The 144,179-nt window shown below is 33.3% G+C and overlaps 14 protein-coding genes across 16 annotated transcripts; 9 read left to right on the top strand and 5 right to left on the bottom strand.

Moving 5' to 3' along the window:
• Window positions 1-3,342: 3,342 nt before the first annotated feature.
• LOC131596620 (uncharacterized) lies at window positions 3,343-6,789 on the bottom strand. The gene is made up of 2 exons (XM_058869339.1): window positions 6,448-6,789; window positions 3,343-5,974 (listed from the first exon to the last, which is right to left on the bottom strand). The coding sequence occupies exon 2, from the start codon at window positions 5,493-5,495 to the stop codon at window positions 4,833-4,835; it is 663 nt and encodes a 220-aa protein (XP_058725322.1). The 5' UTR covers window positions 5,496-5,974; window positions 6,448-6,789; the 3' UTR covers window positions 3,343-4,832.
• Window positions 6,790-7,414: 625 nt separating this feature from the next.
• Window positions 7,415-18,240, top strand: LOC131596619 (probable jasmonic acid carboxyl methyltransferase 2). The gene is made up of 4 exons (XM_058869338.1): window positions 7,415-7,565; window positions 7,658-8,092; window positions 11,042-11,314; window positions 17,795-18,240. Exons 1-4 carry the CDS (start codon window positions 7,491-7,493, stop codon window positions 18,158-18,160), a joined length of 1,149 nt encoding a protein of 382 aa, XP_058725321.1. The 5' UTR covers window positions 7,415-7,490; the 3' UTR covers window positions 18,161-18,240.
• An 11,303-nt stretch (window positions 18,241-29,543) lies between these two features.
• On the bottom strand, window positions 29,544-30,233 carry LOC131594197 (large ribosomal subunit protein bL31c). 2 transcript variants are annotated; one of them, XM_058866283.1, is made up of 2 exons: window positions 30,079-30,233; window positions 29,544-29,973 (listed from the first exon to the last, which is right to left on the bottom strand). In XM_058866283.1, the coding sequence occupies exons 1-2, from the start codon at window positions 30,142-30,144 to the stop codon at window positions 29,629-29,631; spliced, it is 411 nt and encodes a 136-aa protein (XP_058722266.1). In that variant the 5' UTR covers window positions 30,145-30,233; the 3' UTR covers window positions 29,544-29,628. The 2 variants fall into 2 exon arrangements, with proteins under 2 accessions (XP_058722266.1, XP_058722267.1); XM_058866284.1 differs by having other exon boundaries at window positions 29,544-29,967; window positions 30,079-30,206.
• A 9,655-nt stretch (window positions 30,234-39,888) lies between these two features.
• On the top strand, window positions 39,889-41,676 carry LOC131596617 (dihydroflavonol 4-reductase). Its single transcript, XM_058869336.1, has 6 exons — window positions 39,889-40,072; window positions 40,191-40,360; window positions 40,450-40,644; window positions 40,775-40,934; window positions 41,042-41,234; window positions 41,347-41,676. Exons 1-6 carry the CDS (start codon window positions 39,955-39,957, stop codon window positions 41,513-41,515), a joined length of 1,005 nt encoding a protein of 334 aa, XP_058725319.1. The 5' UTR covers window positions 39,889-39,954; the 3' UTR covers window positions 41,516-41,676.
• A 21,468-nt stretch (window positions 41,677-63,144) lies between these two features.
• Window positions 63,145-65,603, top strand: LOC131598629 (uncharacterized). The gene is made up of 3 exons (XM_058871211.1): window positions 63,145-63,239; window positions 63,480-63,850; window positions 65,534-65,603. Exons 1-3 carry the CDS (start codon window positions 63,165-63,167, stop codon window positions 65,601-65,603), a joined length of 516 nt encoding a protein of 171 aa, XP_058727194.1. The 5' UTR covers window positions 63,145-63,164.
• Window positions 65,604-66,202: 599 nt separating this feature from the next.
• Window positions 66,203-67,965, top strand: LOC131596618 (dihydroflavonol 4-reductase-like). The gene is made up of 6 exons (XM_058869337.1): window positions 66,203-66,381; window positions 66,489-66,658; window positions 66,765-66,959; window positions 67,095-67,254; window positions 67,359-67,551; window positions 67,637-67,965. Exons 1-6 carry the CDS (start codon window positions 66,264-66,266, stop codon window positions 67,803-67,805), a joined length of 1,005 nt encoding a protein of 334 aa, XP_058725320.1. The 5' UTR covers window positions 66,203-66,263; the 3' UTR covers window positions 67,806-67,965.
• Window positions 67,966-75,693: 7,728 nt separating this feature from the next.
• On the top strand, window positions 75,694-77,533 carry LOC131596616 (dihydroflavonol 4-reductase-like). The gene is made up of 6 exons (XM_058869335.1): window positions 75,694-75,941; window positions 76,020-76,189; window positions 76,303-76,497; window positions 76,728-76,887; window positions 76,964-77,156; window positions 77,242-77,533. The coding sequence occupies exons 1-6, from the start codon at window positions 75,824-75,826 to the stop codon at window positions 77,432-77,434; spliced, it is 1,029 nt and encodes a 342-aa protein (XP_058725318.1). The 5' UTR covers window positions 75,694-75,823; the 3' UTR covers window positions 77,435-77,533.
• Window positions 77,534-80,999: 3,466 nt separating this feature from the next.
• On the top strand, window positions 81,000-82,541 carry LOC131598628 (uncharacterized). The gene has a single exon (XM_058871210.1). It carries the CDS (start codon window positions 81,000-81,002, stop codon window positions 82,539-82,541), a length of 1,542 nt encoding a protein of 513 aa, XP_058727193.1.
• Window positions 82,542-95,376: 12,835 nt separating this feature from the next.
• LOC131596615 (ornithine carbamoyltransferase, chloroplastic-like) lies at window positions 95,377-98,468 on the top strand. Its single transcript, XM_058869334.1, has 5 exons — window positions 95,377-95,600; window positions 96,930-97,264; window positions 97,370-97,501; window positions 97,599-97,874; window positions 97,975-98,468. The coding sequence occupies exons 1-5, from the start codon at window positions 95,414-95,416 to the stop codon at window positions 98,155-98,157; spliced, it is 1,113 nt and encodes a 370-aa protein (XP_058725317.1). The 5' UTR covers window positions 95,377-95,413; the 3' UTR covers window positions 98,158-98,468.
• Window positions 97,347-105,057, bottom strand: LOC131596614 (auxilin-like protein 1). Of its 2 annotated transcripts, none has more exons than XM_058869333.1 (7): window positions 104,331-105,057; window positions 100,361-103,653; window positions 100,114-100,211; window positions 99,959-100,024; window positions 99,800-99,889; window positions 99,207-99,383; window positions 97,347-98,937 (listed from the first exon to the last, which is right to left on the bottom strand). In XM_058869333.1, exons 1-7 carry the CDS (start codon window positions 104,690-104,692, stop codon window positions 98,902-98,904), a joined length of 4,122 nt encoding a protein of 1,373 aa, XP_058725316.1. In that variant the 5' UTR covers window positions 104,693-105,057; the 3' UTR covers window positions 97,347-98,901. The 2 variants fall into 2 exon arrangements, with proteins under 2 accessions (XP_058725316.1, XP_058725315.1); XM_058869332.1 differs by having other exon boundaries at window positions 100,313-103,653; window positions 104,331-105,055.
• Window positions 105,058-112,669: 7,612 nt separating this feature from the next.
• On the top strand, window positions 112,670-116,247 carry LOC131596612 (proteasome subunit alpha type-1-B-like). Its single transcript, XM_058869330.1, has 2 exons — window positions 112,670-113,154; window positions 115,531-116,247. Exons 1-2 carry the CDS (start codon window positions 112,804-112,806, stop codon window positions 116,035-116,037), a joined length of 858 nt encoding a protein of 285 aa, XP_058725313.1. The 5' UTR covers window positions 112,670-112,803; the 3' UTR covers window positions 116,038-116,247.
• Window positions 116,248-117,391: 1,144 nt separating this feature from the next.
• LOC131596613 (gamma carbonic anhydrase 1, mitochondrial) lies at window positions 117,392-121,865 on the bottom strand. Its single transcript, XM_058869331.1, has 5 exons — window positions 121,598-121,865; window positions 119,508-119,651; window positions 119,100-119,225; window positions 118,864-119,015; window positions 117,392-118,079 (listed from the first exon to the last, which is right to left on the bottom strand). The coding sequence occupies exons 1-5, from the start codon at window positions 121,710-121,712 to the stop codon at window positions 117,795-117,797; spliced, it is 822 nt and encodes a 273-aa protein (XP_058725314.1). The 5' UTR covers window positions 121,713-121,865; the 3' UTR covers window positions 117,392-117,794.
• A 1,764-nt stretch (window positions 121,866-123,629) lies between these two features.
• LOC131596610 (pentatricopeptide repeat-containing protein At5g09450, mitochondrial) lies at window positions 123,630-126,094 on the top strand. The gene is made up of 3 exons (XM_058869328.1): window positions 123,630-123,766; window positions 123,862-124,144; window positions 125,026-126,094. Exons 1-3 carry the CDS (start codon window positions 123,729-123,731, stop codon window positions 125,926-125,928), a joined length of 1,224 nt encoding a protein of 407 aa, XP_058725311.1. The 5' UTR covers window positions 123,630-123,728; the 3' UTR covers window positions 125,929-126,094.
• A 219-nt stretch (window positions 126,095-126,313) lies between these two features.
• On the bottom strand, window positions 126,314-127,219 carry LOC131596611 (uncharacterized). The gene is made up of 4 exons (XM_058869329.1): window positions 127,063-127,219; window positions 126,820-126,941; window positions 126,593-126,723; window positions 126,314-126,524 (listed from the first exon to the last, which is right to left on the bottom strand). Exons 1-4 carry the CDS (start codon window positions 127,112-127,114, stop codon window positions 126,389-126,391), a joined length of 441 nt encoding a protein of 146 aa, XP_058725312.1. The 5' UTR covers window positions 127,115-127,219; the 3' UTR covers window positions 126,314-126,388.
• Between the last annotated feature and the right edge of the window lie 16,960 nt (window positions 127,220-144,179).

Raw genomic sequence — 144,179 nt, 5'->3', positions numbered from 1 at the left:
GTGAATCTGCATGTTGTAACCTTTCTCCGACAGTTGTCCCATACTCAGGAGATTGTGATGAAGACCAGGAGCATAGAAAACATCACCAATAAAGTTTTGAGTTCCATCTTTCAACCTGATAGCAATTCGGCCTTTCCCCAAAATTGGAATATTTGAATTGTTTCCAAACTTCACGGTAGATTTTACCGTTTCGTTTAGAGAAGAAAATAACTCTTTTTTCCCACACATATGATTACTACAGCCAGTATCCAGATACCAAATATCCTCTTCTTCAGAAAATGTATTACTGGCCAAAAATAAATTTTGTGGATTTTCAAAGTACTCACCTGAATTTTGATACAAACTTTCTGCTACATTTGCCTGATGTTTGTATCTGCAATCAGTTGCTTTGTGTCCAAACTTTCCACAGTGATAACAAATATAATTAGTCCTTTCTTGGTTGTAGTTACCTCTTCCTTGACCACGATTGTTGAATCCGAAATTGTTTCCTCGACCACGATTGTTGTATCCAAAATTATTTCCACCTCTTCCTTGATTGGATGGATTGAAATTATTTTCTCTCCATTGGTTAAAGTTGCCACGTCCTCTTCCTCCATAATTTCCTCGGCCTCTGCCTCTATAATTTCCTCTTCCTCTGTTGAAAGTATTTTGACCTCTTTCTTCTACAATATGACTTGACTCAGAAGTGTTGTTGAAATTCACCTGACTCTTTAGAGCTTCTTCTTTTACCACTTTTTCGGTCTTTTCTAATATTCTGTTCACATGACTTTCAATGCTTCCCTGTAATTCTGCTACAGACAGAGTATGTGTATTGTGGGACTCAATTATTGTAGTCACCACATGGTCAAACTTCATCGGCATCGTACGTAGAATTTTTTCTACCACTTTGCTATCTGGAATATCTTCTCCATATACTCGCATCTTGTTGACGAGATTTATAACACGAGAAAAATATTGTTCTACTGTTTCTGAATTAGACATTTCGTACCTTTCGTATTCTCTACGCAACGATTGTAATTTGGACTTCTGAGCTTTCTCTACTCCTTTATGTGACAGCTTCAATATGTCCCATGCTTCTTTAGCAGTTTTGGCATTTGCTATTTTGCCAAATATTGAGTAATCAATTCCTTGATGAATTTGTGAAAGTGCCAACTGGTCCCTTCTACGAGCAACTTCATCAGCTCCTTCTTGTAAACCAGGATCTACAAAGCTCCAAACATTGTGAGCTTTTAAATGTGTTGTCATCAACAGTTCCCAGTAACTAAAATCCAACTCTGCGGTTAATTTTGGACCGGACCAGACAAAATTATAATTTGCCATATCTCTCAAAAATACTCTCAATAATTTTTTTTTTGACACAATGAGAACTATTTTGTTCCTCACACACTCAAAAATATATTTTTGACACTCACACTAGCAGGACCTAACCAGGCTCTGATACCAATTTATTATCTAATGGAACATGTAATAAAATTCAAGTACAGAGAGAATGAGAGGAAGAGATAGTTTTTAATTCTCTTTTATTTCTAAAACTAATACATTTGTGAAGCATTGCCTACATGCCTTTATATAGATTTTGGAGTACATATACTTAGGAGCTAAGAAACTAAATGACTTAGTAGTTAAGAGACTTATTAAACTAGAAAATTTGAGGCGGTGCTGCAATAGTTTTTCTTAACATGTAAGCTTAACTCATAGCTTTTAGACACATGGCTTTTTAAATTCTTCTAGTAGATATTTAGTTAATTGTATATCTTTCTCAATGCTTCTACACATGCACCACTTGATTTAATTTCAACATCTTAAGTTTTATTTTGCTACACAAAAGTAGTCTGTAGAGACAATAATAACAAAGACTGAAAAATTAAAAGGATTTGCTTGGTTAGAGAGAGATTTACAATAATTGAGGAACGAAATCTTGGAATTTAATCAAATAACTTTGAATTAACTATTAGTTAACACACATAAACTGAAAAAAATAATTAAAAATACCTTAAAATACCATATGATGAGGAACCATCAATTAACATTATTTAAAATTCAACAAATAGAAATCAATGTCTTTCTCTTGCCTCATCATCAGTCATTTTGTGCTCGTAATTATCCGATTGAGTTGCTTGTGTTTTAGTAACTCATCAATATTGGTTATTCCAGTCTCTCAAGAGGTTTATGGACTTACTTTTACTAGTGGACCTTGTGCCTTAAAGGTCTAAAATATTCTTCAACTGCGATTAGTGACACCTAAAAGCATGGAACATGATCTAAACTTTCCAATTACCCGATTATCAAAACTATCCATAGATAATGATTTTACACTATTAAAAAAAGTGAATTAGTGAAGATTTAGAATATGTTTGAAAGAGGTAACTGGAAATCTTGTGGGTCAATTTTAAAATTTTGAAAAATAAGTTTGAAACAATTAACATTATTCTCAAGAGGTTTTCGAACTTATTTTTATTAACGGATCTTGTGTTAAAGGTCATAAATTTTCCCTCAAATAGTTTTTTAGTTTCGATTTCGGTTTTGCAATTTTAGTTCGATTCAATTTTGTGGTTTTTAATTGGGCCGATTTGAGTATTCCAAAAATACTTTTTCTTTATTTTTAAATTTTTTTAATAATATTAATTTAGACAAATTTTTCTTAAAAAATATTTGTTTTTTTTTCTTCAATAACCTTATATAAATTGTTTTACAAATTTCAAATACATTTAAACTGATTAAAGATGAGTTAAAAGAATATTAAAAGACCTAAAAAATTTTGATTAAAATGTTTTTACATTTTTAAATAACATATGGACAAATAAAATTTAAATAATATCATATATATATATATATATATATATATATATATATATATATATATATATCGATATTAATATTTTATATTTTTATGTTATCAAGTTTAGAATTTTTATTTTGAATCATGTTCCAATGTGCATATGAGAGTTCATTATTTAAAATATGGAACATGTGGCTTCAAATGTCTATTTGGCAAAAATATGCATAGATAATCATTTATAAAAAACGTTTGTATTTTAGATTTATTGAATAACTAATATATTTAATTTATATATTATCTAAATAAATTGATTATTTAATTAATTTTAAAAAGTAAATTTTATTAAAAGAGATGGAGTAATTTAGACTAGATAATCTATATTTTTTGAAAAATATTTGTTTGAAAACAAACATATTATATCGCTTTACAAACAATTAATTTGAATTTTTTATTAATTAAAAAATAACAATAAAATTTTCTCTCTACTACCAATTATAAATTTGCAACCATCTCATGAATCCAATTATAAAAAATAAATTTTAAATAAATTTAAAAGTTTTTCTCTTCTTATTTATTATTTCTAACACTAACAATTTAATTTGTATCTATGCAAATATTTCTTATATTTGTTACTCAGTTGGTTGGTTTAGCTAGATAGACAAGAAGATATGCTTAGTTTTTTTTTTAATCAAGAAATATTATAAAACGGAGAACCAGTGGCGGAGCCAGGAACCTGGTCCAGGGGTGCAAACAGTTGAACATTAATTAATAATTATAATAATATATATTCAAAAAATTATATTGTACTAAAAAAAATACACATACTCAATAATTATCATCTACACTTTATAATTGTCCTCTACATGGTCTCATGTTATGAAATCGTTGAATAATCAACTCATTATCTAGTTTGTTGAACATATCTTTCTCAATAAAAGTAACAAGACAATCATTCATCCATTCATCACCTATTCGATTCCGCAATCTAGTCTTCAAAATCTTCATATCAGAAAAGGACCGTTCAACGGTTGTTGTGGCAACCGGCAAAATCATTGCTAACTTCAAAAGCTTATACACTAATGGATAAACAATGTGTCTTTTACTTTCAACCAATTTTTTTTAAAGATCACTTATTCCTTCAAAGATTCAAATTCAACACTCCCACGCATATCGATGATGTAAGTCTCAAGTTGATTATCAAGCATAACCAAACTAGTGTAACAAAATTCACTTGGATAAAACTTCGCAAATTCAATCAACTTTGCCTCATTAAAAGAGGAGAACAAGTTGCTTGGACACAAACAAGCCATACAAATGAGTAATCCACTATTTGTCTCATTAAAACGATTGTTAAGTTCTTGAAATTGCATGTCCACAATAGTATAGAATAATTCAATGCGATAATGATTTCTTATTGTGATAGATTGAGCACTACCTCCACGCTTTGATTTTCCACGAGGAATATATCATCCATATTTGGAATGTAAATCTCGTGCTTAATGCAAAATAAACGTACCTCCTCCAATAAAGGTTCCCATCCATCATCTCTTAAAGTTTGTAGTCGTTTCTTTGTGATGTTAACCAAGTTCATAGCATTGACGATGTCTTGATCTTTCTTTTGCAATGCTTGTGATAATTCATTTGAAATACCTAAGACATTTTTCATCAAATGCAATGTGAGTGCAAGATCAAAACTATTCATTAAAATTAAAAGACCATTTGCTTCCCCTCGTGCATCTTTAGCGGATACATCTTCTTTCAACATTTGAAGAATATCAATTACAGAACTATATATCAATATCAAATTCACCAAAGTTGTAAAGTGAGAGCTCCAACGAGTATCAGCAGGTCGCTTAAGACTAGTTTCTTGATTCAAACCTTTTCCACTAACAATTTCTCCATTTTCCAATGCATCCCTAACTTTGATCATCTATCTTTCAAGAAGCATGTCATTGCGTTTGCATGATCCACCAACAACATTTATTATAGAGGATATTAAGCTAAAAAGAGAGCAAACTTGAAGGTGATATTTAGCAATAGCAACTAAAGTAAGTTATAATTGATGAGCAAAATAGTGTACATAAAATGCACACGGACTTTCCCTTAATATCAAACTTTTAAGACCAGAAAACTCTCCTTGCATGTTGCTTGCACCATCATAACCTTGTCCCCGAATTCTTGAAGTAGTAAGTCCATTTTTGCCCAATATATCATTTATGGACGATTTCAGTGATAAGGATGTTGTAGGTTTAACATGAGCAATACCTAAAAACCTTTCAACAATACTTCCATACTTGTTAACATATCGTAAAATATTAGCCATTTCCTCCTTATCAGATATATCCTTGGACTCATCAACAAGAATAGAAAACAATTCATCTCCAAGGTCATTAATAATAGCTTTCTTACTTTCCAAAGAAGCAACATGAATAATATATTTTTGAATTGTTGGAGAATTCAATTTTAGATTCTCAGGAGCATTTTCCAATACAACTCGCCTCACTTTCTTTTTTTTGTCAGCATACCATCTAAGCATTTCAAGGAAGTTACCTTGATTAGAAGATTCTATTGATTCACCATGACCACGAAAAGCTAATCCTTGTTTCAATAGATAACGAAGACAATCAAGTGAAGCCGTCAACCGCCTTCGATACAAGTCGCGAGTTTGTTCAGATTGTTTAGATATCACAACTTCAATATGTTGATTTTGATTCATCAAATCTTGACATTTTTTCCAAGCAATGTTATGAGCACAATTAGGGGCTCCAACATGTAATGCGAGATTACTTTTTTTATTCCAACTTGTGAATCCCTCTGTTACAAATGTATCCCCGCCAGATTACTTTCCAAAATCGGGTCTAAAAAGATAACAACATAAACAAAATGCAACATCTTTTTCTATACTATACTCTAACCAATTTCCAAACCCATTGAACCAAGAGGGACAAAATCTTCTCATTAAATTTCCTATTTTTCTTTGGGGAAAATTATGTTGAGTAGGTTGGCATGGTCCTCTTTGTAAATATGTTTTGCGTATTATCTCTTTATCATTTGGATGATATGCTGACATTTTAGGCCGCTTTCCAGGATCTGACGGTTACTCTTCCAAGTTAAATTCAATATGTTGTTGTTGAGAAATAGAACATATTGTTCATCCGATGGTAATTTTCGTTTAAAAAATTTCTCCACAATATCCTATAACAACAACAATATATTCATAAATTTTTAAATAGAAGATTAATAGGAATAATATACATATGCAATATCTACACATAACAAAAGACTTGTGACTTGTAAGTCATAACAGGATGATTTTTTTTAAGGACCATAAGTCACTCATATTGAATTTATAAGTTACAACACACTACCATATAAACTAATAACCATAAAATCTTAAACTCTAAGTTATAGTTATTTCTAATTCAAAGTTGTGATACTGTACTGTACCATGAATTCTAAGGCATAAGCAATTTACAGAATTGAACAAATTTTATGAACGTGTTCCATGAATTATAAGGCATAAGCAACTTTTAATTCTAACTTCTATGCAATAAACTATGTCATATCAATCCCATAAATAGTTTACAGAATTAGGGGAGAAATATTCACATTCAGAAAAGGGAAAAAATATTCACAAAACCCTAAATTCAATTTTTGAAATTGATTACCTTAATGGTTGTTTTATTGATGTTGAAGGCTACAAAATCAGTACTAGTTGCTTGATTAATTGTTTCTTGAATGGAGAAATGCAGAGGAGGCCAAAAATGGAGAAGTTGCTCCAAAATCAATTTTTCAGTGTTTCTTTATTTTATAATTTTGTGAACGAAAAGAAGGTGGTGAAGAGGATGACAATGGATGACGGCTGGGAACGGTAGTGGTGCCGCCGTAACTGTAATCTGCGGTGGAGATTGGAAGAAAGTTTGTGTTTTTCGTCAAAAACCCAGAGAATGCTTAGAGTTAGAGAGAAGAAAAAAATATGAAAATAAGGGAAAGAAAATAAGTTTGGGCCACTTGGGTCAAGGGTGCAAAAAAAATTTCTAAGGGGTTCAAAATATAAATGATAGAGTAATGCTATTTAGTACGAAGGAATTTGGAGAAGAAATGCAAGAATGAACACATGTCATTATATTATAGGGAAACTTTTAATTTATTTTTAATTTAGTTTCCTTTTTAATAGGAATCATGGGATGGTGGTGATAATGAATGGTTGAGATTTATTCTTGCCTTTCTTGTTTTTATGTTTTCTTAACCATTAGCATTTTCCTAAATTATATAGGGATATTGGTGCATTTATTTTAAATCCAGGGGTTCAATTGAACCCCTCAAAATACTCTCCTTCCGCCACTGCGGAGAACTAAGGGTTCTCCAACCCGATTACAAAGGAGCGCGGGAAAGCCCGACAAGAAGATATGCTTAGTAATGATCAGAAAAAATATTTTATTAATAATATTTGTTAGAGATTCTTTTGTTATTCGTAGCTATCTAGGGACCAATTCCTTGCATGAGTGAACTATACCTCATCATTCTATATGTGGTTCCAATTATTGGTCCATTTATACACGCATGCATTTTTACGTCATCATGTGGTGGTTGTTATTATTGGTTATGGTGGCTATTGTTCTATTTATACACACACCACGTTCTCTTCATTTGCTTAAGTTATTATAGTTTCCCTAATTGAAAGAAACATTCATCACCTCAAACAGAAAAAATGGAAACTGTTGAAACACTTCACATGAACAAAGGAGCCGGCGAAACTAGCTATGCCACCAACTCCTTCATCCAGGTAATATTGATTGATCACACTTCTATGTAACAATAGTGTTTATAATTATTAAAAACACTTGTTTATTATTTGTAAATAAAATTAATTTGTAGAGGAAGATATTATCCTTGACAAAAGAAGCAACAGAGAAAGCTATTATGGAAATTCTATGCTCAACAAGATCCCCACTGATAAATATGGGAATTGCTGATTTAGGATGTTCATCAGGACCTAATGTCTTTAAGGTGATGTCGGAAATAGTTGAAGCTATAAATGCGGCTTCAAACATGTTGGCTCGACCAGCACCGGAGGAACTAATGTTGTATATGAATGACCTTTTCACCAATGACTTCAACAATGTCTTTGCTTCTTTGCCATCTTTTCACAAAAAAATTAACCAGCAAAATGGAAATGATAGTAAAAATAATGGATACTTTGGTTCTAAGTGTTTTGTTTCTGCTGTACCGGGAACTTTCTATGGTAGACTCTTTCCAACTAAGTCAATCCACTTTGTTCACTCTTCTTCAAGCATTCATTGGCTTTCTCGGGTATGTTTTCTAAAGTCTTGGTGACCCTATATATATATATATATATATATATATATATATATATATATATATATATATATATATATATATATATATATATATATATATATATATATATATATATCCTAATTATTTCATTTTTAAAAAAAAAATTCTCACGATGAGAAACATCATGGTAAGTTAAAAAAAAGTTTTATTTTGTATATTAACACATACTTATTGATATTTGTAAACTTATAGGAATTATAGGGCGTTTGTTGTTTTTTTTTAAATCATTTTAATGAAAATATTTTGAAAAACTATTTTTTAAAATGTGTATTATCTGTTTTAGTTAACTTTCTTGTTTTGAAAAACAAGAAAATAAGTTTTTACAAACAATTTAATTAAATAAGTTTTTCGGTTTAAATAGTTTGGACAATTTCAGACAGACTTCTCAAAGAGAACTGAAATACAAGAATTTGATTATATAGTGATGAGAACAACCATAGGAATAGTCCCAAAAACTTTTACCGTAAAAACAGTCCTGATCCATAAATCGTTAATTTTATGGGTTTCGTCTCGTCATGTAAATTACAATGATGGTATTTTATCTTTTGGACAAAACATTGTGTTTTACCTAAGGTTTTTTGATATTGAGTTCTGTGAAAATTTAGTGTAAAACATTCATTACCATATAAAAAGTATCTATAACCACGGATGCAACAATAATCCCACGGATGTTGGTTAGTGGTAATGGGAATTGAGAGATATGGTAATAAGTGCGGTTATTTCTACCACGACCTAAGGTTTTTAGTGAAAAATTAGATAACGCGTTACATTTCGCCACGGTTGAATATTTAAACCGTAGTGAAATATACTCATACCATTTGGTACCACGGTTGAAAATTATAACCGTGATAAAAAGTCAATTTTTCATTTTTTTTTCACATGTTTTGGCTGAATACATTGAGAACTTCCATCCCAATATAGAATATTAAATATTTCTAAAACATCAATAAGAACAAGAAAAAGCACAAGAGCAACAAGAACAAGTACAACAAGAGCAATAACCCCAACAAAACAAAATCAATATAATTGTTAAACATTAAATCTCAACAACAACAACAACATCAACAAAAAACAAAATCAATAGAATTGTTAAATATTAAATCTCAACAACAACAATAACAACTCTTGGTGCACAAGGTTTAAGATGAAAATCAAGATGAGAGAAGAGAGAGAAAATAGTGTAACTAACTTTTATCTCAACATTAAAAAGAAAGAAAGAAAGAAAGAATTATGTTACAAATTAATCTCACATTGGATTTATATACTAACACCAAGTGAAATGAAACTTAAATGCAAAACAAAAATGAAATGCAAATGAAATTGAATTTAAATTATATCTAGCGTCATCCCTTAATTCATATTCATCTTCAGTTCTTTGATCCTTCTTCATCAGTTCTCTTTGTGTGTTTCTCTACACTTTCGTTGCATCCACTTTAACTGGTGTGTAATCGATCGTTATTGACGAGATCAAGAACATCTTGAGCACCAAAATAAACATGCATCTGAATCATCCACCGATTCCCGTTCTTTCCATCAAACACTAGAATCTTTATGTTCAAGCTACCATTTATATCGTTCATCTTCGTTCCTGTGTAAATTCACTCAGATCTCACTAATACTCCTGTTTGCCAATCCCGCATAATCAAGAAATGTGATTTTGTTGCGATTTTGATCGTAAATTCAACATGAATTCAAGAAACAAAATCAATCTCACACACCTCACGTATACTCGTGTTTCCCTGTAAATCTAGCCGGAGCTCTAGATATCAATTACTGGTGCACAAGGTTGAAGATGAAGATGAAGATAGAATAAGAGAGAGAGAGAGAGAGAGAGAGAGAGAGAGAGAGAGAGAGAGAGAGAGAGAGAGAGAGAGAGAGAGAGAGAGAGAGAGAGAGAGAGAGAGAGAGAGAGAGAGAGAGAAAAGTGTAAATATCTTTTATCTCAAAATTGAAAAAATGAATTTTGTTACAAATTAAACTCACATTGAGTTTATATAATAACACCCAAGTGAAATGAAACTCAAATGCAATACCAAAATGAAATGCAAATGAAACCGAATTTGAATTATATCTAACAACAACAAAAACTAAATCAATATAATTATTAAACATTAAATCTCAACAACAACAACAACAACAATTATGACAACAACAAGAAAAAAAGCAACAACAACAAAAACTAAATCAATAAAAAATTTAAACATTAAATCTCAACAACAACAAAAACAACATTATACATTTTACCTGACACAATAACAACAACAATTAACATTGCTAACTTGAATTCATGATTTCTTTGCCTCGTTCAAGTTGGAGAATGGATGACGGTGTTCTGAAACTCGTTAATAAAAGAAATGATGTTTTCAAGTTTGGTTTATGGAAGAAATTATGTTTTCGAGTTTGGTTTAATGGAGAAATAAAGTTTCATAAATGGAAGATAAAGTTTGGAGGAAGAAGATGAAGTTTGTCTTAAAAGTGAAGGAACGTAAAGCATTATATATCTGGAAAAATGAAACTAGGAAGGAGCTACTTTATTTTTAATTTAAAATTTGAAAAAATAGGAAGGCGCCACTTTTTATCATGGATGGAATTCCAACCGTGGTGAAGAGTGGCTTAAAATAAATAAAAAATAAAACTGTTGGTGATGGAATTCGAACCCGTGTTAAAAAAATGACTTAAAATGAAAATTAAATAAAAGTGTCTAACAGAATATATTTTATCATCGTGAACATTATGGCCGAGGTGAAAATGTGTTACGAAATTTTTATTTTCTCATAGTGTATTCCTACGATTTTGTTTTTTTTCTTCTCTTTTGGTATATAATTCTTACTAGGGTTAATTAGAAATCTTTGTTAGGCGTCTCCAATAATTATTATCCCCTAATCATTATCTTATCTGCAGGTTCCTGGTGTATTAGAAGAAAAAGGTGGAAGAAGATTGAATAAGGGAAACCTCTGCATATCAAAGAATAGTCCAAATTGTGTGTTACAAGCTTATTCACAACAATTCCAAAATGACCTTTCATGCTTCCTTAAATCGCGCTCTCAAGAGATGGTATATGGGGGACGCATGGTCCTTTCTTTTCTAGGTAGGCAATCCATGGAATATACATCATCCAATTGTTACTATCAGTGGGAACTCTTAGCACGGGCTCTTAAGACCATGGTTTCAGAGGTACACAATGTATTTCTTAATTTTAATATCGTTATTGGTTTTCTATGTAATTGTTATTGGGAATAATAACTATTTACGGTAAAATAAAAAATTAGGGAATAATTTATTATTTAATAAAACGCTTGTGGTTATTAAATAGCATTTAACATTAAAAAGAAATTAACCAACTCTTCTTAAGTTGTTGAGAAAGTAATGATAGGCTGGTTTTTAGACGACCATGAAACACTGCCAACATAATCTACCAAATTAACCCTCCTTCTTTTCTTATAGAAAATTCCAAAGTCTGTATTTCCCTTTAAATATCTTAAAACTCATTTTGTTGCTCGCAGATGCAGCTCAATGGTTTTTCTCATATATCGATTAATGAGACTCACCACAATCATTAAGTTAGGTCGAGTAGTTATTAAGTACACCAGGCTATCTACCACTTATTTGAAAAAAGATGTATCATCTTTAACTCCGTATTTTTCTTTGTGAATTTTGAAACCTGTGACAATAGGAATATGTACATAGTTGCTTTCTTCCATTTAAAATCTCCTCAAAACCTTCATGGCATACTTCCTATTATGGAAAATATTAATTTCATCATTTCTTTGTAGTACTTCTTTGTAGTACTTCAATACCAAGATTAGACATATCAAATTCATGCATCATTGAACTTTTAAAATGACGATTTAAACAATCTTTCTTCTTACAACCTCCTAGTTGTTCCACAAGCATGTCCTCATTCATCTAGCTATGCAAAAACAATGTCAATTTTAAATCTAATTGATATATAATTCATCCTCTTATGAAACAAGCACAACAATCATATGAACCGTTTCAATTCTCGCATAAAGTTCAAATACTTTAGTTTAGTCAATTCCATATTTTTGTGCATATAACCTTTAGCAACAAAGTGTTCTTTGTACTTGTCTAAATTCCCATGAGTTTTGTTTTCTAGACAACTGTGACTTATTTCTTGGACTTCCAAGACACGAGAAATTGACAAATAAAGAAACAATAGCCATCAATATATCGCCTTTTATCAACACAACCATCCCCCAATCAACATTACTGAATCCAAGAATTTTCAAATCTAAGGATTGTGACAAGAATATACCTTTTGCTGGTGATCTTTTGAGATACTACAATTAACGTAAAGTTGTATGATAGTGAAGCTTAGTAGGAACACTTATAAACTGGCATAATTGTTGTATGGCAAACACAATATCAGTTCATGTAGTGGTGAGAAAAAGTAATCTTCCAACAAGTTGTATGTATGTAGTGACATCAATAAAAGTGAAGCTGCCATATTGACGTAAACGAGTGGAAGCATCTAGGGGTCGTGCTACTTCAAGACCAAGAAAAAAATGTAACTTACCAAGATCTTTTATGTGAAAAGTGATATCCAATACACGTTTTAAATCATAATACATAGTTAAGGAGGTACCTGCTAGGATTATATCATCCACATAAACAATGAGAGTTATGAATGATGTAGGAGTAGACTTAATGAAAAGTGTATGATCAACATGAGCATGAAAGGAACCTTGTTCATGACAGAAGGTAGTTAATTTTTCAAACCATTAGCGACTTGCTTGTTTCAATCCATAGAGTGACATGACGAGCCTACACACCACATCTATTCTTAGTATCTTTAGTATTTCCTAGAATGTTTAGAAGTGTTCCTATCAAACTATCACACACATTTTTCTCCGCATGCATCACATCAAGACAATATCTTACATCGAGGTTAGACCATTATGGAAGACCAAAGAACACCGATCTCTTTTTCCAAATACTTCTCTCAACAGGACTTTTTTATTCTTTCCAAAGACAATCGTAAGGTATTTTTGTCTTTGATAAACCTCATTTCCAGTTAAAGGTTTAGGAGTGATTTCAAATTCCTGCTCTCCGTTAAAAGCCTTCCGCAATCTACAATAAGGATGATTGGATTTTGGAAATTTTGGATGCCCGAGGTAATCAAACTTTTTTCCAAACACAAGTAAGTGAAAACAGATATTAGATTCACATATAGGACATGCTTTATGTCCTTTGGCACTGTATCTATCCAAATTTCCATATGCAGGAAAGTCGTTGATTGTGCAAACTAACATTGCACACATCTTACACTTTTCACCAAAATATGTATTGTTGCGTTAAAGCAGCAAGCAAAAGTTAGTTTGGAAGTATTTCAGGTTTTATCATATCCACATGGATTAGTGCATTATCAATGTCATTCAACAGTCTCCACGTTTCTAAGCTTGGGTGTGCAAGTTGTTTACAAGTATAAACTACAAAATATAAAAATGAAAAAGTAAAGTATCGGAGAGAAGATCGCTTTTCGGGATTGAGATTCGTTCGCCGATAGAATACACATTCAACCAATCAGTTAAACGCAATATAAACATTCATCAATATCATCATGTATCTCTCACATCAGTGTTCATGTATGAAGCACCAACAAGAGTTCTAGTTTATTGTCTCATCACTGATGTTTCATGCAACTAAACAACACAGAGCATTAAGAATCGATACTCATGTGAATGTTAAAATCTAAAGCCATCTCTAGCGCTTAGAATCTAACATAGGCAAAGATGTCCTTGATACTAAATCAGTAAAAGATTAAAAATAACCCCATGATCAATAAAAACTTATACAAATATGCATTCTCCTAATCTAAGCATGTGAACAAAGTTAATCATCTGTATAATCACATATCACTCGTCAACACAATCTATGTCTAGAGCAGCGTTGTAGGGTTATACCGGTTGTTTAACAGGTGATGTCTCAAAAAATTAAACAACAAGCAACATGAAAATCTGATACCAAGTGAATATCAACATCCAAATCTATGTCTAGAGTTTGGTTATTGATAGATGACAAATCTTAGATCAATATTTTGAAACATATTTCTCAACACAAATCAAACACGTTATGAAAGAAGATTAACATCTATATTCAATCAAAACAAAGTTCACAATACAAAGCTTAAAAGAAATACATACAACTATGGCTAAATCACCCAAATCCTAACAAGAAAATGTTTCATACAAGGAGAAGAGAGAAGATGAACCAGCTCCAACGTTGATGTCTCAGCAATCGACGCGAATCCAACTTCCAATCTTTAAGATTCAACCTCCCTTGTTGTTTTCTGAGCCTCGCTCTCTTCAAAATTGGGGTCTCACCCTAAAATGTGATGGAATCCCCTAAAAATTTTGTTTTTGCCCTATTTACACTAATTCTATAGAGAAAAATTCGCCCGACGAAATGCCATTTTCCTCAACAAAATATCTACATTCGCCCGACGAACAGAAGTTTCGCCCGGTGAACTTGCTTTCGCCTCCTGATTAGCCCGGCGAACTCAGCGCGAAAAGTTACTAGAAGCTAGTGACTTAGCCTCTCTTCCAACTCGCCCAACGACCTCAGAGTGAGGAATTCTCTCCTTGCTCGCCTCACCTTCGCCTGACTAATTTTCCAGGACAGAAGCTCCTTGCCTTATTATCTCTTTATTCCAAAACTTGCACAATTGAAGCCATGTTATATTGCCTTTGATTCCAATACTTTAACCATGCATGAATACCTACAAAAATGAGAAAAAAAACAATCACTTAATATAATATTTACACGGAAATGCGACTATATACAATATGTACATATTTACATACAAGTTGAGGCTTATTTACGATATTCCAACAAAATAAGTCTATAAGTGCCACAAAACTATTCACAAATTTAACTACAATTTGTCACTTATCAATATGCATCATCAACGTCAACACCTTCCACCCACAAAAGTCTTAAATCTTCTATTAATGGACTTAAATAAACATCTATATCGTTTCCAGGTTATTTTTGTCCAGAAATCATCATACCTAACATCATATATTTACACTTCATGTACAACCAAGGAGATAGGTTATATATCGTGAGAATAATAAGCCACATGGAGTGGTTAGTACTCAGATTACCAAATGGGTTCATTCCATCCATGGCAATTCCAAGCCTAATATTTCTTGGCTCAAGGCCAAAATTTAGAAACAATGAATCAATTTTCTTCCATTGCAAAGAATCAGCTACATGGAGAATGTTTCCATCATATTTCCTTTCATATGCATGCGTTCTAATATTCTTTGCATTATTCGTATCATCAAAAAGTCTCTTGAACATTGAAATTATTGGCAAGTACCATAACACTTTAGCAGGAGGAAGCTTCTTGCTAACATTGTAATTGTCTTCACCATTTTTGTCTTGCAACTTGTAGTGCGACTCACAACATCTGGGACATTTATCCAAATTTTTATACTCTTTCATGTATAATATGCACTCATTAGAGCATGCATGTCATTTGATATACTCAAAAGTCCAAACCCACTGAACACAATATCTTCTTGGCCTGATAACAAAGATCTGACAAATTGTTATCTTCTGGTAGCATTTGTTTCAACAAATCAAGCAATTTTGTGAAACTTTTATCAAAACACCCTTTTTTTGCCTTCAGATTAATCAGTTTTAACAATACAGACAATCGTGTAAAACTTGTGGACCCCATATATAAAGGCGCATCCTTATCACTACATAAAGTATCATAAATATGGGTTTTCATAAAAGACGATTCTCCAATATCACCGATCATATCTTCTAATCTATCATCCATATCTTCATCAAATTCATCCATTTGTGACGTCACATTTCGATTTTTATCCACATCTCTATGCCATAATTTTAACATATTCCATCACAACATGGATGATGTAATATTTCTTACTTTGACTGTATTTTGATATTCCCACAATTAACACAAGGACAATAAAAGAGACCATTATTGCTGAGAAGATTTTGTTCCGCAAATTCAAGGAATTCAAGAACTCGTTTCTCATACACCAGACCTAATCTATTAGCTTTCATCCAACTACGATCTATAACAAATTATGAATTTTATATCAAAAGACTAATGTGAATGTTACACACAACATACTAATATGGTTATATGCATACTAATATATCTATCACAATAATATAACACCAAAACCTAAAGCATATTCATAACCAACCTCTATAATTCATGACATCAATCAACAACCCAATAATTTCATTTGGAACACAGAAACCTAAAGCGTATTCATAACCATATGTCTTTATTCATTTCCAATAGAGTTATAGCATCAAACCAAAATAAAAAACATAGCCCTTTAACAAAAAAACATCACAACGTGAGAACATGACACATGTCAATATCACATAGCTTTATAACAAGAAAAACATTACAAAATCTAAATAAAACCAAAACACAGTTATTCGTTTGCAACAAAATAAAAATCCCCACCACATAAAAGAAAACCAAAGCACGGCGTGCGGGGGGGGGGGGGGGGGGGAGAGACCAAAAAATGAACAGTGAACAATGAAAAATGAGCACAAAAAGGTAACGTACCGTACTTCGAAGAGGAGGAACAGACTAAGAAATGATTTTCGTTCCAAGAAATGTATGAAGATTGTGAAGATTTTGTTATCGCTGTCGCCAGGTTCACTAGGGAACCCTAGTGTGTTATGAAGGAAATAAGAAACCTGTTATGTTTTGTATGAAAGAATTTCACAACGGTTGAAAATCCCAACCGTAGTGAAATATGGAACATATTACCATGGTTGTTAAAAACAACTCTAGTTAAAGTTTTTTAATTTTTATTTAACCATACATGTAAAGGGACGAGCTCTTTTTTAATTGAAAAAATGAAAAAATGGTGATGATGGGATTCAATGCCTGTAACCCTTCATATATGATCACTGTTGTTATTATGAATCGATATGAAAAGTCTTTTAATAAAATAAAAAAAATCAGTCATGTTAAAAATGAGATATTACTATGGTAGACAAAATAGTTTTAGTAATATAGTGTTACCAAAGGTATATTTTATAGTAGTGATTAGTCATCTAGCCTTTTTGTTTTTGCATCTGTCACAATCCCTAGTGGTTTTGCATAGTCAATCTATCTTAAGCTCCAATACACTTTGGAGGAGAGAAAATTATCTATCAACATATCCCAATGATCATAATGACCATCAAAGCGGGGAATCGCAGGCTACCCCAAACTTCTTTCACTTTTTTTTGTGTGTTTGCAAATCACTCAAAGTATGAATATTTTTTAATAATATATAAGGCCTAGTGGGGACTCTAATACCATAATGTTGGGAACAAGAACTTGTTTACTGTAAAATGAAACAATCTTGGAATGACTTATTATTGAATGAAATATTTGAAGGCTATTAAATAGTATTTACAATTCTAAAAGAAATAAACAAATAAGGGTCATGATCATGCAAACGAAAATGTGCTCGTTAAATCGCATTTTTAAAAATCCAACAATTATAATTGCATACAAATTTAATATTTTTTATAATGATAATCTCATTAAATGTTTATGTAAAAACATTTTATAGCATTGGTATATAATTTTTAAACTCTAAACTTGCTACTATTTGTCTATTTGTTTTTGTTACATAGGGTCTTGTTAAAGAAGAAAAAGTGGATTCTTTCAATGCTCCTTATTATGCATGTTGTTATGAAGAATTGAAAATGGAGATTAAAAAGGAAGGTTCATTCAGTGTGGACTCTCATGAAGCTTATGAAGTTGATTGGGATGATGGGAAAGACTTGCAAAGTGATCATGATTTATCAGAAACAATGTCAAAAGGGGAACGGTTTTCAAGAGCCATGAGGGCTGCAGTTGAGTCAATACTAGAATATCATTTTGGAAATCATTTAATGGATGAGTTGTTTCAAAGGTATGCTATACTTGTGGAGGATCATTTGTCCAAGAATAGGGCCACATTTATCAATTTAATCATTTCTCTAGTCAAGCAATATTGAAACACATAAGCATCAAACAAACAACAACAATTTATGTTTGTTTTCATTATAATTTATATCTAACCCTCTATTTTTGGTTATGTTTGCTTATGTATGTTGTTCCCCTCTATTCTAGTACAACTTCAAGAGGAAAATGGAAATAATCCTTCTTTGTGTTGTATTTATTTGTTGCCCTTTTCCACTATTTAACTTTATTCTAGATCGTTTTAGTATGAATAAATGAGTGGGGCTGATGAAATTTTTTCCCACATAACTAGACAACGACTTCGTAAGAATCGTAACCATGTGTTTGGTTCCAGTGATAAATAATTTGGATATCTTCAACAAGAATTTAATAGTAAAAAAAATTTAATGAGCTATAATTGTCTGTTATGAACAATTATTTTGATGTTGAGTGGAATAAAAAGGAGTTATAATAAAAGATGCTAAAATATTTTAAAATTTATTTATTTATTTTTATGCTAATTACATTTACCAATCACATATTTATAACAATGACATAAATCAATTACTCGTTATTTAGATCTTTCTAAAGACTAATGACTCACCATCATGTATCCTTATCATGGACTTATAGAACTTGGCCTTATTAATTAACATATTTAAATAATTACATTCCACCAATCTTGGAAAATCACATTATCGTCAAGGTGCAACTTGAGAGTCAAATTCAATTGATAAAAAAGAAATATAGTGGTGGATGGTCCAGTTTGAGAAGATCTAATCAAGAACAAAGTTCATATCAACCAACTCCATTTATACTTCACTCCTTATATGGAAAATTGTTGAACTTAATGTTATCTATATTTAGTCAATGACATCCCCTAAATTCTTGCACTAACAACTTGTCCTTAAGGTGTAATCTAAAAATTACTATCAATGATATGTTGCGAATATAGAAGGCCAATCAACTCAAAAAGTACGCCCAGTCTAGAAGACAGGTGGGCCTAAGAAGTATGCCCAACCTAGAAGGTAAGTCGGCCCATAAAGTATTCTCAGTCTAAAAAACATGTCGACATAGAAAGTGTGTCTAGTTTGGAAGGCAAGTTAGTCCAGAATGGTTGCCTATTCTAGAAGGCAGGTATACCCAAGAAGTATGCCTAACTTGGAATATAGGTTAACCCATAAAGTATGCTCAGTCTAAAAAGCAAAAATTAACCTAGAAAGTGTGCCCATTTCAAAAGGAACTTTGACCCAAAAAAATATCCCTAGTCTAAAAAGCACATCGACTCAAAAGCATATCGGCCTATAAAATGTGTTCATTTCAGAATGCAATTCGACCCATAGTCTAATACCTATTTTTTTCCTCTATCCCATGGCATATTCAGAGGAGGTGGTGTGTTTGTGCCACAAACTAAGATCGACGCCAGAGAACAAAATCCAAACCACCCGCCATCGATATCAAAGGAAACGCCTATGACATGATATAATCTTAGGAAGCACACCATGGATCGAAGACTAAGAGGAACGATTGTGAAAGAGGTGGAAGTATTGGTGTTTCCTCCATGGATACGGTGCATACAACCTTGAACAATCTACGTGGATAAAAGATGAAAGGGTCTACTCAACAAGATTGGGAGAACATACAAAGTTGTTCCGAATAAACACGAGGACCTTAACTTGTATTTGCATCAATTTGGCCTGAGTGTTAGCATAGATATGTCCTCGTACACTGGTGAACCAATGTGGTAAAAAGATGATCTCGTACAGACAGGTGAACAATGTCTCTCTACAACAACAATAAAAAAAAGGAATAAAATTTCAATTGCAAGGAAGAAAAAGATGATTTGTTAGAAACAACATTAGAAGATGTTTAGTTAGCTCATTCTCTTTGATTAGTTGCTGATAAGTGTTAAAATGTACTTATTTTGTGTATGTAAATAGTGGCACTTATCGATACTTTTGTTAATACCGTTTGAATAATTCTCCGTTTTGTGTATAAATACGTATACTTTGTGAATAATTGTATTTTCATATACTTTTATGCCAATTAATAGTTTTCCATTCATTTTATAGGTATTCATGCATCTTTGGAGCATTGAGTAATAAAGACCAAAGGCTAAGCTTCAAGAATGCAAATTCTACCAATTCATCAAAGAATAAGGCTCAAAATAAGGATGATAAAAATTATCATTTTGGTTTCCATTCATTCATTATTGGATAGAGCATTGAATAAGTTTTCCAACGCTTCGAACCGGGCGCAATTCAGAGTTACGGTTCTCAACTTATGGCGAAAACAAGATTTCACTTTGGCTGTCAGTCCGCTGAGCGGAGGGGGTCCGCTGAGCGGAGCTCCAGCGGAACAAATCAGAGTCTGGATGCAATTTTGAGTCCGCTGAGCGGAGGGGGTCCGCTAAGCGGGCCTGCTAAGACAGCAGCTCGTTAAAAGGGGCAAAAATCACATTTTTAGGTTATGGGTTGGGTATTTTTGAGTCCCAACACCATCAACTTCATTCTTAGAGTAGAATTGGCTTAGAAAACAACTTCGGAGGTTGCATAAGGATGATCAGGGGTGGATTGAGCGTCGAATGGAGCTGACAAATTGGGAGATCTTCGGTTCATTTCTCTTCTTCTTTGTGTATTTCTATTTGGTTGGGTTTTGTTTGTATATTTACTTGAATCTTATGTATATTTACCGATTATAATGTTATATTTAACTTGCTTTACGAATCTGTGTTGATGTTATCCTGGATTTTTGCTCTATGCTGAGGATTTGGGGTGCTTTAGAGATAAACTTCTTGAATCCTTATCTAGGATGATTATCTGTTGGTTCTGAACTCTAGAGATAGATTTAGAGCTAGCATTCACTGTTTGTATCTGTTCTTAATGCTTTCGTGTTTGAGCGGCGCGCGAGAGATCGCCAATGCGAGAATACGGATGTTCTCGTGACTTCGCGTTAGAGATAACCTTAGTTGCGAGATGATCTCGTTTGTGCTCCAGAGATGGACGCTTATGTGAGAGATACGTGATGACATAGATGAGTATCGTAGGTTGAGTATAATGGGTTTGTAAGTGTATGTTTGTGAAGAGTGAATATATTTACATTCCTAATAAGTTATTTCTCTTCTAAGAATGTGTTTATTCTTTTACTGTCTATATCTTTGTTTACTTTTTGCTCATTCAATCCCGAGCTCGAAACCATAGAAACTATTGAATGGCATCTCTCCATCTCTGTGGACGATAATTACCGAATCAATATTTCCAAATCTTTTTTGTTGTTGCTTGCCTTATACTGCATTCAACAAAATGGCGCCGTTGCCGGGGATGGTTGTGAATTGCATCGCAATAGTTTCCGTGGTCTTGAGCTTTGTATATATCGTATATATTGTGTAGTTTCACTTGTATATATATTTACTTGTACATGTTTGCTTGTTTATGTTCACCAATTTTCTCTTTTTGTATGATAATAATTGTATTTGTTCCAAACTTGTACATATGTGTTTGTTTGTGTATATAGTTGTATACTTTCGTTTTTATGTTCGTTTAATTGTTGTATATATTTGTACTCGTAACGTTTGTTGAGTGGTTGGTTAGGACACTTTCTTTAGGTTTGCACGGTGAGACGTCACCATGGCATGATTGGAGGAAGCCACTTTCCAAACACCAAAACAATAAAGGCGTCGAGCTAATGACGTAAAACAAGCGCTTGTTGGGAGGCACCCCAACGGTTGTAAAGTTTTGTTTATTTTTATGTTTAAGAGGAATTTAGGTGAAGTGGTGTGTGATTGGAACAGCTGGTGCAATTCTGATTTTTCTGAGTTCTAATGTGCCCGCTAAGCGAGCTCAGCTCCGCTAAGCAAGCATAGCAGAATTTTGTTTTTCTGCTCTGTACCAGTGGGGTTCCCATTCCACTTGGTTCACTCATTTTTCCCACTTTCACCAAGGCTAATTACTAGTAGATAATAATTTTGTTTTTCTAATTCTTTTGTTGGTTGTTTGGACTCAAATTTTGTTCGGTGATTCGAAGATTTTTGAGGTGATTTTCTAAAGCTTGAGTGTTTCAACTTGCGGATGTATGGTAGGATATTGTTTTTGAATTCGTATAATTCAAGGTACTCATTTATCGCTTTCTATAGCATGACATGTTTAGGAAACTTTTCATTTGTACAATTACCATGCCATTCATTCTTTTGCATTACTTGCTTGTTGATTGAATCACTTTAGTTCCCAAACCATAAATGTGAGGAAGCTTTCCATTGTTTACATATGCTGGAGGCCACAATCTTTGTTGTAACTGGATTTTATTATGCTTAATCTTTTGTTTATGTTGATTTTATGAAAGCATGAAAAGAATCAAGGCATTTTGTTTCATTTTGAGCACAACCACCAAAACCAAATAGTAAATTCACCTTGTGAGTGTGTGATCATTTGTTAACCCTTTTGAGCCTTTTTGTCAATGTCCATGTTGTTTTTGCTAAATGCTTATCTTTGAGTGTTTAGTTATCATTTTTGCATGGATGATTGATTCTTTGTTTTCTTGAACCCTCAACCATGATTTTTGGTATGAATTTTTACCTTGCCTTAGAAAGTAGGGAGTATTCACATGATGATGTGGTTGAATTCAAGTTGGGGAGAGAAATGGTTGCTACTTATTTGGTTGTTGCTATGAGGTTGAAAAGAAAGGAAAAAGAAAAAAAAGTGAAAAGGAAAGAAAAGAAAGAAAGGAAAAAAAATGAAAAAGTTTTGAAAAACAAAAAGAAAAGAGAAGTGAATAATTGTGCTAATAAGTATTGTGATTGGTTTGAGAAACTTGTGATTATGGAAGAAGTTTAGTCGAGGTTTTGTTGTTTGAATCTTTGGTGGATTGATCACTCTCTTAGGTTTAGGCAAGTTTTTGTTTCGATTAGCCTTAGGACTTATCCCTTGTTTGTTAACCAAGCCACATTACAACCTTGAAAAGTCCTTGTAATTCTTGCTTTTGTATCTTCAATTTGATTTTCGGATGAATGCATAATTTAATCTTTTGTTTGCAAGATTGTTGGATGAGTGTTAAAAGTCCCTCACCTTTGTATGTTCTTCATCCATTGATTAAATTTTGCTAGGTGTGATTCATGAGATAGCTTGTATTGTGTTAGAATGTTTTGTATGCTTTTTGTGTTTAGGATTCGTTTCATTTACATGTTGTCGTTGTAGTATAGTGGTAAGTATTTACTTTGTTTATACGTTTTTATATTGAGCCATACATTTGTTTTTGGTTTTTCTAAACTTGTTTATTCACAATTCTTTGGTTTATTACTTTCAATTCTTTGATTTATTTGACATTGTTTGAGGACAAACAAAGTTTCAAGTTGGGGAGAGTTTGATAAGTGCCAAAATGTACTTATTTTGTGTATGTAAATAGTGGCACTTATCGATACTTTTGTTAATACCGTTTGAATAATTCCCCGTTTTGTGTATAAATACGTATACTTTGTGAATAATTGTATTTTCATATACTTTTATGCCAATTAATAGTTTTCCATTCATTTTATAGGTATTCATGCATCTTTGGAACATTGAGTAATAAAGACCAAAGGCTAAGCTTCAAGAATGCAAATTCTACCAATTCATCAAAGAATAAGGCTCAAAATAAGGATGATAAAAATTATCATTTTGGTTTCCATTCATTCATTATTGGATAGAGCATTGAATAAGCTTTCCAACTCTTCGAACCGGGCGCAATTCGGAGTTACGGTTCTCAACTTATGGCGAAAACAAGATTTCACTTTGGCTGTCAGTCCGCTGAGCGGAGGGGGTCCGCTAAGCGGAGCTGCTAAGACAGCAGCTCGTTAAAAGGGGCAAAAATCACATTTTTAGGTTATGGGTTAGGTTTTTTTTAGTCCCAACACCATCAACTTCATTCTTAGAGTAGAATTGGCTTAGAAAACAACTTCGGAGGTTGCATAAGGATGATCAGGGGTGGATTGAGCGTCGAATGGAGCTGACAAACTGGGAGATCTTCGGTTCATTTCTCTTCTTCTTTGTGTATTTCTATTTGGTTGGGTTTTGTTTGTATATTTACTTGAATCTTATGTATATTTACCGATTATAATGTTATATTTAACTTGCTTTACGAATCTGTGTTGATGTTATCCTGAATTTTGCTCTATGCTGGGGATTTGGGGTGCTTTAGAGATAAACTTCTTGAATCCTTATCTAGGATGATTATATGTTGGTTCTGAACTCTAGAGATAGATTTAGAGCTGGCATTCACTGTTTGTATCTGTTCTTAATGCTTTCGTGTTTGAGCGGCGCGCGAGAGATCGCCGACGCGAGAATACGGATGTTCTCGCGACTTCGCGTTAGAGATAACCTTAGTTGCGAGATGATCTCGTTTGTGCTCCAGAGATGGACGCTTATGTGAGAGATACGTGATGACATAGATGAGTATCGTAGGTTGAGTATAATGGGTTGGTAAGTGTATGTTTGTGAAGAGTGAATATATTTACATTCCTGATAAGTTATTTCTCTTCTAAGAATGTGTTTATTCTTTTACTGTCTATATCTTTGTTTACTTTTTGCTCATTCAATCCCGAGCTCGAAACCATAGAAACTATTGAATGGCATCTCTCCATCTCTGTGGACGATAATTCCCGGATCAATATTTCCAAATCTTTTTTGATGTTGCTTGCCCTATACTGCATTCAACAGTTGCGTATTTTATTTCTCATCATCTTCAAAAACAAAGAAATGGATGTCATCACTGATTACGACAATTTTTTGAGTTACCAACTCACTGGCGAAATCAAAAATGGCGGATAAATCGCCTCCATTATTGACAATATGTTATAACTTTTCCAATTTGTTCTTACCATTCATGATGATGCAAGCCGTGTTCGTTGGTTGCTGCTGAAAAGATCTATGTGACATGGATTTTCGGTCATGGAATAGGGAATTGTTGGTTGGAAAATGGAATTAGGGATTCTTGGTTTTGTATGTGGAAATGGGGATTCTTGGTTTGAGAATGGATGTAGTGTTGTCGGAATCCAATAGTTACTCTAGTGTCGGTGGTGAGAATGAAGCTAAGGAGTAGAAACTTCAAGAGGTTATTGGTGGTGGAAAGACTTATACATAACATGTTGTTATTTCTATGAAGAATGGAATATGACGTTGGGAGGGATGGAACATGATAAGAAGGAAGTGAGGATGACGTTGGAGTTATTGGAATTGAATGTTGATAACTGATAAGTGCCAAAATGTTGTTATTTTGAGTATATATTTGTGGCACTTATCGATTATATTCTTTCCGTTTATATAATAAAATCCCAACTTTTGTGTAAATATCTGTATACTTGAGTTTTGATTCGTTTTATGTACTGTTTTATAGTTTTTCCTTCGTTTTAGAAGTATTGATGCATATCGGAGCCTTGAGCAATAAAATGTCGAAGACACGACTTCTAATACGCAGTTTTTTAGCAAAAAGGAGAAAATTCTGCAGAAGCCCGCTAAGCCAAGCTATAGCGCGCTTAGAGTTTCCATAACAGAGGCAGAGCATTCTTCATGAGCTCGCTTAGTGCGGTCAGCTCGCTAAGCGAGATCTCTTTTATTGTACTATATATTTGAGAATAAAGTGTAGCATCGCTTAGCCCAATTGGCTAGCTTAGTGAGTCTGTGCGGCTTTTGTTTATATTTTCTTCATTTGTAACATTTTAGATGATGGTTTTTGGGGGATTTTTTACCCAAACTCCATCAATCTCATTCTTAGGTTAGTTTAGGTTAGAAAACAACTATGGAGCTTGTATTTGAATGATTGGAGGTGGATTGTTCATCAATCGAAGCTGACAAACCGGGAAATCTTCTGTTCATTTCTCTTCTTGTTTGTGTATTCTCTATTAGTTGGGTTTTGTTTACGTATTTACTTTGAACTCGTGTATATTTGTCACCCATGGCATTATATTTAATCTGCTATACAAATCTTTGTCGATTGTTATCTTAGATTTTGGCTATGTGCTTGCGTTTTTGGTTGTTATAGACATATACTGCTCGAATCCTTATCTAGGATGATTATCTGTGAGTTTCTAGACTCTAGAGATAGATTCAGAGCTAACATTCACTTTGATATCTGTGCTTAATTCCTATGTGTTGGTTGCGTTGTGCTGAGAGATCATCGTCGCGAACAACACAATTGTCTTCTGTGTTGTCTAGGTGTGTGGATACGTGATGACATTGATGAGTATCGTAGGTTGAGTATAAATGATCGATAAGGTTAAGTCTGTAACGAGTGAGTATATTTGCATGTTTGATAAGCTAATTTTATCAGAAGAATGTATTTATTTTCTGTTTATATCTTTTTATTTTCCTCTAGAAATGTAATGTTTTTAGGTGTTCATATCCATGTGCTTGTCATTTTTATTTATACTTTGGAACGAAAGTTACAATATGATGCATCACATAATTTGGATTTTCAGTTTTGACATGGTTCCACTTCAATTAAATCGTCATTTTATGATTTTCAAGAGATATTATCTTAAATCAACTTTGTAAAGTTTTTTGGTTATTTATTCTGAGAAAGTACTCTTAGTTTAATTCGCATAAGGCAGAGTATTATTGGGTTGGAAAGGGAAACTTGGTCAAGATAAGGCCTTTGGTATAGGTTATGTTGCGGAACTAGAATTGTTTAGAGAATCGGTGGTTATAATGAATAACATTGGATTTGAGCTTCTGATGTGGAAGGGAAGGGTTGGCCTGCAAGGTTAGCACTCCAACATTCAAGTCAGTTTCTGAGGAAGAATAGTGAATGGAAATTGGGTTTGAAACTACATACCTGAATTCTTCGTGCCTATCCTTTATCTAGTGGGGTGGTTATAACAACTCACTATTTGTTAAATGTGTTGTGGAAGAAACATGAATTTACAAATAAGTTATGAAAATTTCTTTACCCACCTCATAACCTTCTTACCCACCTCTGGCGAATTTCCCAAAATACCCCGTATTTCGGAAATGCATTTCCGAAAACGTACTTTTATTGAAGAAAAAAAAGGTGTTTTCGGAAATGCACTTCCGAAAACACAAAAAAAAAAGGTGTTTTCGGAGACGCATTTCCGAAAACACCCCCTTTTTGAGTTTTCGGAGATGCATTTCCGAAAACACCCCCTTTTTGAGTTTTCGGAGATGCATTTTCGAAAACACCCCTTTTTGGGAGAGGGAGGTGTTTTCGAAGATGCATATCCGAAATATTCCAAGACCAAATTGGTCTTGGAATGTTTCGGATATACACTTCCGAAATAATTCAATAATTATTAAAAAAAATAAAATCAAGGTGAATCAATACAATTAATAGGTATAAAATGAAAGTGAATCAATAAAATGAAGGTAAATCAATAAAATTAAGTTGAATCAAAATTTCCTAAATAATTTTAAAGTTAAAAATTATTTTACTAACTTATATAAATAAAAAACATCTTAATTTCATAAGTAAATTTTGAATTATATAAAATTAAGTATAAAATTTATTCATTAAATAAAATTAAGACAAAATCTTTTTTTAAATTTTTTAAACTAAATAAAAAATTATAACTCATTTTTAATTATGAATCAGAATAGAAATATATAAATATATAATCATAATTATTAATTTTGTAAGTGAAATATATAAATATATAATATATAAATATATAATAATTATTATATAAATATATAAATATATAAATATATAATAATTATTATAAATTAAAACACTCATTTTTTTTAATTTTTATAATTAGTATATAAATATATAATATATAATAAATTTTATAAATATAGAATAATTATTATAATTATTATATAAATATATAAATTAAAACACTTATTTTTTATTTTTTTTATAAATATATAACAATTATTATAAATATATGAATAAAAAATTATAACTTATTTTGTAAGTGAAATTATTTTAATTTTTTATTTAAAATTATTTTAAATTTTAAAATATGAATCAAGATAGAAATATATAATAACTATTATTCATAACTCATAAATTATATCAAAATATATAATTATTATTATTCATTAATCATAAATTATATCAAATTTATGATATGTGAATTAATTAATATCCTAAAATTAGTTTTTGGGATTTTTTAGATTTTTTTTGTTGTTTCGGAGATGCATCTCCGAATTAGTCAAAATCCCAATTTTTGGGATTTTTTCGGAAATGAACTTCCGAAGTGAAAAAATTTTGAAAAAAAAAAATTTCGGAAATGCATTTCCGAAGCGCGGTAAAATGGGTTTTTCGCTGGGGGTGACCCCCATAGGGAGGTGGGTAAAGAAAAAATCTTAAGTTATTTGTAATACATTAATGTTCAGACAAATGTATTTTCATTAAAAAAAAGCACAAATCATATTCTTTCCATAATCGGATGGGATTTAATTACTCTACTATCCCTAAAAACATATGTTCACCGGTAACCCTGTTTTTTATCAGTCCATGACACCAACAAATTGAACAGAGCAGTGTCAAAATAAAAAATAAACAATGCAAACTTTGGTGACACTGAACAGTAATGCAGCACTACTAAAAGTATTTTATAACTCTAAAAGCTCAAATCTATTGATGAGAATCAAATGGTTAATAAACTTCGGTTGAGGACGAATCATTCGGAGAATCTAAATTTTGAATCCTAGCTGAAACAATCATTGACCGAAATTTACATACCTCCCAACTAAATTCAGAATTCCCAGTCTCCTTTTCTTAGACAGTTCTGTTAGTAAGCTAAGGAATATTGAATGAGTTTTATGCAGAAGGTCTAGGATTCAATCATTAACATAACTATCAGCTTTATAATATTTACCTATAAAAGAAATCATAAACCACATGCAATTTTCCTTTTGGAACAAGATAAAATTAGGACTGCTTCCACTTGGAAGAATCACGCACTCCCGCAGCCAAAAGATCTAAACCATTAGGTGAAAAACAGTCGAAACTTTACCAAATCTTCTTCAAGATATTAACTCCATCCAAAATACAACAGTCGAGATTCAAGATTATGTAAATGCGCGACAGTAGGGAATTCAACTCCATGTTTGGTTAAGCTGAGTTTGACAAAATCACAAAAATCTCATAATTTTGTTGAAACTTCAAACAATAGCTTTTTTCCATGATCATAGTGGGCATGTTACGCATGTATAAGGTTTAAATAATGGTCGCAGTCATGTAAAGGCTTTCGCAATTTCAGACGGTTCAGGTATTGTGACACTAATTGCGGTCATCGCGGTCTAAATTAACCATAATTTGATCTTTATTACAAAAGGGGAATAACGGTATCAATATCGGCACCTTCTAATACCGTTTTGTCGCGACAGTTTTCGCGTAACAGACAGTTTTTCAAAACCTACATAGTCATTCTGTTAACACAATCATGACATCAAAATCTCATTACTAACAAACAACCTGACATGAATGATTAATTCAACATATTCAAAATACAAAAAGAGAAATATTCATTGAGGCAATTTAACAAACAGCATACAAGCAATTACAATCACAATTACAAAATGACAAACACTCACTATTTCTTCTTGCCACTACCACTTTTAATCCCTTTACGTCTGGAAGGAATAACAATCTCACCTTTGAGTACAGGAATCTCCATAATCTGCGTCAAATCACCGTACCTCTTACGGAACTTCTCCACCTGATCATCACTCACCATATTGGCCGAACGGTTACCCAGGTAAAACTGATGGTTACCTGACCAAACATCGACAACATACTCTTTCTGAGTTCCACCTGTTGTCATAACAAGCTCGTTGTTGCAATAAACCTTAGCATCTTCGTAGAATTCTGGGTGTATGTCTTTTTTCTTACACCATACTCCGAAATTACCCACTTTTTTCGCTTGTTGCTGCTGAAACTATAAACACAAACAAAAGAAAAACAAAAACAAAAACCAGTTAGTTGGTTAGTTGAAGATGGAAAGAATAATATGAATAAATGGAAGAAGGGAATTGATTGGTACGTTTTTTGTGGGAAGTGGAAGGAATGGGTTTCCTTGGAGAAAGGTATTGGTTATGCACTGAGCCATTTTTTTCAGATATGATGGATTTGATGAAAAGGATGAGAAATTGAGATTGTGTGGATATATGTTGTTGATGTTGTTGTGCACAATTCAAAACGGGCTTTGCCTATTTCATTTCATTTGGCCCAAATAGCCCATTAAGAAAGATTTCTTAATAAACCTGATAAGCTGGAAAAATGCTCTATAAAAATCTGAACTTGCCTTTAAAATTTTAAAAATGTATTTTCAGAGGTACTATTTTCACGCTAAAATACGTCTTAATTGAAACTTATCCTAAATTCATTTGAAAATAAAGAAAAAAGTTTGAAAATACACTTCTGAAAAAAATCTTAAAGTATACTTCCATAAAATCTCAATGTTTGGTAAAAAAATATAATTTAAAAATTGGCTACAGATGATTTTTGGAGGCATTTGAGTCTTAAAGAAAAGAAAGGAGAAGGAGGAACAATATAGTCTCAATTCAAAACAATGTAGGGGCCAGAATTGAGGATGTGGAAGGAATCAGAAACGAGATTTTTGAAGTATACAAAAATAGATTTTTAGAACCTATCTGGGAGAGACCTTCTTTCAGTGGATTGGTTACGAGAAGCATTTCATCGGAAGATAACTTATTGTTAGAAGTTGAGTTTTCTCAAGAGGAAATTAGAATGGCAGTGTGGGAAGCTAATGGGGAGAAAAGTCCTGGTCTGGACGGTTTCAATTTCAGATTCTTGCAGGAATGTTGGAAATTCATGGAGGAAGACATTGTCAAGTTTGTAGTGGAATTTTATAAATCAGCAACTCTTCCAAAGGCTATCACCGCATCTTTCCTAGCTTTAATCCCAAAGAATGGTAATCCGCATGAGCTGAATGAGTACCGTCTGATTTGCTTAGTGGGGTGTTTGAATAAAATCCTAACCAGAATTTTGGCAAATAGAATGAAAAAGGATCTACCAGTTTTAATTTCTCAATCACAATCCGCTTTCGTTACGGGCGGGCAGATATTAGATGAGGTATTAGCCATAAATGAAATACTAGATCATGCAAGGAAGGAGAAGAAGGAGGGCTTCATTTTTAAGACAGATTTTCAGCAAGCTTACGACTGCGTGAATTGGAATTTTCTGAGAAAGTTGTTGCACAAGTTTGGGTTTGGTAATAAATGGTGTCTCCGGTTGGAAGAGTGCATATTCAAGAGTTCAATGTATGTATTGGTTAATGGAAGCCCGACTTGTGATTTTTGGGCGGAGAGAGGTTTTAGACAGGGTGACCCTTTGTCACCATTTCTGTTCACTTTAGTTTCGAAAATCTTGTCAATAATGGTGAATAAGGCAGCTGAGCAAGGGTCCTTTGATGGATACAGGGTGGGTCAGAATGTGGAGGTAAGGATATTGCAATTTGCAGACGACACGGTCATTGTGGGGAATGGTGAATGATAAAATCTCAGAAGCATTAAGTCCATTTTTAGGGGTTTCGAACTTATTTCCAAATTGAAAGTTAACTTCTTCAAGAGCAAAATCTATGGCATAAATTTAAAGGAGGATTTTATGGAAAGAGCATCTCAATACTTGTGTTGCTGTAGGGGTGAAATACCTTTTAAATTTCTGGGCATTTCGGTGGGATCGAACCCAAGGAGATGTGATTCTTGGAAGCCGGTTGTAGAAAGTCTCAAACTCAAACTTTCCTCAAGGAAGGCTCGGTTTCTTTCCATCGGGGGCGAGTTACGTTGCTTAATTCAGTGCTAGCAAGCATCCCAATTTATGTTATGTCATTCTATAGAGTGCCGATCAAAATCATCAACGAGATTATTCAAATGCAGAACAGATTTTTATGGGGCGGAAAAGATGACAAGAGGTGTATTACATGGGTTAGTTGGTACAACACTTGTAAGCCAAAAGTGGAAGGAGGTCTGGGAATAAAACATATTGGTTACTTTAACAGGGCTTTATTATCCAAATGGAAATGGCGGATTCTAAATGAAGATGGAACAATTTGGAAAGAAATTCTTAGCGCGAGATATGGTGACGTGAAGCAAGCTGTACTGTTGGGGTTTGAAACTAAAAGGACTAAAAAATCATCAACATGGTGGAAGGACTTGCTAACAATTAGCAGCTATAAAACTAACAATTCTGACTGTTTTGCAGGTAAGATTAATTGTGTTTGTGGCAGCAGAGATTTGATACTATTTTGGTTTAATAGGTGGGTCAATGGTGCTCCACTCAAGGACATATATCCTTCTTTGTTCAGCCTGTCAAAGAAACCGTTTGGGAAGATTTCGGAGATGGAAAGTTGGCAAGCTAACTCGTGGAGCTGGGATTTCGGGGTTGCAATCGCCGATTTACTGGTCATCCCGGAAGCAACGGAGGAAGCTTTTGAGTTACTGAACTTATTAACTGATTACAAACCATCGATTGGTTTGTTGGACACTTACCGTTGGTGGCCTAACCATAATGGTTTGTTTTCGGTTAAAAGTTGTTATAGTGTTATTCGTCAGAGACAGCTCGAAGACAGTTTGGATGTAATATCTACAAGTGGATTGAAATTGGTATGACAATCAAAGATTCCGTCAAAATTAAAGATTTTCAGGTGGAGATTATTTCTTGATAGATTACCAACAAAGCTCCAATTGGGGAAGAGGAAAATTATTTTTAACGAATCTGATAAGGTATGTTCTTTGTGCTTAAACTATGAGGAAGATTGTGCACATCTCTTCTTTTCTTGTTGTGTTTCGAAGGAAATATGGAGGAAGATTAACACATGGTTAGGAGTGGGAGAATATGGTGGGCTGCATGGTGTGGAACATTTTGTTTCATTCTGTTCAAGTGCGACTGTTACATGTAGAAATTCAAAAAAGAAGATGAAAAGATTAGCATTAGTATGGGTGGCCACGGCTTGGACAATTTGGTGGTTTAGAAATAAGTTGATTTTCAATGGGAAAAACTGTAATTTAGATGTCATGATTGAGAATATCAAATTTATGTCATGGTCTTGGCAAGCTATCGGAAAAAAGGGGTCCAAATATCCAGTTTGGTACAATTGGCTGCAAGCACCACTCGAATGAACTGGATATTTTGTTTGTAATGGCTTGAGTATCTCTTGTATTCAATGACTTTATCTTTATATATATATATATATATATATATATATATATATATATATATATATATATATATATATATATATATATATATATATATATATATATATAATATTTTCTTATCAAAAAAAAAATAATTGGTGTTTATGGAAGTACATTTTTGAATTTTTTTAGAAGTGTATTTTTGGACTTTTATTTTTTTGACAAAATGATGGTGTGATTTATTTTCGCATGAATTTTGAGTAACTTAGTGTATCCGAAATATAGTTTTGAAAATTGGAAACTTTTTTTTTACTTGATGCGGTAGAAATATATGGGGTGCATTAAAGAATCCACTTAAAAAATTCTAATAAAGTAGAAGAATCCACGTGGCACTCTCTAAGTTGTTGGAGATTTTTACCAATCACCACATATGTAAATCTGTCACTCTCAAATATAAGTTGGAGATTTTTACCAATCACCCCATATGTAAATCTGTCACCGTCACCCTCAAATATTGTGATTTTATTATATTAATCTTGTAAAATAAAAATTTATTTCACTATTCATTTGTAATTTTTTAAAATAGTAGTATGTTTTATTGAATTTTTCGAGCCAACTATTGAATTTTTCAAATAAGTGTACAATTTTATCGGGAATTTCACTTTTACATCGGAATTTTTTATTAAAAAAATGTATTTTTAGCAGCATTTTTAAAATGTCCATTAAAAATTAATGTTTCTCATGCATTTTGTTAGATTTTTCTAAAAATGCAGGTAAAATGCATTTATTTTATTGAATATTTTGAAATATATGATAAAATATTTGTACCCGCATTCTTAAAAAATAGGGTAAAAATGCATGCAGGCATACAAGACTTTTTGAAAAAACCGGTACAAAACTTTTAAAAAATCAGGTAATACATATTTCATCATTTTTTATTTACAGTGAGGACCAAAGGATCAGATGGGATGATTGCTTCTATGCAGCCATGTTATTCCTACTACTGTTGGCTTAACACGATTCAAGAGATGGAAGGTTATACATGTACACCGATGCGGCCTTCTAGAGTACATGAAGAGGATTGTTGTGTTGACCTTAGACGATGTCATCTAGACACCCTACGCAGGCCATAAATTGCATATGGAGTTTGATGGCACTTCCCTTTCTTAGTTATCTAGGATGGGAGACCTTAGTGACTAGTCACTTACCTGAGAGGTGTCTATGCCAGTTTGGGTACGTCAAGGACATCCCACAACTAGTCCATGTTGTTCCATTTGAGAGCATTGATAAATGGTTTATGGGTCACGTTGTCAGCTCTGCACATGCCATTGTAGATCATGCAATGGAGGTTCAATTCTTTGTGCAATGTCTGGATGGTTATTTAGAATGGTACCTTAATGTATCACAACCTTGCATTATCCCACCAATTAAGGATGCAAATGGTGTTGGACCTTTCGATGTTGGGGTACATTTTGCTGACATGCCACCACCTCCACCTGATGTGGCTGACCTGCAGCGTCTGCACATGATATCAGTCATTATGGATAATCTTATGGGTTTGGGAAACCCGTATGGTGAGGTTTATACTCTGGCATCGTAGGCAACACACATAGCCCGTGGAGTACCTATGTAGACGTTACTATTATTTTTGTATTATTTGTATTATTACTCAGACATTTGCTTCGTACAATTTATTAGATAACATTTTATCGCTTTCATTAGTGTAGGATTAACATACATTAACACATTATAATTAACATAACTTAACACAGACAATTGCATCACTTAACGAAACAATAATAAATAACAAAATTTAGACATTGTTCGATAATTTTTGTGAAGGAAGAGGAAGTCCAAGACTATATATAGGATTCAAGTTTTTCTTTACAAGATGCACCCGTCAAAAGCACTTTAAGCTTATATTTTACTTTCTTTGTTCTTTTATGCTCTTGTATTAGAGTGTTGTGAAATGTAGTTAAATATTTGTTTTGGAGGGTGTGAGTGTATTGGGGGCATGGGTTGATTGAGAGTATGTTATGTGTTGTAACAATTTTCACATAGTGTTATTCTCTAGTTGTCTATTGACAACGACCATGATTTTTTTCCGGTTTTAGAGTTTTCACGTTATGTTCTTGTGTTGTGATTGTGTTCCTCTTTTTCTCTATGTTTGTTATTTTTTCCAACAACTGGTATCAGAGCTTTTGGTTCGATCCAGGGATAATAGTTCTTAGTATGCTCTGTAGTTGCAACTTTGTTTGATCTTCCACATCAGAAAAGAAGGGTTGTGTTGTGAAAGAGTTGTTGAGTTGCAGTCACAAGTTCCGCTGTGCAATTTGGGATAGAGAAAATTGATGGAAGAATTATTTTTGACTTGTGGAAAGTTTAAGTCAAAGATGTGTTGCTACAATAAAGATTACACAAGGTGCAAGATTATGTTGGTGGTAGAAGAGTTTCTTGCCAACAAGGAAGTTATACCATAAGTTTTTAACCTGGTTTTCGGCATGTGAAAATTCTTGGAGAGATTTAGTTTCAAGTGAAATTTATTCTTCATGATAAAGTATATTATTGTCAGTGATGACAATGTGAAATTCTTGAAGTGATTTATCTTCAAGTGAAATATATTTTTCATGAGAGAGTATGATAGTTTTTAAAACTATGATTGTCGATGAAGACAATGTGAAAATTCTTGGAGTGGTATAACTTCAAGTGACTATACTCTTTATGGTGGAGTATGATTTTCGGTGAAGACAATGAAAGTTGATGTATTATTTTTAATCAAGGTGGAGATTATTAAGATTGATTAAAAATATACATGTTGATACTCTTTATGGTGGAGTATAATTATCGATAAAGACAATGAAAGTTAATTTATTATTTCAATCAAGGTGGAGATTATTAGGTTTGGTTGAAAATATGAATGTTTAAGAAGTCCCACATCGCTTATTTTTGTGAAAGAAGAGAGAGTCCAAGTTATATATAGAATTCAAGTTTTTCTTTACAAGATGCACCAGTCAAAAACACTTTAAGCTTCTATTTGACTTTCTGTGTTTGTTTGGAAGGGTTTGTGTGTACTGGGGGGCTGGGTTAATTGAGGGTATATTATGTGTTGTAATAATTTTTACATGATGTTATTCTCTGGTTGTCTATTGACAACGACCATAGTTTTTTTTCTTCTAGTTTGTATGTTTCCACGTTATATTCTTATGTTGTGATTGTGTTCCTCTTTTTCTTTATGTTTGATATTCTTCCAACAAGATAAACAATGAAGTTCATCTTCAACAGATAAAGACTAATTCAAGACATCGGAGAGTTGTGAATTTTTTTAAAAAAAAAATGTTATTGCAACAAATCTACAATGATAAGACCGCATACAATTTTTAGTTTGGTGAAAAGTATTTCAAAAAATGACAACAATTTTTTTTTTTAGATTTTGAATAAATAGTGCAAAAAAGATGTTTTTTTGGTCTAAGATATTATTGTCTATCCGATAAAATAAATAAAAATACTATTGTCTCTTTTTTTCTGCATTGAGTTTTTCTCATGATGTCAATTTGTGTTTCATTGCCTTTGAAGTCCACTTTATTTTATTCTAAACTTTGATGAGACTTTCAAACTTAAAACACAACATGCATATAACAATAACTTTTAGAATATAAAATGAGATCTTGGACTTGCACAAATAGTCAGGCTACAAAAGAAAACTCGTTCAACATATAAAGAAAAACATTATCCTTAAACCATAACACACATGACGACACATAGCCCATGATTATTTCTATGTGACTCCATTAATTAATTTTTTTGAGCTTCAATAGTTTTAGGAATAAGCCCTTTTTCTCTGCATGTCTCAATAGCTTCGGTGTACATATCCTCCAAACCGTACTATCAATTATCATCAACAATATAATGGATAGTGGTGTTCAAATCAAATTTGGTTGCACCTCACATGTGTTTTCTTTCCCTTTTAACAGAACAACAACTATCAACGAAAAACACATGTTTTGAAGCAAACCCAAAAAAGTAGGTAGACTTAGATGCCTAGGTAAAAGAACTATCTTTTAGCAGAAATGGAGTGGACAAAGACGCATATAACTCTAAGACTTGGACGTCTAGGAATACAATCTGCTCCATCAAGGAGTAGTGTATTTCCTCATGTTTAAATATAGTGTCTTTCATCAATAACGCATTTTATGATAATTCATAAATCCATTTCTAGCCAATTTTTTATCAACCGCTGCCAAAAATAGAATCTGTTGCACTATTATTTAAGCATAAGCCGATATTCTCAAGCATCTTTGTGGAGTAAGTTGGATTTGGAAATTACCGTAAATAGGGTGCACGAGCCAGTCATCTGCTTTGTCGTCCACTTGCAAGTTTCGTTCAGGTTGTGGTATAGGTAAACCAAGCACGCTACCACCCCCCCCCCCCCCAAATTTTACTCGCAAATAAACTTCAAGTTGATGAAATATTTGAGGTAGGCCATATTCAAATAGGTTACATTTTTGTCCACAAACTTGGATGTGCCAACCAAGAACATGAAGTAGCACCTCAGGGCACGCTCCCTGTGGTCAACCCATAAATCACCGGCATCCGAGTTTTCAGCTAACTCCAGGTTGTTGTGATACAACATTGCTAACCAAGAGAACTTGGAATGTGCACCCCTAGTTATTCTACACTTATCAAATGCTTCTTCGAGGTCAGCTCCCAAATAAGCCACCATCATATATATTTCATCGACCTTGTTAATCTTAGAATGATCAAGCAACCTTCCTTTGATGGGAAGGTGTACGAGGCAAGCTACATCATCCAATGTGATAGTCATCTCGGTGATGGAAAGGTGGAAAGATGATGTTTCGCTATGCCATCTCTCAACAAAAGCAGTCGGCATGCCACTTATGATGTTGGTGTACCCCGAAGCACATAGACCTGCAAGGCCGGAGTTTTGAAGTACAATTTTGAACCACCCATCCGTAGGCTGATAAAGATTGTGAATCTTTCTTGAAGATGGTGAGAGATTGAAGTGCTTTGATGTTGAATGCACTAGGTAGAAGAAGTTGGAAATGGAAAGAAACAACTAAATGTAGCTTCAAAACTTGATTTTGAGTGCAAACTTGTGATGGGTAGAATGAGGTAGAGAGAAAATTGTTTTTTTTGAAAATGAAGAAACGAGAAGAGGGAAGGGTCGGACGCGAGCTTTAAATGTCCGAATTATTTTTTTATTTAAAAAAAAAAGTGTGTTCGCAAATGCATCTCAAAACACACTCTTACAGTAACTTCGCTTGTGGATCTCCGAACACACCCTAAAAAATTCTCCAAATGTTTAGGCCTCGGGTGCTTCTCTTGTTCCCCATCGGTATTCTTGAAGGCCCATATCATCTTCATGGGTCATAACATGGCAAAATATTCATGTGAACTAAATTTATGTTTGAACATAACACAATATTCATGTTAACTTAATTTATGTTTTTCAAAAGTATCATTTTTCTATGGAAATTTTTGTGTTCACGAGTCGATACTTGTTTAAGATATACACGTTGCTGTTGCTAGCGACATGACATTCACAAATGTCTACTAAAAACAAATCAAAAACTTAGTACAAGTTTTGGAAATTTCCAATTGATTCTGTTCCACAATTCTATATCTTAGCGATAAATCAACTATTACTAGCAACAAAAACAAAGCCAGTTGGTAGGTCACGTGCTTAACGTAATGGTCATCACTTATCAAAGTATAGGTGAACAGAAGGATAGGTAAATCGAAAGGTTAGCTAGGAATGCTTCCAAAAATAAACAATTAACAAAGAATAATCTTTATTAATGATATTTTTTATAGAGATTAATGGTTATGCACTGCCAGTGTAATTTTTACACTGTCATTCCATTACAACCATTCATAATTATTATTTTATATATAATTAAAATAAAAATCAAACATAACTTAAAATCTGACGGTTACAATTTATTGACGGGAACCCGAGAGGGTTGGTCTAGCGGTGGAGCTTGGGCCTCAAGGACGTGCTTCTCTTGAATTACTTTACACCGTCGGTGTATTTCCATTAAATTCTTTTTTATATATACTATAACAAATATTTATATACTAATAATTCTAATATATGTATATTTTTAATTAACTCATTTAAAATATAAATTCAATTGTTAAATTGACTTTTTCTTTAATATTATTGAGAATATAAAAAGGTAAGAAAATGCTACAAATAATGTAAATTTTTTATTTTGTGAATAAGTCAAGAGTCTCCATGCATAAAAATACATATGTTCAAAATAATACGTAGTATTGTGTGTGAATTAGTTTAACAAACGAAGTTCAATAATAATAATAATAATAATGCAATTACTATGATATAATTTTAAAATAATGCCATTATGAACCTACAAAAAAAAATTATCATAAACTTTCATTGACTATTACTGTGATATCATTTTAAACTGTCAAATATCTCTGTTAAACTGATGCAATCATAAATTGTTAGATAATTTAATAAATACAAGTTATGTATTTCAAGATTTGTTTTACATTTGTACACGTTATTTTAATATAAAAAAAAAATTTTAATCTAAATTATTTTTTTCTTTATGTAAAATTTGTTGATTGGCAGGTGAAGGTCAACCTGTTCCATACATTTGTTGTAGGGAATATACCAACAAATCTTCTATAAAATAAGCACACATCAAATCAACTTTCAATCCAAACATATTCACAAGAGGAAAAAAATCAAGAGAATAAACCAAGAGAAAAAAATTATGGGTTCTGTCTCCGAAACAGTTTGTGTTACCGGGGCTGCGGGTTTCATCGGATCGTGGCTCGTCATGAGACTCATGGAGCACGGTTATACCGTTCGAGCCACCGTTCGCGATCCAGGTTTGTGTTTTTATGTTGCATCACATTATGTGTCATGCCTAAATTAAGTCACATTTTTTTGACTAATTAAAAAATGTTACACTTAGTTAATTGTGGATTATGGATTTAATGTATGTAGATAACATGAAGAAGGTGAAGCATTTGTTGGAACTGCCGGGTGCAAAAAGCAAATTGACTCTTTGGAAAGCTGATCTTGCTGAAGAGGGAAGTTTTGATGAAGCAATTAAAGGTTGTACAGGAGTTTTTCATGTGGCCACACCAATGGATTTTGAGTCCAAGGACCCTGAGGTATATATCTACCTATAATTGATAAAAGTTAGTTGAGAAAAAAAATTCTTGCAATACAAAATGGTTTGAACTTTGATTTGAATTTGCAGAATGAAGTGATCAAACCTGCCATAAATGGTGTACTAGACATCATGAAATCATGTCTCAAGGCGAACACTGTTCGTAGATTGGTTTTCACATCATCGGCAGGATCACTCAACGTCACTGAAAATCAAAAGCTCTTATGGGACGAGAGTGATTGGAGTGACGTTGAGTTTTGTCGAAGAGTTAAAATGACTGGATGGGTTAGATATTTATTTACTTCAATACATTTTCTTTCACTATTTTAGGTTTAAGATTTTTATATTTAGGTTATATCATAATCACTTTCAATTAACAATGATTTAATCTTGATTCTATTTTTTTTTTATTTAGATGTATTTTGTTTCTAAGACACTTGCTGAACAAGAAGCATGGAAATTTGCTAAGGAAAACAACATGGATTTCATCACAATCATTCCACCTCTTGTTGTTGGCCCCTTTCTAAGTCCATCTATGCCACCTAGCTTAATCACTGCCCTTTCTCCTATTACAGGTAAATTACATTACATAAACATAATAATGAAATTTTTGAATTTTCTCGGTGTGGATCGAGATAATATTATCGAGAAATATCCTAATTTTCTGTACTCTAATTGGCAGGAAATGAGGCTCATTATTCAATTATAAAGCAAGGTCAATTTGTTCATTTGGATGATCTTTGTGAAGCTCATATATTCTTGTTTGAGCATATGGAAGTTGAAGGGAGGTATATATGTAATGCATGTGAAGCTAATATTCATGACATTGCAAAATTAATTAATGCAAAATTTCCAGAGTACAATGTCCCTACAAAGTAAGTATTCCATCCTAAACCAAAATTAGTTACTCCTAAAAATATAATATTAAAATCACTTTAAAAAAAATCTATAACAAACTGTCCCGATTGTTTCATTTTGGATTTTTAGGTTCAAGAATATTCCTGATGAGTTGGACCGAATTACATTTTCTTCAAAGAAGATCAAAGATTTGGGATTCGAGTTTAAGTACGGTTTGGAGGATATGTACACCGAAGCTATTGAGACATGCAGAGAAAAAGGGCTTCTTCCTAAAACTATTGAAGCTAAAAAAAATTAATGGAGTGACAAAGAAATAATCATAGGCTATGTGTCGTCATGTGTGTGTTATGGTTTAAGGATAATGTTTTTCTTTACATGTTGAATGAATTTTCTTTTGTAGCCTGACTATTTGTGCAAGTCCAAGATCTCATTTTATATTATAAAAGTTATTGTTATGCATGTTGTGTTTCAAGTTTGAAAGTCTCATCAAAGTTTAGAATAAAATAAAGTGGACTTCAAAGGCAATGAAACACAAATTGACATCATGAGAAAAAACTCAATGCAGAAAAAAAGAGACAATAGTATTTTTATTTATTTTATCGGGTAGACAATAATATCTTGGACAAAAAAAACATCTTTTTTGCACTATTTATTCAAAATCTAAAAAATTTTGTTGTCATTTTTGAAATACCTTTCTCTAAATTAAAAATTGTATGCGGTCTTATCCTTGTAGATTTGTTGCAATAACATTTTTTAGAAAAAAATTCACAACTCTCTGATGTCTTGAATTAGTCTTCATCTTGTTAAAGATGACTTTCATTGTTTATCTTGTTAGAAGAATATCAAACATAAATAAAAAGAGGAACACAATCACAACACAAGAATATAATGTGGAAACATAAAAACCAGAAGAAAAAAAATTATGGTCGTTGTCAATAGAAAATCAGAGAATAATACTACGTGAAAATTGTTACAACACATAATATACTCTCAATTAACTCAGGCCCCTAGTACACACAAACTCTACCAAACAAATATTTAACTACATCTCACAACACTCTAATACAAGAGCATAAGAGGACTAAGAAAGTCAAATAGAAGCTTAAAGTGCTTTTGACGGGTGCATCTTGTAAAGAAAAACTTGAATTTTATATATAACCTTGGACTCTCTCTTCCTTCACAAAAATAAGCGATATGGAACTTCTTCAACATATATATTTTCAACCAAACCCAATAATTTCCACCTTGATTGAAATAATAAATTAACTTTCATTGTCTTTACCGACAATTATACTCCACCATAAAGAGTATCAACATGTATATTTTTAACCAATCTTAACAATCTCCACCTTGATTAAAAATAATACATCAACTTTCATTATTTTCACCGAAAATCTTACTCCACCATAAAGAGTGTAGTCACTTGAAGCTATACCACTTCAAGAATTTTCACATTGTCTTCATCGACAATCATAGTTTTAAAAACTATCATACTCTCTCATGAAAAATATATTTCACTTGAAGATAAATCACTTCAAGAATTTCACATTGTCATCACTGATAATAATATACTTTATCATAAATAATAAATTTTACTTGAAGCTAAATCACTCCAAGAATTTTCACATCCCGAAAACCAGGTTGAAAACTTATGGTATAACTTCCTTGTTGGCAAGAAACTCTTCTACCACCAACATAATCTTGCACCTTGTGTAATTTTTATTGTAGAAGACATCTTTGACTTAAACTTTCCACAGGTCAAATTGCATACCATGTTAAACGTGCTCCATTAACCTCTTTATATCTTTTTCATGAGTCTGGGGCTGCTACACTTTATGCCAATCATATCTGCAATCTATGATAGGTGTATCTGATGGGATTGATACTGGCATATCACTTTGAATCAATTCTTAAAAATTTATTATAGGTCTCATAACTTTGCTATGATATTTGTTAAAATTTCAAATGATGAAGAGAAAGAAAACATGTTTCGTATTTTAAACTCAATAAAACTATATAGAGATCAAAGAGAGGTAGAGAAGAAAGAGAGCAATATTATCTTATCTTATTTCAAGTGTGCTTTACATTTCAATATGAGTATCTATTTATAGGACTCAAGGGAGATAGAAAATCACAATATTAAACACATATTAAGTATGAAATAGGAAGATGAAAGACTAGGAGAGGGATGGACATCCACTAACATAAATATTCATAACACTCCCCTTGGATGTCCATTGAGGATATGCCTCATTAAAACCTAGTACTGATGTCCAAAGAGCCTATATGAATAGCATCACATATGTTTATATAGTTTGTTCTTTGATGTATGTTATGGTTTGTACTAGACCCGACATAGCATATGCAGTAAGTCTTGTAAGCGGGTACAAGGCGAATCCTGGAAAGGCTCACTGGCAAGCATTGAAGTGGATTTTAAGGTACATAAATGGGTCTCTGAATAAGGTCATAATTTATGGTGGAGCCTTGGGTGAAGATAGTAAAGCAGTAATTGAAGGATATGTCAACTCTAATTATGCAGGTTGTATGGATTCTAGAAAATCTATTTCTGGATATGTTTTCCCTATGTTTAGCACAACAATTAGTAGGAAAGCAACACTTCAGAAGGCTGTTGCTCTATCAACCACTAAAGTGGAATATATTTCTCTAACTTAAGATGTGAAAGAAGCATTGTGTCTTGAAGGTTTTGCAAATGATCTGAAACTTCAAGGTCGAGGTATCACTATAACACCCTACTCTCCATCGTTATTTTAACGAATAAAATAAATCAGAGTAATCAAAATTTCAATATAAAACATCAAGAATAGGATGCTACTTCGTCATCAACATTAAAAACACATATGCTCAAGTTTATAAACATGCATACATAACACACTTCGGATGAACCGACAACATCATCATTATAATCCTTCAAAACTATCAACTTATTTATTATTGCAGTGGGAAATGAAATTAGCTATTCAGCATCATATTTAATCATAAAAAATTTCAATGACTATTCAAATAAAATAGAGTTACGCTAATCTCAAAATATTCAACATAAAACAACAATTCAATAATCAAAACAAATAAGAGTTCATCCCTCCCCGGTGTTACGTATCAGAGCGACAATCCTGACTCGATCTACTAGAAGGTAACTAGCCTTCATTATTGATTACCTATACGTTACCGATATAGGGGTAAAATTCAAACAAAAGGGGTGAGATATCTTACAATATAAAGGAATGCGTGATAAATAATATAGGAGATATAGATCATACATAATTTCACCACTTCATACAACAATTACTACAACTTCACAATTTATCAACACAATACAACTTTTACCACAACAAAACCATCAACAAAGCAGCACAACAATTTCAACTTCATAACAATATCATCAACACAGTATGACAACTATTTCATTATCACAACAACTCAAAAATGTGACTTAATATGCAACTCAATACTATGCATATGCATGTGGTACCATCAGGGCATAAGCCCTCTCCAAAATGCCAAATAATGGGCGAACTAAGCACATCGATGTGAGATTGTATTTCGTCAGAGGAGTAATCGAGCATGGAGAATTCCAAGTGCTAAAGTTTTCGACAGATCACAATGCTACTGATATGATCACCAAGACAATGTCGAGTTGCAAGTTTTTTATCTGTATGCAGTTGATAAAGCTGCATGAAGAAAGCTAGTTTGTTCTTTTATGTTATAGAGTTTGTTCCAAGGTGGAGATTTGTGATAATTGAATCGAACTCTAGTGTGTCGAAGGGTAGCTTCTGGTTCGACAAAGATTGTGTCGAAGACCTACATAATATAGTCGAAGTGTGTTCTAGTATGTGGATGTTGAAATGTTAGGGTTGTTAGTATTTTGAATTAGGCATGTTTGTTATGTCTAATTGGTTAAGTTAGTTTGTAACCTAAGTTGGATTGTAATGGGTATTTGTGAAAAAACTCATTAGTTTAGTATGTTAGGTTTTATTATAAATAGCATACTAGTCTCTCATTATTGTATACTGCAAATCCTAATTTAGGGTGACAGGGTTATTTGTTATTCTTGTAACTTATAATCTTGTTTAAAGATAAAGGAAAGAATAGAATTTATAACCAATCCTTGTTGTTCTTTTTGTTTATCATCTTTTCTACCCTTGTGTGTTTCTTGATCACAAAGAAACAGGTTATACTTTGTTCATCGAGGCATTATTTTTCACAACATAGCTCGTAGTAATAGCTACGGCCATCCGTAGATGTTTGTTGTTTTTATCATATTGTAAATTTTAAAATAGTATAAGTCGAGTTCTATAACTTTGATTGAAACACGATCAGATGTTAGAAAGCTAATGAATAGACTTATCCCATACTATATGTTTCATGATGCTTAGGTGTATGAATAATGTTGTATATAATGAATAATTGTGTAATATTTTAGGACACGAATTCAATGTTTGATAATATGTTGTTGTGAGCCAAGTTAGGTATGATGAGTGATTGTGTGAATACCCTTAGGATGTAAGTATAATGTTGATAAAGTACTTGTGAAACCCTAATATGGAGGTCATGTTAAAGGTTCGATAAGAATCAGTGTTGATGTTGTTCAGGTTCGGAAGAGCCGATGTTTTAGCCTAATTAGAAGTGTTAGTCTTAACCAGTAGTATTGGTATGTTTAGATTCACAAGAATTAATGTTATCCTTAACGTGCAATGTTGATATGTTTAGATTCAGGAGAACTAATGTTAGCCTTAACATGCAATGTTAATATTGGCGTAGGAGGTTTGGATGGAGAATTACATTATTAGTAAATTCATGCATCATGAATATCAGAGTTAGCTTAGGAGTTCGGTCTAGTATTTAAGACTTTGGTCCAGTGTTTAGGACTTCAGCCCAGTGGTTAGGACTTTGGTCTAGTGTTTAGGATTCCTCAATAACATACCTCTAATATCCAATGATGGTACCACATTCACGGTAGTAAAGGTGGATAAGCATTACATTGACATGCATACATTTTATGATTCTGTGTAAGCTTAAATTTTTTAGGGTTAATAAACTTTTTCGTCCCTTTAAATATTTCAAATTTCGTTTTTAGTCCCTCCAAAATTTTCCTTCAAGAAATCGTCCCTTCAAAATTTTTCTTCCGAACTATTGGTCCCTAACGTCAAATTTCGTAGCTAATCGGTGGCTAAAGTTGTAGCTAATCTCTAGCAAATTTGACGTTAGGGACCAATAGTTTAGACGAAAAATTTTGAAGGAACGATTTCTCAAAGGAAAATTTTTGAAGGACTAAAAACGAAATCAGCAATATTTAGAGGGACTAAAAAGTTCATTAACCCAATTTTTTATTGTATGTTTATGTGCTATATATGTGTATTTCTATTCCGTTATAATATTATACCATTTAACATGATGTGAAACGTATCTCACCCATTTCTTTTGTGTGTCTTCTTCTCCCATGTTTTATTTATTTATGTACAAATATGTATCAATATGATTTTTGAGAGTGAAGATTGACTTTCAATCAAGAAGGTGGAGTAGAGGCTTACTTCTTGAAATTGTACTTATGTATTATTTTACTTTTCAATTGGACTTATTATACACATACATTGGGATATAACACTGATATAATGACATTTGAGTTAGGTTATTGTTATGTCTCTTTTTTTTAATTAGCATGCCAAGGATTCGTATTTATAATATTTTTAAAAGTTTATATGTATAACTTTTATTGAGTATAAATTAAATTATTTTATTTCATGATTCTTGTTAAAAAATTATGGTTTTGCGATGTGATAGTTTAAACCTCTCGAAAAGAAATTTTAAAACTCGTATTTTATTTTTCAGAGAAGATCCACATCATTTAAAAATATCTTTAATAAATATTTTTGGGGTTAAGGGTGTCACACTTCTTCCAACCCTTTTAATGTTTGAAAGAGTCTTGGGGGCAATTGTTCCGAATAAGCCAAAAGGCCCAACAAACCTAGGTCCAATCCATCAAAAGTCCACTATACTTGATCAAACATATAAAAACAATTCATACACTATGAGAATGTACATAATCTCCTAAATTCAATTTCACTATACTCATCTTGAATCTTGAACTAACTTGCGCAAAGTGCTAACCTTGCAGGTCCATTTCACACTACCATAAAGGAGATCGGAGCCACTGTTCAAGATCACCTTTATTCAACTCTCATCATTTATGGTTCATTCGTAGAGCTTGAGTATCTACTTATGGTTCTCAAAAGGAACAATAACTATCATGGAAATATCTCAAGCATCATCAAGAAGACTCAAGGCCTTTATGTGATGCTAAAATCAAAACTAATGAAATCAAGACTTGAAAATTCAGCATATAAAAGGGAGAGAGTTTGAAAGCTCACATAATCGTGTTCGTTTGAGTGATTAGTGTTCTATAAAGATACAAGGGTATTTTTGGAAGTATCATAGCTAAATTACACACACATAAACGTTGACAAGCCTTTCATTTTTCAATTGAAATAACATTAAAAAATATTTTTAGAGTCTAGCCAATTGATTTGGAAAGTGTTCAATTGATTAGGAGACTCTTTGCAACTATCTAATCAATTAGATCTTTGGTCTAGTCGAATAAATGATGTCTAATCAAGTCCATAATTGTATGAATACAAGATTACACTCAAAGATGTTTTTGATTCATGGCAAACTCAAATAAGCATTCAAACAACAAGGTGGAAGCAGAAAACTCAAAGAAAAGCAAGCATTGATCACTCATGATAGTACAGGTTGATCTACTATGCATATAGGTCGACTCAACACAAGCAGAACAAGAAGAATGCAGAAAATCAGCAGTTAGGTCGACCTACTGACAACCCAGGTCGACCTAAAATGAAGAAATCTACATATCAGTCTGCTAGGTCGACCTACACAACAACTAGGTCGACCTAACCTAAGAAATTGTTCCCAGAACGCATCTGAAGGGGATTCTGGTCGACCTACTCCTTTAACAGGTCGACCTAACTGGGAGCAAAATTCTGCAAGCACTGCTAGGTCGACCTAACCGATCAAGAATGCCAAAAATCCTGTTTCTCTCATCTCCAACTGTTAAGCTATCATATATATATTATCAAAGGTTCAATTATTCAAGCCAACACCAACGACTGAAAGATACACAAACGCTTCTCATCTTCGTTCTTCATCATCTCCAACACAATTACACATAATCATTCTTGCGTTGCGGGTTAGTGATGAGTTCGATAACGTCCATGGAACGGAATTGAAGATTCCTAGTGGGTGAAGGTTTGTGGGGTTTGTTGGTGAATAAAATCTGCGGGTTTTGTCCTCCACGACGGGTGGTTCTTGGGGGTTTTATCAAGAGGCGTTCATTGAGGATTCGGCTGAGTGTAACGATTGAGGAACGGGGAGTTCAAGGAATCAAGACACTGCAGAAGGGAATCAAAGTGAAGCTCTTGGATAACCTTGATCTTGCTCAAGATTAAGGGGGAAGAAGATTCAAAGGATCGACATAATTGGTTTATCGTTTATCGCTTTGTTATCTTCTTTGTATATACTACTTTCAACATTAATGAAAGATTACCCAATTTCAATTTGGAATTGGGGGCAGACGTAGTCGTAGCGAGGACGATCGACGAACTGCCTAAACAAATATCGTGTTCTTGTCGCTTTTACTTTTTCATTTACATTCTGTTCATATTTGGTTATAATAGCAAATTGATCAACGATTCGAGTGTTAAGATTGTGAATTAAGAACTTACATAAACATCACAATCCACCACACATTGAATTACCTTCAATTTGATCATTATCACCAAGTGTTTGTATATTTGTTTCTATCAATCTTACTGCATTGCAAACATTGTCCATCATACAAGAAGTTAATCTGATTTTCAATAAGAGCAACGCTTTGATTCTGCAACGTATACTCTTATCACTTACCTCAAGTCTTTGACTGGTTTTTAAACACATATATAATCGTTTCGATAGTGGTTCGGAATAGACGCGAGTCGATTCAGAATCACTTCCGCTGAAAAGTCGTTTAACTCCGTAAAAATGTGAACGATCTATTCACCCCCTCTAGATCCTAAGGCCATCGTCTAACAAGTGGCATCAAGAGCTCTGGTTTATTCCGTGCTACGTGAAACACTTATTGGAAAGATGGCTTCCGGACCTAAAGGGGCTCACAATAGAGCTCCAGTTTTCAACGGTGAAAACTATGGCTATTGGAAGGATTGTATGTGTGTCCACATCAATGCAATTGATAGGAACATCTGGACAGCTATTGTCAATGGTCCCTTTCAGATCACCATGACAAATGCAGCTGGTGCAGTTGTTCCAAAACCAGAAAATACTTGGGATGCTGAAGATGAAAAGAGATATGCATACGATTGGAAAGCGAGAAACATTCTAATCTCAGCTCTAGGAGTTGATGAATACTATCGCGTTTCCCATTGTAGATCAGCTAAAGCTATGTGGGACACATTGCAAGTTGCCCACGAGGGAACGGATGATGTCAAACTAGCTAGGATCAATACGTTAACTCAAGAGTTCGAACTCTTCCACATGGAAGATGGTGAATCCATCGAAAACATGCAGAAGAGATTCGTTCATCTGAAAAATCGGTTAAATTCTCTTGATAGACCTGTTTCCAATGCAGTTGCTACTAACAAAATCTTAAGATGTTTGAACAGGGAATGGCAACCCAAAGTTACAGCAATAAAGGAAGCAAATGATCTAAACACTTTAGACATCACAACTCTATTTGGTAAACTAGAGGAACATGAACAACACCTTAAATGCCTTGACATGCATGAGAAAAGGACAAAGAAAGAAAAGAACATGGAGAAAGAGGTAGAGAAGAAGTCAATAGCTCTAAAAGCTTTGAGCTCCAAGACCTCAAAACGAGAGCCAAAGGATAGTGACACAAGTGATGACGAAGACTCCGATGATGAGGAAATGGGACTGTTTGTGCGAAGATACAACAAATATCTAAAGAAAAATGGAGCAAAACATTCTGACAAAGGCTTGATCAACTATAGAAAGCAATCAAACATGTTCAAACAAGATGACGACAACAAGGGAAAAATCAAAGGTCTTTGCTTCAATTGTGGGAAAGCCGGTCACTACAAACCGGATTGTCCATACCTTAAGAAAGAAAAGGAGAAGAACCAAAGCAAAGGTCATAACAAATCTAAAAGAGCCTACATAGCATGGGAAAGTGATTCATCTAGTGAAAGCTCATCAAGCGATGAAGAAGAATCAGCAAACCTATGTTTCATGGCTCATCAACACAAGAAAAAGAAAGCTGTAAGTCATCTTAAACCTGAACTCGTAGATAAGGTATCTCATTCTCAACTAAAACTTGCTTTTGAAGAATTACATAGAGATGCAATTAAAGCTTTCAAACTTTTGGCCTCAAATAAGAAAATATTTTCATATCTTGAATCAAAAGTTGAGAAAACCGAAAAGGATATGGAAGCTTTAAAACAATCTATGCTAGACATTCAAAAGGATAAAGTTGAAATAGATCCTACATCATGGTTTGGTTGTGAGACATGTCACATTTGGCAAAAAGAAGTAAGAGATCTAAAAGCCAAGTTAGACAAGGCTCTACAACCAAAAGTGACTTTTGCGGTTGATCCAAATAAGTTCAAAAGATCGTATACTCCTTTATATAGTAAATACACTTTTGTACCAAAAGTATCTGTCATACCCCAAAATTTGTCCGTCTTATTTCATCTTCAAGGGTTCAAAATGGATATCTTTACAAATGGGCCTGACTTTTTTTTGCTTATGAGGTCACCAAGAATTCCCAAGACCAATCCCATAATTATGTGATTTTTATTATATTTTTTAGTGAATTTTATTCATTTAAAATATCATTTAAATCAAATAGTCAAAAGAAAGCACAAAAAGATTTGTATGGTTTTATTTGCCAATCAATTCTAATAATCCAAACACCATATTTGTGAGTTAATTTCGTGCTAATAGAGATTGAGAAGAAAAAATAAAAGTTTTATCAACTTAGGAAAGATTTCATGATTTTCAATCAAGTTCCCAATCAAATCTTTTTTTAGCATAAAGAGGCAAGATTTAAATGGATTATGGGCAAGTTTGTTGACCTAAGAGAATGTCTATAAGTATCCAAGCTGAGTCAGAGGCGAAGGGGGACAGGTTTCGGCCTCCAAAACTAACGTAAAAAGCTTCAAAAAATGGAGAAAAAGTGATTGTGGGATTCGGGGATTGAGTCCGATTCAAGGATTTCTATTGATCCAAGCACACTCCAGAGGCGTCTCTGAGGGTACTCCGATCCGTTTTCAGGCTCAAAGCTCTCTGAGTTAAGACCAATTCGTCACGGTTTGGCCTTTCTTTGAAACTTTTTGATTTCGTGGATTTATGCATTGTAAATCTAATTTAATCGTATATTCATGTTCATAATCATGTTTAGAACGTTTTAGAATCGTTTAATTGAAGTTTCTTGGTAGATTTAATGTTTCACCATTGTTAGGTTTTAGAGCTTTGAATTGGGATTATTTGATACAGGTTGAATTGCATGAAATTGAGGCTGTTATCTTACTCAGGGGATCAAACTAAACTGATTCATGCCCTTCAATGTGATTTATGGTTCATATTTTTCAGTTTATGATTTTAGGGTGATACGTCAACATTTTGAAATTGTTGCCATAGGTCTGCATCTTTATTTTGCACGAAGAAGAAGAAGCGCAGTGTTCTGGGCGCGGAAATCCTTGTAATTCAATTTTTGTTGTTTTATTATTATATCGTTTTGTTCCATTAAAAGACAACCAACAGCTCCAGCGCAGATGGCAAGGGGTATATGTCCATGACCTACACGATGCGAGTTCGATTATGGCTGTGGGCATGTTTTGTTTGTTTTTCTCTGTTTTCTTTGATAACACTCGCAGATCCAGAGTATGTTGAGCGTGCATCCTCACCATGGACCGTCATGTCCTCACCATTGGATCCCCACAAAGACAGATCTGAAGGCCTGTTGTTGCTCCCTCATTGTGGACTTTCAAGGACCAAGCAATACTGGATTGCAACGCCTCCACCAGATCCAGTGTGCGCCACCAATAAACCCCTACGATGCACCTTCGGATATAAGCCATCAGATCAATTGCAAAGCCACATCAAATGGGTCAAAACGCACCTCTACCATACACCTCAACAAGCTGCCACACAAGATCCCAACCAGGTTCTTTTTGTTATAATTTTATATTTTTATTGTTTAATTGTTTAGATTAGCTTAATAAATCAAATTCTAATTTAATTATTTAATTAGTTTAGAAATATAATTAGGATTAGGATTATTTTAGTTTTTTTAGGAATTTTATTTTCCCGATTATATCTCCCGATTATTCGACTATTCAAAGGTTATTAACTTAATTAAATTTAATTCTAAAGACACTAAAACCCTAAAAATGTTATCATCCATTAGGGTTCGCCCAATCCCATTGGCCATTTGGCAGAAGTTTTTAGGATTTAATTTGTTACTCGTTCCGACTAAATTTATTGGTCGCGATGGTTAATAATCGATTAATTTAATTAATCAAATCCTATAAATTAAAATTCAAATAAATTTATTTTGCTAAATGGTTTTAACCATCTTATTGGTTATGATGATTAGCATATTTCCCCTTATCAATTCGTTATTATTTGTAATCGAAACTATCGGTTATGAGGGGTAACGATAAATTAATAAATTAATAATTAAAATGCATCAATTTGCTAAAAGTGATAATCGAATCAATCGATTAGAATTGCCAGCAATCCTCTACTAATCTGTTAACTATGGCGATCGAATCTATTGATCGTTGCGGTTAATAGTGCCATATCAAATCAGGGTTGTACGCCCAAACAACTAAAACACACTAAACCACGACACTACGGATCTTTATCCTAGGTAATTCAAAATGCCTTTCAAATCAAATTCAAACTACGATAGGCCATTCAAAAAGCCTTCAAACCATTCAAATCAAACTCTATGGCGTACAACCCTGTGCCCGAACTACGTTGACTCTGATTCTCCCTAAGGAGATACGTAGGCACTTGGCAACAAGGCGAGTCCCCTTCCTTCAAACCCTAATCATGTCAATGATTAAAATTATTAACCCTATTCTGTTTGTCACTTTTCTTTATATTTTGCCACAAACCTTCATCTTTGAAATGTTAGCCTTTAGGAAAGGGTTGAGGGTGCCTAACACCTTCCCTCGACCTGAATATAGTATCTTACCCAGATCTCTTAACTGCGTAGGGTTTCCTATTCGCCCTTCAGAATAGGTGGCGACTCTAAAAGTCTAATTTTTAGGCAGGTTGCTACAGTATCAACTAGCAAAACTCCATATTCTCATCATATTACCTGTCATTATTGTTGCAAAAAGGGACATACCATTGAAAAATGCAAATTTAGGAGAATTTTAGTTCCTAAAGGAGTATTTCAATGGTTGCCTAAGTGCAACAATGTATGTACTCACCATCCAGGACCCAATGAAGATTGGGGACCTTCCACTCTAAATTAATTTTGCAGGAAAAGTGTCTTGACATCGCCGAAAGGTGGTGGTTCCTTGACAGCTGGTGCTCAAGACACATAAAGGAAGACATACCACTCTTGGTATGTCATCTATAAAGACAGATTGAAGAACCATACTTGGCAGAGGAAATGTAGGTGACCTGGCCATCACAAATGTATAAGATACATCACAAATACAGTTAACTCGAAAAACGCAAAGGACGCATTACTTGATGTGCAATTGGCAAGTTGCATTGCAAAGAGATTTTAAACCTATTCTTAGCAGAATATTGTTTGGGACCATGTCCCGCATCCGGGAGAACATCAAGTGATCGATATTAGAAAAGTGTTTCGCAAAATCAAGGAATCAAGTCATGAAACATTTCATCAAAACAATTCATCATCAAATCTAGGAGTATGGCACACTAACAAGAGGACTCCACACAATGATGACAAAACACCTACATATTGAGAAAGCGGTAACATGTTTATTGTTCACTTCCAAAAATTTTATTGATGTTATAATATGCTATCAATTAACATGCTTATAGTGACTTCATGTGTTCTTATCTACTCTTCTCAATTACATATGTATATGTGTTCATCATTTTCATTCATAACATACAATGTTTGGGCATTCAAGCAAATGACAAAGCAAAAATACATCATATAGAAACATTTCTAAGGCATTTTCATCATTTAAGGGAACTTAGGTCGACCTACTCTGTATTTGAGTCGACCTACAGAAGAATTTTCTTTACAGAAGACTAAAAAGGTCCAGTTGCATCGACCTACTCATAATTTAGGTCGACCTAAATTGGTCATTTTTCATGTTACTTCTGTTAGGTCGACCCAGCCTCACTTTAGGTCGACCTACTGCTGTCATTTTTCCAGATTTGGGTCTGTTAGGTCGACCTGACCCACTCTCATTCATTCAAAACATTCCATTTTTTCATTCCCTCTCATTCTCATCACACTTGGTACGGCTAACCCTAATTCCTCAAACTCAAAATTGTTCAAAAATCATCCCTCTCACACAAATCATCTTCAACCATGCCTCCAAAATCAAGAAAAGGAAAGGAAATTGCTTCTAGTTCATCATCTCAACCGGTAAGTGCTCTTGTTCATCCTGATTGTAGGGAAAATTTTGAGAATTGGCAGATGAAAAGAAAAATTGTTAAGCAATATACCTATGATCCAAATCTTGTCGAAAACATGCATATCCCCGATGTCGCTGCTTTGATCGAACATCAAAATATTCATCCCTTAGTGCAATGTGATACTCCGTACTGTGAAAATACCGTTAGGGCTTTCTATGCAGGATTTACAAAAGGGGATGGTTGTAATTTCCGTTTCAAAATGGGCTCTAGGTCGCATGTTGTTGACAAACGGGTCTGGATTAGTATCTTCGGTCTGAAAATTGTAGGTGATGAATTCTGTATGGTAGACGGGGATGTACCGGGAAACTATGACCATGAGGCCTACATGAAGACTATCCTCAAAGACCCTTCTGTATTTGACAGACCTAATGAAACAATAACAGCCGGTCATCTGAAACGAGATCCTAGGCTCTTAAATTGGGTAATCTCAAGAATCATTCGACCAAGGGCAGGAGGGTATTCAAGAATTGAAAGGAATGAAGTGGTGCTCATGTATCTGCTGCAAAATAGAACGCGTATACATTGGCCTCACTTCCTAGCTGCTAAGTTTCATGAAGTCCAACAGAAAAATACAGCCCTGTGTTATGGATCAATCATTCAAACAATTGTCAATCACTTCGGCATGCGACTTGATCACTTACACTACACTCGCATACATCAATCTCAAGAATTCTCTCAAACCACTGTGACTCTTATGGGATACCATTGGAATCCAGTTAGGAAAACCTACTATCTCATTCAAAAGGGAAAAGGGAAGGTTATCTACAACTATGATGATCCCACGGAGTTTGGAAACAATGCGGGAAATGAAGAAGAAGGACTTGATCAAGACAATGCAAATGATGATGATCATCACATGGAAGATGTTGCACAAGATACGGATGCAAATTGGAGATATGTTCCTTCACAACAAGAGGATATCCCTTGGGGATACACGGCTCCGCCTCCACCAGATCAAACCAACATCATTTCCATGTTAGAAAATATGCAGCTCCTACAACAACAACACTTCAACACACAACAGATTCAATTCCAACAAATGCAACAGCTCCAACAAGATCGCTATGAAGAACAACAACAACAATATCAATCGTTGTACAACTTGGTTCAAGACCACAAAAGCGATTTTGAGCCTCCAACTCAACTCTAAGACAGAATCAGTTTGAGGAAACGGCATTGCATCGTCATGCCAACTTAAGTCAAAGCTTCAATACTCTAAATCACTCCGTGCTTGATCTGTTGGAACAAGTTGAAGAAGACCGTCCTCAAACATTTCAAAGAGGAAGAGGAAGACGGGGAAGGCGTTAGGATGCATATCTTTTCATTTCATCATATCATTACATCTCATTCCATCACTGTCATGAATATTCTAAGTACTTAGTTTAGTTTTCTTTAAAATGTGTCTGAATATTATGTGTGCTTGATTGTAACATTCAAAGTTTTCTTTGGATATTACGTCACCTCTACTTGCTTCTGTTAATGATTATGTATGTTGTAATGTTCTTTGAAACATCTTTAGATCTTATGGTTTCACTGTATACAATTTATCCATTACACCATGAATGCTAGTGTTTCCTGTTTTATTATTTTTTATCTATGTTTCTCTCGTTACTCTTCTACTCTCTCGTTCTCTCTTTTTGATGTTGTCAAAGGGGGAGATAGATGCTGAGTGTACGGGGGAGTTTTGTGAAGAGATTGCTTGGTTGAGAGATAGATGCTGGATGTACGGGGGAGCCTTGTTGAGTCTTTATCACTTACTACCAAAGTTTTGACTATTGGTTTGCCATCATCAAAAAGGGGGAGTATGTGAATACAAGATTACACTCAAAGATGTTTTTGATTCATGGCAAACTCAAATAAGCATTCAAACAACAAGGTGGAAGCAGAAAACTCAAAGAAAAGCAAGCATTGATCACTCATGATAGTACAGGTTGATCTACTATGCATATAGGTCGACTCAACACAAGCAGAACAAGAAGAATGCAGAAAATCAGCAGTTAGGTCGACCTACTGACAACCCAGGTCGACCTAAAATGAAGAAATCTACATATCAGTCTGCTAGGTCGACCTACACAACAACTAGGTCGACCTAACCTAAGAAATTGTTCCCAGAACGCATCTGAAGGGGATTCTAGTCGACCTACTCCTTTAACAGGTCGACCTAACTGGGAGCAAAATTCTGCAAGCACTGCTAGGTCGACCTAAGCTCTACAAGAGGTCGACCTAACCGATCAAGAATGCCAAAAATCCTGTTTCTCTCATCTCCAACTGTTAAGCTATCATATATATATTATCAAAGGTTCAATTATTCAAGCCAACACCAACGACTGAAAGATACACAAACGCTTCTCATCTTCGTTCTTCATCATCTCCAACACAATTACACATAATCATTCTTGCGTTGCGGGTTAGTGATGAGTTCGATAACGTCCATGGAACGGAATTGAAGATTCCTAGTGGGTGAAGGTTTGTGGGGTTTGTTGGTGAATAAAATCTGCGGGTTTTGTCCTCCACGACGGGTGGTTCTTGGGGGTTTTATCAAGAGGCGTTCATTGAGGATTCGGCTGAGTGTAACGATTGAGGAACGGGGAGTTCAAGGAATCAAGACACTGCAGAAGGGAATCAAAGTGAAGCTCTTGGATAACCTTGATCTTGCTCAAGATTAAGGGGGAAGAAGATTCAAAGGATCGACATAATTGGTTTATCGTTTATCGCTTTGTTATCTTCTTTGTATATACTACTTTCAACATTAATGAAAGATTACCCAATTTCAATTTGGAATTGGGGGCAGACGTAGTCGTAGCGAGGACGATCGACGAACTGCCTAAACAAATATCGTGTTCTTGTCGCTTTTACTTTTTCATTTACATTCTGTTCATATTTGGTTATAATAGCAAATTGATCAACGATTCGAGTGTTAAGATTGTGAATTAAGAACTTACATAAACATCACAATCCACCACACATTGAATTACCTTCAATTTGATCATTATCACCAAGTGTTTGTATATTTGTTTCTATCAATCTTACTGCATTGCAAACATTGTCCATCATACAAGAAGTTAATCTGATTTTCAATAAGAGCAACGCTTTGATTCTGCAACGTATACTCTTATCACTTACCTCAAGTCTTTGACTGGTTTTTAAACACATATATAATCGTTTCGATAGTGGTTCGGAATAGACGCGAGTCGATTCAGAATCACTTCCGCTGAAAAGTCGTTTAACTCCGTAAAACTGTGAACGATCTATTCACCCCCCCTCTAGATCCTAAGGCCAGCGTCTAACAAATTGTTTATGACATTCTCTTAAAGATTGCGCTAACAACTCTCAATCTAAACCTTCTATTTTGTGCAACAATAATCAATTATTTGTATTGTCTAGTCAATCAGCATAATCAATTAGATAAATAAAGAGGTTCTTTATCATTTCAAATCATCTAGAAAACGTGAAAAATCTCACTTAATTTCTCTCATCATCGATGTATATCATTTTTGTTTTTCTCACATTTTAAATCATAGTCATTTGAGAGTGTCCTTGAATCTTAGTAAGGATACTATTTTGGGTGAAAGGTTTATTGTAAATCTACCAAGAGTAGATTATTTTATCTTGAGTAAATTATTCTTCTTTAGGGAATGATTATTTTGGTTGGGAGTTAAACCATTGAAAAAACTCATGTTTGGAAACAAGAGCCACTACAAAAAAACTCCTCCCCAGCGACATAAGTTGCGACGTGGACAACACGTGGCTAGAAAATTCTGGTTGCGACGTGATCTAAACATCGCCACCTATATTTTAATAATAAATAACTTTACAGCTTTAAAGTGACTAGAAGTCAGACATGGGGTAATGTGAAAAACAGTTGCGACGTGGGATACACGTCGCTACATTAATTACATAAATTAATTCACCACACCCCATAACGTTCAAATGGGGGGAATATTCAAATTTATGAAAAATTTGGTTGTGACGTTATTACCACGTCGCTACATTTAAAATTCAAATACAACGTTCCATTGATGTGACACAGTGGCAGCTCTGCAGGCGTGTATGTGACCGTTGCCATGTTGCGACGTGTATGTCACGTGGCAACTAGCGATGTGCTTTCCACGTCGCTACATTGTCTTTTAATCCAACCATTTCACTTCCCCCCACCACCATTCACGAACCCTTTCACACTCTTTCTCTGCAAACCCTTTCTCACTCTTTCTCTGCAAACTCAAAAACCATTTCTCTGCAAACCCAAACCCTTCTCCTAAAATCCAACCCTTCTCTCCCAAATCAGTTCAATCCCAATTCTTTTTTTGAATCAAAGGTAGTTAATGTTATTTTGATATTTTGTTTATTTTCTGATAATTTTATTATATATGTTGTTGTTAATTTTTGATTTTTTTTTGTATAGGTTAATTAGTAGATTGAAGAAGGTTGTAGATTGAAGAAGGAGGAGTAGATTGAAGAAGAGGTAAGTTATTTTTGTGTATTATAGTATATATTAAATAGATTTAATAGGTATATATGTTAATTTGTTTATAAAATTTGTTTAATAGGTATTGTATTTGTTGAAAATATATTGTGTTTGTTATAAAATTCTAGTATATATTGTGTTTGTATATATTGTGTTTGTTATATTGTGTTTGTATTTGTTGTAGTATATATATATATATATAGGTATGTTTATTATATATGTTTATTTATTAGGTATATTATAAAGTTTTTATTTTTAATTTTTATTATATATATTAGTTATTATAATGAGTAATTATACTATATTTTAAAAAAACAGAATATATATTAGATATGTTTATTATACTATATTTATATATATTTGTTTATTAGATATGTTTATTATATATTTTTGTTTATTAGGTATATTATACTTTATTATAAAAAAATAGAATATTTATTAAAATATTTATATAAAATTTAATTTTTATTATAAATTTAATTTTTACATATATAGAAATTAACTTTTTATGTTTATAATAAAAGGATAATATTTTTATATTATGGATTATGAAAATAAAATATTAACAAGAAAATAACTTTATACATATAAGTTATGAATTTTTTATGTTTATATAAAATAAGTTATTTTTTTGAAGAATAGAAAGATAAACAAACTATAATTAAAAATACATCATTTTTATATATATTTGATAAAAATAGTTTTATTAAAAAAATTCTAATAGAATATGTTTTATATGTAATATATATTATTGTTTTTAAAAATAGAAATTATTATTAAAAATAATATACATATTAATCTTAATGAGTGTAAAAGTTATGTTTACAAAATATTATTTATATTTAAAAATAAAAAATAAAATATTATAATTTAAAATAAAATAATATTTTTAATAATAGTAAATATTTAAAATTAGTATTTTTATTAAAGAATATTTTTAATATGTGTAGCTTAAAATGTGTAGTTAATAAAATAGTAACTTTATGGTTAACATAGGTTCAATATAACATGTGTAGTTAAAAATATTAGTAGTATTGTTATTAAATAATATTTTTAAGAATAGTAAATATTAACTAGTATACGTCTAAGAATAGTATCAAGTTGATTAGTATTCTAACTCAAAATGACAATGATTGTATAAATGTGCAGTATGGAATATTATCGGTATTATCGTAGTTGGATGTACGATAGAACATTTCCAGGAAGAATGGGACTTAAACCCAATTTTATAGTAGGAGTTGAAGGGTTTATAAGTTGGGCGTTTGCTCAGGAATTATGTCGAAGCGAAGGAGGAGTTAGGTGTCCCTGTCTTAAATGTGAATGTAGACCAATAATTAGTGACCCACAGGAAATAACAGCTCATTTGCATAGAAGGGGTTTCATTGCAAATTATTGGGTTTGGACGTTTAACGGTGAAGAACTGCCTAGTAACGTACAAGAGACTAGCAACTCTCATGCTTCAAGTAGTCGGCCGCCTGTGGAATATGAGGAAAACTTTAATCTGATTGGTGACATGGTTGAGGATGCTTTTGGTGTGAACGTGACCTATGATGAGCCTGAAGATTTTGGTGGGGAAGAGTTGCCGAATGAGGAAGCGCAAAAATTTTATCAGTTGTTGAATGAGATGAATACGCCGTTGTTTGATGGATCGTCTGAGTCAAAGTTATCAATTTGTGTGAGATTGTTGGCCGCCAAGGCAAATTGGAATGTTCCTGATCAGTGTTTGGAATTCTTCGTAAAGATGATGTTGGACTCAACTGCAATGAAAGACAACTTGCCTACAACATTTTATGAAGCAAAGAAGTTGGTGTCGAAGTTGGGCTTAAGAGTAAGAAAGATTGATTGTTGCATTAATGGTTGTATGTTGTTCTACGACAATGAGTTTGGTACTCAAGATGGGTTGTTGGAGGAATGTAAGTTTTGTGAGAGTCCAAGATATAAAGTTCCCAGTAGAGCCGTTAACACTAATCAAGACCGTGTAGCAGTAAAGTCCATGTTTTATCTTCCAATAATACCAAGGTTAAAAAGAATGTTTGCTTCAATGCACAGTGCAAGTCAAATGACATGGCATCACACAAATAACACAAGTCCAGGCACTATGAGGCATCCATCTGATGGCGAGGCATGGAAGATAATGATGAAGAGAATGATGAAGAGAATGATGTGGATAGCGAAGATGAAGAATAACTAAACATTGAATGTATATTTATATGTTAATGAATATTTATTTATGTGTTAATGAATATCTATTTATGTGTTAATGAATATCTATTTATGTGTTAGTGGATATCTATTAAATATCTATTTATGTGTTAATGAATATTTATGTGTTAATGAATATTTATGTGTTGATGAATATTTATGTGTTGATGAATAATAAAATAGGTAAAATGCCACCTAAGAGTAAAGATAGTGGTAAGAAGTCCCAACGTCCGAGGATAGTAGTATGTGAGGCGCCTCCCATGGCCGTGTCTTCCCGCCCTCAGAGTGTTGATCATATGTCTTTAGCCAATACTCAGGCTTTTACCCCATTACTCTCCTCCCACACATTCCCGTCTGGGGTACCGCCATCCTTCCAGTACTCAGCGGTACCGCCATCCTTCCAGCATCCTGGTGTGCCCCCGTCCTTCCAGCAGGCGGGAGGACCTAGATTTCCATTCACACATACTGGTGTGCCCCCGCCCAGCTTTCCATTCGCCCATACTGGCATGCCTTCATCCTTCCAGCATACTGGAGGATCTGGTTTCTCATATCCCATGCAGATGACTTCCTCCTTTCAGCATACGGGAGGATCCAGTAGTACACCTCCGACACAGGCTGGACGATCTTCTAGTCCACGCCCCACACAGGCTGGACGATCTCCCCGTCCACGTCCGACACAGGCTGGACGATCTCCTAGTCCACGCCCCACACAGGTTGGAGGCTCACGCACCCCACATCCCACACATGTACCAGCCCGTGAGGTTGATGAGGCAGTTGATGAGATAGACGGAGCTGATCTTCGTGGGAGGGATGATCCCGATGAGATTCATGTCGTTGACGGTAGATTTTGGATTCATCCCGAAGGAAGCAAGTAAGTTTCCTATTTAAAAACTTTAATATATGTATACATTTTCATTTTTTATATAAATTTATATCTAACATTTTCATTTTTTGTTTCAGTTTTACGCCGAGTCGGACTGCTGCTAGGATTGTTAGCTATATAATTCAGCAGATGTATAAATCAGCTTTTAAGAGCTATGGGGACGTCAAAAATAAAGATGAATGGTTTAGAATGTTTAAGGTATTGTTATTTATGTAGGTTATGCATTTAATTTATTGTTTTAGTTATAGTTATTTAAATAAAATTCTCATTATAATTACTTAACATTTTATTTTAATGTCATACAACATTATTGCAGGAGAAATGTGTGTGGGATCCTTTGAGTGAAAAAAGTGTTCAGAAAGTTTTCAATACCAGATGCTCTAAAAGAATGTCTGATATGCTGCGGCGAGTAAGGGAGAATTATGAGCTTCACGGCATCCGTCCTAGCTGGATAGGCGAGGAGGTTTTTCAGGAGCTTGTAATATATTGGAGGACTCCAGAATTCCGGGCTAAATCAGAAACCTTTAAGAAGATGAGGGCATCTGAAAAGGGCGGTTGTGTCAACACAGTTGGAAGTATTAGCACCGCCGAGCATGCCCGACGATTGGTAAAAGTTTTAAAATTTTTAAGTTACTTCTTTATTCATAATATAATTTACTAATTATTTTTAATTATATTATTTAAGCTAAGCAGTTGGGTAGAAGACCATTGATGCCTGAGCTGATTTCGAGGACCCGGACAAGGAGATCGGGAGGTGTTGTCGACGAGCGCACTAGGATGTATCTTGTAAGTGAAATTTACGTTGTTTATTTTTTTTATATTGATACAAAGTTTGTGATGTGAATTTCATGTGGCAATTGATAATTTGCCACGTGAAAATCATGTGGCAAATCATAAGTTGTGGCGTGAAAATAACGTGGCAACGTTTTAATATATTTTAATTTATAATATGTATATATTTATTTAGTATCATTAAATATGCATTTAAATATTTAACTTAATTTTTTTTATTGAATATTTGTGCAGGAAGAATATGATAGACGACTTGCCATTTTTCTGGAAAATAATCCTCAATTCATGCCAGCAGAGGGGGAGCCGCTTAACGCGGATGTTGATCACTACATTTGGTGTGACGTTATTAAAGATAAAGGGCCTAATGGTTGCTTTTTTGGGGCTGGAAATTTGGCGTCCAGCTATAGATCTGGTGACCGTAATCTGTTCCAAAGAGTTCAGGATGGAGAGGGTGGATCGCGTCAACCAAATCTGACACAGGAACAAACTGAATTAGTAAGGCAATTGGCGAGACGCGAAAGTGAGGCCCAGATCGAGATGATGCGGAAGAAGCAGTCTGATATGGAGGAGCAGCATGCGCGACAGATGGAGGGAATTATGAAGAAGCAAGCTGAGATGGAGGAGCAGATGAGACGGTTTATGCAAGGAGGAGGAAATTACAGTAATGCTCCTCCTCAAGAGCCGGAGGATGACGGGGTGGCTGATGATTTTAATCCGGATAACTATTTTCCGGATGATGCCTCTTAAAAACATTTTGTATTTTATTTGTTTTAAATTTTTTTTAATGTAAAATATTCTACATTTTAATTCATTAAAATATTAGTTTTAAATTTTAAATTTTATTTAATTGAATTTATTATATAATGTTTATTATATTAATTTATTTTATATAAATTTATTATATAAATTAGTTTTTATAGATTTTATTATATAAATTTTATTTTATAGATTTTATTATATAAATTTTATTATATATATTTTATTATATATTATATTTTATTATATATTAATTAATTATATAAAATATATAAAATAAAACAAATCTAGCGTGAATCAATTTTTAAAAAAAAAAAAACATTTAATGTAGCGATGTGGGAAACACGTCGCTACATTGGTCAACAAACACACTTCCCCACACCTGCTGTGTGTGCAGTGGGATGTTTCCTATGTAATCCTGTTGCGACGTGGGAGTCACGTCGCTACTTTCTGACGTGGTCTCCACGTCGCTACAATGTTGCCACGCGTGCTCCTGCGACATAAATGCTCACGTCGCTACTTTTTGTTTGCCACGTGATTTTGCATGTTGCGACGTGTAATCCACGTCGCTGCAGAGAACATTTTTTGTAGTGAGCTTTTTCAATTGTTTAACTCCCAACCAATGGTTTAGCTCTTTCAATAAAGAAAAACTCTCTTTTGGGTTTGTGAAGATTAACCAGTGAAAAATTTTCACATTGGTTCTCGAGCTCGACTCGGTTAAAAGCTCTATTGGTAAGAGATCGGGATGATGTAAAATCTCATTCAGTTTTTTAGTTTTGCCCGGTTAAAAGCTCAATATGTTCGAGATTAGCTAGGTAAATATCACGGTTCAAGATCCGCCTATGTAAAATCTCCATTTGGTTTGAAAACTAACGGCTTCAATTTTGTTTGTTGTTTGGTTTGGAGACTAATTGCTTCAAGCCTCTGTTCATTGTTTGGGTAGAAGTTATCCTAAAAACTTCATTTTCTTTTATAAGGGGCTTCGTTGGATTAACTTTCTAAAAGTTCTCAAGCAATAATATATACTCTCATCATGATCAATTCTTGAAGAAAAAATATGTCACTTTTTTAATACCAAACTTTTATAAATCTATGGTGTCATCTCTCTTACCTTATCTATTTTATTTTTCACTTAATTTCTTTACTTTAATTTTCTACTGCATATATACATTAATTTTTATTTTCAATTGCAAAAAGATAATTAATTTTGATTAATATGCGTGTGTGTGATCTAGTGGTAAAATCTTGAGTCTTAAGGGTGTGCTCTCCTCAATGTCTCAGGTTCAATTCCTACGATTGATGTCAGATACTTCTCATTGAATTTAATTGAATAGTTCAATTCATCGCACTCTTTTCAAATATAAAACTCAATAAAATAATTCAACAATTAATTATAATATAATTAATTAATTATGTCAATCTATATTTAATTAATTAAATAATTAATTTAACATTGAAATATTTACTAAAAACAAATAAAAACTTGTTACAAGCTTTGGAAACTTCCTATTGACACTATTCCACAATTTTAGTTGCAGCATAAGTGAATGGAGAATTTCAAAAGAAATTGATAGCTTAAAGTTGGTGGTGGCTTTTGGATGAATATAATCATGACTAGCTTAAAGTTGGCGATGGCTTTTGGATAATATCATCATAACTTTTAAGTAGGGTGGCAAACACATGCTCATATCATTTAGGTTCCTCCTCCAAAAACTCGAAAGAAAAAAAACGAGACGGACATATTAAAGGTTTCCGATCTAAAATTTTGTTTTGTCTTCAATAAAATTGAAAGAGAGATGGAGTGGACTCGCGGATATTGCATCTTTCAAATTTTAAAATATAAAAATTTATGTAAATGTCCGCGTTCGTAAAAATCAAAAAAAATAAAACGGAGTGGTGCGGACTTATTAAAATCAGAATAATATTATTTGCTTGTAGAAAAAAAAACCATTTGGTAAGTCACGAACTCAACAGCAGAAAGTTGTAGACAGTAGTTTATTTGTCCAAAAATAGTCAAATTTATTCATAATACTTTCTTTTAATTTTTATTAAGAAAACTCACTAATCACTATACTTCTATTTACAAATATATTTGCGTAAGTGTCTCCACGTATAAAAAGAGAAAAAATTGAATAAAATAATTTTCGTTGGGAATGTTGCAACAAATCTTCTATAAAATGAGGATACACCAATTCAACCTTCAATCCAACCAAAACCATAAGAGGAAAAAAGTCAAAAAAAAATAAAACAGAGAAAAAAAGTATGGGTTCTGTGTCCGAAACTGTTTGTGTTACCGGGGCCGCAGGTTTCATCGGATCATGGCTCGTCATGCGACTCATCGAGCACGGTTATACAGTTCGAGCAACCGTTCGCGATCCAGGTTCGTGTTTTTATGTTGCATCACATTATGTATCATGCCTAAATTAAGTCACATTTTTTAGACTAACAAAAAGAATTATACTAAGGATTATGGTTTTGTACATGTAGATAACATGAAGAAGGTGAAGCATTTGTTGGAACTGCCGGGTGCAAATAGCAAATTGACACTTTGGAAAGCTGATCTTGCTGAAGAGGGAAGTTTTGATGAAGCAATTAAAGGTTGTAAAGGAGTTTTTCATGTGGCTACACCAATGGATTTTGTGTCCAAGGACCCTGAGGTATATATCTACCTAATATTGAAAAAATAAATATAAATGATGAAAAATTAGTTGAAAAATCATTCTTGAAATGCAAAATGGTTTGAACTTTGATTTGAATTTGCAGAATGAAGTGATCAAACCTGCCATAAATGGAGTACTAGACATCATGAAATCATGTCTCAAGGCGAAAACTGTTCGTAGATTGGTTTTCACATCATCAGCTGGATCCATCAACGTCACTGAAAATCAAAAGCTCTTGTTAGACGAGAGTTGTTGGAGTGACGTTGAATTTTGTAGGAGAGTTAAAATGACTGGATGGGTTAGAAATTTATTTTGATCAATGCATTTTTTTTATTCATTTTATTTAGATTCAATATGTTTAGATTTTAAGTTACATCATAATCACTTTCAATTAACAATGGTTTAATCTTGATTATATTTTTTGTTTGTTTAGATGTATTTTGTTTCAAAGACACTTGCTGAACAAGAAGCATGGAAATTTGCTAAAGAAAACAACATGGATTTCATCACTATCATTCCACCTCTTGTTGTTGGCCCCTTTCTTAGTCCATCTATGCCACCTAGCTTAATCACTGCCCTTTCCCCTATTACAGGTACATTACATTACATAAACATAATAATGAAATTTATGAATTTTCTCGGTGCGGATCGAGATATTATTGGGAAATATCTTAATTTTCTGTACTCTAATTGGCAGGAAATGAGGCTCATTATTCAATTATAAAGCAAGGTCAATTTGTTCATTTGGATGATCTTTGTGAAGCTCACATATTCTTGTATGAGCATATGGAAGTTGAAGGGAGGTACATTTGTAATGCATGTGAAGCTAATATTCATGACATTGCAAAACTAATTAATGCAAAATTTCCAGAGTACAATGTCCCTACAAAGTAAGTATTCCTGATGAGTTTAAGCATATTAAAAATAAAAAAAAGTTAAATAATTCTAGACTGATTGTTTAATTTGGATTTTTAGGTTCGAGAATATTCCTGATGAGTTGAAGCATATTAAATTTTCTTCAAAGAAGATCAAAGATTTGGGATTTGAGTTTAAGTACGGTTTGGAGGATATGTACACTGAAGCCATTGATACATGCAGAGAAAAAGGGCTTCTTCCTAAAACTATTGAAGCTCCAAAAAATTAATGGAGTCGCAAAGAAATAATCATAGGCTGTGTGTCTTCATGTGTGTGTTATGGTTTAAGGATAGTGTTTTTCTTTATATGTTCTTGAGTGAGTTCTCTTTTGTAGCCTGAATATTTGTGCAAGCCCATCTCATTTTGTATTCTTAAAAATTATTATTATGCATGTTTCAAGTTTGAAAAGTTTCATGACAGTTTAGAAAAAGGTTAAAGTGGAATTCATAAAGGCAATGAAACACAAAAATGACATCATGAGAAAAATACTATGGTGCAAAAAAGACACAATAATATCTTTAGACAAAAAAAAAGAACATCTGTTTTGCACTATTTACTCAAAATCTTTGACTGGCGGCTATATGAGTTTGTAAAAGAATTTGTTGCAATAATATTTTTTAGAAGGAAATTCACAAGTCTCCTATGTAATGTTAAAATCTATAATATAAGAAAATTAATAGTTGTGAAAAAGTAAAAAATAATTTTAAAATTTGATTTTTTGTCACCACATTAAAATTGTGATATTTTGGTCTTTGCATTATAAAGTTCTTAATTTTATTACTAAAATAATACAACTCTTGTATTTTATCAAACTTATCAAATCTCTTTCCATTTTTAATTTTTTTCTCTTTCATCACTTTCTCACTTCTTTCTTTCACAAAAAAAAAATTATTATTGATATTTTTTTTATATACGAAAAATGGTATTTACGATCGAAATATTTTTTAGTCAAAAATGATATACGGAAAAAATTTATTCAAAAAATCTATTATTGATCTAAATATTTTTATATACGAAAATTTAATATTGATCCAAATATTTTTGTAAATGATACCTAAATAAAAATAATATTTGTATACGAAAAAAATCTATTATTTACGAAAAATGGTATTTATGATCCAAATGTTTTTTATTCAAAAATGATATACGGGAAAAAATTTATTATTGAACTAAATATTTTTATATACGAAATTTACTATTGATCCAAATATTTTTGTAAATGATACTTAAACAAAAATGAAGTTTGTATACGGGAAAAAATCTATTATTGATCTAAATAATTTTATATACGAAAAATGTTATTTATGATCCAAATTTTTTTATTCAAAAATGGAATAGGCATAAAATCTATTATTGATCTAAATATTTTTATATACGAAAATTTGATACTGATCCAAATATTTTTGTAAATTACACATAAACAAAAATAATATTTGTAAATGGAAAAAAATCTATTACTTACGAAAAAGGGTATTTATGATCCAAATATTTTTATTCAAAAATGGTATACAGGAAAATAATCTGCTATTGATCTAAATATTTTTATATACGAAATTTGATACTGATCCAAATATTTTTGTAAATAATACCTAAACAAAAATGAGGTTTGTATACGGGAAATAAATCTATTATTGATCTAAATATTTTTATATACGAGAAATGGTATTTATGATCAAATACTTTTGATCCAAAAATGGCATACGGGAAAAAATCTATTGTTGGTTTAAATATTTTTTATACGAAAATTTAATATTGATCCAAATATTTTTGTAAATAATAACCTGAACAGACTAATTGTTTTATAATATTGTTCAATTCTACAGGAAGTGTTATCGATTGATTTTCAATCATGCCAAAAATTCTACAATCAAAGTCTTCAGGTTTAATCCACACTAAGACAAAGTTGAATTACCAATTCTAACAAAACCTAAAACTTATGCAATAAATCGCTACAAATAAAAAATCATATCAGCATGCAATTCTAGAAAGTAACAGAAACAACATAATCATACAATTAACTACGAATTGAAATGAGAGAGATAGAGAGAGAGAGAGAGAGAGAGAGAGGAGAGTGAGCGAGAGATTGAAGATAGTACAGTAGGATTTATAGTGGTTTGACACGTTCGTCCTTACTTTGTGCTTAATCCATTCTCCAATGGTTGCCCATTGAAAATTCGTTGGTCTTCCAATATAATTTGTAACAAAATTACAAAAGTTCGTACAATCACCAATTCAAAATAAATGTTGAAAACTTAAACTTATTCTTTTCTAGATCTTGACTTGTACACAGCTCCACAAACTGCATTATATGTAAAATCTTTACTCGAGATCACTTCTTGAATCTTCCAGACCCAACAACCTGCGCCTAAGTCTCCATCTGTGGAAATTTCTACACAAATTCGTCGATATCTGGAGCGTTGGTCTATCTGAAGATTGAGAAGAACTCCTACCATGTTTGTAAACTTCTACACAATACTATCAAAGTCAAACTAGAGAGAATAACCTCCTTCTTTTTCACTGTAAATGTCAGAACCAGTCACAACACCACACACTCTTGCAAGCCTCAGAAGTCTTAAACAAATCTTCAAAGAAACATTAAATACAAAACAAATTTCTTCAATTCAATCACGAATCTTCAAAGATAAGATTTAGATCCATGCTACAATTGAAAAAAAGATAGAAGATGAAAGAAATTATTTGCAAGTGTTCGAGAAAGATTCAAAACTCTTTTGAAAATGATAGAACAAGTGGTTTAAAATAATTTTTTAAATCAATGGAAGTGTATGTTTTTAACATTGTGAAAGGTTTGAGAAAGAGAAAACTATTTAAAGGCGCTAAAGATGAAGCACAAAAAATGGTGAAAAAATCATGTTTAATTCGAGTCAAGAACACTTGTTGATTTAAGTCAAGTGTAAAATTAATGTGGAACAAGATTTGATCTTAAAGAGTGGCCCATTTTATTGTGATTCGATTCAAACAAGTTGTGATTCGAGTTATGTTTAAGTCCTGATTCGACTCAAACTTGGAAGAGGTTGTGGGAACCTTCATCACCTAAATCAAGTTGAAGATGTGATTCCAATCATGTGTAAGTTGTGATTCGACTCACAAGCCCACAATTTTGGAACAAGTTTGGTTCGTCAATTAATCCTTCAAGTTTTGATGATTACAAGTACTCTTGTATAGAGAATAATTTTGTACTCTAACGGTTTGCTTAAGTGTACGAATTTTATTCATAAACTTTGAAATCTAAGTTTGCAAGTTGTAGACTCTGGACAAGAGAAGTTATGAACTCTAAACAAAGAACTTTGGACTCTGGGTAATCCAATGCACTTTGAACCGTTAAAGAATGAAAACAATGTTTACAATGAACTATCTGCTTCTACAAATATCAATTCAACAATTGAAAAGAACTTTATCTAGATTGACTCTAATAATTCAAGAATCTGAAGACTTAACGTTTCTCATAGCACTGGAGACTTACTCTGATCAAGATTCACCATACCCTATCAGAAGCCTCTAATTCAAGAAGATTACTATGATGAGAGATAGTGTGAAAATGTTAAATAATACAAATCATCAATATTTCCACTACCCTGCGAGATTAGATAAAGGATTGTATGTCAGTACCAACCTTTTCAAAATGTATCATCCTCACCTTCCACTATGTTGTTACCGCCACTCTAGTACTGCACTACTCAACGTCTTCATGCAAGTTGTGGATTATGAAATTTCAACTTCACCCTCCAACGAATCTATTTTTCATCTATTTATGAGTGTTTGAAACCATGGGAAAAAACGACAGATAGAAGATATACATTCTCGTTCAAAAGAAACAAGTCAAAACAAGAGAAAAACACTAAGTCGAGAATCAACACAAAGCAGAAAGTTATTATTACTATGAAAGCTTCATAACTTTCATTATTTGTAAATCTTGTTGTATTTAACTTGTGTGTATATGCTTGTTAAGAAGCACTTTGTAAACAGAACTTTGTAACTTAATCAGGTTGGTTAAATTTCCTTGAGGGACTAAAGGTTTAGTCAAGATCTTGAGAAGTCTTTGACTGGTGTATCATTGAGTTTGTAATCAAAAGTTATTTGATTAGTGGATTAAGTCCTTGTTGATAAGGTAAAATCATCTAGGTTGGGTGGACTGGAGGTAGTCTAGTTAACGATGAACAAAGATAAAATCTTGTATTCTTTATTGTTGTAGTTATTGTGCAGTTTGTTTTTCAGAGTTCAAAAAAAATGCTAAATCTTGAAACCCAATTTAACCCCCCCCCCCCCCCCCCCCCTCTTTCTTGTATTTTTTAATCTTCAACTGGAATCAGAGCTCTGGTTCTAGTATTGATTATTATCAAAACACTTAATCGCATCAAATAAAGATCCAGTACTTGAAACACAATGGTGAAAGTTCCACCTACAAATACCAACAATGATAAAAAAAATCATTTTGCTATTAAACCTCCAATCTTTGGTGGGGAAAAGTTTGACTATTGGAAGGATAGAATTGAAATTTTCTTCCTTGACTTTGATGTTGATCTATGGGATTTGGTAACAAATGGTTACACACATCCTTTAAGTACCAATGGTGTCAAAATTTAAAGGATGCTATGAATGATCAACGGGAAAAAATGACAACAAAAATTATCAATGATCAAGAACCATTCAATTGAATGTCATTTCATACATTAAGTACGAAAAGATAACAAATAGAGAATATGCGAAGTCTATATTTGATTCTCTTAGAATGACTCATGAAGGAAACGAGCAAGTCAAGGAAACCAAAGCTTTGGCCTTGATTCAAAATTATGAATCCTTCAAGATGGAAAATGATGACATTATTGAGAGTATGCCCTCAAGGTTTCAAAATCTTGTAGCTAGTCTGAAAGTTCTAGATAAAGGCTACACTACTGCAGATCACGCTAATAAAATCATCATAAGTATTTCAAAGAAATGAAGATCCATGGTGACTTCTTTAAAGGTGTCAAAGAACCTAAACAACACGACTCTAGAAGAACTTATAAGTTCTTTAAGGAGTCGTAAAATAGAGTGATAACCACAAAAAATATCACATTTTCGACTCGATTCACATGGAATTTTATGTTATTTTATCTCCTTTTTGTCATGTTATGATAGTAGGTTGTGTTGGTTTCATGAATTTAACATGTAGAAGCTTTCTGTGCGAGAAAACGAGATAAAACGGCGAAAAACATAGAAAAATACCAAGATTGGTTGTCATGGCGTTTTCCATGACGTTGCAGCCAAGGGCGCCACCAGAAAAAACAAGGAATTCTCCATGAGACCATGGTGTCCGCCATCGACTTCAGAAAGCCCAAAAATGCCATTTTCACACCTTCAGTGGGTGGCCTCCAAGTTTAATGCTCATGGTGTTTTCCATGAGGCCATGGCGTCTGCCATGGTATTTGGAGGCTGAAAATTAGAAGCAGCGCTGGAATCAATTTCTTCCCACTTCCAAATTTTTCTACATTTCTCCTACATGATTTCAAGACACTTTCTACCAGTTATAACTATAAATAGGATTTTAGATTTCACTTTTGAGTATCTAAGCTTGGTTATAATTTAGGCAAAAAATCACTTATTTGTAAGGCACTTATTTTTCACACTGAGAGATAAGTGCACACTAGAGCTAGATTTTGGAGATTTGCACTCCGTCCTTGAATCGTTTGTAGTGTAATCGTGTCGGCACAATTTTTTCGAAACTAATTTTAGATATTTTTCAGCACCTATTTTTAAAGCTCTTTTGATTTCAAGATGTATCAAATTTCTTATTCCTCTACTTTACTGTTATTTTCAATGTACTACTTTATGCATATTATTGTTACTAGTACTGTTATATTTAATATATTAAGTATCATTTCCTCATGTATGAATGAAATTTACTATTTCTATTAGGTAGACACTATGTTCGGCTAAACTTTTAGAGCCTGGAATGTGAGGACCGTCGTACCGACGTAACTCGATAAAATTAAAAGCACCAATTATTCATATAACAAAGATATTTTTTTAGTTCTGGATTTTATTCCTGAAAGTTAAAATTTTACCGCAAAAGTAAAAGTTACAGTGATATCGGCTTCACCGCAAAAGCGTGAAAACAATATCCGACCACTAGTGCTCCTAGTCTTTGGATCTTTGCCCTTATTATTATTCATTTGTTTGACACAAGAAATAAAGCATATTCCCTCTTTTCATCGGTTAGTACAAGTATGGGGCCGATATAAAACATCTACAGAAGACAAAACATCTTACAACAGACTTGTTGTGCAGGCCCACTAGAAAATTCGCTTAGTCACCGAATTAGAGACCGGAAAAGCTTAAAAATTAGACACTAAAACGTTTAGCGACCGATTAAGCGACCATTAATTTTCGGTTGAAAAAGTGCTAGTCGCTAAGCTTTTGCGACGAATTTAGTGACTGAAATTTAGCAACCGAATTTAGTGATCGATTTTAGTGTTCTTTTTCTTAAAATAAAATTAAAAGTTTTGATATCTAAAAATCAAACTCGTGACCTCTGCGTATTTTAATAATACCTTGTCACTACTTCACTTATCATCTATTTTTATATTTTATATTTAAACTTATTATACATATATTTTTTATAAACATATTATTTGCTAAAACATTAAAAAAGATGAAACTTTTAGGAAAAATTTAAAATTGAAAGAGATTTACAATTTTTTTTTAATGAAAAGGAAATAGTAACATAATAAAAAAGATTAAAAATTAAAAAATTAAATTAAATTTTATATAAAAATAATTTTTCATGATCAAATAGGCTGTCATAAAATTTTGATCTATAAATCGGTGGCTGATTTATTTTAATGACCGATTTAATAACTTTTTAAAATTAGCTCATGAGAATAAAAATTCATACCAGCATCTTTTGACTCAAGGCTTGTTGGGTGGTGTTCATAGATTTCTGATGTGACAAACTTTGTCACCAACTACTTATACACATTTACAACACACTTAAAAACAACAAAAGAGATCATCTAGTATGATCCATGCGGAAACGGATCGGCTGCTGCCTTTTCTCAACAGCCACCCCCCTCCTGCTCTTAATCAAGTGGCTCATAATCATTAAAAAATAAACAAATGAAAAAGTTGTGCATTGAAATGAGAGAAAAATTTAGATGAGTGGCTGAGATAGGTGCTGAGATAGGTGCTGAATGGAAGCAGCAGCAAATGAGCAGGAGAAGATCTAAATCCGATCCATGCTAATTAAACTAAAGTGAAACGAAATATAATAATAATAATAATAATAATAATAATAATAATAATAATAATAATAATAATAATAATAATAATAATTTGATCAAAATAATAATAATAATAATAATAATAATAATAATAATAATAATAATAATAATAATAATAATAATAATAATAATAATAGTAAAAAGTTCAAGTATACCATAAAATTCAAATATAAAAGATTTGAATATCTCACAAATAATGAATTATGAGCGATAGTCCATATACATTCGCTACGAGTCATCACTTTTCTTGAATAACAACATTAGGGAAGATAAATGATTGTTACTAGTTGGACCTCTCCAATCTTAAGCATCTTAGCAGCCTAAGTCTCAATTTCAAGTTTATGATAATGTGGGTATTGTTAAGGTCGAATATTAACCGGAGAAGAGTTAGGTTGAAGTGGAATCACACGGTCAGTGAGGCGTGGTGGTGGTAAAGATGTACGATCAAAAATAATTAACATGGCCGGTAAGTTTACTTTTACTATTAAGGGAACTAATAAGGTTTTTTTTTTAAATAAAATATAAAAATAAATTCTGATATATCAAATAAAATAACATTAATGATCATTTTAAGTAAATATTAGTTATCATTTTACAATCGTCCCAAAAGATATCCAAAAAATAATGATGTTGTTTTCACATTCCATAAAAGTTCAAATAGTTTAATGTGAAAGCTTAGTCAACTCTTACTTACCAGTTCTTGAGTTCAACTAACAGCTTCTTCTTCTTAAACCGTACCGGCAGATAATCACGTGCTTATTGAATATGCCGTGCCTCACTGATTTTTGTAGCTTGTACCATTATTTAATCACAATCATTTTTCTGATTACAACTATCAAATTTTGTAACCTTTATATATAATCCTTGTCACTTATTCTCAACTCAATCTTCTTCTATCTATATTCTAAGCTAAATTGTGTTCTTCAAATTTTAAGATAAAAGAGAAGGGAATTGAATATATATATTTACAATGGGTTCGGTGTCGGAGACTGTATGTGTTACCGGGGCCTCGGGTTTCATAGGATCGTGGCTCGTTATGAGACTTATGGAGCACGGTTATACCGTTCGAGCCACTGTGCGCGATCCAGGTTCGACTTTAAATGTTACATTCACAAGTCTTTTTTATTAGGTCCACGAGGTAGCTCGACTGATATGTGTTAATGCAGATAACATGAAGAAGGTGAAGCATTTGTTGGAACTGCCGGGTGCAAAAAGCAAATTGACACTTTGGAAAGCTGATCTTGCTGAAGAGGGAAGTTTTGATGAAGCTATTAAAGGTTGTATAGGAGTTTTTCATGTGGCTACACCAATGGATTTTGAATCCAAGGATCCCGAGGTACTATATTTCGACTTTATATTATGTAGCACCGACAATTCTAAAGAAAACTTGTTATGTTAGTTCTTTGTGTTTTTTTAGGTAATGTAATTGGAAATTAATTAATAATGCAGAATGAAGTGATTAAGCCAACAATAAACGGATTAATAGACATAATGAAAGCATGTGAGAAAGCAAAAACAGTTAGAAGATTAGTATTCACATCCTCAGCTGGAACAGTGGATGTCACTGAGAATCCAAAGTCTGTCATTGATGAAACCTGTTGGAGTGACGTTGACTTTTGCCGCAGAGTCAAAATGACCGGTTGGGTTAGTACTTATTGAATCCTGTCTTAAATTTATTTTAAAAAATTTTCATATTTATTTTTAAAATACTTATTAAATCCAAGAGCACTTAAATGAGATGAAAAAATATTTCTAATTTATTCAGAGAAATCTCTGGATTAGAATTTAATTCTGAGCACGCAACAGTGTTTTCATTCTGGTTTTCCCGAGGGATTAGTAATATAAAGATTAATCTATAACAAAATATTTTGTAGATGTATTTTGTTTCAAAGACACTGGCAGAGCAAGAAGCATGGAAGTATTCAAAAGAACACAACATAGATTTTGTTTCCATCATTCCACCACTAGTTGTTGGACCCTTTCTTATGCCATCAATGCCACCTAGTTTAATCACTGCTCTTTCCCTAATCACAGGTATATATATTAATCACATATTTACCTATAAACTTTAATAACAAAATTATTATACTAATATCATTATTTTTTATAGGAAATGAGGCACATTACTCAATCATAAAACAAGGACAATATGTCCACTTAGATGACCTTTGTCTTGCTCATATATTTCTGTTTGAGAATCCAAAAGCTCAAGGGAGATACATTTGTTGTTCACATGAAGCAACCATTCATGAAGTTGCAAAACTTATTAAGCAAAAATATCCAGAATTCAATGTTCCTACAAAGTAAGATTTTTTTCTAATTACTTTGAAGATTTTAGTCCATATAAAATTGTTTCGATAATAATCGGTTAAATCTTTTTGTTATTAGATTCAAGGATATTCCGGATGAATTGGAAATTATAAAGTTTAGTTCAAAGAAGATCACAGATTTGGGGTTCAAATTTAAGTACAGCTTAGAAGACATGTTCACAGGAGCTGTAGAAACCTGCAGAGAAAAAGGGCTTTTACCTAAAGCTGTGGAGAGTGTAGAGAATGAAGTTGATGATAGCACAAAGAAATAAATATGTTTTGTGTCTTCCTTTTTTCTTTTTTGTGTGCTATTAATAAAGGTTTGTGTTTTATGAATTGTTAAGCTTATATAAGATTTATGTTTATGAGGCTGAGTTGTGTTTTTATGTATATAATAGCTATTGGTTCTAAACATGAAAATCATGATAGAAAATCAGTGTGTTGCTTGCATCCTAGAAAGATCCTGAAGTCTCACATTGATTGGAAATAGAGCATTGAAAGAGTTTATATAGAGTGATATTCATCACCTTATCAACCGGTTTTGTAAGGATGAGTTACGTCAAACTCTAATATGATATCAGAACCTATCGATCGGACCATGGACTGCCCACCGTTAATATCCACTCACGAAGCCTAAAAAAAAATACTGGACGTGAGAGGGTGTATTAGGATCATTGAAAGACTTTATATAAAGTGACACTACTCACCTTAAATAGCTCATAATAACAAGATCATAATAACAGGATCAATTACTCATGTTTCACGTCAGATAACTTAGGGACGGTTGTAACCGTCTCTCTTATATAAATGTGACATGAGTCACACGCATTTAAACACATACTTGCATAGTTCTACCCAAAGCTCATAGTGCAAGCACCTTCTTCAATCAATGAATATTTGTCATCATTGCACAAAAACCTTTTCCTATGGCTTGTCATCAACTTATCATCAATTCTCTAATTTATTATGGAATAATATGCATAAAGATATTGAAGAGGAAAAAAAGAAAAAACACATGCATAAATATATAAGAGGAAAATGTTAGAATTAATTCAATACATATAATTCATTGTGGAAACCAAATAGCCATACATGAATGTATATAACTAAATGACCTACAAATCAAAATACATGGATCTATTGAGAAAACTGAGAAAACTCTTAACGGTAATCTTGAAAATTAGGAGACAAACAACGAACATTGATAACTTATGTAATTCTTCCTCAACCCGTATTTTTAATGCCTTAAATACTCTTCATATGGAGAGAAGATGTAAACTACATGTATACGGTATATTTGAGATATTAGTCTATTTATAGAGTGATGGTCAATTAGAATTCTCATTATTCTGAAATGAATCACCCTGACTCCATTCATATTTGAGCTCATACTCAATCAATCAATTAATTAATTAATTAACTAACTAATTGATTTCTAAGTGAAATCTAATTAGCCTTTTAACTTTATTTAATCACTTAATTGTTTAAGGCATTTAATTTGATAAAATAGATAATATAATTAAAATAAATATGACTATAAAATAATTATTTGAATATTAAAAATTTTAAAAAATATTCCAATAATTTCCCACTTGCGTGATATATCTTCATACTTATATCATAGTTCTTTAGGCGCGCATTTGAATGATATTTATCCTTAGATTTCAACTTTATATTTTGGTCCACTTCATACATCAATAATGGGACCATCGTGGTTATCATCACTGATGTATAACGTAACAAAACTCCGACGACCACAACAATAATGTACTTGATGACATGGATCGATATGGATGAGCGGCATGAAAATTGTATGCAACGTGGTCTCAAAATCATGCATATTTCCAACAAATCCTACTAAAGTCTTTAGTGAGATGAACTGAAGTTCCTTAGTTGCAATCCAATAATATAATATTTGCACGTAACAAAAATTTAACATTGTTATAACAATAGTAACTCATGAGTTTTTATTTTTGCCCAAAATCAAACATAACATGACATTTGTATCAAAACAAAACCAAAGCATAGAACAAAGAAAGATAATTAAAAGGCCCCCACTAATCCAAGGAAATATCAAAACCAAGACACATGTGACCAACATGCCAATGAAAAGCCTTGGGTGGCAATCTATTGGTTAGTGCATCAGTTAGCATTAAGTCTATTTCTTCTAAACTCTTTATTTCACAACAAGATATTTGATATCAATAAATTTGGATTTTGTAAAACTCATATTGTTGTTAGAGTAGAGCACAGTTATGTTATTGTCCCAATAAACTTTCAAGGATCATTCGATGCATCCAACGATATGTAGGCATGTGACAAAGTTCCATAGCTAAATTGCATGATTTGACAAAGTTCCATAAAAAAATACACAAAATTATTAGTGTATTTTTCATTTATCATAAATATAAATTTAATTTAATTTATTAGAAATAGTATAAATAATATTAATTAAATAGTACACTTAGAAAACTATAGTAATTAACTCTAAATTAAAAAGTAAAAATAAATTTATTTGAAACAATTTTGATGCCACGTATTATATATATGAAAAAGATGGATGGGTTGGATTATGAAACAAATTTTATTTTCTCTAATTTGTTTCCATTTTCAGTTCATGCAAGGGAGAGGAGTGCATGCATAGGGATGGGCTGGATTATGACATTTAAATTGAAATGCAAACAAATCATGGACCTTATCAATTTCCATTACGATCATGAAAAAGACAAGTTCCTGTCTTTTGCGTAAGTATACAAATCAAATGGCACACAACATATCATGAATAACATAATTTTTCTTTTAACAAATAAATATGGTAAAAATAAAAAGATTTCATTGCCTTGAAGCTCTAATTAAAACAAATCTAAATTAATTAATTTTTATTTTTAATTATAAAATAAGATATTTTTAATATACTTTTTTGTTTTCAAATATTTATTATAAAAAATAATAAAAACAAATGAAAAACAAGATAAAGATAAAAGACATGTATGTTTTGATATAATAGGTAAGTTTATATGGATAACTTTCTTTTTCAGAATATTATTGATCAAGAAGTAACTTTCTTAACGTCCTTTTAGTGTAGAAGAGGTGAAGATGAGAGTGTAGATGTTAGCACACCTCCAATTACTAATGTATATGTTAGGCGTAGGCCCAAGGCCAAGTAAGTTAGGCCCAAATTATATAATTAAATGTAATGTATTTAAGTAGAATAAAGAATGAGAAAGTCTCATTCAGTTTGTATTTTGGTTGGTTTGGTTTGGGAGAGACTAGGCTCTCTAATCCTAGTGGTTGTATACAGTTATTGTTCATATAACTGTTGTTGCAATTGTAACTGCTACTGCAGGAAACTATTCTCCGCATAACTACAATAAAGTATTGTGTTTGGTGTATTATTCTCTCTTTATATATCAATACTATTCAGAATCTATCATTGGTATCACAGACAACGATCCTTGGCACTGGTTAATGGTCCACACGCGTCGAAAAATGGAAGCCAGATTGGAATTTTTAGAAAGGGCGTATGAAAGTTTTATCGCAACCAGAGAGGAAATTCAGGAAATGCGCAATCTGATGGAAACTGAGAAATATGAATCGCAACGCCGAATTGACGAATTGCTCAAAACTGTTCGCGGTCTCACCATCCGAAATGACAACCTAGGCTATGGTAGTCCTGGGATTGGACAGAATCTCCGCAACTCTGATGAAAAATGGCGGAAACTTACGATTCCTATATTCGAGGGTGAAGATGCTTTTGGGTGGATTAATCATGTATAGCGCTATTTTGATTTGAGGGGAGTCACTGATGAGGAAAAGGTACAGGCTGCAATGATAGCCATGGAAGGAAAAGCACTCACTTGGTATCAATGGTGGGAATTCTGCTCTCCCTCACCATCTTGGGACGATTTTAAGGCTGGTTTAATTAAGTGTTTTCAACCGTCAATGCTTCAAAGTCCCTATGAACTGCTCCTTAGCCTTAAACAAACGCTCTCGGTGGAAGAATATCGTGACCGGTTTGAATTGTATGCAGGCCCACTTAGAAGTGCAGAACCAGATAATCTTAAGGGAATTTTTCTCAATGGGTTAAAAGATGGGGTGAAAGCAGAATTAAAATTACACCCAGTTACAACCTTGGCCGATATGATGGATTTCTCCCAGAAAATTGATGAAAAGAATATCATTCTTGACAAAGGCACTTCCTCTAACACCCATTCTAAGCCTTTTATTAAAGGTTACCCTTCTAACCACACTGTAACTTGGGACTCCAACAACAAGGTATCCAACACTAAAATAGTGGCTGCTCCTACTACATCTGAGACATCTAACCTAAGACCAGCATCTACTTCTCGTGGGCGAGCCTTTCGCCGCCTTACAGAGGCGGAAATGCAAGACAAAATGGCCAAAAATCTATGTTTTCGTTGTGATGAAAATTTTGTTCCAGGTCATGTGTGTGTAAATAAACAATTTCATGTCATGCTTATGGAAGGAGACGACGACGACGAGGAATTAGCCCCAACTATTGAAACTGCAGCAGACCCAACATTCCATACCCTCCAATTATCCATGTACAGTATATCTGGATTCACATCCAAGAAAACCATCAAGTTGTGGGGATATTTGGCTGAACAGCGCGTTTTGGTTTTGGTAGATTGTGGAGCCTCTCACAATTTCATTTCCTCTGTCTCGGCTCACCAACAAGGATTATCCATTACTGCAACACCTTCTTTCAGTGTCGAGGTGGGAGATGGACGCAAAATTCCATGTGGAGGGGTTTGTCACCAATTAACCTTGGACATTCAAGGACTTACAATTCAACAGGACTTTTATGTTTTTGAACTTGGTGGAGTTGATATTGTGTTGGGAATGGAATGGCTAGCACAACTTGGGGAAATCCGGGCCAACTTTGGAGACTTACTTCTCAAAGTTCCTACACCAACAGGTACGCACATCATCCAAGGGGATCCCACCCTGTCAAGGGCATCAGCATCTATCAAGTCTATGTATAAGGCACTCTCCAACCAAGGGGAAGGTTTTATGATCACCTATCACATGATTTCCGAAGCAGAAGACCCGCATGCTGCCACAACCCCGTGGATTCGACCAGTTTTGGAAGACTATCCAGAAGTATTCACCGAGTTACAAGGTTTACTGCCCCAACGGACTCATGACTATGCAATCATCTTGCAGGAAGGTGCTGCCATACCCAAACTACGGCCTTACAGGTACCGCCATTATCAAAAAAATGAAATTGAGAAATTAGTAGATGACATGTTGCAATCGGGAGTCATTAGGCCAAGTGTTAGTCCGTACTCTAGTCCTATCATCCTTGTCAAAAAAAAGATGGTGGCTGGCGGTTCTGTGTGGATTATTGTGCCTTAAATAAAATCACTCTGCCAAATAAATTTCCTATACCTATTATTGATGAACTGTTGGATGAACTGGGAGGTGCTACGGTATTCTCTAAATTGGACTTGAAGGTTGGTTATCACCAAATCAGAATTAAAACAGAGGACATTTCCAAAACAGCCTTTAGAACTCATGAAGGCCATTATGAATTTGTTGTTATGCCTTTTGGTCTTACTAATGCCCCCTCTACATATCAGGCTTTAATGAATGACGTTTTACGCCCATATTTACGTAAATTCACCTTGGTCTTTTTTGATGACATTTTGGTGTATAGTAAAACTGAGGAAGATCACAAGAGACATTTGGGGGTTGTTTTGACTTTGCTCAAAGAGAATCAATTAGTTGCCAACTTTAAAAAGTGTACATTCGGGCAAAGCCAATTGGAATATCTAGGACACATCATTCCTGGGCAAGGCGTAGCAGCCGATCCGGAAAAAATTGAAGTTATGCTCAATTGGCCTATACCACGGGATCTCAAAGCGCTAAGGGGATTCTAAGGTCTTACAGGTTACTATCGACAATTTGTTCAAAATTATGGGAAGATTGCAAGGCCTCTCACTCAACTTCTTAAAAAAGACAATTTCGGTTGGAATGAGGAAGCACATGCTGCCTTTGAGATTTTGAAGAAAGCTATGGCTGAATTACCCATCCTTTCTATACCAGATTTTTCTCTTCCTTTTGTTATTGAGACAGATGCTTCTAACAAAGGTTTAGGTGCCGTCTTAATGCAGTAAGGCCGACCGGTAGCATTTCTGAGCCAAACTTTGTCTGACCGAGCACAACGAAAATCTGTCTACGAACGAGAACTTATGGCTATTCTCATGGCAATTTAGAAATGGAGGCACTACTTGATGGGATGCCATTTTATTATTCACACTGACCAGAAAAGTTTGAAGTTCCTCACTGACCAACGCATTTTGGGTGAAGACCAATTCAAATGGACTTTAAATTAATGGGTTTTGATTTTGATATGGTTTACAAACCCGGCAGTGATAACAGAGCAGCGGATGCCCTTTCCCGTCGCATGACTTATGCTGTAGTTTCGGTGATACACTTCTCGAATTTGGATGAATGGGAAGCAGAAGTATTGGCTGATTCAAAACTTCAAAGCATTATACACGACTTGCTGCGGGATTCAAGTACTCACCCGCATTATACCTTCCAAAACCGTAAGCTGTTCTACAAAGGCAAATTAGTTTTACCCCGCGGTTCTTCTAAAATTCCCCAATTACTAAATGAGTATCACTCTTCAGCCGTAGGTGGTCATTCGGGATTTTTTCGCACTTATAAACGGTTAGGTGCCTTGGTTTATTGGGAAGGGATGAAGAAAGATGTTCAGAATTTTGTGGCTTCTTGTGCCATTTGCCAACAAAATAAATACCAAACCTTATCCCCTGCTGGTCTTCTCCAACCACTTCCAATCCCCTCTCAAGTTTGGGCCGACATCTCAATGGATTTCATTGAAGGGCTTCCCAAAAGTCAAGGTAAGGATGCTATCTTAGTAGTGATTGACAGGCTCACTAAATACGCTCATTTTTTGCCTCTTAGCCATCCTTTTACTGCTAAAACAGTAGCAGAACTCTTCCTACAAGAAATTGTTAGACTACATGGTTTCCCTTCCACTATAGTCTCTGATAGGGACAGAATTTTTTTGAGTCATTTCTGGACAGAATTATTCAAAATGGTTGGCACTAAACTGAAGTTCAGTACATCTTATCACCCTCAAACAGATGGTCAAACTGAGGTAACAAATAGGTGCTTGGAGACCTATTTGAGATGTTTAACCGAGCATAAACCACGGCAATGGGTCAAGTGGCTAGGTTGGGCAGAATTCTGGTTCAATTCCAATTACAACACCTCAACCAAAACCACTCCATTCAAAGCTTTATATGGCAGGGATCCACCATATTTGGTTAAGGGTACCACTGTTCCTTTAGCGGTGGAGGAAGTTAACAGGTTGACTCAAGAACAAGATATCATTTTGCATGACATTCGTTCCAATTTAGCAAAAGCCTAAAATCAGATGAAAACTCAAGCTAATAAACACCGGCGAGATGTCTCCTATGCTGTTGGGGACTGGGTTTATCTCAAATTGCAGCCCTATCGACTCAAATCTTTAGCAAAGAAGATAAATGAAAAGCTTAGTCCCCGTTTTTATGGCCCTTATCAAATTACTAAGCTCATCGATTCGGTTGCTTATCAATTAGCCCTTCCTGCTGAAAACAAAATTCATCCTGTTTTTCACGTCTCTCTGTTGAAGAAAGCTGTCACACCAGTCCTAAATCCTCAACCATTACCTCTTATGCTGTCAGAAGAATTAGAACTTCAAGTAGAACCTCAAGCTGTCATGGATGTTCGTACTAATGTTGCCAATGTTGTGGAGGTACTCATTCAATGGAAAGACTTAGCAGAATTAGAAGCAACTTGGGAAACATTTGATGTTATCAACCACCAATTTCCTGAATTTTACCTTGAGGACAAGGTGAAACTTTTGGGGGGGGGGGGGGGGGGGGGGAGTATTGTTAGGAGACCTCTAATTACTAATGTATATGTTAGGCGTAGGCCCAAGGCCAAGTAAGTTAGGCTCAAATTATATAATTAAATGTAATGTATTTAAGTAGAATAAAGAATGAGAAAGTCTCATTCAGTTTGTATTTGGTTGGTTTGGTTTGGGAGAGACTAGGCTCTCTAATCCTAGTGGTTGTATACAGTTATTGTTCATATAACTGTTGTTGCAGTTGTAACTGCTACTGCAGGAAACTATTCTCTGCATAACTACAATAAAGTATTGTGTTTGGTGTATTATTCTCTCTTTATCTATCAATACTATTCAGAATCTATAAGTAGAGTTATGATCGTTTTTAAATTTTTTAGTTCGGATGGTGTTAACTTTGTTTTTCTAAAAAAAAAAAAATATTGGAGTAATCTTTAAGTAGATTTTGTGAAAGTGCTAAATAAATTTTAAAGTATTTAGAGGTATATCATGCAAGTTAATTATACTTTAATTACGGCAAAATAAATAGTGATTCTATTTAATTCTAACAAATAATTTATGAAATTCTATTTAGTCACGGTTTAATCGTAAAAAATTGTGATTATGTGGTAGTCCGTCTTATACGACCCCAAAGACGGTCATGTTGAAAAGTTGGTTAAAGATTCTAATTAGAATTTTTAGCAATAATCTCTAAAATTGCGGATTCTTCAAGATTTTTGAATTTCAAATATATCTCTTTGGTGAGAAATGTGTAAAAAAAATGGACATAAATTCTTGTTGCCATATTGAAGGAGGTCATTAGAAATGATATTTTAGATACATTGTTAATTTTTTTGAAAGGTAGATTGTTGAGGTTAATGAGGTCGTGGATTAGGCAAAAGAGAAGAATAAACATTTGATTTTTTGAAGTCGATTTTAATAAAACTTATGACTTAGTAGAGTGGAACTACATGGAAGAATTGATGGTGAAAATTAAATTTTCAAATAAATGTAACACATGGACTATTATATGCTAGATCAACTTCTACCTTAATTCTTGTTCATAGGAATCATACCACGAAATTAAATTGAAAAAGAGTATTGAGACATTGTGATCCCTCATCTCCCTTTTTGTTCTTATAGATGTTGGTGTTTAAACCCGATATTTAAAACTTTGATGAGTAGTCATTTGTTAAGAGGTTTTTATATTAGGGTGGTCATCAATTGAGAAATTTATATTTATAATTTGCGGCTGACAAATTGATTATGAGGGAGAACATATGAAGTAGGGGTGGCAAAACGGACTGTGGTCCGCCGGACCGGCTTGCACACCCGCCAAAAAATAGCGGGTTGAGTTGACATTTTAGGTCCGCTGTCCGCCATAGCCCGTCCCGCCAAAATCCGCCGTCCGCCATAGCTCGCCCCGCCAAAGCACGCCGCCCGCCAAAACCCGTCGCTCCGTCAAAATCTGTTATTTTTTAAGTTAATTCTACTGATTCTAGTTTTTGATGCTTTTATTTTATACATTTTTTTTTTGAACCAAGAATATATTAATTCAAAAAAACTTTACAACCATGGCAATCAAAATGATTCAGCCCAAACCTATCAGCCCTATAGCATTAAATTGGCTATATGCATACCAATTTTCCTATTTTTCCAACCTCTATACACAACATTATCAGTGATTCTATCTAAAGTATTCTTGCTATAATTCTCTTTACTAAAAATGGTTGCATTCCTATACAACCACGCTTCATGTACAGTTTCAGTTACCACCAATTGAAACAATCGAGCCCTCCATCCTTTACCCTTAGCATGGGCAAGGATCCATTGAATGTCTTTGCTCCAAACATGAGGCTGATGACATATATCAAGCCATTGCATAATTCCAGACCAAATGCCAGCAGTTTTAACACAAGAAAAGAATACATGGTCTATATTTTCTTCCTCTTAACCACACATGCTGCACACCGAATCACCAATAATATCAAACCTACAAAGCCTCTCCTTTGTAGCTAAGTGACCATGACAGAGCAGCCATATAGTAATTCTTGCTCTAGGTCGCGCAAGATTATTTATTTTATACATTTATTTGTGAATATATGTAATATTTTTAAGTAAAATTTGTTAAAAAATGTTTTATAAAAAATTGTTCTAAAAACTATATTGAAAAATCTAATTAAAATGTAAAAAAAATCTATTAAAAAAAATGAAAAAATAATAAATAAAAAAATAGACGGGCAAGTCCGCCGCCCGCCAACCTGCCACTTTGACGGGACGGACTAGATTTTTATGCCCATTTTAGTTTGCGGAGTTGCCTGCCCCGCTCTTTTTTTTGGCGGATATATGGCGGGGCGGGGTGAGACGGGACGGGCCGTCCGCTTTGCCACCCTAATTAGAGTAAATGTTTGCTTGTTAAGATCAATATATTATATATGTCAATCTTGGTTGGAGGAGGGTTTTTAGTGCTTGATTGTAAAATTAGAAAGACACATTTTACATATATAGACCCAACAAATGGGAATTATTTTACTAGTCATATTTTTTCATTTGTGAAGTTATCAACTTAAAAATAAACCAGTATATCGATTTCTACAGTAATGTATGTTTAAGTTGAATACTAAAAATCAAGTCAAGAGACAGGGCCATTTTTTAAGGCGTGTATGACAAACTACCGCACAAGATATCTAGTTAAACTATAATTAAATAAGGTCTTAAATCTTTGCTATTACTAAAATGGGACTAAATGGGAATCTCTAATTTTTTTTTTTTTTATGGTTGAATCATGACTAATGCACACTAATATATAAAAGATAATTTTATTTTACAGATGACTCGTTTATTGTGGACAATCGAGTGTTAACTATCAGATGGATGTATTACATTCATAAAGTCTTAGTGACAAATAATGTTACGATCAAACCATATAAAGGCTGTGAAAGATCACCAATAATTCACCATGTAAGTTATTGGAGTAACAAAGTGGCAAAGGGGATTTTTTTTTTTCTTTTTCTTTCTTTTGGGAGTAAATAGCAAAAGTGATATGGTTATCATAGATAGAGGCACCAATCTTTAACACATTGACGATTAATTTGATCAAGTAAACATCAATCATTAATTTGCTTAATCATTTCTTTTCAAACATTATTGACTTACCTACTTTTCCATTATGAAAAATATTTAATCACTGTATATACAGTAAAAAGTAATACAACAATAGTAGTAAAATTAAGGGTGACAATTATCCATAAACGTTATCTAGTGGGACCTACTCGTGTCAAAATCTATATATACCTCTTGTCTATTTCTCATGAAATAATTGCTAGTGGTTGGCTAATTTCTTTTCTTTATCTTGTCATAAACTTTATGATAAGACAAGTTATCATGTTATAATTTTAAGATTTCTTAATATGTTGCTGAAAATATCATTTCATCAGGGTCCTCCCTTAATCACTTAATTGTAACATTGAGTTTTCCGAGAAAATCATCATTTTATAAGTCGATTTTATAAGATTAAATAGATTATACAAATTCTAAAAACTCATAATTATTTATAAAACTAGTATATATGCTTAAGTCTCACTTATCATTATGAAGACATGGTACTATTTGTTGTTCATATGCCAGAATTATTTCGTATATAAAAAAAATTGATCGGTCAGATGATTCAATAAGATTGTCTTAATATAAAAGTTTAATTCAAAATTTCGCCGCTTAGAATTACGAACAATTAGATCCTCACTAATGAGTTACGCATAAAAGTTAGGCATCACGCTATCTTAGTCGTTGAAACCAATCTTATTGTCTTCTGCATCAAGTCCTGCATTCATTGAAGGAGGTTTTAAATATCATCCATGTATAATTGTGATTTTGCGTGCACCAAAGTATGATTCATTATATTCTTGTATGTTATATCTCTCTTACGTGTTAGAGTGTTAATCTTACAAGTACACCTCATCTTCTTCAACTGGTGACTTTTACTATCGTATCAGAGACCTTCCACGGCGGGCTTCACTAGCATATCTTTAATTTCATGTTCCACATCAGAATAGTCACTACTACAAAAAAGACATTTAACAACGGTTGGAATAGGTATATAATCACGCAGGTCCAGGTGTTGTTATGTAGCATGTTGTTGTTTATGTGGTACTTTCAATCACGGTCCTGTGACTGTTGTAGTAAACTGGAAAGTGCGCCTCATATAACAACAGTTAAGCCTAACAACCATTGTGATATTGTTTATGAATAAATTTCAATAATATCATATCAAAATCAGCAATACACCATTTTTGAATTCATATTAAAATTAGTTGTATTAAGTACACAATTCCATTAAGTACATCAAAATATACGTAGAATGAATATCTAAGAAAGGAATAATAAATTTGAACAGCTCGAGGTAGGTAAATGATCTTTCCAACTTCCAAGAGAAGAGAAAGTGTATAGAATTAAAAAACCAATAATGAGCAAACTATGCATGCATCATTTTGGAACAATATAATAACTTCCGGTTTGAGCCGACATACACTAAGATGCCCTTGTAATTTCCTGAATATGTCATGGTTATGCAAACCACAAATAACACTAAATCTTCACTTCTTGGTAGCCACCATGTAACCACGGATTTTAATGGACACTCGCATTTTCTAGTACCCATGTCGTCTCATTTAAACTTCCTTAGAGGAGGATGGTATTTCCTGCTTCTTTCACAAAATATTGTTACAAAAGCGTTTCTTCTTGTCGTACCATTATCTGATCTTCCTATTACCGCACCAAAACCATTGTCAGTTGCATTCCTACGAATCCATATGAGCATGCTTTTCCGATCGTCAAACTCTTGCTTGTTATTAAAGTCACCGCCAATATCTACCGCCTTTACGACTACCCCTTCAACATTTAGAGAAACATCGACTGAATGAACTAATTCTCTTGAGATATTATCAGGGTGCACCATACTTATTCGTAACCAATAACATAAATAACACAAAATTACAAGACTGCTGTAAAAAACAACACAGACACGTTTCGTAGATGCACCTCCGAAATGTGTTCATCTTCAACAAGTTACGTAGATGTACCTACGGAAGCAACGTAGATTTTTTTTGCAGAAAATTCAAGCATAATGTGGACAATGCAATGGATAAAGATGACTATTTACCTAAAATTGAGTTTTCTCTTGCTCTCTTTGATTTGTTGCACCAAAAAGTTGGAGCTTTGGAGTGGAAAATGATATTGATGAAGTATGGTTTTTTAAGGTGGTGAGAGTGAGTGTTGAAGAAGAAATATAACAATGGGTGAGTGATCATGCTGGTTCAAACTATATCAGATGCTTCTGTAGGTACATCTACGGAATATTCTGGCGCTAAACCATTCTACAGATATACCTACATAACAATCCCTGAGCTGAATTTATTTGCATTTTTTGTCAACAAACACTAGTTTAAAATGCTTCTGTAAATGCACTTACGGAAAAAAAAGTAATTTTTTTAGAGAAAAAAATATTTCCAAATATGTATCTACGAAAGTAAGGAGTATAATTGGAATTACGTCATGTGACTAAGAAATTAGAAATTCAAGGGATGGATTGAAAAATTCTCTTCTTATAAAATCATAGACTTATAATTATAATTAAATAGTTTATAAAAACTATTTGTATTTTTTGATAAAAATTAAAATTGAGATTTTTTCGTATAATTTATGTAAATTGAATTTGAAAGATTAGAATTTTATAGAAACTAAAAATATAATTAAATATAAAAATAAGAGAAAATGAGTTATTTATACACTATTTTTAAAATCTGAAAAGATTCTTGTTAGCTTTTAGACTCTTCAATAGAATTCAAATATTAGTGGAACCTCGTGGGAACCAAACACAATCACATAAATTCCAATCAATAAAGTGAAATATATTAGTGGAACCTCGTGGGAATATGTGACAGAGTATGAATGTGTGTGATATGACACCATACTCTCTGCATATAAAAATGTTTAAGCCAAAAAAACACATATTTCTTACTTCCTAAGTTTCATTTAAAAGTAATATTATTTTTTTATTTATCTTTATATATTTTTAGGTTTAATTAATTTGTCAGTCTCTTAACTTAATTATTAATTTTGTATTATTTTTATTACATGATGGAAAAATTTTTATGTTGGGAGATTTCTTTTATTATGAGCAAGGCATTTTGTAAAGAACACATTCAAAATTTGGGAAATGCTAACGAGTGCCCCAGGGGCACTCTTTAAGGCCTTAAAATAGCAAGTTTTTATTGATAATATGTGTATTAATTGCCTCGGAAATTGAAATTGTTAACTTTTCTATAGAATATATTCTTTAATTAGAATGCTTAAAGAGTGCCCCTGGGGCACTCGTTAGCATGACCCTCAAAATTTTAATGTGTTAGGTGTGTGATTTTTTTCATTTATAAAGTATTTAATTTTTATTTTTTTAATTAATGTGAAACTTCTCACACTTATTTCTCAATACTTTCAACTCACACTTAATATTCTCAACAATTGATGCACCAAAGACCATATTAATTTTTTTAATCATAATTATTGAATCCTTTTGTAAAAGTATTCTAAGGTAAAATATTAAAAGTCTATAGAATCTTATTGTGAACCAACACTGATTAACTTTTTAAATTTTCTTCATCTTTCTTCCTTATCATTTCTCATCTTCATACACCTTCATCTAAAAACGTAAAAATTTTGATTTAAAAATTTTCTAAATCTTTTACACCGTATAACATCAAAACATTTGTAGAATGTAAACGAGAATTTCTTCATCTTCTTATTTTTATCATTTTCCATCTTCGTGCACTTTCATCTAAAAATGGAAAAGTTTTAGATTTAAAAACTTTCAAAATCTTTTACAGCATATGACATCAAAATATTTGTGGGATGTAAACGAGGGTCACTAATCTCAAAGATAAAATAGTAAAAAATTTAAAATATAAGATTATATGTTGGCTAAAGACTCAATACGATTAAGACTCAAGTGTTAAATCCAATAAAGCAAAGTTCATTAAAATTATTATCATATATAAGTGTAAGCGTGAGACGTAAAATACACTCTCTCTTCTTGAACTTACACTTTTATTGATGTTGAACTCTCTAACTAGGGAGTGTTAATTTTACATGTTCACATTTGCGTTGTCCCGTCAGAATTTCATATCATTATATCAGAAGTCTAACATCACAAACCAATCAAAAATTTTATTCCAATATATATATATATATATATATATATATATATATATATATATATATATATATATATATATATATATATATATATATATATATATATATATAATTGATATTGAGGCTCTTGTTTTTTCACTCTCGTTCATAAATTTAAAATAGGCATAGATTAATAAAATTTAACATGTAATCGCAAAACCTTCCGAATAATTCATTTTATGTTTCTCTGTTAAAACAATACATGCATTTTAACCAATCCAAGTTAATTATTTTATACCTAATATTTACAATTTGGTTACTTCTCTCCCGAATATATATAATCACATAGCGCACCACCATCTCCTTTGACAACATTAACAATAAGATTTTGTTTGCGAGTTTGGAAAGGAGAGGAGTGCAAAGCTTCCGAAAATGAATTTTTAAAAAAATATATATATATTTGATATGTTTTTAAAAAACAATTTTATATAAAATGATAAAAGAGTGTTTATCACTACTATATTTTTAATTTTCAGAATAGTATAAAAACATAAAAGATATTTAGAAAATTTATGCAAGCCCTCCAAAATCCTTCAAAATCATTGTTCAATACAAATTTTAAATTCTCCAAATTAGAGAATTTGTGGTGTTATGAATGAAAGCAACCCCTCCAAAACTCTCTCAACTAAAAATTTTCAATTCATTTTACTCAATCCTTTCCTTTTTTTTTATAAAAAAAACTCTCTCCTCTCTTCCCCTTCAAACTTTCAAACACACCCTTAACATCTGTAACAATAATTTTCAATTTACCCACATCTTAAATTTAAACCTTTTTTTATTCACATTTTAGATCCAATCGAATTTTTTTAACTCTAAAAATATAAGTCGTATCCACATTGTTGCTTTCTTAGTTTAGAAAATGGATTTGAGACAATGTGATCATCACACACTAAATTTAGGAGTGTAATTGATTTGATTTAGATCAGTTATTTGATCTAATAATATTTTCATCGGTTTAATTTGATTTAGTTTAGTTTGATTTTTAGTGATTTTAAAAATAGAACCAAACCAAATTAATTGGTTTATTCTATTTGATTTAGTTCAGTTAATTAATTTACATCGCTCTCTTTTTCACAAACATTATAATAATTTATGTATTCTCTGCTATCATTATTTTTTTAATGTATTTTTTACTATTATTTTTTTAAATAATACACTTCATATAATTTTTTTCATCTATTTCATATTCTACTTTTCAAATAGTTTACAAGTTAGTACATAATCTTTACAAAGTAGTAAGAAATAAAACAAAACAATAACAACAAAAAGTTGTCATATACATAAATTAACATGTTTTATATCTCAAAGATACATCAAAACTATTTTGTAATAAGATTAAAAAAAATTATTAAAGAAGAAAAAAATAAATAAATATATGAAAATTAACCAAGATAACTTGAAACACGAAGAAAGATAGTTATAGTTATCGGTTTGGTTCACCGGTTTGGCAGTTCTTAAAAATAAAAACGAGAATCAAACCTAATCACCTCAATTTTCATCGGTTTGATTTTGTTTTCGAACCAAACCAAAAAAATCTTCTTTTTTTTGTTAAATATACAAAACCCCTGTAATATAGGTAAAATTCGTTTTTTCTCTGTAAAAATAAAAAATTATCACCCCCTTGAAATGTTAAAATCTATGTCTTTTACCTCCTAATTGCACAAGTTACCCCTATAACTTTTTTATTTACTTATCCTCCCAGTGTTTCAGTGGCACGTTTAGGGAGGAAATCCAAATAAAAGATATTACATGGGTAATCCAAAAAAAGGGAAAATATCCTTTTTGGTACCTTAATTATACTCTTAGATTCAGTTTGGTCCTTTAATTTTTTTTTGCGCCAAATTGGTCCCTTATATTATAAGGAGGAAAGTGGTATTAATTTTTCTTTTTTTCAAATTTATTTGATTTAGACTGTCGGTTTAATTGATATTGGATCTGATCAAGTTACACTTTAGCTAAGTTATAAAGTTGGTTCCAATTTCTAGTTTTAGACTTTTCATTTACAATTTATAGATGCCACATTAATTTTAAGAGAGCAATTTTGGGCAAACTTTTGAGCTATTAAGACCAAATATGTTACTTGTTGAATTGTTGTTAGGCTTCGAGATTTATTTTTGTAAGAGTTTGGTTAGAAGAAGCAGCACGTGCACTTAATTGTAAATTTGGCTTATGTCATTCACTTGGTGGCAAGCCATAAAGTTCTTTTTTTTTTTTTTTGTATCTCCTATTGAAGGATTAGACAAAGACTCTTTGCTTGAAAATGTCGTAATTTTTTTTATGGGGAGTCTCGCTTTGCTGAAATCTTACTTGCCATCATTTTCGATTTTACTTTTTATCCTTCTTTAAGGCTTATATTTGAAATCAAATTTTTACTTAAATATTTTCAAAGGGATGAGAGTGAAGAGTCTTGAAAGGATCATAATAAAGTTTGATTAGATTGTAAAAGGTGATCTAAATATGTGTTGTGTGCGAAAATTTAATTAATCATTACTAGAAAAATAGTATTGGAGGTTAATTAATCCGGGAATTTATATAATAAGTGATGAAGGTTGCATGCTTTGTACCCACAATCCATGAAAGTTAATTTTTTAATTATTATGAGTTTAACTTTAATACATTATCATCAAATCGGTATCAATCAAAAGATTGATTTTAAATATGGTTAATAATTAAAGTTAAATGTTTTTGGTGATTTGATTTTGACGGATAAGGTTGATTAACAATGTAAAAAATATTAAATACCGTAACCCTTTCTAAGAGTGGCTTTTTTCTATCTAACACTTCTCTTTTATTTGATTTTAAAAATGAAATTTCACATAAAATAGTAAGATCTAAGAAGATTTCATTATTCAAAAAGAGTGTACGTTAAAATAACGGCTATAGAGAAAAAGTATTTTACGCTCTCTGACCCAAAACAAATATCGTATTTTAAAAAAAATTATGAGTTAATTAAAATAAAGGATAAAAAATAGAATTAAACCTTTTTTATTAAAGCGACGTTAATCATATATTTTAAGAATTGAATTTAAACAAAAAGGTGATATTTTAGAAATGTATATTCAAATATTTATATATAGCCACATGAAAGAAACGAGTGAGAGTGTGGCTTAGAAGAAAAACAGAGAAAATGGAAACACTTTCTTCCAAATTTTCAGTGCGATCACCAGGATCAAGCTTTCTCCCACCTGTGTTTCCTTCTAACTTATCTCAAACTTATTTCCAACGCGCTTATTTCCACCGCACTTCCACATCATTGCATTTGCCTCTCAAAATCTCGTGCCGTGCTACTTCAGTTGAATCAGCTACCGTTGTTGGTAAAATCTTCATCTCTTCACTCACTTTATCTTAAGACCTTGTTTTTATTAATTGAAAACTTATTTTGAACTGAAAATGAGCAACCAAATAAGCTACATAATCATAATCGGAATCAATCAATTAACAGTTGAGTTAGTTCAAAATATTAAGCAGCAACAACAACGGTACTAACTAAAATACTATAATTAAAATCAATAAGAATCGTAGATAATTTTATAATAGATTCAAAATATGAAACACTGAGGAGTATCCTATCCTATCCAAGACAAAGATTCAAGAATAAACTAAGTACCATAAGTATTCAATTGATGAAAGTGAGAAGAATCAATCCAAATAATTTATATCTTTACGTATAAATATAAGACTCTTAAATTTGTTTTTTTTTTTTTTTTGCCTTTTTAAGTTATTATAAACTATAGAGTATAGTGACCAAATTCACATGTAGATGGAGTTAATCCGAGTTTAAACTTATGTTCCAACTTATTAAATATATGTATTATTTTTTACCATTCGAATTGTATTTTTATTATTTATTATTTTACCAAAACGTCATTAGTTATTTCAAATATTTTTTCTATAATTAGTATTGAATATTATGTTGAAAACTAAATTAATTATCTTATAAATGGATACCTTTACAAGTTGTTAATAAATTTAGAGTAATGTTATTTAGTACGAAATAATTTGAACAAGAAACACAAAAATGTACATGTGTCATTAATTTAGTGGATAATTTTTAATTTATTATAAATTAAATTTCCTTTTTAATAGGGATCATGGGGTGGTTGTGATAAAGAATGGTCGGGATTTATTTTTGCTTTTTTTGTTTTCACTTTTTCTTATTAATAAGCATTTTTCATAAATTTAATACTACATATTCTTAATTCAAGTAAGTTGGTCAATATAATCGTATATTTATTTGCAGAACTGTTTTTTCAACACAAAATTTTCACTTTCGAAAAAGATTTTCAATGCAAAATTTACTATAAGTGTCGATTGAAAATCTCGTTAAGACAACACTGATGATGTGCTTATTAAACATCTTGTTAAGCTAATTTAATTGGTAGTTGTACATAGATATTATAGATATTAGAATAGGTATTAGACTGCATGAGTGCAGGTTTGACTTATTAAATTTTAAAGCTCATATAAATAAAGTTTTGAGACAGAAATAATATAAGCTCATATAACTAAAGTTAATAAAGAAAAATACCAGTTTCATAAATAGTGAGAAATTTGTAAATGGATACATGATTTTCATGGTGGGGTCATGGAAAGTGATTTTGTCTTATAATTTCAATTCTCACTCTTTCCTTGATCCACTGCAGAAAAAACTAAGGTTAAGGATTTTATTCACATAAATGATTTTGACAAGGACACTATAAAGAAGATATTGGATAGGGCCATTGAGGTGAAAGAACTAATAAAATCAGGGGACAGGTCATTTCTACCATTTAAAGGTAAAACATTGGCAATGGTGTTTGCAAAGCCATCATTGAGAACACATGTTTCATTTGAGACTGGTTTTGCATTGTTGGGTGGACATGCTGTTTATTTAGCACCTGAGGATATCCAAATGGGGTCGAGAGAGGAGACTCGCGATGTTGCTCGTATCTTGTCTCGGTTCACTGATATCGTTATGGCTCGTGTTTTTACTCATGAGGTATGCTTGTGAATCGCGAGCTTATCATCTTATCGTGTTTTCGCATCGTACATGTTTGTTTGGATTCGCAGTGATTTTGTTGGTTTACCTTGGTTTTTATGGCAGGACATACTTACTCTTTCAAAGTATGCAACTGTACCTGTCATCAATGGATTGACAGATTACAATCACCCCTGCCAGATAATGGCAGATGCCATCACTCTAATTGAGCATCTCGGTCGGATTGAAGGCACCAAGGTCAGATTATGCTGCTTTGGGATTTAAGATTTATGATTTAGAACTTAGAAAAATATGTAAATGTCTTTTGAATGAACATGTTCTGCAATATGCACAGATTGCATATGTTGGAGATGGAAATAATGTTGTTCATTCATGGCTGGAGCTTGCAAGTTTATTTCCTATTCACTTCACTTGTGCAACTCCAAAAGGCTTTGAACCAGATGCAAAATTAGTTGAGAAGGCGCGTCAAGCTGGAGTCAGCAAGATTGTGATAACTAATGATCCCAAAGAAGCTGTCAAAGGAGCTGATATTGTTTATACAGATGTCTGGGCAAGCATGGGGCAAAAGGAAGAAGCACAACAGCGCCGTTTGAAGTTCAATGGATTTCAGGTACAATACATAATATGATATTTCATCCAAAATTAATAAAGATAAAATGTTTCAATCGAACCAGTTAGGGTTTACATGAAATGATAATCGCATTCTGCAGGTGGACCAAAGTCTCATGGATTTAGCTGGCCCAAATGCATTGTTCATGCATTGCTTACCAGCAGAAAAAGGAGTGGAGGTGACGGAGGAAGTTATTGAAGGCCCAAAATCGATTATCTTTGCTCAAGCTGAGAATCGATTGCATGCACAGAATGCCATAATGCTACATGTGCTTGGCGAGTAACTACATGGTTGATGAATGATAACCATATTGGCAGAATAAAATAAAACCTGTTTCACTTCGATAGTTGGTTGGCCACTTTGAACTGAGCCTATATCGCATCCAATGAAGAAATGTTGAGTTGTTATGTAATGTAATTGCAGTGTTTAGTTTCAGTTTTTCTATTATGTGTTTCCTTTGTGGGCGTTATTGTCTGTTGTCAAACATGTTTTGGGATCATGTATATTTATTTGGCTTATATTGTAATACTATCATTTACAGTTTTTGAAAAAACTATGAATTGGAATTGCAATCTATGAAGAAATTGATGGAAATGTGTTTGTAGAAGTTTACTTTATAGTCATGTATAAACTATTATTAGATTAAGTATGTTTTCAAACCCTACAAAGTCACAAGCTTTTCAAATTTACTCCCTATTAAATTTTAAATAAAATTGCAGTCAAGCTTTCAAAATTTTTTCTCTATTAAATTTTAATTAAAATTGCAGTCCTCAAATTGTACTTTGCAAGAATAATTCCTATTTTGATAATATTTTAGGAAAAAATGAATAGATCATCAAAATACTCCCTATAAAAATGTAGAATAGAACAATATGAACTATTATATATATTGAAAGTTTTCACCTGCAGGCCATCTAAATTTGCCTACTACATACAATATGAGCTTACTTTTAATTGAACTATTCACTTGAAAGAATCATCATCATCGAGCGCATGACCATCGGGAAGCCAAATTACCATGCACTCTTCACCTTTCTTCCATGTTGAATCTGTTCCAAGCTTCCTGAAGAAAATTAAATAAAATAATGAGGAAATCTGAAATCTAACTTCATCAGAAATCTGAAATTTGAAATATTGCCCTGTATTTTTCAAACTGTCACTTCCTAACACAAGGATGCCATGTTATCAAAATAAATCAAAACAGTATAAAATATAAATCGGTATGGAGGACATGATAAATGTTTTTCATTTTTGGAGAGAATGATGAGTAAATAAATATCAAGAACTAATTTTCATGTTGGTTACTGATGAGATAATTGATGAAAACCGAACCTTCAGAAGATCAAAAACCTTCTCACAAGTGTACTTTTGCTGAACGCTAGCCCCACGCTGCTGCAGCTTGTCTGGATGCACACAAAGAGTGGCTTTTCGATAAGCTTTCTTTACAGCAGGTGTTGTTACTATTTCTGTTAAAGGAATTGATTGCCAACCACTATCGGGCCCAAGGATCTGCGAAATTTGAGTGTCATCAAGAAAATTTCCCAAGCAAAAATGGATCTGCTGAAAAATGCTATTGACAAAACTAAAAAAGACAAGGTAGCAGCAGTAAGAAAGTGTGTTTTAAAATTTAAAGCAACCCAAAATTCGGTGTATATTTAATGAAAGTGACTTCTTCCCCATACCTTCAAAGACATGATATTGATTCTTATCAATTTATTCATGTGTCTTTTCTTAATATTTCAATCAAAACGAGTATTCAAATCCTTTAAAGGTAAAAATAAACACTCCTCCAATATAATAGAAAACATTTTAAAGTTCTTGTTTTACCCTCCTGAAGTTTATAAGGAATGCTTCATTAACAGTAAGGAAATAATCCATGACCAGTTCATATGCAGGAGGAATAGATTTAGAAAGTTCACTCATACATATTGTAATGTTGAAAGCAATGCTCTCAAGTTTCCTGTTTTCCCACTTGACCACCTTTTAACATCGGCATCCAGAGCTTCAGCTACCCTCTGCAGGAACGAATATTGTGTAAGACAAAATGAAAAACACGTGAAATGCAAGATATGGTAGAAATTTACATTTCTCTCGTCTTGCTCTTTCTGCACAAGCCGATCACGCATACTCTTTTCTGCAAGAGCCTTTGCCTGCATAATGTAGAACAATTATTGCAGGAACCATTTGACATAAAAACCATTATGTACAAAAAAAACAAGGGCAAAACAAGGAACCATACCACACGATCCCCTATTCTCTGATGCCTCTCGGACCTAGCTTTACATCTCTGAGCAGAGTCAACGTTAGCTCCATCCAAGACCTCGGGAGAATCACGAACTACAGAGGATGCAATTTGTACAAAATCAATAAACATTCAATGAATTAAGAAAAAGATAGCAATGGTATCACATAAAGAGGAACTTTTTAACTTCACATACCACCATAGCTGAAAGACTTTGAATGGAAGTTTTGCTTCATTCCATTACCTCTGGAAGCACCAACAGACTTGTCGGATTTATTTCTAGCATCAGAAGCAGCCTTCTCAGACAGTGCCCTCTCCAGGGCACGTGCTCTTGCCTCTGCAGTTGCTCTCTCCACAGCGGCACGTTCAGCTTTGAGTTTTGCTTCCATAACAGCCTTCTCAGCCGGTGTTTTTTCATTTGCTTGACTAGTGGCTTTTAGCCTTTCTCGTCCATTCAAAATGTTCTTTTGACGTGCTTCGGTTGCAACTCTCTCCAGAGCCGCCCTTTCTTTTGCATCAGCAAATGCCCTTTCACGAGCTTCACGGATTGCTCTTTCTACAGCTAATTTCTCCTTTTCTCTTTCTTTACGTTTTGTTTCATCAATTTTCTTGAGGAGTTCCTTATCCACTTCTACTTTCTGTGCATTACCATTGGCTTCCTTCACTTCCATTGTCATGAATGTTTGATGAGTCTCCTTTATTTTGCTGTTAATTGATTTAATTTCCTTTTCTTTGAAGGGGCTTGATTTCCATTCAGACATACTAGGTACCTGAGATGCTTCACAAGAAGAGTTGGATCTATTCTCATCTATCTCTTCATCTGACTCAACTCTAACCTCCTTTGCATCCTTACATATTTCTCTAGACTCGGGAGTTGTTTCTTCAACAAGCATAGCCAAATCGCAATCAGATTCTGCCTTTTCCAAACACTGATCTTGATTTTGACTAACCTTCATGTCAATTTCACCAACATTTGTAGAATCATCTTCAATGGTAACTGCTTCAAATGTATTTTTCATTTGATGCAGTGTTTCACTGAGTACAGGGGCAACTTGATCAAAGGAAGAAGTCTGGCTTGCACGTTCCTCGCTGAAATCATTAGTCTCTTGAACAGAATCTTGCTCTTCATATTTCACTTGATGTTGTATTGAAGCATTACTTTCTACTATCATATCATCCTGCAGGTCACATGAATAAAACTCTGGAGTTACTGCAAGAGTTTCATCATTATCATTGACTGTATTAGAAACCTGAGTTTTGCTCAACTTCTCAGCTTCATCTGGTTCATAGCTAGAACTGGGTTTCGTGGTGTTGCCAGATTCCGCTGCTCTTATCTCTTCATAAATAGGATCAATTTGAGTCTCTATAATTACTTCTAGGACCTTCTTGTCTTTCCTTTCACGCTCATTTTCTTCCATCAGATGCGTAGCTCCCTCAAGTTCATTTTCACTAGTATGGGCATCTTGAACCCTTATGTTTCCAACTAAATCACTAGCCTTTGTATTTCTTTCGTAAATTTCTTCATCGTCATAAATATGGTCAACAATATCCTCCGGTACTTCCTGTGCATACATATCACTAAACTTACCATCAGTGGCTTCTCTCCAATAGGAATGTTTGACCTCTTGATTTATATCAAGAAAACCAGATGTATTCCTTATCATTTTGTCCTCTAAACACCCCGAGTCATATGTTTCCTTGTCCGTGCTTATTAATTCTGAATGATGAAGACTGCACGCTCTCTCATTGTCTATTGGCTCTAGAGAGTCTGCCAATTCACATTCTTCCAGCTCACTGACCACTTCAACTTTATCGTCTTCACTTTCTTTTTGCTCTTGAGATATGTTTTCCTCAGCTTTTCCCAGTTCCTGAATAGCTCTCAAATTTCTTTGGCATTCTTCCTGCTCAATGGACCAATATTTTCTGGTTTTAACCTTTTTACCACCTTCTGGCTTATTGCCAATATTTTCTTTATTTCCTATCATTGACGGTTGCCCACCTAGGTTAATTACATAGTCTTTTGATTCATTAGCCTTGCTCTCAACTTCTTTAACCTTCAATCTCTTGTCCATCATTTCATTGTCAAGTGTCTCCTGAATCAGGTTTGTTTCACCAGCAACTTCTTGACACCTATGTTCAGTTTCATGGACAGGTTCTTCATGAGAACCTGCTTTGTTAACTGCACGATCCTTTTCTTCATCATTCTCCGGCCCCAAAGATTCCTCAACCATTTCTATTGTATGATCAGATTCTTCTGGTTCAGAGACCTTCCTACCTGTGTTTTCAATATACGGGACTTTTTCAACACCTCCTGCCTCTTTAAGCTCAAGATCATTTCCTTTATGATCTGCTTCTTTCAGTTCAACCTTTTCCTTGTGTTCTGCTTGAGAAAATTTCAATTTATTATGTGCGTCTTGTACAGCTTCATTGGCAGCACACATTTCTTTATCCCCAATATCTGATCTTACTTTCTCTGTTCTCGTCATTAGCTTTCCTACCTCGGAAGTAACTTGCAGCAAAGCATCCATTTCTCCAAATGCTTGCTGTGTATTAATCTCTTTAACTTTCATTGTTTTGCATGCAAGTTTAGCTTCCTTTTTTTCCCTGATTTTCAAGTCAATACTAGACTTCTGTTTGACACGATCAGGAAAGCCTTCTTTCTTTCTTCTCATTGATTCTTTTGCTACCTTTATTTTCATTTGAGCCTCTTCTATTGCCTTCCTTAAAGCTGCTACAGAAGCTGCTGCTTCTGAATTGGAGTCAACCGTGTCTTCTGAGTGTGTTGGCGAATCGGCACCAGCAGGACTGTCATATCTGCCACTTTTAGATGCTTGGCCATTGGTTGCCATTGATCTCGAAACATCAATGTTATTATTATTATTAACCAAATTCCCTTTCATAGCCTCCGGAGGCGGAACTTTGACTTGATGAACTCCATCACTTCCATTGATAATCTCGCATGCATCATAAAACAGGTCAACAGACTCGGGTACATTGTTAGCATTCCCTCCATTTTCGGAAGACTGTTTCTTGGCATTAGGCGAAGGATCAATAAATGATTTAGCACAACGCTCACCTTCTTTTATCCCCTCATCACAATGACTATTAGAATAAGCATCCTGTGCTACTGGTATGGAGTTGGATCTACTTTTAGCTTTCACTCCATTATCAGTAGACTGTTTCTTGGCATTATTGGGTGAAGGATCGATAAATGATTTAGCACAACGCTCACCTTCTCTTATCCCCTCATCACAATGACTATCAGAATAAGCATCCTGCGCTACTGGTACAGACTTTTTAGCTCTGCTATTCTTCGCTAAATCGACTTCCTCAATCAAACAAGTGTAAGCAGGGACGGCATGGAGTTGAGCTATATGTGTTGTCCCGTTTGTACCACTTTCATTTCCTTGGTTAACTTTATGATATGACATATTGATCCTTTTGGCACCATGGAATGAAGGTGATACCACCGGAGTTTCCTTTGAAGAGCTAGTACGATCTTCCCGAAAAGATTGTTCTCCACTTTTGACTTTACTCCTATAGAAACATTCAAGAACACCATTATGTCTAAATTCTAAGCAGCTTACAAGCTACGATAACTCAGTCTGCTAATAATGCTACAAAATTGGTCGACACAATAAATAATTTTTCAAAAAAAGATCTCGAATTCCCCATTTTTCTCTGAGAACAGGTGTATGAGTCTGCTTAACATTCACAGTCACGCACCCCACACCCCACACCCCCTATTAGAGGGCTTTCACTAAGTGCATGTTCAGATTTGCCACAAGATTGGCGATTCTGCAAAAGTTATCTCTCAGTGATTTCAACAAAAACCCGTTGTGATATTAAATATGGACTTAATTTTGTATAGAAAAGTGCACAATTACAGCAGCAGATTCTCACTGATTCAAATTAAAAAGGTATTACTACTAATTTCCTATAAACTTTAATGTCCACTTATTTGCACGAGGGCACAGCACAAACAAATTAAATTAAACTAAAAAAGGAAAAGAAAAATTGCAGTTAACTTCTTAAAGAAGAAAAATCACATGACCGACAAAGCAGTCAAAAAGGAAAAAACGCGTCAAAATCTAAGAACAATCATTCTCCAATCCAATCTCGATTTCAAGCAAAACACAAAAATGCAATTCCCAAGTCCAAATTAAAATGACCAAAAACCCTAACAAACTAAAAACTATTGCGATTAAACTCACCGTTTCGATGCTCCATTTGCTGAACTTCCTTTCTCTCTAGGCTTAGCAACCAGCTCCTCGAACGGCACAGCAGTGTCTAGATTCTCAAAACCGCCGAAGACCTTCGTGTAATCGAGCTTCGAATGCCGAACATCATCCGTCACTATTCTCCTCTCGTTGAGCTCCGGAAGTTCCAGAATCGGAATCGAAGAAGAAGCTCCTGAACTACCGAAAATCTCGTTGTAATCATCGAATTGAGAGAAGCTTGGAGCTCTTAGTTTGACAGGAGTAGCGAAAACACCGTCGTAAGCAGATCTTCCGCTGACTCCGAGACCGTTAGGTAGCTTCTTTGTTAGCGTCGCTGTGGTGGCTCCGAACTCCATAGCGACGGTGAGATTCTTCTTCGTCGGTGTTTTGTTTTGTTTTGTTACTCTGAGAAGTGATTTTACAGAGTCAGACACGTTGAAGACGAGAAGCAGCACGAAACGTGATTCAGTGTAGAAAAAGTGTGAAAATGACTTTTCCAATGGGAATAAGAGGGAAAAATAATAGCGGTCCTAACCGTCAGAAAAAACGCTTAACAAAAAAGCAATTGTGAGTGGCCAAAGTCGTTTGATAAGGAATTGTGAAAAAAATTTAATGGGTAATCTGTAAATATTTTTATAAGTTCTTCTCTGAGTCTTGAGGTCTGCTCTGATAGACGAGTCTTCAAGTTGTGAGTTGGGAGTTTGAGTTGTGAGTTGGGGTCCACACTTGGAAACCGGCTATGCTGGTTGTTAATTAGTAGCCGTTGGTTGGTGTGAAGAGGTGTGGTGACCGGGAGAAACACTGGTGACCGGAGGAGTCGGTGATTATATTTAAAAGTGAAAAAGATAAAGAGGGTTAATTTATTTATTTTATTGCTATTTGTTGTCGTTTTGGTGGGGAAAAGTAACGCATTATAACGTCGTTATTGAGGGGTAGTTTGGGTATGACACTGGGCATGAAGAGTGTGTGATTTTTTTATATGGTTGTTTGTTTGGTTTATTGTGTTGATGATGGATACAGCTGTATAGTGCTTGGTTATTGGTCATTGTTATGTTAGTACATGCATACAAACACCGACTTGTTCATACTTTTGCTCGTATCTTTTGTTGGATGCATCTTACTATCTTTTAGTACCGAGACCGTTTCAAAAATCAAAAGGAGTATCATTTATTTCTTATGTAATCATTTTTTGAACAGATTGGGATAGTTTTTTTTAATAATTTTTTAAATAAAATTTTAAATCAAAAAGTGATTTTAATTATTCTTTTAATTTTATTTTAGATATTAAATCTTTATAATAATTTTTTTATTTCAAAATTTCAAAAAAAAATATTTAAATTTGAAGTTGATTTGAATAGGCTGTAACAAATATTAATTTTGAAATACATTTAAAAAAAATTGTGATTTAAATTATGTTTTAATATTTAATAATGGTGTTAAGTATGGGTTAAAGGATAAAAAACCAAGGTCCGGTGCGATACAAGTCTAGTCAAAATGTTCCAATGTATAAAAGTCAGGACCCGCGATGTTTAAAGTGTATTTTTCTAATCTCCACTTTTCTATTCTTGAATTTTAAATTGAATTGAGCGTTAGAGTACTAACTTTGCAGGTTCACCCTGTACCACCGCATTGAAGATCAGTATCACTGATTTAGGATACCTCACTGCTGATATACACCAATTCTGGTTCAAGAATGGAACAGTGACACCGTCCTTGGGAATTAATTCATAATTCATGCGACATTTCATAAATAGATCATCATCGATCCAAGTCGATCTCTACTAGAATCGAGAAAAAGAGACGATCAACTCGTACAACGCAATAAGGAGATCTGTTAGATATTCCAATTTTATTTCAACGTAATTGATCACCACCAGTGAGATCCACAACATGTTGGAATTACACCCAAAACTTGGAGAATTTCGAATCAATCTTGATGAATTAGAATCAATCTTTCTAATTGATTTCTTTCTCTTATTCTTCGTTCTTCACTCGAGTGAATCAACAACACTTTGGTTGCAAGATGATTCTGCTGCCCAATTATTATGAGAGAAGAAAAGAAAAGATGAATTGGGGAAGAGGTTAGAAATTAGGGTTTGGGAGAAAAGTGGAAGAAGATAATTCTGCAGAGCTTCCCTCTGCTATCAAAACTAAAAACTTTATTCAACTTTTCTCCACTTACTACAAATGATAGGTGTCGTTACGCGAAAAAATACATCGAGTCGCCATCAAACTTTATTTATCCCAGATGGGAAAGAAAAACATCGCAAAAACCTCAGAAGGATAGATAAGATGGTCTCGCAACCAAACTCGGGTACGGAAGTCGGTTATGCAATGAGAAAGTATTAGCACCCATCCAATCTGTTGTACTCAACGGGGTCCACTTTGTTTGTTTATTTCTAAGGGTGTTGCTATCTAAGGGTTTACTTGTTAAGAAGGGGGAAAAGGTTTTAAATCTGCGAGCTCGCTAGGATTTCCTGAACCCTGTGCCTACGTATCCTCAACGTGCGATGAAGAAATCAGAGTTTCGTAGTTCTTCTAGAAATGGTTGTTTGTTGGTTGTTTTTAGTGGACGATGTTACTTTCATATTCTAGCAATTAGGGTTTACCACTCGTTGTCTGGAGTCTTACGCGTTGCCTGTTTGCGATAGAAAGGAAGCACATGCCTTTTCTGAAAAGAGTTTGAAATTGAAAAGCCCTAAGGACAAAAGATTTGAATTTGTGAAGATTGATTGTTTGGGTAATAGATAGTAAATGATCCCTGATACAGGGGGCACTTAGCTACTTTCCACCTTTATTTATGAAACTGTTTATGATTTGATTTGTACTAAAGGCTATGAAATGGATACGAATATCTTGAACAACTAGGTCATACGTCCCGCGCGCAAGAATATTCATAACAAGGTCGGGAATACAAGGTCGGGAATACACCTTCTCGTTCTTATCCATCTACTTAAGTCTCGTATTGTACATATCATCTCTTATTTTTATGTGTCCATGTGACATTGTCTAATGTCAGTGCATTGATCCTCCGTCTGTACTCTTAAAGACCTCTTGAATGATAATTTTTGCCCTTCATCTAATGGCCTGTGGCAATCCATCAATGATAGGACAACAATCACATTTGTCACAAATGGACGGGAAATGTTCATATATCCTAAACTACACAAGAAGAAGAAATTACATATACGAAATATCTCTAATAAATAAGAACTAAATAAATTAAACATAATAAACATTCATAATTGAAATAGACTCATATAACCGACAAACTTTCTCGTCTCAAAGATACTTTCCTCTTCATGGGCAATATATGATATTGTCAACGCAACACCCCCCCCCCCATACCGTGTAAAGATGCTCAAATTCAGTAAACAGGAATATATATCTAGAATCAATGTATACACGATACTTATCTGTTAAGATATTATATCTTACAAGATATAACATATACACCCTAGTGACCACCTCATACATATAGTGATGCATCGATGCATGACACGTACCTCAGAGCCAAGAGAGAGGAAAATGAGCACCCTGTTAGCTCTGAACTCCTCCAAGACCGCCCCCGTAGTAATCCTCAAGAAATGCTCAACCATAATACATGTAAGCTCTTGGATAATGATAGAAATGATGAAGAAGTTACCTGTAATAGGGAGATGGAAGAGGCTGGAGACATCATCCACGGTAATTGTCATCTCACCAAATGAAAGAAAAAAAATATAGTGTCTCCTTTTTTCATCGCTCAACAAAAGAGGGCGATAGTGGAGTGTCGAGCATGGTGAGGGAAAAGTCCACCAACGAAATCAGTTTGACATCAACGATAACCACCCATGGATGGGCACCTTCAATGGGGCGCGATCTTATAACAATTAAAGTATAAATCATCAAATACTTTCAGTTAATCAATCCTAAATAAAAAACAACTTAGAATTAAATATTTATACTTCTCCTAGCCATAATTCAAATGCCATATGATGGGCATACTCAGTGAGAAAGGTATGGTCACTGGGCCCTCCAAGGAATCCTCCATATGTGTGTGAAAATGTCAGTACAAATTCATGTGAAATATGAGATTTTATCGGACATTTCAAAAATGAAGGTAAAAATTCATGTTGGTTACCATATTTTTCAACAATGCCAATATAATACACGTGAAATATGAGATTTTATCATACATTTCGAAAAATGAATATAAAAATTCATGTTTTTTTCTTTAGAATCCGATATGAATCCTAAACTGCTGGTAAAATTGCATAAATTTAATGGAAAAAAGACTTACTTTTAAATATCTGGTAGAAGATTTACAAAATACAATAGATATCATAGTTTTTTTTCTAAAATCTCCAAAATTGACAAATGAATAATGGAAGTTATATTATTAAAGTGAAAAGGTATAATGGTAAAAACACTTGTAAATTGGGTGTCAAGTTCAACTCAAGGGGCGGCAGGATCAAAAATCTACTTATTAAAGTCAAACATTGGAGAGTTTTTCCTGCCACCTCCCAAATTTAACCTAACACACCTCGTATGCAATTATTTTACCGTTATGCCCTTGCGTGTTAAATCTGGTTTTTAAAAAGTACCTTCAAGTACCATATTTTTCTACATATTACCAGACTTTTTATATTTATAAGAAGAGATACTGAATATTGCAACAGCAAAAATACTAGATTTTTTGAAGAAATATCATAAATTTCCGGTCAAACAATATTTTTTTCCCTAGTAATTGTATGAGGAAATACCATTTTTTTTAAATATCTTGTGCATGTACAACAAATGTTTTAAAAATTCGATAACCTATAGCGCATACAGAATATTTTAAAATATCAGGTTCATACTAAATTTTTCGAATATTTGAAATATCCGGTAGGCAGTGGTGAATTTTGAAAAATCCTTAAGATTTTGACATTTAAACTATACAATTAGACAATTGACCAGATAAAATGTATACTTATAATGCAAAATATGCTACAATATCAATACAAAACAAATCATGTTGACTTCCTAACTTCTTCTTCCTAGTGTCTTATACATCCTGTGTATGTTGTTTCTCATTCTATTGCATCTTCACTATAGTTTTGTCTCCACCAGTCAGCGACGGGAGACAATGGACAATATGTTTTCAACATCGCATGAACTCAATGACTGTTGTTAACAATACCAACTGTAATATGCTTATGTTTGCTCACAATTATGGATGGAAATACCACTAATGAAAATAAAGCGATGTTAAGGTTCCTGAACAACGAAACTAATATGACATTATATCTATAAGTAATAGAGTAACCCATATCAAGAACCATCATCCATTTCTCACGAACTTACAAACCCAAACTAGCTACTCATAACAAACTCCTAACTTTAGAGACCGTGTCATAGAATACATTTGAATACATTTAATGGTGTTGATAAACTTTAGCATCTAACTGCACCCGAACAAAAGGCCAGGACTCTTCACCCCATCCAAGTAAAAATGCATTAGCATAGAAACCATAATTTTCATCTTGACCAACATCAACAATGTCATTAATGTAGTGATGTAAGAAAATAAGAAATTGAGACAGGTAAAGAAGTTTTGAAAATTGGCTTTACGGTTGACTTGCAATTGGTTTTGTACATGATCTCTTCATAGTCTGACTTCCATGTGAGCCCTCGACATACTCCCACTACGAATCATGATGAATAAAATTTTCTTGACTCATATTACTCTTCTTAATTCCTCTCTTTGGTTTGTACTTCACTGATGGTTGACACATTGAAGTTGTGGGTGAATGTGTTAGTTCCTGAAATTTTCTTCATCACCCTTTTGCCAACAATATCCAATATACTAAAGTACCTCTTAAACTCTTCATATTCTCATTCTAAATCCAATTGTGTCACACCATCTTCTTTAGTGACCTCGTGCTCTTCGATGTATAATTTCTTTCAAAACACATGAATCGATTTTAACAAAACAAGCTCACGTTGTATTTGAAGATCAACAAGTCGACACGCACAAGGTAACCCATGTGTTGTTTTAGTGAAGCAACCACATACATCTTTGTCAGAGCAAATTTTTTTACCCTTCTAACTCTTTTCCAACATGTTGTATACACTATTTTGAAATGAAGTCATGCAATTTGGAGTAAAATGGAGTGGTATGTTAAATGTTGGAAATATTTTTTTAAATGATATTCTCATTGAACCTAGTCACTACTTAAACATGGTGTTCATTACATCCTAACTTCTGCATAAATCTCCTTGATTGGTAGTCAACATGTTTTTTAGTCTCTAGTGAGCAGACTCAACCCTAAAAAACATAAATAGAAAAGGATGTTATAATTTGATAATTAGTAATGTAATTAATTCAAAGTCACATCGATGTACTTATTCATTGTCGCGTTCCCTAAATGAATGACTTTATTAGTCCATGCAACAACAAACCTTTCTTTATAGTGTGTCAACCATGTTTCATGCATATACTAAACACATAAAGAAATATCAACACATGATAACTCAAAATGGTTCAAGTGTTCCATAAACTCAGACTTCTTATTCGAATACATGATGTTGTTCCATAAATCCATAACACACTCTTACCTTTAAGGTTAAACATACTCCTTACACTTCATACAAACATTTTTTGAAATATGGAACAACATAACATGTGAGTTGAGTTTGAGAACATAACTTCCATGGAATTCATCAACGCCAGCTCTCACTCTGTCACCAAATCCTTCGATAGCAACTTCTCGAATCTGAACAACTCTTTCATTTTCTCTAGTGCCCATGTGAATTTTTTCTTCATTTCATGTTCCATATAGGAAAATCCAACCGAAAATGTCATTTTCGTTGATGTAACACCAACAATCTCAAGTAATGGTGGTCGATACTTGTTTGTTTTATGTGTACAATAAATAATCAACAACTTCCAACACATAGTCAAATAAATAAAAAGTTACATTATTGGAGAATGCAGTACTTATTTATTTTGTATGTACAATAAAAAAATGAACATCAAATGAAATATGTTCAACAACTTCACTAAATCAACGCACGTCTAAAAGATATTAGCAACAACATCTTTATTGGCCATGTTCCTGGTCCAATACATGTATTTTTCTTCATGAGTTAGACTCAACAAATGTTGCATTTTAGTTAATGAACCTCTTTTGCTCATCTTGTATGTAGATTTTGCCTTGTACACATGGGTAACACTAGTGAAGTTTTATGGATCTCTATTTTCCAAAGCAACAACTGTGTACTTCAAGGTCATTGCATTTTGTCATGTCATTCACAAACTGTCTTTCATCATCTTTTAAAGGGCCTAAGATGTAATGTCCGTCTAAGTCCTTAGCTAGTTTTATAATTATGAAACCTTAACCTAACCATAACCTTCCAACCATTATCACTTGACTTAAATCTCAACATAAATGAACATTTAACTTTCACACTATAATTGCCTTTAGAGAATTCTTCCTTTGGTAGTTTTCTCCCCTCTCACAACCCATAATCAATTTATCTTTTCTCCGTTTATTCCCATTTGTGATATCAAAACTAATAGTAACAACAATAAGACCACGTTGTTTACCAATGTATTATGCTCGTGCTAACACATCAGCTCAAAAGGGAAATATCTGTCATTTACAACATATGCAGAATAAATTATCAATGTTAGAGATACTGAAAAGCCTATTAATTATTGAACAAGTTATAAACTAAACATAGAAGTAAAACATACAATGTTAGTGGTGAAAAACTATGTAAAATATGAAATGGAACCATCAGGATCTAGACCTCATAAATCAAGCATTATAAACTACCGAATTTTCCAACACTAGACCCAAAATATGGTATACCAATCAAAATACCGTTTTTTTAAAGAAAAATTTGATAAAATGTATTTTTTAAATTTTCGATAAAGAATCCCCAAAATTCCAATTTTTTTGTGAATATGTGATATAAATGTACTGAATTTTCAAAAAGTTCGGTATAATGCAATAATTTTCTAGAAAAACCAGATTTTCAAAAAATCAAGTAAAAGAACATACCCATTTTTTAAATATCCGACAAAATTGCATAATTTTCATCCATTTTCGAAATTTTTTTGTACCGAACATTTTATCTTAGCTACCAGATTTTTGGCTTTTTTTGCAGCTTCTCCAATATAATTTTTGAATAGACAAGGACATTTTTGACGATATGAAAATACGAGAGTGTCGAGTTTAATTTGAAGGTTGACATGAAAAATTCTCCAAACATTGCCCTAGGAGGAAAAGATTTGGGTCATTGGGCTTACAACAAAAGGCCCATTGGCCCATAAGCCGACTGTAATAACTTGATTAGAAAGAAAAGAGTCATAAAAGAAAATCCCTAGATCGATCCCAAACTTCACGACATAGCTACTGATCTTCTCCGGTGACCTCCAAAACACACTCCCTGAATCCCATTTCTCCGGCGAAGCCGAACCCAATCATACCCAAACATGTTCAGAAACCAGTACGACACCGACGTCACTACATGGAGTCCAGCAGGACGACTATTCCAAGTGGAGTACGCCATGGAAGCAGTGAAGCAAGGTTCCGCCGCAATAGGTCTCCGATCCAAGACGCACGTGGTTCTCGCATGCGTTAACAAAGCGAATTCTGAATTGTCTTCTCATCAGAAGAAGATTTTCAAGGTGGATGATCATATCGGAGTCGCTATCGCCGGTTTAACGGCTGACGGCCGTGTTCTTTCCCGGTACATGCGATCTGAATGTATTAACTATAATTACACTTATGAGTCTCCGCTTCCTGTTGGAAGGCTCGTTGTTCAGCTCGCCGATAAGGCTCAGGTTACTCTCCGTTTTTTCAATTTTACTCTTTTTTCTCTTCTATTATTACTCTTTCAGTTGTAGTAAGTCTATTTGTTGGAGCTAGGGTTTTGAAATTGGAGCTAGGGTTTTTAGGGTTTAACTTGGAAATTCACTTAATAGGTTAAATTAACTGATTTCAACAAAATTTTGAAGCATTTGTTGTCTCAATATATGAGATTAGGTACTTTAGACTCTTAGCTGAATGATTCACTTTGGAAGAACTAAAACATTTTTTTAACCCTAGGTCTGACTTATTAGTGAAACGAGACTGGAAGAATGCAGCATTTATTTTCTTATCCGCGTGATTATTTTTGTGGGGAGTTAGGAGTTTTTGTTTCTGGGTATGCAAAATACAATGATATCACTATGGTCTTTGGATCTGTTTCTTACTTTTGGATTTTTTGTTAAACGAATGTTTTGAGAATTTGAGTTTTGTAGCTGGTTGAGTGTCTTTGTTAGTGACTGTGGTGTGTTTGCTGACTCTAGTCTTCTGAGAATGACTTAACATGTGTTTGTTTTCTTGATGTGTTCACCACCAAAACGCTTCAATATTGAAGCTACAATACACGATTTGGGACGCTAGAAAATTGGCCGCCACTGCCAGGGGGCATATCACATTGACATTACTATTGCATATTATTTTCAAATAAGTTTGCTGGTTAGTGGTTAGTTTTGCTGTGATTTTATCTTACAGAAACTGAGTTCATAACTGATCTTCAGCATTTTTGCCAAAAAAATGTATTAAAGAGATTTATGCCTGCCCTACAAAAAAACTAAAATTGGTTTCTGACCAGCTCGAACCCTCAACCTCAAAGCTACAAAGTGAACTTAACTACCATGCCAGGTGCTAATTGTATGTCATAGTTTCGCTAGTATAGTAACATGTTGTCAATAGTGTGCTATAGCGGAATAGAATTGCGGTGGAAGTGTTCGGCTCGACTTGAGCCACCATCAAATAATAGTGGTTGTATTAGCGGCCCAAACCGCTATTGTGACTGTTATTTGGATTTTGGGGCAAAATCTCAAAGCCTCTTTTAAAACTCTTGTCTTTTTAAGAGGATAAATGCCAATTATGACCCTTTCAGAAGTAATATTATATTTTTCATTCTGTTATGTTGTTAATACTTTTGGTTTAATTCTATTATGTGTTTAATCTTTGTTTAAGTTTTCTTGCTCTATACGTTAGGTTCTCTAATTATTTTGCATGAAAGTCTCTTTAATTCTGTGTATGTGTCTATTTATGAGTCTTTGTGTTTACTTTACACAACGGTTTTTAGTCTTTGCAATAACGGCTATCCCGCCATAGCATTTTAGTCTTTGCTACACGACAACATTCGATATTAACAATGTATAGTATATATAAGAAACTTGGGGGTGTGGTGGCTTCTCCTCGCTCAAATGATGCTCTGCCACTGGCCACTGTTCCAAACATACATGATACATGCCTAGTGTATTTTTAAAATGGAGGTATGTTTGACATAATCATGGTTTGCTATGATTTTATTGAAGCTCCAAGCTGTATTGTTTGCCAACTATGATTCCACCAAACCCACTGTTAATTCAAGCATACAATTTTTTATGTTCAGCTGACATTTGAACCACAAGTTTGGATTAGCTTAAGAGAACTTCTCAATTAAAATAAATTTATAAATTTCCCTTGTAAAATAGTCTTTGTAACTTTATGGGATTAACTTTTGCATCTTAATCAATGGAAAAGTAACTGTGTAGGGCTTTGTTTTTGGTCATTTCGACTGTTCAATTTCACTCTGTAATCTATCTTGAACTACTATTCTTTTAAGGTTTTAAGAAGGGAAGCTATTGGAAATGATTTGCTTATTGCAGTAGGCTATAGATATTATATGCATATGCTTTGTCTATATTGTCCTAGGAGTGGCCTTAGGTCCAATTTCTTTTTCAAATTTCAGCAGCTCAATACACCCCCAAGGTTTACAGAGAGAAATCCAGAAAGTGTGAGAATATGTATGTCAATGTCTTAGTTATTATGCAATTCTATGTTGAGATGGCCGTTTGATGGCGTGAAGTGGAACAAACATTATTGGTCTGTTGATTCAATATAACTTGTTTGTGAAAAACCTGGTTCAGTAGGTTTCAAGTTATGCTGTGATTTGAGCTAATCAAAGAAATTAAGAAAAAGAACTAACTATCTGCGAAATTTATTAGAACTGAAAGCTCTCTATCTCATCAGTATGTATGATGCAATTCTGTGTGAGTATGGGAGGCAAAGTTTGTGCTTGTATCTGCATATTTACATTGAAAAGAAAGTGAACTATCTGCGAAGTTTATTAGAACTGAGAACTCTTCCTCATGAGTATTTATGATGCAATTATGTGGCAGGTTTGCACTCAGAGATCATGGAAGCGCCCCTATGGAGTTGGTCTTCTGGTAGCTGGATTAGATGAATCAGGGGCTCACCTCTATTACAACTGCCCAAGCGGAAACTACTTCGAATACCAGGCTTTTGCAATTGGTTCACGCTCACAAGCTGCAAAGACATATTTGGAACGCAGGTTTAACAACTTCACAGCCTCCTCCCGGGAAGATCTAATCAAAGATGCACTCATTGCAACTAGGGAGTCATTGCAAGGTGAAAAGCTCAGAAGCTCCGTATGCACCATTGCTGTGGTTGGAGTTGGTGAGCCATTCCACATTTTGGATCAGGAAACCGTTCAACAGTTGATTGATACTTTTGAGATTGTGAGGGAGGAAGAAACTGCACCTGCTGAACCTGAGGTAGCAACTGAGCAGGATGCTGCCCCAGATCAGGCTCCTGGTGCTGATCAAGGTGGTGCCGAGCCCCAAGGTGGTGCCGAACCCCAAGGTGGTTCCCCAATGGACATTTGATGATCTAAGATCCGGTACTTGAGTTGTTAAAAACTGTTATTTAAAAAATGAATAGGTTTCATGTTGAACGTGTTACGGAAGGAGACATCTCTTTGATGAATTTTTCTTTGCTTAATCTTGTTTGTCTTTGAAATTCATCCATGGCTCATCATTGTGAACGTTGTAGTTGCTGCACTGCATTTGATGAACTTGAACACAGTATTTTCAATATTCTCTATGATACAATTTACTGACATTCAGGATATAAAATGTTGGGTAAAGTGGGTTTAGTCTAATGAAAAAATAAGTATCCTTTACTACACTGTTTAAATGTTTGCATAAACTGTTGATTTGGGGGAGGATTCATTAGTGATCTAAGTAGCGAGGAGTTTGAGTAGCCCTTAATTTGACTAATCCAGTGTTTCTAATGAAAATTGAATCAGTGTTTATCATCAACTCATACAACTATAACTTTCCATAACCAAATTAGCCAGAAGCAATTATCTTTCAATTTTACATGCTTTTATTGATGATCTAAGTTTAGTAATAATTGCAAATCCAACATTATATACTAGTACTTGCCAAACTTCCAAGTTCCATGCATTTGTGAAGCAAAACTTCCAACTTCCATGCATTTGTGAAGCAAATCCACCAACATTGAAAGAGATGACTCGAAGAAGGAAGAAAGCAATACGTGAAAAGACCCTTTATCTGCATGTGCTTGTACATCCACTTCCAATTATCTAATGTCACTTCTTCAAGAGAACTAATAACAGACCCACCACTACATGTGTCTAGAAGTGATAGACCTTTGATCATTACATACAAAAACCCGGATCCTATAGCATCAATTGACCGATAGGATCAATCCAGTATCACCGAGGAATTTAATGGTAAATTGACATCGAGGAATTTAATGGTAAATTGACATAGAAGAGAGGGATCAACACTGTTATATTGATTTTGGCATAACACACAGAATCAAAGTGGTTCTAATGTGGATTAAAGTGTATAAAAAGTGATAAAAATGGCACTTCAAGATCTTCCAAGAATAACCTCCAATTTCTAGTTTGTCTTCTGGTACCATGCACGTTCCTTCTTTTTATTCAACTATTGCCAATTTCTCTCTCCTCACACATACCCCACCTATCACACTCGGAAACTGTGATTGCCTTTGCCATGCATCCATTAGGAACCAATGTTATTACAGCCCATTGACAATATTTATCTAGAAATGCTCCAGCAACTACTGAATCAGCATTAAATGTGATAACAATACTAAAGGTCAATAGGTGCAACTTTGTCCAGATACCTCCCAAAATTTAAGGCTTCTCTTGTCTCTATCTCACCTCACAATTCCAGCATGTGTAGCAGATTATGATTTCAATGTGGTGAATTCACTTGGAACTGTTCTCACCTTTCACTTTATTGTAAAGCAATCATTCAAATAACTAATGACCAAAATAATGTCTCAAACATAAATATCATTGAATAATCAAATATTCATGTGAAACTCACATGCATTGGATACATCAAACACTAAAAAGATCCACATACACGAAGGGTACTTTCCTTTTCCAAAGAAGATACTAACAACTTGGAATATTATGGAACAATTGATTCCTTGATCTGAAAAGGAGTCATACCCTAGCCCGGGACATGTTTGTTATTATTGGGAAGAAAAAACAACCCCCCTTTCATGAATTTGAACAAAATAAGTATATTGCTTGATGTCATTTTTTCAAGATTGGAATTGAAGATGCTTTTCTTTAAACATCTCATTGTGTGGAAACCTTTGCTTGTTTATCAGGTAGGACATTGTCTGGAAGAATGAGCTCTGGTGGGACTTCACGAACAACGCCCAGCATTGAGTCATACTCTTCGTCTTTCCGCGCAAACTTCTTTCGGAGAGCCTTCTCAAACTCAATTTCATCATAAGGCTTGGCATTTTCAGATGCATGGACCTGTGCAAGGTTACTGTAATTGAGAGCTGACTGAGAGATAAATGATATCTCTTCAGCAGTGAGCTTCCTCAGGAATTTTGCTGGATTCCCTGCCCAAACCTGCAAGTATAGGCAATTTTATGGTTATAGATCATTGATGATACACATAACAAGTATAAGCAGAATTCAAGAATAGAGGGGTAAATCGTGGCTCGTGGGATTGTTACGTGGATCGTTAAATCCCACCAAATCATCTGGGGCGTTTTAAAAGAATAATCACCAGCATCTAAAACAATATAGAGATGGGAATGCTTGAACACACGATCACAATCGAAAGGCAAAAAGTCTATCAAGAAGAATGTGAAAGGCATGAAGAAATTGAGATGAGAAAAAGTGCTAGAGATGACAAGAGCCACAGAGCCATAAAGGATTTATCGAAGAAAGTGGAATCTAGAAGCATTGAACCCGTAAGGGATTTGTTGCTAGAAAATAATAGGAGAAATTCCCAAGTTGGGAAGTAATTACTCTATTATAAATGCACGAGTCTCAAAAAAATGTCACCTTGACAACTATGATTAGACTTAGAGTTTTAATTCGCTATAAGACAATTTGCTAGGAACCAAGTAATAATAATGGATAGGAAGCTGAGAGTTTATGGAATTTTTTATAGGAATCTCATCTTATTTGAGTTTGAAACAATGGAAGAAGTTGACCAGCGCAAGGAAATGAAGAGTATAATAGAAATTGAAAATATTTGATAAACAACACTTTAAGGGGTTGCAAAGTTCCTCCCTACTGAATCATTTCCGACCTCAAATTTCGCCCCAATACCTAGATCTCCGGCATTGTAATTTGTTAATCCCAACTAAACACACAAATAACCCGAACAGGTACACATACATACCTCTCCAGATGGAATCCTTGAATTCTGTTTCACAAGGGCACCAGCAGCAACCATGGCATGTTTCTCAACAACAACACCATCAAGTAGTGTAGAACCCATACCAACAAATGCCTCATCCTCAACAGTGCAACCATGTAAAACCGAACTATGACCTGCCAGTGCAAATTTTAATACAGGTTAAAAGAAAAATGTGATATCATTCATGATTGTGGCAAAAGTATTATTCAGAGACTCACCTACAGTAACATTATCCCCAATAATAGTAGGCAACACCTTCCCACTTAAATTTGACTTAGCAACGTGCACCAAGGAGTTATCCTGAATGTTGGTTCCGCTTCCAACACTAATGTTGTTCACGTCACCTAAGCAAAAAGTGAAGTTCATACATGATTAAGATTCATATCTACAAAACAGAGACTTTGACAAAAAAAGAACCTTTAAATTACATTAGACGATCAGAGTAATGAAACTTTGTATTGAACAGCTGTGTTTTTTAATGTTTTTAAAAACAGGGTGACCACAGTAGTTAAAGAAAATGCCTTAACTTTTTTCCAGGAATAGATCTGGTTAGTTACTTAACTAAAGCACCAAATGATAAACCAGTCAAAAGTTTAATGTCTAAATGGTAAAGTGAAAGACCTTACCTCTCATGACACATCCATACCAAATAGATGATCCTCTGCCAATGTGAACATCACCGATTACGGAGGCACTTGGGGCAATAAATGCATCTTTATCAACAACGGGAGCCTTATCAAATACGTTCATCAGAGTTCGATGCCTAGACACTAAAACAATAACAAAGAAGATTACTTGATAGTTGATATGTTTTATGGCATAACGGAAATTCAAGTAAAGACAGCCTATTAAACCATTTTTTCACGAGTTAAATGGAGAGTTATTAGCAAGAATAAATACTACAAATTATAGCAGTAACATCAACAAACGAGGACAAGAAACATATAATAACCACCAAGAGGTCCTAGCCGGAAAATGCACAAACAAATTCGTACATTACTATTGACAACCATTTCAGATTCTAATCGCATCAACCAACATTAATTCAAAGTAAACCCAAAACATTCCAACAAAGAAGAAACTACTTACTGCATCGCTGAATTTAAGCACTGTGTCTGTGTGTCTGAGAATAAGATTGAGGATTATGAGTTATTCTGACACAGTTGAAACACTTTATGATACAAGTCAATAGGTTTAATCTTTTATTCAAACATTGAACTCTTTAATTTCTATAATGCAATAATAAAAACACTTTCCATTTTCTGCCCAGGTGTCAATATCAAGACAACATTTCCTGTATTCTACTCAATAGGTTTAATGTAACTTGGACCCTTTCATTCAAACATTCAACTCTTTAATTTCTACATTGCAAGACTAAAAACACTTTCCATCTTCTGTTTTCTGCCCAAGTTTCAATATCTATAGGTGTAATGTGATTTGGACACTTTCATTCAAACATTAAACTCTTTAATTTCTATAATTCAAGGATAACAACACTTTTTATCTTCTATTCTGACCAACGGCCATTATCCATTATCTTCTATTTTCTTCCCAAGGGTCTTTATCAAGACAACATTTTATGTATTCTACCCAAGTTAACAATGCGTGACTTTTTTCACTCTTCGAGTTGTTACATATTTGCGCTTTAAATGTTTGTTGCATATTTTTCTACATCCAATCGGAACCACAAACTATTCTTAAAACTAACTTTTTAGACATATATTCTTGGTTTGAATAGAATTACAACTACATTTATCGTGTTCGATGATGTTTTCAAGCACATCTATATACAAATCTATCCTATATACTCATATCATATTTATGAATCATTCCACTCTCCACTCTCTAACCATAAATCTTCATCAAACATAGTTCACCAAGACCAGAAGCTTAACAAACAACAAAAGAAACAACCAAATTTTATTCCACTAAATGAGGTCGGCGACATTAACCAAAGAACGCCATAATTTACTACCACAAAATTGGAAGCTCAACATTTGACCACAAAAACAAAACCATTTAGCATTATACAAAATAGGGTCGCTCATTACGGAGCCATGTGATACGTACAAAGCGAACAATTCTTTCGCCTTTTACTTAAAAAAAAAAATAGGGTCTCTCATTAGTTTCCCTAGGGCTATGTTCGGGCTGATGAAATTAAATAATATAAACTATGTTCCATTGTTTGAATTAACTAAAAAAAGGATGGAATGAAGCGAAACCTGATGGAATGCATTCCATCACTTCGATTTTTTTGTACCCTCCGATTTGGGCGGAATGACAAAATTGCTCTATTCCGTCCTGAAAAACCAAAACAATGGAATGACATCTTTATTCCGTTCCGCTCCGTTCGTTTTACAATATTCAAACATAGCCTACTAGGAGTTTCAACTACACCACAACCTTGCATAATTATAACAACTCTAGAATCTCAATATGTTGTTACCCTAGTAATCCACTAAATGCTACAAAAAAAATTAACATAAAAATCCTATAACTAGTTCACATTTCTTTCAAGAAATTTCCCACAACGATACGATCACAAATTTACTCTTTTTCTTAGTGGCCATTATTCCATTGAGCTTCCAATACGTAAAGCAAAGTACTAGCTAATAATAAGAACAATAATACAAAACATATATTAGAGGATTGATCTAAGACATTGATTGAAAAAGGGAAGATAGAAAATGGATCTAAGAAGATATGAGTGACTAACGCTGTTCTTGGAAGTAGTAATTGCCCTGGAGGCGGGAACCGAGACGATCAATTGCTTGTCCGGTTTCTCGAATCCAAAATCCGACGCTGTATATGGCTCTTCCGAGGGTTCCCATTTCTGATTTCGAATTTTGCAAACAATCCGTAACAACAAACTCTGTGTGGTGGAATCGAAGAAGAAGGAAACACTGTAACGTTCTGTGTTGCCTGTTGTAGGCTAGTATATTCCGCTTATTAGGGAGGCGAGTTTTTTTGTTTATTCAATTTTATGGGTTTGTCTAAAATGGTTAATGTAATGTAATTATAAATTATAAATAAAAATAAATAAATAATTAAAATTTATGCTAGTGATGATTTTTATATTTGGTTAGATATTGAGCATAAACATTCTTTGTTAAAAATATAAAATATTTTTCATCAAAAAAATATAAAATATTTGAACTCATCATTTTCTAGTGATAATTTTTTTAATATTGTAAAAAATCGCGACATAGTGATGTCAAACTAAACTCTAGATAAGTTTGATAACAGAGTTTGAGTCCGAATAACACATAAGATATTTGGCGACAAGTAGGGGTGGAAATAGGCTAGGCTTTAGAAGGCCTGAGCCTAGCCTACGATAAACTTAAAAGGCCTAAGCCTGGCCAAAGGCCTATCATAGGCTCAGTTTTTTGGCCTGACCTTTTTAAAAGTCTGGCCTGGCCTGAAAGCCTATTTAAAAAGCCTGTATCTCATTAAAGTTTTCAATTAATCTATATAAATTAAGAAGTCTTGTAGGCCGACCTATATATACATATATATATATATATATATATATATATATATATATATATATATATATATATATATATATATATATATATATATATATATATATATATATATAAGTGAACGTATTTAGCATTTGTTTTATATATATATATATATATATATATATATATATATATATATATATATATATATATATATATATATATAGTGTAGCCTATTTAGCTTTTTTTTCTTCTAATATATATGCATACATGAACCAACTTATTTAACATATCTCTAATATATATGAAAATATAGGCCGGCCTATAAGGCTTCATAGGCTTTTTTATTAGCCTAAGTCTGACCTATTTAATAAAATAGGCTTTTAAAAAAGCCTAAGCCTGACCTCTTTATTAAATAGGCCTGGCTTGGCCTATGTAGGTTGGGCCGTAGGCCCCTGTAGGCCGACCTGGCCTATTCCCACCCCTAGCGACAAGTTCTCAGATCATACACAAACCATGATATAACACCATCAACTCATTGTGAAAGATGTTGGAATAACCAATATTATCCATAAAACCGCGAACTCAAACACCATAAACATTTCAAATCAAACCACCAAATCCTGAGATGTCAGAATTACCGAGACTACTGTCATCAATATTCAAAATCATATTACTACCTTTGTGTGCATTTCATGTGATCATACTTGTTGGCTGAGACATATTATATTTGAGAAGATCAAACCAAACCACCAAATTAAACCACTAAAACCTGAGACGTCGGGATTACCGAGATTACTGTCATCGATATTCAAAATCATATTACTATCTTTGTGTGCATTTCATGTGATCGTACTCGTTGGATGAGACATATTATATTTAAGAAAATATTTATCTAACAGATTGTCACAATTCACTTGGATGAGCTTCAAAGTATAGGAAGATACCATTTCATTAGCTAGACACAGTTTCTTCCTAGAGTGTCACAACCATCAGTAAGCAGTGAAAATCAAATATTTCGAAAGATTAAAATTCGGATTCGTTTTGGCATATAAATAGAGTTTCACTCAGATGAGATACTTTTTTATGCGTCCAAATTTTAAAATCCAAACATTTTCAAGGACATTTTAGAAAATTCATAGGGTGTATATCACATGGAGGTGTAGTGAACGACACCCATAAAAAGTGGATTATTATGGGGCCCAAATCCAAGTCAGCCCACACCCATACCATTTCAAATTGACAAAAAAAAAAAAACATTTTCATTCACTCTCTCTGAAGCAAACCAGTCTCACAACATTTCTGAATCCCTCTCTCAAATCAAACAGAACAACAACACTTCTTCCAACTTACAAACTGAACAACTTACAACCACCGTCAATGGCGTACCGTTCTCTTCTCTCTCTCATCAAACAAAGGTAATCCAAATTCCTTCTCTCATCTCCCAAATAACCAATCAGATTCAAATCGTTATGTATCTAAATTCACGCAAGTTCAATTAACAATTATGCAGAAACAACAACGCTTTAATCAACAATGGTTATCATCACCATCATCGTTCAGCAAGATTTGTAACTTCCGGTGTTGTGAACAATGACTACGATGAAGAGACTTCAACCACTGCGGAGGTTGGTGATGATCTAAGAAGCAGAATCCTGAGGCTGAGACTCCCCAAACGAAGTGCTACCAATGTTCTTCAGAAATGGGTTCTACAAGGGAATTCTATTCCTGTTTCCCAGCTTCGTGATATTTCTAATGAGCTTAGAAGCTCTCAGCGTTACAAACACGCTTTGGAGGTTTTTTTTTCTTTCTTTTCTCTCTCTTAGTGATTTAGTTGAGCTTAATTATTTGCATAAGTACTTCTGAGATGTGATTATTTGAAAGAGCTTATAAATCAACTTATGACATGAGTTTTCAGCTTATAATTTATATGAATATAGTTAGACTTTATTTATTCTTTTGTTGTAGAAATAGTTTAAGCATAATCACTTTTATAATAAGCACTTATTTATGCCATTTATCCAAACAGGCTTTCATTAGATGCCGGTTTTAATGACTTCTGAAAAAAATTTGGTATCATAGTTCTAGGATTGTTAATTAGGGATAGTTTCTAGAAATAGTTGAAGATAAAGTAAAAAAAAAAAAACTTTAGCAGACATGAAGTAGTAGCAGATCATATAAGTTTTTGGATTGTCTTTTGCTTTTAAGATCATGTTTTTAATCTTATGTTAATTAACAAATCAAGACTGTTACTGAATCTTCATCAATGATTATTAATAGTTTTGAACCCAAAAAAAGAGTTTAGTAAGGTTCACAATTTAGTAGTTGATTACTTAGTTCTGCAGTGCCTAAAATTGTTGGAACAATAAAAGGGTACTCTGGTGTTGTTAACCGCATATGAGGTCCTTGCAAGTTGCAGCAACGAACAAGTTTCTCATAACGAATATAATTTTGAGTTAATATTAGTTCGGTTATTCCTGAATGTTTTCTGATTCATTGTAGTTTCATGTATTAGTTTTGCTCTACAATCAAATAAATACATCCAATGGTTTCTGAGTTATGTCCCAGTCTTTTCTAGTGATAAGGTTGCATTGGACTTGGAAACTTTTATTATAAACACAACTCTCATTTTCTGATAGAGAGGCTTCACAATTTATTTTACTTTTGATGATTACAGATATCAGAATGGATGGTTAGTCATGAAGAATACGAGTTATCAGACTCTGATTATGCAGACCGCATAGATTTGATGACCAAGGTTTTCGGTATTGATGCTGCAGAGCGCTACTTTGAAGCTTTACCACTTGCTGCAAAGACATGTGAGACTTATACCGCCCTCCTCCACTCATACGCAGGAGCAAGAATGACCGAAAAAGCCGAGGAACTATATGAAAGGATAAAAGATTCAAACCTCTCCTTTGACGCTCTTACTTACAATGAAATGATGACTCTTTATATGTCAGTCGGGCAGGTTGAAAAGGTCCCATCAGTTGTCGAAGACCTCAAACAACAAAAGGTTGCTCCGGATATGTTTACTTATAATTTATGGATAAGTTCATGTGCTGCTTCTCTTAATATTGATGAAGTTAGAAGGATTCTTGAAGAAATGAGTAACGGTGCGGGTTCTGATGAAAGTTGGATTCGATATTTGAACTTGGCCAACATATATGTTACCGCAGGTCATCTCAATAGTGCAAGTTCGAGCTCACTTGTTGAGACCGAGAAAAAGATCACGCAAAGTCAATGGATAACATATGATTTCTTGATTATTCTTTATGGCGCGATGGGAGATAAGAATAAACTTGATCATATATGGAATTCATTGAGAATGACGAAACAAAAAATGATTAGCAGGAACTATATCTGCATTATTTCCGCATATCTGATTCTTGATCATGTAAAAGAAGCAGGTGAAGTTATTGATCAATGGAAACAATCGACTACCCCAGATTTCGATACACATGCTTGTAAAAGGATTATGGATGCTTTTACAGACATTGGATTGGATGAAAAAGCGAACAGCTTGAATTTGATTCTCATTGAGAAGAATCTCAATCCGGATCCGGAAAATAATAACTAGGAGTTATTCGGATTTGATTCTGAATTAGAGTATACAGATTTGAGATCAGCATTTCAACCTTAAGCATCTAACAAACTATGCAATTCGCTAGTACATCTCGAATGAATAACTTGCAATGTAAGATTCTATTGCTTTTGTGGATATGTTCTCAGTTTCCTATAACTTATTTTTATGTTTCACTTGGCTCACATGCATTCAAATTTTGGAGTTAATTTCCTGGAATTTTAGTAGCAATGCTTCTGTAATCATATAATTTACTCTTATATAATCAAATAGCTTCATTGCATTACACTCTTCAAACAAATTAACCAGAAACAAAAACATGTTTATTTGCATACAAAAACAAACTCCACAATTGTTCAAACATTAGACACACTATCTTACATTAATGCAAACACAAATACTGATTAATCGATAAATATATACATAGTTTAGTGTTTAGTTAGCAAGATTTTTATAATCATGCACTTATTTCATCTTCCGGGTTCAATTTCGATGGTCCCAAATTGGCAACATGAAACTGAGCTGCATACTTGTTAGATGCAGCTTCCATCAATGGTGGCTCATTCAGAAATGCCCAACTACTCTTTGTCCACCTGAACTCAAATTTTTAGTATACTAAGTTTGATTCAATTAATGTAATGAAAAGAGTAAGTTAATTTACCAGCCATCTTTGTTGATAAGTTGCTCCAAATTTTTGTCTAGTATGGACATATTAAAGGAGTCCCTCATGTTGGTCACAGGCATAGTCATTGATTTCTGAAGCTTCTTCTCAGGATCATTGTCTCTGCTAACCTATTCAGGTTGCATCATAAACACACAAGAAAAAGAAAATGTTAAGAAAAAAGTAAAGAAAAATGGTAAGTAGAGGTTTGATTTTGAATATGAAACCTGATCAATAGTCTCAGACAGATTGGAAATGGCTCTAAAGTGTTCTTCCTCTATCTTCTTCTTTGATTTCCAATAAGCATCAATTTCAATTTTAGTAAGTGACATATTCCTTTTGAGTGTGGCTGAAACAGTGAAAAGTTTTCCCTCATAAGAAATAACTAGATTCTTAAATGGTAAATTATTCACATAATAAAAGCTTAAGCACAAAGCATATGTGTATAATATATTGTTACTGTATGATACCTGATTTAGGATCAATGGAGGAAGAACCCCATCCTGCCATAAGAGAACCCATTTTCGTTGCTTAGTTATTTTTTCTGTATTAAATCACAAAGCAATTTCTATATGGATAGATCACAATCCACTCAATTTGTAATGTTCTTAGCCTTATTATTATATTTTATACTATATTGTTAGTGGGGAGTGTGCTACTATTTTCTTTAGGACTTATCTTTTCTTGATATTTAGTGCGGAATAATGAACGGGTAAAATGGGTCCCCCGATCTCTTCCTCTCATGATGGATGTATGAATGAATGTATGCATGTTTTTAAGATTTGAGCATGAGAATTTATTTTGGAATTTTTTTAATGCATGTATTACTAGCACACTTCATGAAAATCCAATAATAATTTTAGATTTTAGAGATTCATCTTTGAAAGTACCCCAAATACATTCAACTAATGCTGATTTTGAGTCAAGTCACAAGATTGTGTCTATTTTTAATTTAGAAATACATTTTCGTAAATTTTACGGAGTTGTTTTTCTGTAGCATACTGAAGCAGAAGTAGAAAATCAGAGAGTTGACAAAATAAAATTACCATTGATAACATAAAATCAACATTACATAAGTGATGTTAGCATAAATCAAACATTACATTTCAATATCCCAGTTGACATTGCAACATTTTCATAATATCTTTGAGCGATCTCGAAATCATCACATCCACCTCGATCGAAACTTTTGTTACTAAATGGAAAAAATATTTCACATAGCCCTTCAATCTGCAGCTGTCTTAGTTTAAACTTGCCGAATTATATCTTCCATTCGTTGTCAATCGACGATGAATGGTATTCGATCTTCATAATTTTTTGATTATCTGAGTAGGATTGGAATTCTTACAGAGTGTGTATTTCAGATTCGCAAGAGATGTGTACTCATTGATCTTAAACTCCCTTGAAGTTTTCGCGCCATTAAAGTAAACATTTGCGACATATTGATTGATGTTCATTTTGGTTAATGTGTTTTGGTATGAAACATGAGTCAAGTGCCCATATTTATAGTAGTTGTAGAAAAATATGGATCTTTGAAATTCTCTCTTGTACCAGAGAATGTTTTGGAATTGCATCTCTGGTGCCATCCTGTTCTATTATTTCGGAGATGTATTTTCGAAACCACTCAGAACAAAATGAAATCCTGTTTCAGATAGAAACATAACTTGTAATAAATGTAGATTTTTTTGGAAAACTTCAAAATGTATATATTAGACATCAATAATATTAATACAAGATTACACACTACGTTGATGAAGAAAAACTAAAATAATCTGAAACATTTGTCGCTGGCTAAATCTATATCTATGGGTTATATCCCATTCGATTTTTGTTTATTTAATTCTCTTTCAATCTCACTCAATTTCATTAATTCTTGTATCCTTTCAACAAAATAGTCTAACTAAGTCTCAACTTTTGTTGTTGAATGAGCTGTCCACTCCGGTGATGTAAGTGAAATAGGGCAATCCGATTTCGAATAAACTTAAACAAAATGTCGCGAATTTGAAATCCACCCAACACATATAATACAATCATTTGAATTTTGAGGTGGGGCAGTGCGTAGTGAAAATGCAAACCTGAGAAAATAAGCCTTCTCAATAGAGGTAACATCAACAATTTTCAATAGTGAAAACTTGTATTTGTTGGTCTTATACGCTGAATTAACGATGAGTCCAAAATATATTACTCCATCCTCGCACGTTCGGTACCTAGATACATAATTATTACTATCTAAAAGTTTTAAGAGCTGTTGCATTTCAACTTTATACCCCCTCAACATCTTGTTAGTTTGATACCGAATATTGTACACTTGCCAGATTTTTGCAATATTTCTGGGTCTTTTACGTTTCAAAGTTGCAAGTATGTTTTTCGCTTGCACTAAATTCAAAGTCATGTCTGAAACACATTCTTTCTCTTCTAGCATAAGGCGACATGCAATTGGAAGACCAACTAACTTTTTACACAAGTCATGGTTATGTAAACCACATTTCCAATTAAATCTTCATTTGTTATTTGCCAACAAATAGCCACACAACTTAAAAGGACACTTAAATGTTCTTGAACCAGTGTCATCTCGTTTGAAATTTCGGAGAAGAGGTTAATATTTCTCACTTCTTTCGCATGTCATTGTCACAAATGCACCTCTTCTATCTGAATCATTGTTAGACCTTCCGATTACAACACCAAACCTTAATTTGGATGTCTCCATGCGAATCTATTGAAGCATGTGATCACTAAATTCAAACTCTTGTTCATTTTTAAATTGATTGCCAACATCTACCTCCTTCATAACAACAAGTTTGACATAAATAAACTTTACCTTGAATTCTAACTTCTTTTGTTCCTTTTGATGTGATGAAACACAAGAATGAAGTTTTGGAGTGAAAACCTTGTTTGAGAATAAAAGCGTTTTTGAAAAGGGTTTTTAGAGAAAAATAGGCATGGGGTTTGATCATGCATGTGGCTGTTTTATTAAAATCACGTTTGATATTTCTAAAAATGCATCTCCGAAAATACCTGATTTGATAAGATGACAAGTTTTCAAATTCCCGCTTCAAAACTCTGAAAATATACTTATGGAAACTCCATTGGAATGCTCAATAAACAATAATAAATTGAATAGATTTATCCGGATATATATCTCCAAAACAAAATTTATTTTTTAAATGGGGTGACACTCATAGTGATACGAAGTTTAAAATTAATCAGACTTTTTTTTATAATTTTGTATTTTTAAGTTTTAATGTGATTTTTACATTTGATTGTTTAATTTACTTTTTTTATTTAAAAATAAGTTATTTTACCTTTGTATCACTTATCACTTTTAATCATAATCAATTTTACAAAATTAATTATTTCAAAAATAATTATTTTGTAGAATCAAACACATGCTATAGTAAAATTAAAAAAAAAAATTATAATTTATGAGTATCATTACTTTATTACTTTATTTATGTTAATACTTAACTATAAATAAATATTTTGCAAGGGGTTGAATCTTGACTAACAAGTTTACGACTAGATGAGTTAACTCTTCCCACCAATAATCCAATAAAATTATAACTAAAAGCAAGTTAAAAATAAAATAATTATTTTTAAATATATTAATATAAAATAAAAGGGAAAAATAAAATAATGTATTTTTAAATATATTAATATAAAATAAAAGGGAAAAACTAACATTTGCTCTTAAGGCACAAATTAATATATTATTTGTAAAAATATTCTTTTGAAATGGGTGCATTTAATGATTTGAAATTTGAAATTTATCTTTATTGCACTTATTTTTTCTAATTATAGTATGCTTAATATGTCTTTAGGGCACATGTTAGCATGACCCTAAAATAAATCAAAAATTATTTTTAAATTTAAAAATATGTTTAATTAAAAAAAGTACAAATTACAACTTAAATAAGATTAATTTGAAAGAAAAAAAAACCAATTTTTGTTAAAAAAAATATATAATGACAAAATTAATACACTGTTAAAATCATTTTTGTCTCTTCTCTAACATGCCGACATATTATAACTAAATTATTGATTTTGATAGATATGAGGATGTATAGGAGTTGACATGTTGAATATAAAATTTCCTTAAATTTATAACTTCTGTTATGGTAGCATACCGACATAGAAAACAATGGGCGGAATTGTTGGTATTTTTGTAGTCATCATAACAAAGTGAATATTATAATGAAATCTAATTGATAACTGAGTAAGAATTTTTATATGGCATAACCTTAAACTCTTATTCATTTATTCATCTAATTTTTTCTTAAGGTTGAATATTCATTTTATTCTTGAAAAAGGTTATAAAATTTAATTTTGTTTCTTAAGGACTTTCTTTTATAGACTAAAAGATGTTTTTTTAATAATTTTTTTGAAGATTAAATTTAGTCTCATAGTTTTTTCAAAAAATAAATCTTTACTGTTTTTTTTTTTAATAAAAAATATAGGCGAGTTGGATTGCCTAATTGGGTTGCAGGACTTAAAACTTATCAAAATTGTGGAAAACTTCATTGCATGTTGGTGTAGTTGGAATGATTCTTTGTAATGACCAGCCTAGTGGCAATGAACTTATGGTTGATGTTTTGCTTGTTTTTTACTCGAAGCATGACTGAGTTGTTGAAGCACGAAAGCTTTTTTTTTGAGATGTCGGAAGTGGATGGTATCTCTTATTATGTATGGAATGGGAGAGTGGGAAGATCTCTGGTTGATATGTATGCTAAATTTGTGGAAGCAAATAGGATTTTTACAGATCTGGCTCATCAAAGTTCAGTTCCATCAACAATCATGCAGTCTCTCAAAGCACAAACTCTCAAAATTCTTAAAACCTCTCAACTCTCAAACTCTCTCACATCATCTCAAATTCATTCAACTCACTTCTAAGTAACGTCCATCAGATCAAAGAGTTCACTCAACATCAAACTAAACTCACATTTAAAAAGTTTTTGATTTTTGTATATTTTTTTTTTCTATTTACATTTGTAGAAATTGAGCATTACGTTATGTAATAGGTAGTTTAGATATATTATTTAAATGAGCAACGTGTTTGATAAGTAGTTTAAATGATCAATATACTCTCTCCGTTCTTTTATAATTGTCACTTTTGTGAAAAAAATTATTTCTTTTTAAGTGTCACATTTCAAAGTTTAAGAAAGTATTTTTATTGTTTTGTCAAAATTACCCCTAATCATTATAATAGAGAGAGAAAAAGTTAAATAAAATGTTAAAAAGTTTAGGGTATTATTGGAAAAAGAATAATCATTACTTAAAAAGTAACAATAATCATTGGTTGTCTTGGTATGTGGAAAAACTTAAAAAGTGACAATTATAAAGGAACGGAGGGAGTATTATTTTAGGAGAAAAGGGGATGTGCACTGATAGTGTAAAATATTTTTACACTGTCAACCAATGACAACCATGTATCTTACCAAGTCAGCCTTTAAATTTTAAAATACTGAAATGATTTGGCACTTTAAAATAATCTGATTGGATGTCTGTGTAATACTTTTTTACACTGACAGTGCACTATCATTAAACTCTTATTTTAGATGTTAGAATGGACTACATTTCCATCATTTTTCGTGATTGTGAGTTGCAAAACATTACAGAGATACATCTCCAGATTATTTCAACGTTTTGATTTACAGAATCCGGAGATACATTTTTGGATTTTATCTGTTTGCATTTTTTAGCTTTACTTCATTGTATTTAATCTGTATAATAATTGTGTGGTTTAATTATAGGCATCATGGATAAGTAAGATAGGTTGAGACACGACAAAGTTGCGTAGCATGCATTAATTCGAAGGGAAATAACTCAATCATTGCAGACACATGTCGGTTCTAGTTCGGTTGATGCAGGGGCGTCAACTTCTAGGGCTCACGCATCTCTGCTTTCGTCTTCGCGTATGAGACACGTGTCACCTACTGAGGCACCAAAGACACCTATGGAATTTGGAGGAGGCTAGTATGACTTATCGTTGCTGCCACTATATTCAGACCATGCTTCAAGACATGTTTGGGTCGGAGAGATAAAATTCAATTGTATCCATTCTTGGAAAAAACACGTTTGTTATAATATTCGAAGTTTCTAACAATGATTTATTTTTTGCAAGTTCGTAAAGCTTTAAAATGCATTAACCATCGCCAGAACATTACGAGTCTTCTGCATCCTGCTGAGTAGTGGTTTAAGGATATGATACAACTATCTAGGGTGAGAGACTTGTGCAGAATCAATAATGTTACGGTGAACCATGGTATGTTGTCCACGTTTGTAGAGAGATGAAACTCACAAACATCATTTTTTCATTTTTTACATGGTGAGATGTCCATCACATTGGACGATTTCTCATGTCTGTTGCATCTTTCAATTAGGGGGAGACTGTTACACCACTGCAGGATTATCATATATTAGGCAATGGTTATGATGGTGGATTATTTGGGAGTTGAACCAGAAGATGCTCTGTACGAATATAAGCCACCCGAGGGTGTCATGCTAGGTTTTGATTTTTGGAGAGGGTACATACAAAGCATCTGCATGCGGCAGAACATGCTTCTGGTGATGATGAGTAGGGGTGACAAAACGGGTCGCCCACCCGCGTCCGCCTTAAGCCCGCCAAAACGCAAGTGGGACGGGCAAGCCCGCCAAGTAAAATGGGCATAAAAATATGCTTGCTGTCATACCCCAAAATTTGCCCATCATATTTTAAAATATTTTGGCTCAAGCACTGAGAAATAAGCCTAATTCTCCTTCCTAAGCAGCAAGCCCACAACTAGGGTTTTGCTCCTCTCAAAGTAAAATCAGGTTCTGACACCTCAAATGGACTTAATGAGCTCTTATATGTTTCAAAGGATCCTCATGCCAAGTTTCAAGCTCTGAATCACAAGATTGCCCAATCAACTACTCAAATGGTCAACAATCGATCAGTTTGACCTAAAAGTCAACTATGGTCAAATCACAGTCAAAAATCCTGATTTTTGGTCAACATCAACATTTTGAAGTAATATTCACCATTTGATCAAGGGTTGATCATGATTCATCAAGAAAAGTACAAAAATCAACAAAACTCAAAGTTTCTAAATTAGGGTTTTTGACCTAAAAGTCAACTGAACTTTGACCAGCCATAACTTTTACATGGAACATCATAAATTTCCCAAACAAAGCTTATTTTGAAAGAAATTTAATTCTCTACAACTTTGTAACTCTAAAGGCTTGGCCAAAAATGCATCATTTGAAAGATATGAGCTAAAACATTATAGGTTCTTATAGAAGATCGCAAAAAGCTGTTTTGTGCCAAAGAAAATATCATCAAGATAAAATCCTAAATTGCAAAAAAGGTTCTAAAGTGGCTTGTAGAGGACACCTTGAGCTTTTCAAAAAGGCATAGAAGACTTCCATACCAAAAAAATTGAGGGAGTTATGACTTATTGAAGTTGACCAATTTTGTGGAAATGCATGAAGTGCAAAATGAAGAATTGGGATCTTTTGAGCCCATGGGCCTAAGTTTTGGTCTTGATACTTGATCCTAAGCCTATCCACGACCCACATGACTAATATCTTGTTTTTTTCATTATTATTTATTTAATTTTGGATTTTATTCTCTTAAAATTTAATTTAAATCAAGTAAATGATGAGAAAAATAAAAGATTACATTTGGCTTATTTTAAAACCATATCATGAGTATATATTTAAATATAATCTCATAAAATTTCGTTCAAGAAGATTGGAAAGATATTGTCTCAAAATAGAAAGATTTGCCATATTTTAAAATCAAATTTTCAAGCAATCTTTTGCCCTATTTCTGATCAATATAAATATGTGAGGCTATTCATTATATTAGGGGACAAAACTGGAGGTTCACAAACCCTATTCCAAAGCTGACAAAACCGTGGATTGAAGGGAGGTTGCACTCAAGGTTTTAATGCAATTCAAGCCAAACCAAATGCGCAAAATAATTCCTTGAAGCTTTCTGATTGATCCCAGCCGTTTGCAGCACATCAAAACATCCAGAATCGTAACATCGCTGTTCTTGGTTTCAAGCCTTTTTAAAATTATTCGATTTCACATATAGATGCATGTTTCGTTGAATTTGATTGCATATTCGTGCTTATAATCTTGTTTCTATGCTTTCTGGGTAATTCAATCGAAGCTTGAGCACAGGTAGAGAGCTTCACCATGGCTAGGGTTTAATGGTGGCAATTTGGGGGTCGGTCTGTTAGAGGACAAATTAGTCAAAATTAACGACGCCATTGGACTCGTAGGCTCACATATGATTGATCTGGATTATCTTTTTGTGTTGATTGATGATTATTTGCAGGTGTGAGATGGAAGGTCTACGGCCACGCGTGAAAACCGTGGCCAAAAGTCTCTTGTTTTCCAGAAATCCAAGGTTGAAGATGAAGGGACCTGGGCGCGCGTTTTATCTTTTAAAATTTTAAAATATTATCTTTCATATATTATTTTTAATGGGGATTATGTTAACAGCGAGCGAAAAGTGGCACAGTTGGCTGAGGCGTATTGATGGTTATCAAAGAGACATGGGTTCGATCCCCAAGTGTCGCGCGCTATTTTATTTTTTTTTGTTAACTTGTTTGCCACAGTTATTTCATAGATCCTACGCTGCGCCTGTTCTAAAGATCATGGTGCGTCCTCACGCATCCACCGTTGATCTATTCCTAGCGCTCAGATCCAAGGACCCCAGACTAGAGATGCCCCATGCACCCTCTAAGCTGCAACGTACAGGATCGGCGCCCCTCAACTGGTTCTTTATTTTTTAATTTCTTCTTTTCTTTTCTATTTTTTCTTTTAATTAGTTATTTTTAGAATTAACTTTTAATTAACTCATTAATCAATAACTATTAGGTTTAGCCATTTAGAATAACCTTAATTAATTTAGTTTAGGACTAATAACTTTTTATTTAGTTAATCAGGTTAATTAATTTATAATTTAGATTTAAATATTTAGGTTAATTTCAATTAATTAAATTTATAATTAGTTTTTAGGTTTTAACCTTAATGAAGAAACCATAGATAATTCAAGAGGTAGGTATTGTCCATTAACTTAGCCTCAAGTTTTACCTTAGGTTTCTCCCTTAGGTTTTTACCCTTAGGTTTGTCATTAGGTCTTCTAGCCATTAAGCTAACCTTTAAGATTTAGGGTTTATCACCATGAATACCTCAATTGCTATTAAACATTGAATTTCTTTTATGCGCAAATTCTCTTCTCATCTCATATTCTGTGATTGTCGAATGCCTTCTGTTTAATATCCTTTGCCTTTTAATTTTTTCCTTTTATTTTCTGCCTTTTATTTAAAATTTTGCCTTTATTTCAATTATTTAATTTTTTGCCATTTCAATTCTAGAAAGTATGTATAGGTCGCAATAAGTTTTCTTGTAATAGTTTAGCTCTTTATTTTTCTACCTTTACTTTTCGCACCTTATAACTGCTGCTATAACTGTGTTTATATTTTTTTGATTTTTAAACTTCGTGGTTAGTAAAATAGGGAGTGATAACGATCAATTGGACATAGTTCACTTAAATACAAGATAAATATATGAATCCAACTTACGTGAATGATGCACCCACACACCTTTAAAGTAATCCCTCTTATTGATGCCTTTCGATTAAAAATAGTCAAGTCCCTCGGATACGAGGATGCCTTAGCAAATGTTGCCCTTAGTTAATTAATCATCAAAGATCATAAGTCCCTTCGATATCGCCTACAAATGTATATGATCTTGTCCCTCGAGGTTGCTTACGATAAGATGATGATCGTCCCTTTCGAATGCTAAGGTATCCTCATTAGTTGCCTAAAATGACTATTATATCCTTCCCTGAGACTTCCCACCCTCTTTATGGTATGGATAGCCTTATGGCGAACGATAATTCTTGATGACCCTTTTAAAATCCAATGAAAAGACTACCTACCCTTCTTATGGTATGGATAACCCTTTCAAACGAAAGTCTTAAAGAACAGAAAGACATTAAACTTAGGGTAGGTGCTTTTAACTGCTTGCTCACTACTCAAACCCAAATTACTTTACATACACCTCTTTTTCAAAATCAATTCAAAAAGGCTACGCTTATTTACAAGCTAAAGTCCTTATTCAAATCTTTTCAATTCACACCCGATACTCTTTCAAACAATTCAAACAAACAAGTGAGCTAAGCAATTAAGATCCCATGGATAACCATGAATACAAAGGGTGCTTACACCTTCCCTTTGTATAACCTACCCCCCGAACTCAATCTCTTTCAAAGGTCTTTCTTGTTCTTTTTGCCTTTCCTAATTGGATAAAATAAAAGTCGGTGGCGACTCTTGCTATACGCACATTTAAAAGTCAGTTCTCCCACCGTATTACACTTGCCCGCCTATTTTTTCCTTTAATTTTTTTAATAGATTAATAGTCTTTTTTTACCTTTCAATTAAATTTTTCATTTATTTTTATAACAATTCTTTATTAAGCATCTTTTAAACAAATTTTACCTGAAATAATATTGCATATATTTACAAATAAATGTATAAAATAAAACCATCAGGAATTTGAATTACTTGAATTACTAGAATAAATGTATAAAATAATATTGCTTTGAATTTTAAATTCTTTTAAAATTTTCAATTATCTCATCCAAACACACTCTTAAGATACTTTTCACCATATAAAGTGGAGTAATTTTTGGTATTTTTCAACGATTGTTTACATAAGCCTTTAACGCATTAGACAGACCTATGAATAATATTCTATATTCAGCCAAATTTAACTCTTTGCAATCTATATTCTGCCTCAACTAATTAAAGTCAAACTTCTTTCAATAATTGTTCACATTGACACACCTTTGTAAATATTGTGTTTTAGAGTTAAAACTTAATCTACGGGCCGGGCTTCTATCATACATCACGAGCTAATCATATTATGGTTTTGTTTTTATAAATAAAATAGGGGGAGTTGAAATGTTTTCTAGATTCTTTAAGAACGACATGTTAGAATCCTCAACTTAATTAATTTTTATCTAAAAGTGCTATAATTCAATAAATGAAAATGATCTCATATGAAATGACATTATATGTATTCATTATTTAATCACTTAAACTTGTTTACGAGTTTGGAAGAAAAAAAAAAAAAGAAGGAAAAGACTTTCGAAAACGGAATTTTAAAAAAATATAGAATTTTTTTTATATTTTTTAAAAAATGATTTTTTTTTAGAATGATAAAAGAGTCATTATCATTACTATATTTTTTATTTTTAGAATACTACAACAACCTAAAATATATTTAGAAAATTTATGTAAGCCCTCCAAAACTCTCCTTCAACACAATTTGAGTTTCCTATTTTATGAGATTTTTGGTGTTATAAATAAAATTAAAATCTCCAAAATCCTCATACCCAAAATTTTTCTATTCTTTTCACTCAATCCTTCTTATTTTCCAAAATCCTCCTCTCCAAACTTGCAAACAAAGCTTTAATATACTTATACCCAAAACTTTCATTTGACATTTGATTATTATGACAATGGCTCAAGTATATCTTATTATTTCTATAGTATGTTCAGCAAGTTCACACAGTATGTTGCGAAGACTTTTTGCATATGGTGGGGTATTGAAAAGGAGCTGCGTGAAGAGGAGGGTGGGAGTGATATGGGTGACAGTTTGTTGGTATATCTGGAAACAACGTAACGACTTGATCTTTAACAATGGTGTAGTAGACTTAGAGGAAATTGTCCACAATGTGAAAATGTTTACATGGTGGTGGTTAGCAATTGGTAACAAACAAAAGATTTACTGTAATTTTTATGAATGGAGTCATTATCCTCTAGATTATTTGTAGGTTTTAGGAGTTTACATAGCTGCTAGTTGGATATGTTTGTATTGGTATTTGTAGGTTTTAGGAGTTTACATAGCTGCTAGCTAGTTGGATATGTTTGTATTGGTTTACATAACTGTTTGAGAATTTTTGATTTTTGATTCTCTGCACAGGATACATCTATTTATATACAAATCTCATTGATTATAAAAAAGAAATAGTAACAAACATATTAAGTGACATTTAGGATGGACTAACAGAGTTTTGGTCCACCATGGTTTTGACACATTATGTCTATTATATTTTGTATTTTTTTTATGCAAAAAAAATTCACCTGATGAGAAAATGAATATAAATAACCATTAACTTGACATGAGAGTGGATTGTTGTTGTGCATGAAATCATACTTTTAAGATGATCATGGAAGGTGAGAAACATTAAAGTGTGTGTAAAAATTTGAAAGCTAAATAATTTATGAAGAAACTAACGAGGATGCTCACATGAAAGTATAAGGAGTTTAGCTGCTCAATTATGATGAATATGTTAGCTAGTGAAATTCAAATGACATTCAAATTATTTTCAAGACACTTATAAATTCTACGCGGTCACACAAAATTTGTATTTTCTAATAGATACCAATGTGATATAAACTTTTTCCATTGTATCTCATTCTCTTTCTCATTTGTCCAGTCTCTCAGAATTACATTTGTGTCTTCCTCTTTCTCTTCCCTCTCTCTTGCTCATTTTCTTCCACTCTTCTCCTTTTCTCATAAAAAAATCTAATGTCATTCTTTTTCTCTCTCAGAAACACTCTCAAAACAGTCCATCCTACTCCGTTTTATTTTCTTAAGTTTTTAGATTTGGTTCCTCTTTTACCGGTACCCCTCTCCAATAAAATTTAGGAGATAAATAAGAGAGAAGGAAGTTAATTTTTTTTAAAACTATTTTCTCCATCTCTCCCTAGTTTCTATCTCTCGTTTAAAATTTTAAATTTTCAACAAACAAATATTTAAATTAAAAGAGAGAAAGGGTTAGAAAGGAGACTTGGAAGACACTGAAATAGAGAATTAAATTTCAAAATAGATAAAATAAAATAGATAAATAAAATAATTTTAAAAATAACTTAGAAGAGAATATTACAAGAGACAAGTAGATAATTTTGGTCGAAGAGTCCATTTATTTGTGTTTTAAAGTTTCTATATAAGGTTTTTTTGTGAGAGTTTGACTTTTAATAATTTTTTAAAAGAATCAAGTTTGGTCCAACATATCTTGAAATTTGATATAAAATTTAAAATTAAATATTTTTATATAATAAAATTATTTTTAAAAATTAATATATTATAACTAATTTCATTTAATATTTTATTTTTAATTAATAATAAAATTAACTCATCTAAACACTCTTCTCATTATTAAAATAAAAAGCTAAAATTCTAAAAAATAATTAGATATCAAATTTTCAATTAGGTTAAAAAAATAAAAAATTTGTTATCTATACGTGTGATTTTTAAATTAACAAATTAAATAATACAATTTGTAAAAGGTTATTATTATATATTTTAAATAGGTATTATTAATTAGCCTATAAAATAATTTAAAAAATATTTTTTAAAAAGTTAATTAATTTAAACTATATAAATATAAAAGAAAAATTTAAGATCTCTCTAAAAATTGCATTTTAGGATAATGAACATTGTTTTTTATTCATTGCAAAATATGGTAAGTGTTAGAGGCTTAGCTGAGTTATGCATGAAGGATTTTTAAGATATATAATAGTTCCTTTGTATATTCTATTCAAGATACATTGCAAATTTTTAAGATAATAGTTGCTTTGTATGTTTTGTTCAAGATGCATTACAAATATAAGATATTGGTATGATCAACTATGCGAACAAATTTTGATATAGGATATTCACATTTCATTTATCAATGATGTATGAACAGGGGGAAAAGTGAGATTTTATAATTTTTTATTATTTGTTATAATAAATTTTATATAAATTTTATTAAATATAAAGTTAATAAGTTAATCATTTATTTGTGTCATTGATTTCTGCATAAATTTTTATGAATATTTTAATTTTTTTATAAAAAAATATCGAATTCTAAAAAAGAAATTACATACAATCAATTTAGTAGTAGAGACTTCAATACAATCAACTAATAAAAGAAGAAAAAATTGAGTAAGAATTCGCTCGTAAAGCATTAAATTTGGACTTAAATCACACCTCATGTTGACAAATGTATGTGCACAAGTGTTCGATTCAAGGTAAATATGATAATCACACACCTCTCAATCCAGTTTGAGTAATGGTTGAATTTTTTGAACCAACCGCATTCCAATTATACTACTTTGTCCAAAACTCAGAATATTTTAAACAACCACTTTGAAATCTACATGAAGCTCAATAGCTCGGAACCCAATCTCTTTAATTAATCTTAATCCTTCTAGTACACCCCAAATTTCTACAATATACGCACCACAAGAACCCAAATATCTTGCGAAGCCTCCAAGCCATTCACCCATACAATCTCTTAAAGCTCCACCACATCTAGCTATCAAACCATTCTTACAAGCTCCATCCGTGTTTAATCTTATCCAACCTGAAAGAGGAGGATGCTACCTTATTTTCTTAGCCTTTCGAGCTAAATCCATCGTATCATGCATCTTTGTTGCAAAAAAAATACTCATGAGAAACTTTATTTACACGCCGCCACAAAATTCTCATCTTGTTGTTTCTTATTCCTCCATATCCAAAGTGCATGACAAGAGGTTGCCCAAAGTTCCGACCACGAAAAATCACCACTAATACTAAAATCCAAATGCAAATTAGTATCCACCCACTCTTTAATATTACTAGTGAAAACAGAGCCTCTCATATCCAACTTAACCGCATTAGTCCAAATAGCAAAAGTCAAAGGACAGTCACGTGAGACATGTATAATGGGTTCCACCTATGTTCCATAGTGACTACAAAAATGCCCTCATAGTTGCATTTTATTTTTCTCTCATTGGTCATTATCCTACCATGATACACCAACCAAATAAAGGACCTTATTCGTTCAGGGACTTTAAGCTTCCATATCAACCTCCAACTATCCTTGCCATTTTTCCTACCCAAATTACACATTAATTTATAACTTGATATCATTAGTTGTAATTGCTACTGCCTCTACCCACTTGGAAACATAATCCACAACAAATAGAATGTTTACATTCCCAAAGGATTGGGGAAATGGCTCCATGAAGTCAATGCCCCATACATACAAAATTTCAATGTCAAAGATGTTGGTATGAGGCATCTCTTGCCTCGTAGAGATATTTCCCATTCTTTGGCATTTGTCACATTTCTTAACCATATCATGAGCATTTTTATAAAGAGGGCCAAAAATAACCTGATTGCAGAACCTTGGCAGCAGTTCTGGTCCCTCCAAAATGTCCTCCATAAGGCTTCATGACATGCAAACAAGATATGACGTGCCTCTGGTTGGTCCACGCATCTTCGAAGCAATTGGTCGGCACACTTCTTGTAAAGGAAAAGTTCATCCCGAAATTAATTTTTTATCAAATGGAAGAACCTCTTCCTTTGTTGAGAGTTGAACTCCGGGGGGGTGGGTATATCTGTTGACCAGATAGTTGACAATATCAGCATACCACGAAGTCACGCTAGAGGTGATCAACATTAGTTGCTCATCAAGAAAAGTCTCATGAATCTCCCCAATGGTATTATCTTGCACCTCCTCTGGTAATCTTGAGAGATGATCAACAACCAAATTCTCAACTCCCTTCTTATCTCTGATTTCAAGGTCAAACTCTTGTAGCAAGAGTACCCATCTAATAAGCCTTTGCTTGGCATCTTTCTTAGCAATTAGGTATTTGATGGCAACATGATCAGTGTACACAATGACCTTAGTTCCTATCAAGTAGGGTCCAAACTTGTCAAAAGCAAACACAACATCTAGAAGCTCTTTCTCAATGGTGGTGTAATTTACTTGCGCCCCAATCAAAGTTCTACTAGTGTAATAGATGGTATGAAACACCTTGTTGTGCCTCTTTACTATTGGTGCTGAGATCATAGCTTTCTTCAATATATTGAAGGCTTTCAAACACTCTTGACTGAAGACATAGGCATGTCATGCTGCATCAATTGAACTTTCATTAATATAAAAAAATATGGCCATCATGCAACATTGGAAAGTGGATGGAGCATTACATAGACCAAAAGGCATCCTTCTGAAGGCAAAGGTGCCATAAGGACAAGTGAATATTGTCTTCTCTCGGTCTTCAGGTTCAATGGCTATTTGGTTGTAGCCCGAATATCTATCCAAGAAGCAATAATACTCTTTTGCATCCAATCTATCCAACATTTGATTAATGAATGACAAAGAGAAATGGTCCTTCCTAGTAGCCTTGTTTATCTTCCTATAATCCAAACTAATTCTCCATCTGATGACAGTTCTAGTAGGGATTAGCTCATCTTTTTCATTGTTGACCACAGTCATACCTCCTTTCTTTGGCACACATTGAATAGGGCTCACCTATACACTATCTGAAATAGGGTAGATGATCCCAACATCTAACCATTTTATGATTTCACTTTTGACCACTTCTTTTATAATAGGATTCAACCTTCTTTGGCTCTCAATGTTATTCTTGGAATTTTCCTCTAACAAGATTCTATGCAGGCAAACTGTTAGTCTAATCCCCTTAATGTTAGAGATTTGCCAAGCGATAGCTCTCTTGTGTTTCTTCAGAATGTCAAAGAGTTGGTTCTTTTGATCTTCAGCTAAATCTGTAGCAACAATCATAAGCAACTTCTGTCCTGCCTCCAAGTAAGCATATTGTAAGTGAGCAGGAAGTTGCTTTAGTACAAACTTAGGTGGAACTTCTACTGAAGTTCCTTAATGTAGTGGACAACTCCAGCACCTCTATAGGTTCTTCTTGAATATCTTGTTTGCTCAAGGGTCCACAAATAATTCCTTCATGTAGGACTTCTTCTTTTTCCAACTTTCCCAACTTTTGTTCTAACACGTTGCTAGACTCGAGTAGGCTTTTGTGGACCATTCCTTCCCAGCTAGAGATCATGGAACATCCAGCTACATCTTCCTCAGGGTACTACAAATAATTGAGGACACTGAACATAACTCGATGTCCATTAACTCTCATGGTGAGTTGTCCTTTTCCTACATCAATTAGAGTTCTTCCTGTAGCATGGAAAGATCTTCCCAACAGGATGAAAGTTTCTTCATCAGAATCAAAGTCCATAATGATGAATTCAGTAGGGAAGATAAGCTTGTTAACCCTTACTAATACATCTTCTATCTTTCCTTGAGGATGACTAAATACTTATATCTGCTAACTGTAGAGTGATGGTCGTAGGCTTGGCAGCTCATATCCCTAGATTTTTAAAGATAGACAATGGCATAAAATTTATGCTAGCTCCGAGATCACATATAGCTCTTCCACAGAAAGTGTTCCTAATAGTACAATGGATGGTAAAACTTCCCGGGTCTTTTAACTTTGGATGGAGCTTGGCTTGCACTAATTAACTACTCTCTTGAGTGAGTGCAACGGTTGCAAATTTTCCCATACTTTTTCTTTTAGTAAGCACATTGTCATACCCCAAAATTTTCCCACCACATTTTTATACTCAAGCTCATCCAAGTATCAAAAGCTCGAGATCTAAGTGGATGCACACTCTCCTAGACAAACAACCTACAACTAGGGTTTTTGCTTCTCTTCAAGAAAAACCAAGTTCTGACAATTCAAGTGGACCTCAT

The sequence above is a fragment of the Vicia villosa genome, linkage group LG4 (genome assembly GCF_029867415.1).
Source record: "Vicia villosa cultivar HV-30 ecotype Madison, WI linkage group LG4, Vvil1.0, whole genome shotgun sequence".
NCBI lineage: Eukaryota > Viridiplantae > Streptophyta > Magnoliopsida > Fabales > Fabaceae > Vicia > Vicia villosa.
Note: the sequence above shows the minus strand (reverse complement) of the source record. Positions and strands in the feature narration are given on the sequence as shown.

Excerpts from the sequence above, each read along its gene's own strand:
- LOC131596620 (XM_058869339.1), bottom strand. The coding sequence starts at position 5,495 with ATGAATCAAAATCAACATATTGAAGTTGTGATATCTAAACAATCTGAA.
- LOC131596619 (XM_058869338.1), top strand. The coding sequence starts at position 7,491 with ATGGAAACTGTTGAAACACTTCACATGAACAAAGGAGCCGGCGAAACT. Across the intron at positions 7,566-7,657 it reads CCACCAACTCCTTCATCCAG|AGGAAGATATTATCCTTGAC; the intron begins GTAATATTGATT and ends ATTAATTTGTAG. Across the intron at positions 11,315-17,794 it reads TTAAGACCATGGTTTCAGAG|GGTCTTGTTAAAGAAGAAAA; the intron begins GTACACAATGTA and ends TTTGTTACATAG.
- LOC131594197 (XM_058866283.1), bottom strand. The coding sequence starts at position 30,144 with ATGGCTCAGTGCATAACCAATACCTTTCTCCAAGGAAACCCATTCCTT. Across the intron at positions 29,974-30,078 it reads TTCCACTTCCCACAAAAAAC|TTTCAGCAGCAACAAGCGAA; the intron begins GTACCAATCAAT and ends TTGTGTTTATAG.
- LOC131596617 (XM_058869336.1), top strand. The coding sequence starts at position 39,955 with ATGGGTTCTGTCTCCGAAACAGTTTGTGTTACCGGGGCTGCGGGTTTC. Across the intron at positions 40,073-40,190 it reads AGCCACCGTTCGCGATCCAG|ATAACATGAAGAAGGTGAAG; the intron begins GTTTGTGTTTTT and ends TAATGTATGTAG. Across the intron at positions 40,361-40,449 it reads TTGAGTCCAAGGACCCTGAG|AATGAAGTGATCAAACCTGC; the intron begins GTATATATCTAC and ends TTGAATTTGCAG.
- LOC131598629 (XM_058871211.1), top strand. The coding sequence starts at position 63,165 with ATGCCTGAGCTGATTTCGAGGACCCGGACAAGGAGATCGGGAGGTGTT. Across the intron at positions 63,240-63,479 it reads AGCGCACTAGGATGTATCTT|GAAGAATATGATAGACGACT; the intron begins GTAAGTGAAATT and ends ATATTTGTGCAG. Across the intron at positions 63,851-65,533 it reads ATGGAGGGAATTATGAAGAA|TTGCAGCATAAGTGAATGGA; the intron begins GCAAGCTGAGAT and ends CCACAATTTTAG.
- LOC131596618 (XM_058869337.1), top strand. The coding sequence starts at position 66,264 with ATGGGTTCTGTGTCCGAAACTGTTTGTGTTACCGGGGCCGCAGGTTTC. Across the intron at positions 66,659-66,764 it reads TTGTGTCCAAGGACCCTGAG|AATGAAGTGATCAAACCTGC; the intron begins GTATATATCTAC and ends TTGAATTTGCAG. Across the intron at positions 67,255-67,358 it reads TGCCCTTTCCCCTATTACAG|GAAATGAGGCTCATTATTCA; the intron begins GTACATTACATT and ends TCTAATTGGCAG.
- LOC131596616 (XM_058869335.1), top strand. The coding sequence starts at position 75,824 with ATGGGTTCGGTGTCGGAGACTGTATGTGTTACCGGGGCCTCGGGTTTC. Across the intron at positions 75,942-76,019 it reads AGCCACTGTGCGCGATCCAG|ATAACATGAAGAAGGTGAAG; the intron begins GTTCGACTTTAA and ends GTGTTAATGCAG. Across the intron at positions 76,888-76,963 it reads TGCTCTTTCCCTAATCACAG|GAAATGAGGCACATTACTCA; the intron begins GTATATATATTA and ends TATTTTTTATAG.
- LOC131598628 (XM_058871210.1), top strand. The coding sequence starts at position 81,000 with ATGGAAGGAAAAGCACTCACTTGGTATCAATGGTGGGAATTCTGCTCT.
- LOC131596615 (XM_058869334.1), top strand. The coding sequence starts at position 95,414 with ATGGAAACACTTTCTTCCAAATTTTCAGTGCGATCACCAGGATCAAGC. Across the intron at positions 95,601-96,929 it reads TGAATCAGCTACCGTTGTTG|AAAAAACTAAGGTTAAGGAT; the intron begins GTAAAATCTTCA and ends GATCCACTGCAG. Across the intron at positions 97,265-97,369 it reads CTCGTGTTTTTACTCATGAG|GACATACTTACTCTTTCAAA; the intron begins GTATGCTTGTGA and ends TTTTTATGGCAG.
- LOC131596614 (XM_058869332.1), bottom strand. The coding sequence starts at position 104,692 with ATGGAGTTCGGAGCCACCACAGCGACGCTAACAAAGAAGCTACCTAAC. Across the intron at positions 100,212-100,312 it reads AAAGTCTTTCAGCTATGGTG|TTCGTGATTCTCCCGAGGTC; the intron begins GTATGTGAAGTT and ends CATCCTCTGTAG. Across the intron at positions 99,384-99,799 it reads TGCTTTCAACATTACAATAT|ATCCTTGGGCCCGATAGTGG; the intron begins GTATGAGTGAAC and ends CAAATTTCGCAG.
- LOC131596612 (XM_058869330.1), top strand. The coding sequence starts at position 112,804 with ATGTTCAGAAACCAGTACGACACCGACGTCACTACATGGAGTCCAGCA. Across the intron at positions 113,155-115,530 it reads AGCTCGCCGATAAGGCTCAG|GTTTGCACTCAGAGATCATG; the intron begins GTTACTCTCCGT and ends ATTATGTGGCAG.
- LOC131596613 (XM_058869331.1), bottom strand. The coding sequence starts at position 121,712 with ATGGGAACCCTCGGAAGAGCCATATACAGCGTCGGATTTTGGATTCGA. Across the intron at positions 119,652-121,597 it reads TTACTACTTCCAAGAACAGC|TGTCTAGGCATCGAACTCTG; the intron begins GTTAGTCACTCA and ends TTATTGTTTTAG. Across the intron at positions 119,226-119,507 it reads GTATGGATGTGTCATGAGAG|GTGACGTGAACAACATTAGT; the intron begins GTAAGGTCTTTC and ends CTTTTTGCTTAG.
- LOC131596610 (XM_058869328.1), top strand. The coding sequence starts at position 123,729 with ATGGCGTACCGTTCTCTTCTCTCTCTCATCAAACAAAG. Across the intron at positions 123,767-123,861 it reads CTCTCTCTCATCAAACAAAG|AAACAACAACGCTTTAATCA; the intron begins GTAATCCAAATT and ends ACAATTATGCAG. Across the intron at positions 124,145-125,025 it reads GTTACAAACACGCTTTGGAG|ATATCAGAATGGATGGTTAG; the intron begins GTTTTTTTTTCT and ends TGATGATTACAG.
- LOC131596611 (XM_058869329.1), bottom strand. The coding sequence starts at position 127,114 with ATGGGTTCTCTTATGGCAGGATGGGGTTCTTCCTCCATTGATCCTAAA. Across the intron at positions 126,942-127,062 it reads CTCCATTGATCCTAAATCAG|CCACACTCAAAAGGAATATG; the intron begins GTATCATACAGT and ends TCACTGTTTCAG. Across the intron at positions 126,724-126,819 it reads TGTCTGAGACTATTGATCAG|GTTAGCAGAGACAATGATCC; the intron begins GTTTCATATTCA and ends CAACCTGAATAG.